The following is a 144,179-nucleotide window of genomic DNA, read 5'->3' on the forward strand; positions in this document are numbered from 1 at the left end:
GATAGATGATTTATCCCTTTTCTTCAGTTGTCTCATTTGTCCAGTGTTCTTAAAATTCCTTAACCATCATTCTCCTAAAAGACAAAAACAAAAACCTTTCCCCAAGACTAATTTTGGGGATATTCCTTTTTGGCAAATTATTATCTGATTAAATGAAAAGGCATGTGTTATTGATACAAGTTAGTTTAAATTGGATGTTCATGCTGGTTGATGAACTATCACCTCCTCTAATTAAGAGGTCTCTCTTGTTCAAATCGAACTTTTATCAATTTTGATGGTACCCACAGCTTATCTTCTCCTGTAGAAGCAAAAGCAAAACCTCATCCCCAATGTAATACATACCCTGGTTTCCATTCTGAGGTCAGCACATCCTTAAGGTATATAGGCTGATTTAATTCTGTAGTTTTTTCTATAATCCAATGTCTCTCTGCAGCTGTTGTTCCTTTCTCATTGGCATTCAGAAAATTCAAAGTTAGAAGAGCATTATGCAGTCTATTTCTGGGGGGTTTTGTTACCCATTTCTGTTTGTTTAGCATATCCTTTAGAGTTCTGTTTGATCTTTCTATAACTGCTTGACCTGTAGGATTATGTGGTATGCCTGTAATATGCTTTACATTGTAATAAGCAAAAAACTGTTTCATTTTAACAGAGACATATGATGGAGCATTGTCAGTTTTGATTTGTGCAGGTATACCCATGATGGCCATAACTTCTAGCAAATGAGTGATTACAGAATCAGCTTTTTCAGAACTCAAAGCAGTTGCCCATTGAAATCCTGAATCATTATCTATAGTGTGGTGTACATATTTCAGTTTTCCAAATTCTGCAAAGTGAAACACGTCCATCTGCCAGATTTCATTTCTCTGAGTACCCTTTGGATTACATCCCGCTGGTAATGGCGTTTGATTGTAGAAGGAACAAGTAGGACATTTCTTTACTATTTCCTTGGCTTGTTGCCAGGTTATGGAAAAAATCCTTTTTTAAACCTTTACTATTGACGTGATTTTTTTTTATGAAATTCTGAGGCCTCCAGCACATCTCCTATCAATAATTTATCAATCTCATCATTACCTTGTGCTAGAGGGCCTGGCAGACCAGTATGGGATCGAATGTGAGTTATATATAAAGGATGATTCCTTTTCCTGATTGTATCTTGTAATTGAATAAATAGTGAAGTTAATTCTGAAGCATCAGGGATAAATTCTGCAGTTTCAATATGTAACACCCTCTTTCAGCATACTGAGAGTCAGTTACTATGTTGAGGGGTTCTGAAAAATCCATTAATACCAACAGAATAGCATACAATTCTGATTTTTGAACTGAATTATACGGACTTTGAACCACTTTACTTAAATTTTCTGATTTGCAACATGCCTTTCCTTCTTTGTTGGCATTTGTATAAAATGTATGAACTCCAGATATGGGTTTTTGCCATACAAGTCGAGGCAAGATCCAATCAGCTCTCTTTATAAGATCAATTCTATTGCTTTTGGGATATTTGCTGTTAATTTCTCCCAAAAAATTACTGCAAACTCTTTGCCAAGGTTCACTTTCTGTCCATAATTTTTCAATGTCCTTCTTAGTTAATGGTATGACAATTTCTGCTTGGTCTATGCCTGCTAACTGACGAAGTCTCAATTTTCCTTTGTAAATCAAGTCAGAGATTTTTTCCACATAAGTTTTTAATTTTTTATTTGGTTTATTTGGTAAAAATATCCATTCCAATATAATATCTTCCCTCTGCATTAATATTCCAGTAGGAGAACGCCTAGAAGGTAAAATAACCAAAATGCAATCCAGCTTTGGATCAATACGATTCACGTGTCCTTCATGTACTTTCTTTTCTACCAAGGCTAATTGTTTCTCAGCTTCAGGTGATATTTCTCTTGGACTATTTAAGTCCTTGTCACCTTCTAAGGTTTTGAACAAATTAGTCAGTTCATCATTTTTTACCCCAACAATATTTCGTCATAGATGAGAAATATCTCCAAATAATCTTTGAAAGTCATTAAGAGTCTGTAGTCTATCTCTCCGAATTTGCACCTTTTGGGGTCTAATTTTTTGTAGCTCTATTTTATATCCTAAATAATTAATAGAATCTCCTCTTTGTATCTTTTCAGGAGCAATTTGTAATCCTTAGCAAGGCAAAATTTTCTTTACTTCTTCAAACATTCTTTCTAAAGTATCTGCATTTGAGTCAGCTAGTAAAATATCATCCATATAATGATAAATTATAGATTTAGGAAATTTTTTACATATCACTTCCAATGGCTGTTGTACAAAGTATTGGCACAGAGTTGGGCTATTCACCATTCCCTGAGGGAGGACACTCCATTGAAATCTTTTAACCGGTTTAGAATTATTATAAGTAGGTACTGTAAAAGCAAATCTTTCTCTGTCTTCCTCTTGTAAGGGTATTGAAAAGAAACAGTCTTTTAAATCAATAACTATGAGAGGCCATCCTTCTGGTAACAGAGTAGGCAAAGGCATCCCAGATTGTAAAGAGCCCATTGGCTGAATTACTTTGTTAATTGCTCTAAGGTCTGTTGCCATTCTCCATTTACCAGATTTCTTTTTAATAACAAATACAGGAGAATTCCAAGGGCTGGTTGATTCTTCAATATGCTGAGCATTTAACTGTTCTTCTACCAGCTCTTCTAAAGCCTGGAGTTTCTCTGTTGTTAAAATCCATTGTTGGACCCATACAGGGTTGTCTGTTAACCATTTTAAAGGTAGAGCTGTTGGTGTCTTTGGAAGATCATCAGTTATTGTGTCCTGTTCTTGTATAATATGGATGGCTGGTGACCACTCATTAGAACAATATCTTCTAATATTTCTCTCAGTAACATGTGCTAGTTTATGATTTGTTTCTGAGATTGGAGGGATGTTAATCTGAGTATTCCATTGTTGCAACAAGTCTCGACCCCACAGGTTCATAGTTATGTTAGCCACATATGGTTTTAATTTTCCTCTCTGTCCTTCTAAACCTATACATTCGAGCCATCTTGCACTCTGTTTCACCTGAGATAATGTCCCAATTCCTAACAGTTGAACGTTTACCTCCTGAAGAGGCCAAGTTGGATGCCAAAATTCTGGTGCAATTATGGTAACGTCCGCACCTGTGTCTACCAGACCAGACAACAAAACACCATTTATTTTTATCGTTAATTTTGGTTTTTGTTCATTAATAGAAGTTTGCCAAAAAGTTTTCTTTATGTTTTCTCCTGAATTTTCTATTCTTTCTGTTTCATCATCCTGACCAGCATGATTTATTCCAATAGGCATTTGGTTATTTAATCGCTCTCCAGAGCAGGCATTTCCTCTATGGCTGCAGGAAAGGTTTGAACTGGATTTGCAACCGGGGCCTGCATGAGGCCCCTCTGGGAGTTTCCCGAAGACTGAGGCAAAGGATTACCCTGTCTGTCCTTTGTTGATCTACATTCGTTGGTCCAGTGTTTTCCCTTACCACACCTTCTGCATACTCCAGAAGGAAGGTGCATTCTGTTGCCATTGTTCCTTGAAGAAACATTTTTTCTATGAATGACCTGTCTACAGTCCCTTTTCAAATGTCCTTGCTTTCCACATCCAAAACATCTAACACTCCTCAAACCTTTTGAAATTACTTCTCCTACCCACGTATCATCATACTCATCAGCCTCAACATTAATTGTTTCTCTAATCCAATCTTCTGTAGGTGCAGATCTTGCCCTTAATGGCTTGATTATTCTTTTGCATGCTGCATTTGCATTTTCAAAAGCCAAAGATTCAATTATTGCCTTAACAGCTTCTGAATCCGATACCATTCTCTTTACTGCTGAAGCCAGTCTTTGTAAAAAATCTGTAAAAGACTCTTTTGGGCCTTGCATCACCTTTGTAAATAACTCAGATTTTTTTCCTGGTTCCTCAACTCTGTCCCATGCATTCAAGGCTGCCGTTCGACATAAAATTAGGGTTTGGACATCATATAAACATTGTGTTTGTACTGAAGCATATTGGCCTTATGCAATAAGCTGATCCTGGCAAACTTGTATTCCTTTATCCCTCCATTGTTTTTCTATGTTTTTAGCTTCCTCCTTAAACCAGGTCAGAAATTGAAGTCTCTGGCTGGGTTCCAGAACACCTTGTGCAAGGTCCCGCCAGTCCTGTGGTACTATCCTATTATATGTTGACCAAGAGTTTAACATTTGCTTTACATAAGGGGAATGCATGCCATAAGATACTATTGCCTCCTTAAACCTTTTTAAATCCAACATTTCAATTGGAGCCCAAATATTTTGTGTAGCCATTTGATCAGGCATCTGCTGTACGGTTACAGGATAAATTAAGGGTGACTGTGTGAAAACAGGCTTTCTTTCTGTAACCTTATGATCCAGACTTGAAACAACTTCTCTATTAATTTCTTCTGTCTGAATTTTTGCAGGTTTAACAAGTTCTTCTAAAACTGTTATCCTGGCACTTAAATTGACTATCTTTTTAAATATTAAAATGAGGATTAGCATAGTGATAAGGTGCATAATTCCACCAATACTAATATTATATAGTTGTTCCATTGTCAGACTGCCTAAAACTTCGAACAAAAACCAATTTTCTTCCAATGTACACATAAAACCCATTTTTTTAATGTAGAAAACAATTCTCTTTTAGATAGTTTCCTTTAAAATATCTGATATGTTATGACTTACCAAATCTGCGTAGAACAGTAGAAATCCGAGGGGATTTTCAAAACAGCCACCTAATTTCCCAGGTGTAAATCCAAAGAGAAGAGAGAGAGAGAGAGAGAGAGAGAGAGAGAGAGAGAGAGAGAGAGAGAACAAGAAAGCGTAGCTGGCTAAAGTTTAAATGCAGCCACGTGTTCCCTCTTGTGCTGAGTCAAGGCTTGGGTCTGGCTTCCTTAAGCTCCGACCATGTGCGTTGGCTTTACAGGCAGGGCCCTGTTCGGCAGGGCAGGTCTGAGTTGTTTGTAGCACCAGCTTTAAGCTAGCAGGCTTTAAGCAAGCAGCTCAGTTAGTCCGGCCTGAGGCCAAGGACTAGGGGGCCGCCGCTCAGAATAGGAAGCCGGTGCTCGGACTACGACGCCGGCCGCCCGGTCTGCTGCCCTTGCGGGAAAGCGGACCTGCCGCCAAGCCAAGCAGTTTTTAATGGATTCTTGTCATGTTGGGCGCCAGATGTTGATGTAACCAACCGTCTTATTAAATAAGAGACACAGAAACAATGTAAAAGAGAAGGCCGAGAGGTCAGAGCTGAGCTAAAATCTCACCCTTCCGCCTGCGGTGTCCCAGCTTCCCAAAAGAGACCTATTTCCTGTCTGTTCATCTATTTATAGTATTTTGTTCTGCCTTCTCATTGGTTGTAAACCCAAACACGTGACTGCCTCGTCACTGTCTGAATGTACAGCCCCCTAGGTCTTAAAGGCATATGTCTCCAATGCTGGCTGTATCCCTGAACACACAGAGATCTATGGGATGAAAGGCGTGTGCCACCACCGCCACACTCTTGCTATGGCTCTAATAGCTCTGACCCCCGGGCAACTTTATTTATTAACATACATTCAAAATCATATTTCAGTACAATTAGATTACCACCACAGTGTCTCTCTTAAGCTTCCTGGTGAATCATACTATATCTATGATTCCTCCTGGATTTGGGTGGCTAATGAAGCCTTATGTAGTCAGGGAGAATTCTAAGGTGTCTGTGTGCCATGGAGACAGTAGGATATAATTTCAGAATGATGCCATTATGACATCATTGGAACCATACTGGGAGAAGGGAGTATTGTGAAATTGATTATGGAGGACCTTGAAGATGTGGGTTGTGAAGTTGCTTTTTGTTGAAACAGAGACTGATAAATATGTGGTTACCTAAGATATGATTGTTGAATAGCATCTTGGCTAGAATCATGTTGAAGAAGGATATTAAGGTAAGTGGATCATTTTAGAACTCAGTTTGAGGGGAAGCAGAGGAGGAGTTGTTTAAGGGATGGGGGAAGTGGGGGAGGAGAATAAGAAAAGGAAAAGAATGAGGAAGAGGAAGAGGAAAAATGAGAAGGAAAAGGAGGAGGAGGAGGAGGAGGAGGAGGAGGAGAGTAAGTGTTCTCAATGACAAGATATAGGTTGTACTCATATTCCACTAGATTTGGTGCCTAACGCCTCACAAGTTAGTGAGTATAAGCATTAAACCCTTGATAGAAATGTATTCTGAAAGTCAGTAGCCAAGGAATACCACAAAGTCACACCACACAGTGCACCTCACAGAAAAGATATATTGAGACAGAAAAAAACCAAGAGGGTAGCCTCTGTTCAACAAGAAACAGGAGATAACTGATCAGAAGGCAGGGCTTAAGTAGAGTTTCTTGGGGAGAGGTTAGAGCTTTTCACATGAAGTTTTCTAGGTTGGAGATTGGTGGAAATTCATGTCCAGAGATTGGGATTTTTACTCTCTAGAGTAGGGACAGTAGTTAGGGCAGTTAAGAGTGTTCTGTTGGTGGAACCTGGCAGTTGGAGGTACTCAGGGGAGGGGTCTGGCCACTCACGTGGCTTGAGGGGCTTACATTCCCCCTTTTTTGTTTATTATTGATATAAAATCAGGTCCCAAGAAAAGGGTCATTAGACTATGTCCTGCTGAATCAGGGCATCGATGCCTTTGAGAGAACTTGATCTTCCCCATCAGGGTAGACCCAGGGGTCATTGGCCTCTGGCTCTGGAGCTAGGAGCTGGTAATCCTGTAATACCAACTGATTGAAAGTCTGGTTAGAAAGATTAATTCAACAACAGATTCAAAAGAGACTACACAAAAATCTAGACAAGAAGTTTGTAAGTCAGGGTGCAACTAGAAGAATTAAGAAAATTAATTCTTAATTCTTAAAAAAATTAAGAAATCCTAGCAAAGAGAGTTTTCAGCCACATGGTTACTTCCATCTCAATATGTATATGTGGGGGGGGCAGGTATGGTGGCAGCAAGCCACATGTTTGCTTTAAGATTACCTACACGTGGATTCTTAACTAGCAACCCTGGTGTTATGAGTTTTAAATTAACCCTTTTGTTACAGAAAATTTACACAACATTTTTAAAAATCTTGAGATAAGATTTATGCCTTAGTAAAAGTTTTAGGATTAAATAAAAATCAAAAGAGTATGAGATGAGTAGCAATAGTCCCTATTGGGGATAGTCTGTCCCTTTTTGTTTTGTTTTGCTCTCCTGCCTGATATGGGAAAGAGATTTTGGAAGAAACCTTTAAACAAGCATACTTGTTTAGAGGAGTGAGAACCATACACAAACTCCAGAGTTGGATTTTAATTCAAGTGAGGCAGCATAAAGCAACAGTGTACTGTCACTCATATAAAAAACATACTTCAACCCTGGTAATACTGAATCTGGTAAGCTGAGAACAGAGAAGTCTTGGAGGTAAGAAATTTTTGAATCAGAGCTGCAGACAGAGGATGATTCAGGAGGGAGCAGAGAGATGCACCAGCAAGTAAAGAGAGTGTGTGAAGGATATGTGCTCTGTGCACCTTGGCATTAGCCTATTGCTTTGTTTTACCCTCTCGTTAGGTCTGGTTCCTGGCTCCCAATTTGTGATAAACTAACAGATCCATCAATAGTGCCTTAAAAGACAGGACATTTACACAGTATTGGGAGAGAGACTAGACAAAAACAAACAGGGCTTGGAGCAGAGAAGAGATAGGGTATGGGGAATGTCGTTCCATTTCCATGATCACTCACAGTATTTGTAAAGGTTCCAAATATTATTAGGACATAAAGTGCCATTAGGTGTCTCCTTGGAATGATTATTGAAGAAGTTTTGAGACAAAATTTGATTGCAAAATGCATAAATTTAGTGCCCTTCAGACTGGGTGTCAGTAGGAGAAGCTGTAGGTTTTCTTAAAAGGCATCCCAAGAGGGAATGAGAAAATATTGATGACGTTTCCATGAGTGAAGGAGAAGGAAAATATTACTGGAGTCTGTAGTAGTTGGACATCCCTAGGACTCAGAGGAACAGACAAGGACCATTCAGTATGTCATCACCACACTCAATGGGGGTCAGTGGCTCATCCATTGGTAAGATTCAGCACCTGGTACCAGGGCTTTCCTAGAGGCCAGATGACAAAGAGAAAAACTCAGCTCTAGGAGGAGGGACTCATTCACAGGAAAGGGTTGGGAATGAGGTCTCAAAAGCCACAGGGTCCTAGATGAACTGTGGGATTACAAGCAGATTTGAAGGGGGATAGAAGAACAGAAAAGGGAGGGGCACAATAGCCTGGTTTGGCCTAAAGAAACTGCAGAATAGCAGCTCCAAGTGTGGGGGATGGGTCAGGAAAAGAGGGCTAGCTGTTGCCTCAAAGACCATGAGTAGGGGTACCCCCCACCTCCAAGAATACCAGAGGGGTGCTGGAGACTCAACTGCATGCTCCTTAAACTAAGGGAAATGTTTACACTGACCAAAGGAGACACTTACCTAATTGCTGCTATTGGATGGGGTGCTGAGTGATTGATGAGCCAGGATGTGACCCTGTTGCTGGTGGACTGGAGAAGAGGGATGGGGTCCAGTGCAGCTTAGGCACCCTAGGCACTAGGAGAGACTTTTGTAGGTTTCAGAACCAAATGAATGCATTACAACTCAGGAGCAAAGGTATTTTGGTAGTTGGGAGCCAAGGAGTACCACAAAGTTACACACACAACAAACCTCACACAGAGATTTATTCAGAAGGAAAACACCAGGAGGGTGGCTTCCTCTGCCTGAGTGAGAGACAACAGAGAGCTGAGCAGAAGTCAGGGTTTATATAGTTTCTTGGGGTGTGGCATAGAAATGGGACTTTTCAGGGTGAAGATTTCCAGGGTAGAGATTGGTGGGATTTCAAGTCCAGAAGTGCAGCATTTTACTCAGAAGGGTGGGGTCAAGGTACAGCTAATAAGGTAGTTAAAGTGTTCTATGGACAGAACCTGGCAGTTGGAGGCTGAGGGGAGGGGCCTGGCCACTGGTGTGGCTGGAGGGGCTTCAAGTAAGGATTTGAGTCTGTTAAGAAAGAGAGTACAGTGGTGGCAACATAGTTCCACTTAAAGTTCTGCAGCCCACAGCCTTCTGGATTCTAGCATCTGGACTTTGGGAGTCATTCATAGAAGATCATGATGATGAATAACACTGTATGAACTGGATAGCCCAGGCTACTGAATGCATCCTGACACAGCTTCTCTTTTAACTGCCATAGCATTGTTGTCCCTGGAGGCCACAACCAGGCCCCCTTTCCTCTCTGTCATTGATATTAGCAGTGTTGACCTCAGGACCAGATATTATTTGGTATGCACTCACTGAAACTCTCCTGGAAGCATTATTAGATATGTGCTGCAGAACATCTGGGCTACTAAGGTCATGAACTGTGAAAATGAATATAAAATTTTCCTCTGTGCTTGAAAACATATATCTAGCAGGGAATCTCCTCAAGCAGTCCCTTAGTTTGAGTTTTCTTGCTGTAAATATAACCATGACCACAGTGACTAAGAAAGGAAGCAAATTTGTTGGGGCTAGTTTACAGTCTCAGAGATTCAGTACATTCTCATTATAGTGGGAAGCATGGAGGCATGCAAATAGACTTGGTACTGGAGAAGGAGCCAAGAGTTCTCCATCCATATTGACAGGCAGCAGGATGAGAGAGATACACAGGGTCTGGCTGGATCATCTGAAACCCCAAAGCCCAGCCCCAATGACACACTTCTTCCAACAAGAACATGCCTCCTCCCACTACCACTACTTATGAGACTATGATGTCCATTTTTATTCAAACTATCACAAGCAGGAAGCTAAATGACTCAATATAACTTCAGGGAGTCCCTCATACTAATATGGTTCACAAGATCCCCTTCTTCCAGGTAAACAATAAAAGCTATGAGTCTTTCTCAGACAAGCCCATCTTTAAAGGAGAACTCTGAGATAAGACAAGCTGCTTGGAAGAATCACAAACAGCAGAACTGAATAGATGAGGATTAAACCAGCCGATTCACTCAGAACAGACACTCTCTAAACCATTGAGTTGTCTGAAGGCTGTGAAGTGTACTCCAGATTTCTAGCTCTTGTGAGTTGTCTCACAGGCTTAGGTGGACTCCTATGATAAATGTGATTTTGAATCATTTCTGTTCTTCTAAATAACCCCTCATGCATATTCTTGTAAGTAACCACAATAAACCTCAAAATTCACCAAGGTAGACTACAGTGATATCCATACTTTGGTCTGTTCTGGGATCCCTATCTGGGGTTAGCAGTCATGTGTGATGCATGTAGCCAGGAAACGTTTTGTCATATAACAGCAGCCGCTTTGCTAGGCCAGCATAGTGCCTTACTATGTCCTATGCTTAGAACCACACATAAATGTAGCTCATATCCCTCACCAAAAAGCTTCTTTTTAGATGAAATGAGACCACCATACACAAAAAAACTATAACAAAAAACCCAAATTGGACACAAAATGTGGAGATCAACAGATTGTGGGGAGCCCAGCTAGAGTGTATGCATCTACATCACAGGTCCTGCATCTGTGGCTCTGGGAACATCACAGAAGAGGGGCAGAGAGACTCTAAGTTCCAGATGACAGAACATCTGCTGTGATGCTGGCCTGTTTGAACCACTTTGGAACATTTGAAAATATGTGACATGTTTCAAAATCAAATAATGAGATAGGATTCTATGTATTAGTCTTGAAATTATAAACAAGTTAGCAGAACTAGATATTTGTTAATTCACCCCTAAGCTCTGTCTTCCATAAGTCATGTTCTTGATATACTTCATCCACTGAATATATAGAGAAATTTATTGTGTACAGTACTATAAATACAATTGCATATAATAGGGATGTTACAATATCATTTAATATGTTTTACACTGTGTAACATATGTATTACAATTTTCTTTTTTTTTTTTTTTTTGGTTTTTTTTTTTCGAGACAGGGTTTCTCTTTGTAGCTTTGCGCCTTTCCTGGAACTCACTTGGTAGCCCAGGCTGGCCTCGAACTCACAGAGATCCGCCTGCCTCTGCCTCCCGAGTGCTGGGATTAAAGGCGTGCGCCACCACCGCCCGGCAATGTATTACAATTTTCAATGGACAGGAATTTGCTCTCATTGATTCCCGGGCCTGTGGTGTGACAGTACATGATGAGGGAAGAGAAAACCTATGCACCCCATGCGTTATAGGAAACAAAGAGAAGAGAGAGGGAGTGGCCGTGTTCCTAATGTCCTCTTCAAATATACATCCTAAATGACCCATCTAGTACTAAACTACTAGACTGTACTTGTGAACTTTCCACTATCTCCAAATAGCAATTCAGGCTGGTTACCAACCCTGCACATAGGGATTTGAATCATTTAAAAAATAATACAAGCTGAGTCCTAGAGTTCTTGCTGAGTGTGCACAAGATCCTAGCAGCAATTTCTAATACTTCAAAATGAAATGAGGAAAAGTCTGGCATTTCCTTGGTTGCAAAAGACAGTAACCAATGCTGAAGGATATGTGCAAGGAAAATTAAGAGATCAAGGACATCTGGATCTACACCTGTTCCTTTTGATTCTGAAAGCCTGGGACAGACATAAGGCTATCATTGGCTGCTATGTATGGTGAAAAAGATGAAGGGACTTGGATAAAAACTGCAGAGTAGTAGCCAAATATCTACTTTAATTGCAATGAAAAATAGGGAATATTACAACTAAGAACCAGGAAAAATTCAGATTTCAATATGAAATTTGTGACCAACTTTGTAGTGAGAGGAAATAGTTGGACCCAAACTTAAAAAAGAGCTTCAAAAATAGGCAATATACTCTCAAAAATAGACTTTTATTTTTCGTTTCATTTTCTTCCTTCTTTCTTTTATCATTTTTTGACAGAGTCTCATGTAGTCCAGGTTGACCTAAGTTTGATATATAGCAACGGATGACCCTGGATATCTTGCCTCTATCTTCTGACTGCTCTAGGACTACAAGAATGTGCCACCACATCCGTTTATGAGGTGTGAGAATTCAAATGCAGAGCTTCCTGTATGCTAAGGTAGCAGTCTCCCAACTGAGCCACATCTCCAGACTAAGCAGCAGACATTTTAAACATAAAGAAAAGTGATGGAGGATAAAAGACAAAAGTTGTCACAGCAAGAAAATAAGTCAAGGAAAAGACAGCCCTCACGACAGGACAATTGCTGGGATAAGGGATCAACCATCATTTTATCTTGTATTGATTTTCACTGTGGATGTTCATTGACACAATAGGGATTTTCATACAACAATATATTTCAGTGAGCATATTTCCCTCATGCTCTTCAGATTCCATTTTCTTGTTCATTCTGTTTGTCCCCTTTGTTCCCCTTGACAGGTTTTCTCATGTCTTTTATTCAGTGTATTTGCGTCCATAAATTTGTGTAATTATATAAGATCTATGATTCATAAACAAGAGAATTTGCATAACTACATTTGATTTTTGTTCATTTTTCTTTTCTTTATTACTCTTCCCTTCTTATTTATTTATTTATTTGTTTGTTTGTTTATTTGTTGGGGTGGGAACAAGGTTTCATTTCATAGTACTGGCTGTCCAGGGACTCACTTCATAGACCAAACTGATCCAGAACTCACAAATCTGCCTGCCTTGCCTCCTTAGTACTTGGAATGAAGTGTGAGACACCATAACAGGCTGGAAACTCTTTTGAATGATTATATTCACTTGGTATAATTCTCTGTTTTTTTAATGACTGGCTTCATTCCCATAATATAATTATCTCTTTGTATACACTTTCCTAAAAGCAACTTAACTCTCTCTAAGCCATTGATAGAAGGGAAATTTTATTACATATGTATATATCTGTCTGTATATACACATATATTTATATTTATATATTTATATAATGGCTACATAAAAATAATTTGGAAATGTTTCTCCTTAGGCATGGAAAAATTACTAGTGCTAGAAAACTGAGCCAACTACTCAGAACTAGTAAAGTCATGGATCTTAGAGAAGAACCTGTTACTGTCACTTTGCTAGACCAGCAGGATACCTAATGATGTTGTAAATATTTATTCTTAAACCACAGTTAAGTAAATGAAGTTAACTAGTTTCATGCCCTGCTAAGGAAATGTGGCTTGGAACAGATGGCAACCATTACAGAGAACTATAGCAGACCAAATTGCTGAGAACAAGTGACCTTGTGATGTACAGCCCATTTGATACATCTAAACACAATTACACTAAAGGCTCAAGTATCATAGTGAAACAGAGGTTGAATAGATTGCAAGGAACAGGAAGTTTTCTGTGAGAGTGCGTCTCCTACAAATGTCAGAGAAGCTAAACTCATAAAGTCTCATCAATGTGGCTTCCTAAACAAGACTTGAACAATGATGATATTGATAGACATGCTAACATGGAAGGGCTGAATCTCCTGAGACCTTACCCATAGACAGAGAACTTTAGACAACTTAGGAATGCTGGGATTGGGAGAAATAGTCTCACCCAGGGAAGAACCTCCCACTTGGTCATCAAATACCAAATAATCAGCACTGAAATTTTATATATACAAGTAACACTATAAACTAAGCAGGTTGTATTTACATAAGGAGAATATTTATGATTGTGTATGTGAGTGTGCATTCCGGTAAGTGACTATATTTAAAGAAATAAGTCATAAATTTGAAAGGCATTATAGGGAAGTGTTGGAGGTAGGAATAAGAAGGGAAAATGATGTAACTATATTTAAATTTCAAAAGTAAAGAAAATTTCTTAGAATTTAAGAAAAGGTTGTTTTACAAGATCAACATTTTTCATTATCTCAATATTTTCATGCCATTTTAATTTTTTTTATTAAGAAATTCTCCACTCACTCCACATACCAACCACAGATTCCACCTCCTCCCTCCTCCCACCCCCCAGACCTCCCTCCCAAGTCACCCCCCAACCCCACATTTTCCAAATCAAGGTCTCCCATGGGGAGTCAGCAGAGCTCGGCATACTCAGCTGAGGGCGGTCCAAGTCCTTCCCCATTGCACGGAGGCTGTGCAAGGTGTCACACCTTAGGCACTGGTTCATGCCATTGTTTAAAAAATTATTTTTTATTATATTTTACTAAGTGTTCTAATGATCACCAGTGCTAATTGTGACATCATGTTTTCCCTTTTACTCCCACATCTTTAGGTATTGTCCTCAGATTTGAGTCTCTATGTAACTCTTCCAAGTACTCTAAAATGTTGCAGGTCAGGTGTTGAAAATTAGAAATACATTGAGGACAACCAAGAACAACGTCAATAGCCTGTAATATGTAGGGGGTCTGTGGTCCCTAGATTGATAGACCCTGTTGATAAAGACACAATATATTGAGTCACAGTACAAGGAGAAATCAAGGTGGAAATTCCATCTATAGTAGATGGTTTTCACACTGCTAAGGTAATAAAATAATTATGGAAATATGACCATGAGAACAATACCAACAACAAGTCTGGTGCAATACTGTCATTAGCATCACGGGTGTAATAAACTGATTCTTGACTGAATTGAAGGCCCAGTTCACAAGGTGATACCCCTGCTTGAACCCATCATTATGCACAAACATATGAGTCTAGAAAGTATAGAGATCCTGGGGAATAACATAATACTAATAATCAGCTAAGATGACATAGTAATAAAATGTTCCCTAAGCTCTTTTTTGTGGTGATATATTGTGTACCCCAATAAAGCTTACCTGGGGATCAGAGGACAGAGCCAGCCACCAGGTTAGACACAGAGGTCAGGCAGTGGTGACACACACCCTTAATCCTATCACTTAGGAGGCAGAGATGCTTCTGGATCTCTGTGAGTTCAAGGCACACTGGAAACAAAGCCAGGCAGTGGTTACACAAACCTTTAATCCCAGTACTGGGAAACACACACACTTTTAATCCCAGGAAGTGATGTCTGGGCAGAGAAAGGTCTATAAGGCATGAAGAAACAGGAACTCACTCTCTTGAGACTGAGGATTTCATAGAGGTAAGCTAATGGCTAGCTGTTCTGCTTTTCTGATCTTTCAGTTTTCACCTCAATATCTGGCTCTGTTTTTTTTTTTTTACTGTAAGACCTTTAAAGATTCGTGTTACAAATATTTTTATTCTGGGAGTGGGTAGATCTATCCCTCAACTCTCATTAGAGAAGCTTTGTTTTGCACTCTATGGTGATTAACAGAGAATCCCACCATCATTCAAGGTGCTGAGAATGAGAGTCTCTGGGGGTCCTTCTATAAATGGGACATCTATATGACAGCTCTTCCTCCCAAGATTAGGAGATCATAATGGAAGAAGAGGCAGAAGGAATATAAGAATAAGAGGTGGTAGAATATTCCAAGGAAATAGGTTTTGTCCAGACTAAACAGGGCACTTGCACATGTGAATTCACTCTCCAGAACAGTACACACAAAACCTACAAAATATTTGAAGACAAAATCCAAGCAGAGTGGATGTGGCAGGAAGTCCAACTCCTAGCTGAAGAACTGATGGGAATTTCAGACTTCTTTAAGGATTCAGTCTTTTAGAGAGAGAGGCAAACCTTGCTTTCATATATGCCCCTGCCTTAGGTACATATAAGCATCACTAAGTATTCTCTGCTTTCCTTCCTTTCTCCTTCCCTTCCTTTCTCCCTTTATTTCTTCTTTTCTTAATGAAGCACATGAAATTTGGAGAGAATACTGATGTGAAACAAGAAAGGAATTGGAAAGGAGATAATAGTGGATAGACTTGAGTTAATGGCCAAGCAGTTTAATTAATATTAGCCTCTGTGTGTTTACTTGGGGGATGGTAGTGGGAGAGATTTGTCCTGACTGTCAGCAGGCCAGAACACAGAAAACTTCAGCTACAATCTTTGTTAATGAGCAACTGGAAAAAGTTTCATGAATTATTTTGTCTCCCAAAGCCACACTGTCATTGTCACTGCAGATGAAATGAAAATTGCAGTTCTGAAGGAAGGTGAGGTCACAGAGTCACTAGTTCTATCTCAGGTCTGAGCTGACTCTTACACAGCACTACTTATTAATAAGTCTAGATCTGCCCAATGAACTCATCTTCCTTCTGAGGCAAGAAGCCAGGTGAGTACTTCATGTTTCAGTCTGAGCCACAGAACCAGCAAAGAAGAGAGGCCTGTGTAATTGTTCATGTTTAGTAATGGAAATCTGATGTAGAAACCGATACCTGAAACTGAGACCGAAGGCACAAGAATAATTCCATAGCCAAGAAGTGAGTGAGAAAGGCAGAAGTGTTTTTAAAGTTATACCAGTCCCTGTTGGTTATGACTATAAATGCCCATCTTAGAGTGACTGTGGCTTACACCAGGTTAATGCAGTCTGTCTGTGAAGGTGTTGAAGTATTGTGTTAAAAAGTCAATGTGATAATTCACTTTACGTTACATGATGTGTAGATAATTTTTACAGTATGACTGTTATAGTTGAACTTACCATAGTTTTATGCCCATAGTAAACATTTGAAAAGAAATATAAGAAGCACATGACCCTGGGAGATACTGATGTAAATCCTTTTCTGGGGTATACGGTATTCTCATGCAACACTGTTTATGAGTCTGTATTGAATGACCAGTGGTAAAACGGGTGGCTTGAAACCGCTCTCATTTACTTGGGTTTGAGTTATCCCTGTTGCTTGAATCATACACCAATGATAAGCACAAACTGATGTCATGCCTTCCCTTAACTCTTTTCTATTGCTGCTAAAGGAACACACTGGTTTTATGTATGCAAGGGCAAGGCTCTACCCCTTGGCCAAATTTATTTCCACATTTAGTTCTTTGTTTTAGTTTGGAAAATGGTGAACTTTTCACATTCTTCAGGTTCCTTTTTATGTATCTAAGATGTTTTTCTGCTATCTGAGAGTATTATAAATATTGTAAGAGATTCATCAATATAAAAAATAAGTATATGCTGAATTTTAAATGAAATGTTTTACTTAGATAACTTTCTTCTTATGGTATTTCAGCACTCATTAGTGTTTTATCTTGCATATTTTACAGAGTAATGGGGTTAGTAATTCCTCCATAGTTACCATTATATCCTTTATCCCTGAAGTGAAAATAAAGAATATCTTCAGTGTAGTAAGCAACATCAGGCTCATCTTATGCTTGCAAATTCAAACTGGAAGACGGGACAGTTTTCGGTCATGACAGACCACAATTAGAGAGCACTGCATTTTGATAAAACCTAAAAAGCCTTGTTTGCACTTGGCATTTGCCAATAAAAAGAAATGTTTATTCAAAAAGGAAAACTTATTTTTTAAAAAGATTCCTTTATCTTTTTAATTCGTTTTCTGTGCCTGAAAGTTTTGCCTGCATGGACAAATGTGCACTATGAGAATGCCATGCCTGCTGAGAACAGAACCGGTGTCAGAACCTCCTGGAACTAGAGTTACAGGCAGTTATGAACCACCATGTGGCCACTGGGAACCAATCTACCTCCTCTCCAACAGCAACACGTGTTCCTTACCACTGAGCCTTCTCTTTAGTCGCCTCGAATGAAAACTTTTTTACAACCAAAAGAAGATGGTCATGCATGATTGAGGGAGCTGGATATAAGACAGGCAGCTTTTGTTGTGCAGTTTCCTGAGTGGAATAGGTCTATTCACCACTGAGTTAAGAGACAAATCGAATCACTTTGATCTGGACATTGGTATTGGTCTTTGGGTCTTTTTTGATCAGGAACATGAAATGATCTGGTAAGAAAGACTGTAGGACTGGAATGATACATCTTGCTATGCATACAATAAAAATAAATATTTATTGTAGTTATATTTTCCATTATACATTTAACTCATATCAAAATAAAACAAAGTTCATATTTAAAAGTGAGAATGGTATTTTAGTGGATGTGACCAAAAGGAACACATAGTACCTTCTTGGTCAGAATTCTTTGGCTGTGAAGACAAACGCCTATTTCCAAATTGAACAGAGTGACCTCACAGATCTGAGCACAGGAATGGTCTTGCACAGTGGTGGATGCTGGTCACTATTTTTTTCTTTATCATTACTTCTTCCTCACTAGACTGGATGTAGTTACATAACCAAATATTCAAATTTCAGGCACACCCTACAGATACATCTTAGTCATTGTCATTCAGTGAGTTTCAAAGGCCACAAAAACTCTTAGGATCAATCATCTTGTCAATAATTGTAATTTTTTCCATCCTCCCAGATGTGGCAGTGTAGGTCCACTGGCATCATCTTCCTGAGAAACTTCATGGCCTCTGGGTAAGTACAACAGAGAGGCAGAGTTTAAAATCCTCCAGGGAGATTGACTTTTCATGTGAGCCTGTTGGACAGTGGGTATCCTAAATGATGTCCTATATCCTACAGGTATGATCAATAGTTAGAGCAGTAAAATCACAATTGAAGAACATGTTTGTGGTATTGTTCTAACGTGTTAGTGAAATCGCATCCTAGTCAGCATCAGAGTTGGCAAATATAAAATGTTTTTGGCATCAAAATCTTAAACTGTGATTCCATGAGGATTGTATACAGACACCAGCTGCCATTTAACCAACAACCTAAGTCCAAACAATTCCTACCTCCCTCCCTCTCTCCTTTCCTTCCTTCCTTCTTTCCTTCCCCCTTTGTCTTTCTCTGTCTCTCTGTCTCTCTCTTTCTCTTTCTTCCATATGACATAGTTTTTCAACAAAGAAACAAAACATCAACATACATTTCATGTGGATTTTACAAGTGAAGCACATCTTGCAACACAATAGGTAGAACAGAAACAATACTGTAAGAATATCAAAAGTTCCCTTTAATGAGCTAACCAAAACTAGACCTCTGTTGCACTGCTGAAGTGATCAGATAGCTTTCTGAACATTTCAGAGGTTAGAGCATATTTTACTTGTGTGGGGCTTTTATAAATGAAGTCCTATATCAGTAAATATTGTATATTTTGAAGATCTTTTTAGTCCACACGATTTTGTGTATTTATATTGTCTTCCTCAGTGCTGAGATTTGGAATTATCTTTGCAGAAATTTTATAAACTTGTTTATTTATTTAAAAAAAGCATGACAGTAATAGAGAAGTCTCATTTTGAGAAATGAGGAGTGGCATTATGCTCATTAGTAAAATGAGTGTGATTCAGATCTTCAGTGCCCATTGTTGTTGTTGGTGATGTTTGTGATGGCCTGTCAACCATAAAACATTGTATTCATCTCTGTCTTATGATTTTGAATGTGTTGACTTAGCTATTTTTGCTTGCACTCAGGTTCATGTTTTCCTATCTCCAAAGACAACTTTTTTCTTCATTTGGTTTTCTTGTAAGCTTTCTTTACTTCCATCATTAGAATTTGAAAAAATTTACAAAAATTTTCCTCCAATTTCTGGTCAATTTTAGCATCATACCATTCCTGATCCCTGTGGGTCACTGGAGTAAAGACAGCTTCTTCATCACTCTTGGTTCCATTCCTCCATCTTCTCAATAGTAACTGCAGAATCTAGAGAATTCTGGAATTTGTTTCTTCCTTTTCCTCTTCTGGTAAACCTCCTTTTTTTGTAAGAGACTCACTAGGTCCTCATTTGTCTCTCTCCTGAATGCCTCAATTGCCTGCTTCTCTTGATTTCCTGAGCAGTTTCTCAATCTCTTACTTCAAGATCTTTGTAGCACTTCTGGCACGGAGTTTGGGTTTTTAGAGCTTCTTCTTGCAGTTGCTTACTCAACTGCAGATGATTCTGGTTCAAATAGTCCTGCTGAAGGTCTGATGCCAAATGCTGCTCAACATCTTATTCCTGTAGAATGTAAGCCATGGTGTGGTCCTCCAGCACAGCACTTTGTTCACACTGTGAACTCATCAATACATGGTGAGTCATAGTGGCTGCTGGGCCTCTGTCACATGTTAGCTAATGTGCACATCTATCATGCTAGCTAGAAATAGCTATCTATATTCACCAAGCAGTGATGACAGGGAATCTCCCAAGCCTAGAATTAGTATGTACAATTTTATTGTGCACATATGAATTGATAAATCATGGCCTGTCACAGGGTATGTGATGCAGGTTTGCATGTCAAAGATTCCATGATTGTTACTGGATGATATAAAAAGTTAATTCCTTGTTTAGTTATTCTTCAAAGTGGGATTAATGGGGCCCAGGAGATTTCTCCCTTCATTGTTAGCGTTCTGTTGGTGTCATATTTAGGCCTTGTTTAGGCTGCCATGGAGAATCTTAAAGGCTGTAGCTTCTCTGACATTCCTAGGAGATGCAATTTCACAACCAATATCTGTTCTTCTGACTCTTACAGTCTTCCTCCTTCTTCTGTGACAACATACCCTGAGTTTTGAGGACAACATTGTACTTTAGTTGGGTCAGTTCAGGCTTGCTACCACAAAACCACTTGTTCTTGAATTTTGATCAGTTGTAGCTTTTTGTAACAGTCTCCTCTTTTTGTAAAAGATTTTTCTTCTCTGATGCATAATAACTACAGGTAATGAAGGATTGCTGAGAGCAGGAGAGAAAGTCTTCCCCAGAGAAAACCTGCAAATCCAGTGGGAATTGTTGAACATCAAAATCATGTAATATGAGTAACATTATGCAGATTGAGAAGAGTATATGTATATGTATATATATGTATATATATACATATATATGTTTGTGTATATGTCTGTATCTTTACATGTGTATATACATATTTATGTGTATAGGCATATATAAATATAGACAGACACACACATATGTATGTTACAACAACTAAAGAAAATAGGCCAATTTCAAATAATTTGAGAGGGAGTGTGTGTGTGTAGGTACTTGGAAATGTTTTGGGCAAGAAAGGGACAACGATGTAATTATATTTTAATTTTAAAAATAGTGATGGAACAGGAGCTTATAAACAGCTTACCTTTGGTAGCACATATAAAATTGTAATTATATGATGTACTTATTCTCAGAATAAATGAATACTGAATAGAATGTTGGAAAATAAAAAAAAGTGGTTACTGGCATGTAGAGTTTCTGTTTTCAGCATTTGCTACCTTCACTTTGTATGACTTTTTATTTGTTTGTTTGTTATTTTATTTTCTCATTTTTATAGTAACAGGTTTTATGGCATTTTTATACTTAGTGTTTTGATTGTCACAAACCCTCTGCTTCCCCCATTCCTCTGGCTTCATTCTAGCTAACACTATCATCCTTTCCCTCACGATACAATATTTTGTCATTATTCATTATTCATTATTCATTATTCATTATTCATCATATTCTAAAGAAAATTGTGCCAAATCATATAATGGACTTCTGGAGTTTGGCAATAAGAGTAATTATCTTTTCACAAGTATAACAAGAGTTCTGGAAATTTCCCTTGTTTTCTACTATCTAATCACTTAATATAAAGAATTCTCATAAAGTCCACAGGTTTGATTCTAATGCAGCTAATGGATGCCAACATCTTAATCATTCTCTCTTCAGGAGTGACCCACAAAAATGTAGTGTTGGGGTTGAAAGAGTTCTTAAATGATTCTATATAAAGTCTCCTTTTGTACACTCAAAGATTTGCAAGGAGTTTGTCCTTTGGCACCATCTGCCTCTTGAATGTCTTCTAGGCCATGATCAGCAGTCCTAGGGACTGTAGGAAGAATCATAAAGTCAAGCCTGCAACATATGTTGGCTGCTCCATTTACCTCCTCTAGGTCTTATAGATACTGATAAATTTCATATTACTTGCGCAACCTTTTATCCTAAACAATAGAAGGAAAGTGACAAGAAAGTCAGATTTGGGATGCTATTGCAAGATAAGGAGTTATGAAATTAAGGACTCACTCTATACAGACATTCCATTCTAGGGAGCAGGGACTAAGTGCAAAGGGTGAACTTATAGGTACCCTCTATTGTATTTATTGCCTTGTCAAGCAGCTCTATTAGACACTCACCAGTGAACTTGTGTATTTTAAAACAGCTATTAATTGCAAAACATTGAAAAAAAAACTAACATCTATTAATGACAATATAAAGTTTGACTTATACCACAATGTGCCAATTATTGTGCAATTAATTATCTGCAATTCAAACAATAGGAATTCATTGAGATCTATCGAACTTTTTACTTGAAAGACACATTTTAACATTATAAATGTAAAGTGATAGTGTATATTCAGTATATCATGAGACAAGCTAGGAAGAGCATGATCCAACTTGTATAACACATGTCCTCTTGATTTGTTGTGCAGTGACCCAGGACCTTTACAGAATGGACACCAGAGACCTGGCTTTGGGGATCTTCTTCCTGTCCCAGACTGTGCTGGGATTGTTGGGCAACTCAATCTTAATTTATTGTTTTATCATTGCTGACTTCTCTGGAATCAAGGTGAAGCCCACACACCTGATTGTCAAACACCTGACCTGGGCCAACTTCATTGTTCTCTGCAGAGGAATCCCACAGACCATTGCTGCTTTTAGTCAGACTTACTATCTAGATTATGTTTCATGTAAACTTGCCTTGTATTTTCATAGAGTTGCCAGAGGAGTATCCCTTGGCTCCACATCCCTGCTGAGTGTGTTTCAGTCCATCACCATTAGCCCCAGTAATTCTAAGTGGGCACAGCTCAAGGTCAGAGCCCCCAGGATCATTGGTCCTTCCCTGGGTCTGTGCTGGGCCCTCCAGCTGTTGGTATATGTCTTCATTCCTGTATACACAACTGGCATAAAGCATGGGAGAAATGTTACTGGGATAAAAGATTTTGGATACTGTGTTATTATTAGTCGTGGAAGACTAATGAGTACATTTATTGCAATCCTACTGGCATCCAATGATGCCATCTTTTCGGGACTGATGATGTGGGCCAGTGGCTACATGGTGTTTACCTTGCTCAAACACAAGCAGAAGGTCTCACACACCCACAAATCCCTGTCTCCTAGGTCATCCCCTGAGACCAGAGCAACCCAAAGAATTCTCACCCTAGTGAGCAGCTTCCTGCTCTTCTATGTTACCTCTGTTGTCCTAACATCTTATCTGTCTCTCTTTGAAGGAACTACTAAGTGGCTGTCCAATGCCCATGTGGCCATGACTGCATGCTTCCCAGCACTCTGCCCCTTTCTGCTCATCAACCACTACACCTCATTTTTCAGGCTCTGCTGTACATGTTGTTCATGTCAGACAACACGCTGTACTTGTGTAGTCAGAGAGCACTAAAAGCTGAGGTGTCTGCTTTTTTCTTTCCATGTCTTCTACGAAGTTCTGTTCAGTGAACTCACTGTCAATACAACACTTCAGTGTAGATTAAGAATATCTACAGTTTTTTTCCTGATACAGTTTGTATTAGGGATAAGAACTCATTGTTTGCATGAAGAGTATTTACAGCAACAGAGACAATTAAGTTGGGTGGCAATGTGGATTATAGAGATCTAGGGGAGCTTCTACGAAGATGGGATTTTTAATGAATATTTTCTTTTGTCATTCAGTTCAAAAGTTAACCAATGTAGGTCTGTACCTAGATCTGCATCCTAAATTGCAGAATCATGTATTATTGGCTGTCAGCAATAGAGAACAAATGAAACATCTGAGCAAGTCCAGAATGGCCTGGGGATGATAATGAAGATATGCACGTGCTGAGCACTGAAGGGAATGTAGACTCAGTTGACAATGTGTATCTTAAATCTGAAGTATAATTCAAAATGCCGAGAAGTTTACAAATGTGATATAAATGCATTTATAAAACTCGGGTTTACATTAACATTCAAATGCAAATGTTCAGAGTTGAAATTTAGTAACTGCATACAAATTTATTGTCCCTGTTCTTAAGTGGAACAAGTGGGTAAATTTGGGATTTGTGTCCAGTTTAGGTGATATAGTAAAATTCTGTCACCCTCAAAACAAAGTTGAAATGTTCTGGAGTCTGATCTGCAGAAAATCAGGATATATAATTTAAAGAGAACAGTTAAGCCAAATGTTTTGCTATAAAGTCTCTCTAGTGGAGTAACTTCAAATGTTTTCCTTTAATTTGTTGCTAGTTTCTGTCCATTATTTTCCAAAACTAACTGAATTAAAACGCTGACCTACTCTGAAGAGAATTCAACCAGCCCATGGCAAGAGGGGACGGAATGAAACATTGGTGTTTCCTGGTTCTCCTGGATACTAGCACATTCCATGAAATTTTGCTTTCAGCCTCAATCAAATGATAAGGCTCCTTAATTGACCTTTTGGTCTCATTCCTTTCCAGCAGTACATAACTGTCACTGTGAAAATTTAACTCATCAACCCATAACTCCTTTTTAATCTAAATTTATAGTTGACTTCATATATGTCCCAGGTTTGTATGAGAAGTGAAACATGATTGTCAGCTTTTGGTTTTGAAAAGTGGGTTCATTGAGTACACAGACAGAAGCAGTGAAGGAACAAAACAGCAAATAACTAGAAGGCAGTGAAGTTTCGTATCAGACAGGAGCTCACAGGGTCCCACAAACACTGAGCACGACAGTCCATGAAACATAACAATCAGTAGGAGGTACATGATGGTGGGGGAGGAGAACATCAAGGAGAGAAGGGAGGAGAAACTCCTCTTAGGATGTAATGTATGAGAGAAAAAAGTTTCAAAATATTTTTTTTGATAAAAGAAAGCCTAAGATATATACTGAGGGAAAACATCTTCAACAAATGGTGTTGAACTAACTGGATGTCTGCATGTCAAAAACACCCTGCACAAAACTCAAGCCTAAGTGGATCAAAGGCATCAACATAAAATCAGACACTGAACCTGACAGGAGAGAAAGTAGGGAACATCTTTAAAATATCACAGTTGGAGACAATTTTCTAAACAGAACACAGATTATTGTGGAATTAACAAGTGGGACCTCATGAATTTAAAAAGCATCTATAAGGCAAAGGACACTGTTAATAGGATGAAATGGCAGTCCATGGAATGGAGAAATATTTTCATCAAATTCATATCTGGTAGAGGGCTAATGTCCAAATTATTTAAAGAACTCTAGAAACTAGACATCAACAATCCAAATAATGAAACTAAAAATGGTCGATATATAAACAGAATTCTAAATATAGGGATCTCACAGACTGAGAAACAAATAAATGTTCAATGTCCTTAGCCATTAAGGAAATAAAAATCATAACTACTATAAGATTCTATCTCACACCTGTCAGAATGGCTAAGATCAATAACACATTTGATAGCTCATACTGGTAAGATATGGACCAAGGGAAACATTCCTTTATTGCTGTTAGGAGTGTGAACTTGTGCAGCCATTATGGAAATCAATATGCCAGTTCCTCAAAATATTGGCAATCAACTTACCTAAAGAACCAGCAATACCACTCTTGCACATATCCCCAAAAGAAACCTCATCCAAAAACAAAGACATTTGCTCTACTATGTTAATAGTGACTTTATTCTTAATAGCCAGAAAGTGAAAACAACCTAGATGTCCCTCAACAGAAGAATAGATAAAGAAAATGTGGTATATTTAAACAACGCAGTATCACAGAGCTGTTAGACAAAATGACATAATGAAGTTTGTAAACAGATGGGTGGACATAAAACAAAAAAACCATCCTGAGTAAGGCAACCCAGACCCAGAAATACACACTATGTTCTCATTTATAAGTAGATATTAGTTGTTAAGTAATGTGTAATCACACGACAATTCACAGATCCAGAGATGTTAGAATAAGAGGAGATGTTTAAGGGGGAATACATGGATCTCCATTGGAAGAGGAAATAGAATAGATTTTGTGGGTGGACTGTATGCACATAGAGGAAGGGAACAGGAGAGATCAGATGGGCGAAGGAGGGACAGAGTGGAGAGTGTGGAAAGAGATAACTAAAATAGGTGGCAATATAGAAACATAGTGCAGTACAAACTTACTGTAACCGATGAGCATTACCCTAGCAAGGAATCCTTGTAATGGAACATATGGAGCCTGAACCAGCCATCATCTGTTACCAGGTTAGGATCACAGTGTTGGGACTGGGACACCAATCCAGCCACAAAACCTACTACTACCTGTCTTGTCCACAAGACGCACTGGGACAATGATGGCTCAGAACTTATGAAAAAGGCCAACTAATGACTAGTCTACTTTGAGGGCCAAGCTATGAGAGGAAAGTCTACAGAGGCTAAGACCTCTTAAAGGAGATGCTATCCCAGATACGGCATTGAAATGAATTTAGATTCCCAATGACAGTATCAGTAAATCATCATGAAAAGGTAAATGAATATAAAGAAGAAAGACTTCATTATAGAAACCCTCTCTGTATATTTGGAGATGGTAAAATACAGGAAGAAATATCAATGTAATCTGTAGAGACCTGTTCCCCAGTTAAAAAAAGGGTTCAGAGAAAAAATCCACAAAGAAGCAAAATGGGACTTAGACCTTTCTATCAGAGGGGTAGGGGCTAAATCTACACATGAACTATTTGGGTCATGACCTTTATTATTCTCCTTGTTTCCACTTTCCATTGTATATACATACACATACAAATGCAAATTTCCACAGTAGAAAGGTTTTACAAGGCTGTTTCTCAGGATCACATAGCATTCTTGTAGATACACTGAGTCACAGGTAGCAATTGCCTATCAGCTTTAATTCCTGGAGGGCAGGAGCTGTGGTTGTAAAAGTAACCTTGTCTCTTAAAGGGGCAGCTACAAGAGTCACAAAGGAGAAAGACTAAACTCCTGGGGAGGGGTAAAGAAGTCATGCACTGTCCTAACCTATATTTCTAAGGTGAAGGTAACACTTTAGGGTAGCATTAGTGAACAGAATAAAGCAAAATGACTGTATATATTTTTTTTCTGGCTCAGAAAATCATGGCTGCAGCTGAAAGCAGCTTGCAAAAGTCAGTGGACAGAGTGAATTGTCTTTGAGTAACCAAGTCAACCTGTGTAAACCAAGGGGAAAACAAACAGTGCAGATTCACATCAGCACATTTGCCAGAAGGCTGGCTGGCTGGCAGGAAAAGTGTTTCAGTTCTAAAAATACCCTTGCTATATATACTGTGCATTGTCTCACAACACAAAATGAAGCCCTTGTAGTTTTTTGTTCAAGGCCTGGGCTGGGTGTCTCCATGCTGTTCCAGCCATCTGTGGAGTCCTCTCCCATGGTAACTGGTGAGAAAGATATTTCTCTGTAGACATGGTTAGTTGGTTAATAGCTTTTTCCTATTAGTTACACAAATCTCAGGACTTACACATAAACAGTTTATTGATCTTAAAATCTTGCATCATAAACTGGGGTGGAAGTATGTACAAAGTGTGGATAGCTTTGGGGGGGCAAAGCAGGGAAGCCCTGAAGGTCTGTTATCAGTTGGCAGGGTGAACTCACAGCAATTCATTTCTCTTTAATCTCTGAAGGGCTTTGATTCAACAAAGCCAGGCACTTTACAATTGCACGTTTGAGTATAATCTATGAAAGTCCTGCTTGGGATCTATCTACAAAGACACCTTGGCCAAATTTCCTTGCCAATAAGTCATGTATAGGGAACAGACCTGTAAGTTTCTCACCATAATGTGGAACAAAAAGCTGAATTCTGAGTGTTCATTTTATTCACCAGAATTACACAATGTAGGGTGAAGTCAGACTTCTATTAGTACACAGGGAAATCTGCGTGCAAAAAAATGAATACACTGCTAAGGTTATGGGACAAGTCCCTAACTGTTTTAAGAAGAAACCATGGGACAACACAAGAGAATCACAGACAAACAGCCAGTTATTTATAGGCAATATTATTCATAAGCCTTGCTTGTGAACATATTCTCCATCAGATTATTTGGGCATCCATTGTGTTGGCCTTAACTAACAGCTGGTATCTACTGTATTGGAATTCCTGGCCATTCCTCCAGCTACATGACTGCACACACACAGTTCAGTAGCCAACTAAGGGGCCTCACATCCTATGTAATCCACGCATTGCATGATCATGTAATTTACATGCCGTGTGATCATGCAATCTGCAAATGCATGGCATAGCTCCGCAAGCTCACATGTGCATGTGCAGGGGAGTCCATAATAAGTGGGACACACACCCCTCCTACCTTCTTCTTCTCCTCCTCCCTCTCTCTGTGCACATGTCTTCCACAGGCGTGGTCAAGCTCTCTTGTGTCCATCCCGTCTCCTAATAAAGCTCTGATACTGAATTTTGTTGTGCCTCATGGCCTTTCTCTCAGGGTAACAGCAACGCTTAATGAATAACACAGTGTTGCCACATTAAAACCAATATTGGTGCTGTGATGAAGCAGGCTTACCCAGCGCTCTGCATCCAGGACCCTGTATTGAGGTTTTTTCAATTTACCATTGCTTGCTTTTTCCATTTGCTCAGCCACCAGACTGCTCTGTACAATGTACCAGCTACCCAGATTGGTGAGTCTTCCCTTTCCAGTTCTTCACCATTTCCCATGACTGTAGCTTGAGAAAGGACCGGGGGGGGGGGTCCTTGGGCTGCACACACCGTGACTCATTCTCTCTTTATGTAGCATTGAATACTCTTGGACCCCCAAGGAGGTCCTCTGGGTATGTTTGCCCCTAACCCTTACCCCCTCTTGATGAAGGGTGGGATAACTTGTGCTGATTCACAGATCCTTCCTCTATCCTCAGGGATGCCTGAAATTGGCATCCTGTTTGTTATTTTAATTTTTTATTTTTTCTCTCAGCTTCAGTCATGGGATATAAAGGCTTCCTCCTCTTGGTCCCACTCCTCCTCTGAGAAACACCTCAAATATCCCAAGATACCAGTAAATATGGTTGTGTAATGGCTGCTTGGACCCCAATATTTCACGGGAATTATCTAACTCCTGCCAAAACACAGGCAAATGAAAAGAGTTACCTTATCCCCAGGCTTTTTACCTAAGCTCTGAACCCTCCCTTTCTGATTTGCTCTCTCCTGCTCACATGCATTCCTGAACCTGAGCAATCTCTGACTCTAAAGAACCTCTGCCCATCTGATCTCCACTCTACTCTCCAGTATCAGGCAGGCTCTTCTAACTGCCCAACTCTGGCTCCCACCTCCACTCTTACTGTCACCTGCTCTTGAGCTGCCCTGAGTAGCACGGACAGGTCTAGAAGCAGGATAGGGTGCATACAAGTGAGTTTATGATCAAGACCCACATTGGGATTATAATAATCTGGAGGGCTCTATAGCCAGATATCAGTTTACAGTTTGCCTCCTGGTGGGTCTTACTAAAGCTGTCCTCAAACCAGCAAACTATCAAAAACTACAAAACAAACAAACAAGCAAAAAATGTAACTCAAGATATGGAATAAAGTCCATCTCATGTCTCCCAGAGTTTCCTGACATCAGGGCTAACTTAAGCATCTGGAAATAGGGTCCCTGACTCAACAGGTAGAAGTCTCAGCTCTGGCATTTAAGGTGCCATGGGAGAAATGAGAAAGCCCATGAACAGAATTGCCAAATGCTGGCACATGGTATCCAAGTGGCTGCATAAAGGCTTCCATGCTTCTTTTTAAATGTGTGGTAGAAAAGGCCATGTGGGCTAATGGCTGCCCTGCAATACTGCCCCACTTGGGCCATCCATTGAGCCTTGTCTGAAGTGCCACTGAGAGGGATCCTGGTGAGCTGACTGCCCTCGTGCACCCCTTGGCATGGGGACATCAAATAAAGACCTCCAGCAGAACCCCTAGGCTTGGCCACCAGCTCACAGGGAACCCAGCATGCAGCATGGGGTGATCCATTTCCTTCCTTTTGGACACCAGGGCCACTTACTCAGTCCTGAGGGAGTTTTGGGGTCCTACCTCTCCTTCTCATTTCCCTATTATCAGGGTAGAGGGAAAGTCTTACACACCTCACCAGACCCCACCATTTAATTGTACTTTCAGGGGTTCCTAATGGGGAGAGATTTTCTAGCTAAGGTAGGAGTTTTTGTTTCATCTGCTTCCTTCTCTTCCCCTTCTCTCTGTGCACATGTCTTCCACAGGCCTGGTCATGCACTCTTCTGTCCCTCCCTTCTCCTAATAAAGCTCTGATATTGGGTTTTTTATCTTGCCTCATGGCCTTCCTTGCATGGTAACAGCACTGCTGCATTAAAACCAACATATTGCATCTCCTTGCAGATCCTATAAAAATATTATTTACTTATTTCTCTGTCCTTCACAGTATAGACAGTATTTTAAGGTAATAAAATATAGAATAAGAAAAAGAATTCCCTGATGCAGATTATCAAGTAAAAATGTAGAAATGGTAACAGAACATTAACTGATCTAGGGAATGATCATGGAAAAGTGCTGACATAGAGGATTGCTGGCAGTTGGAACAGCATTTAAAGGAGATGCTTGAGTGTGTAGACTTGCTAATCAATTGTCACACAGCAGGGAAGGCTACACAGGTTCCATGAAATAGTAGAATGGTGGAAATTACCCCAAACAAACAATCCAATTTCTTTTAAAAATATCAAAGACACTAAAAGAAAAGAGGGAAATCTTTTAATGAATAACATTAACTGCACTACAACTAATGTAAGTATTGATTGAAACCACTTGAGTCCCCCAAAAAATTGATAAAAATAGAAAAATTTGGGGTGGGTATTTAGTGATATTTTTGCTGATAGTGAGTGAAACAGATTCATGATCTCTTCAAGTATTAGTGATGTCCTCAGAGGTGCAATCATAATTACTTGTATGTGGTTATAGTGATAGCTCTGGAATTTTATGAAAATAATGTATTGTTCTAGCCTGTCAAATGTAAGATGAAGTAGGTATGGCATACTGGTTCTTAGACAGAAATTCCCACTGTGTTACTGTATCTAGTTATCCTGATAAACTGCTTGCTGTACAAATAAGAGGATCTGCATGCAGATTGCTAGAAACCATTGAAAAGCCAGATATAATTGCTAATGTGTAGAACCCCAGTGCTCCATTGACAGGAAAACAAGAGCAGAAAGCACCTTGTATCTGTTGGGCTACCTAGCAGCCATTTTTTATGGAATTCCTTTACAGAGAAGAATCATGAAGTAAGGCTAGGTTGGGCATTTGACAGTGATATCTATGACTTAACTCTAATGTCAGTGAATTCACAAAGTATAAAGCAGCAAAGCAAGGCTTAATTCTCTTCCATTCTCAGCACAGTCTGGGACAGTAAGAGGATTCTATTGTTTTAAATAGAATATAAAACATAGATTTTTATTAAATTCAATCATCTACTAAATATTAACATAAGGAGGAACACTATGTGTACATATATTACTGTAATATGCTTCTAGTAGTATGCTTATAATAACAGCAAAACATTCTAAATAACCTCAAAACTAAATGTCTCTCAGTCAAGATTCAGTCTATCCACATGACAAGTATTATATATTATAAAATATGACTGTGTCAAATTGTATTGCTATATATCACCCCTTAATTTATAGTTAATTTTTTAAACATATTTTTACTGATTCTTTGGTAACTTCATATCAGGCGCCTTGATATCTTTCATTGCCCAGTCTCCACATATCCATGCCTTAACCCAATGTCCTCTACCCATAACAAAGTTAAAAAACTAATTAAAAACAAAACTAACAAAAATCACACTTTTTACCTTCATTTTTCTGACCATTCCAATCATCTTAGTGACATTAGGAGCTGTACTGTGTTACACAGTGTGCCCTTTTGTCCACTCTGCTTTACTTGTAATTGTTCATAGCAAAGAGTTGTTGGTGTGGTACAAGGCCTCTGACTTCTGCTATACCATTAAAGCTAGACACTTACTGTAACTCCTCTTGAATATACTGCTGTTTCTTCTGTAGCTAAGGATCTGCAGGACCAGTAAAGAAAGAGGATTCCTATTGTCAAGCCTCTTGATGACATTCTGTCATGGCCCTCATTCCAAATTAGACCCAGAGAACTGATGGTATACAAGCAGTACTATATTCTTCACAGCATGTTAATTACTATGATGCACAGTGGCTACTAGTTTCTATTCATAAGTAATGATAAAATGTGTCTTTTTTGAGATTTTATCTAAGTCTCGATGAATTTTTGAGTTGTAGATAATTAACCATTGCATTGAAATGAAATCAAACACACACACACACACACACACACACACACACACACACACGAGAAAGGAACTTGGGTGACTGAGCAGGAAAAACTAGTTTGAATGTGTGAATGCAGCTAAAGTCTTGTTTGAATTCTCTGCAAATTGTTTGTCTTCAAAATACAATTATTTATTGAGCCAAAGTTGGTGTGACATGCCTGCAATCTCTGCAACCAGGAATCAAATGCAGCAGAATCATAAATTCAGGACCAGTGTGGGGTACAGAGAACAAAATTATCTCAAACAAATGAAAAAGTAATTATTTTGAGTACTAAAGCTGTGGAATAATCCTTTTCTACACTGTGGCATTTTGTTGTTGTGATTGATTTAATAAGGAAGCTGACTGGCCAGTAACTGAACAGGATAAAGTTAGGCAGGAAAGCCAATTTGAGAATACCAGAAAAGATAAGTGTGGAGTCTGGAGTAGCCAGCCAGATGCAGTGGGAGCAGGAGATGAACTTTCCATGCTAATAATGTGCTGCCATGTGGCAGAGCATTAATAAGGAATATGGTTTAACTTAAAATGTAAGAGCTAGTTAATAAGCCGGGCGGTGGTGGCGCACGCCTTTAATCCCAGCACTCGGGAGGCAGAGGCAGGCGGATCTCTGTGAGTTCGAGGCCAGCCTGGGCTACCAAGTGAGTTCCAGGAAAGGCGCAAAGCTACACAGAGAAACCCTGTCTCGAAAAACCAAAAAAAAAAAAAAAAAAAAAAAAAAAAAAAAAAAAAAGCTAGTTAATAAAAAGCCTGAACTATTGGCCAAGCATTTCTAATTTATATTCAGCCCCTGAGTCAATTACTTTGGAAGTGGCTGCCAGGTATTTGGGACCAGGCCTGAAGGAGAGAAGCATCTGACTACATACTACCCAGATAAAGACAAAGTATTTGCAAAGAGGATTTGGTCAAAATCCACAAAGAAGCTATGGTGCACGGAACTCTCACTGCTTTAGCCAATTCTCCATCAGCAGAGAGTTTAAAACACTTTCATAGTTACACAAAACTCATCAGGAAGTGGGAGAAAGGGAGAGACATGGATCAGCAATTAAGAGCAGTTCATGCTCTTCCTGAGAACTTTGAGACCCAGCACCTACACTGAATTCAACAGCTCACTTTAGCTCCAGTTGTGGGGACTCTTTCAGATACTTTAGGCACTGATTCAATGTAGGTATAGACTTACATACAGGCAAAACCCAAATACACATAATTGAAAAATAAATAAATCTACTTTAATCTAAAGAATGAAATGGAAAATCAGCAGAGCATAATAACACATGCCTTAATCCTAGCATCCAAGAGCTGAAGGAAGAGGTTGGCCTTGAATTCAAGGCCAATCTGAGCTACATAGTGAGTTCCAAGAAAGGCTAAGCTAGAGTGTGAGACCCATCTCAAGAAAATAGTTGAAATGTCAATGAAAAACGCAAGTGTCTTTTCAAACAAGCTTTCAAGCATGGCAAGGAGCTGAGTAGAGATTTCAGTGGGTTAAAAAATTAGCTGGTAAGACTAATGACATAAATTCTTTAATGAGGTATCAAATAGTCAAAGGTAAGAAGTGACTGAAGTAAATGAGTGTTGACCTATCCATGTGACCACACACATGCACAAAATAAATTTCAAAAAATTAAATCCCATGTCTAGCAACACACATCTTTGACCTCAGCAATCAGAAGGAAGAGGCAGGGGAATGTCTGTATTTGAGGCAAAGTCTGATCTAGATATTGAGCTCCATTATAGCCAGGACTGCATAGAAAGACCATGTCTAAAAAAATTAATACATAGAAAAATTAAGAGAAAGGGAATTTTAAGTAATGGAAATTCCTGTTGTAAAAGCAGTATTTACACAGGATATTTGGAGGCACTTTCATAACTAAATGTAGTAATAACAAGCTGTAATTAGTCTGGAAAAGTCCTCCCTTCTTGCTAAATTTCATCTTATCATACATTGCTGTGCAGGCTGCTAAGAGAGAAAAGGCATCAACAATGTTATCCAGATCTGAACCCTACTAACTACAATATGAAAATGTGAGGAATTTACATGAAAGCTGGATATGGTGGTTAACATGTTTAATCCCAGCATCCAGGAGGCTTTAGCAGGCAGTTCAAGGCAAACTTCTGAGTTTGAAGCAAGCATGCCATATAGGGTGAGTTTTAGTGCATCCAGGGCTATACAAGGAAACCCAGTGTGGAAGTCTTAAAGGAGGAGGAAGAGTAAGAAATCACATCTACCTGTGCATTAGTGGCATGGCTTTTTATAATAGTCGCCAAACAATCTTGTATCATGTTGAAGCCAGATACACAAGATCCTATTCGCAGTACCTTATGCTCTTTCAAAAACTGAAGACTTAGAGGTCTTAAGCCCTGAAAGAACTTTTATCAGTTGTTTGCTAACGTGACATGGGATCAAACTGCCTTCTTATATTTATATTTGTACCAATTCTAACCTCCATCATAGCTTAAATATTTACACCTTTAATTTCCCCTTAGTACTTTAAAAAAACTATATTTTATTATCCCTTGTCCTTAAAGGCATTCCATATATTAACAGTTAATTTCTAGCTTCCTCATTTCTACAAATGCTCCAAGTTAACCAGGAAAATCTAAAGACTCAATGCTAGGGTCCACATATAAGACAAGAAATGAAAGTAGGAGACAGAATTTTGAGGATGAAGAAGGGATCTGGTGGGTTTGTGGAGGTTTTAAAGATGAATTAAGAGTGGATATAATCAAAACACATAACATATATGCATGTGAGAACTTACAAAATAATAGAAATCTGAAAATTAAAAGGCCATGTATAGCAGTGCCTATAATGTCAGCACTGGAGAGTCAGACATGAGAGAACAGATTTGCTTTTGCTGACCAAGCAATATAGATGAATAGAGAAACTAGGGGTTCAGTGAAAGACGTCTCAAAATTATAAGATAGATACAGATACGAATGTGTACCTCTGGCCTCCACATGCACACCTACACACACACACACACACACACACACACACACACGCATGCACACACGCACGTACACACGCACTATGTTGTACATTATTTTGGTGAGTTATGGGGTGCTGTCGTTGCTTACTAAGAAATTGGGTCGGGAGACAGTGTTGTCCAAATTAGGCCTCAGTGTGCTTGTATTACTGTGTCCTTCAATGTTCTCCCAACCTCAGTTGTTGGCAAATGGAAAGGAGAATACTCAAGTAGCATAAGGTTGAATATTCCATGTCCTGGAAGGCAGAAATAAGGTAAAATGTTAGAGAAAATTCACTTTGTTCTTTGAAATAATGGAAGGTAAATAATTCTTCAGAAGCAGAAGGCTTAGCTACTGTCCATCCATAAATGTAAACAGGCCTGTGGTGGGAAAGGCTGATGGGAAGGCTCACCCAAAGCAGATCTTTTGCTTGGTAGGCTCTCGGTCCTACCAAAGCTCCAGCTAGCTCATATTTTCTAGGTTGTCCTGGTCAGTGTCCACTGGATGCCATGAGCATCTATCTATCTGATATGGAACTTTACTGCCTTCCTGTTGTTTTCTGTTGCATTCTTTCACTATTGGGGGCTGTGTACTTACTAGACTCAGTTCTTCAAAACTGAAAGCACAGCCATTATGGATTGTTCCCCATGCAAAACATGCACATACAGAAACGCAAATATAAATTTATATTGAAAACAGGAATTGCATATTGATGACATGCATACTTGAAGTGACAATTATGTACTGCCTTAAAGAAATGGGATTGAAAAGAGAGGTCAATTAAGGAGACAGATCATTTGACTAATGCTGGAAGTACAATTGCTGGGCAATTAGATCATAGCCTGGCGACCCTGGAAGTGCCAAGGCTGCATTCTGGGCATTCCATGCAGTGTGCTGGCAGAAATTTATTTATCAAAACTACTTTGTGATTTCTTCATATATATATATATATATATATATATATATATATATCAAAATGGTTAAAGTCAATAAAACTAGTGGCAGTTCATTTGGGAAAGTATGTGGAGTAAGGGAAATACTCATCCACTGCAGGTCAGACTGAAAACATATTTAACCCATATGGAAATCAGTGTGGAGTGGCAGTTCCTCAGGAAGATGGGAAACTATCCACCCCACAATCAAGCTATAACACTCATGGGCATATAACTGAAAGCCTTTTCATCCAACCACAGAGAGAACATTCCACAAACATGTTCATTGCTGTTCTGTACACAATAGGCAGAAATTGGAAACAACTTAGATGTTCCTCAACAGAAGAAAAGTTGAAAAAAATGTGGTATATTTACACAATTTATTATTACTCAGCCATTAAAACAATGAAAGCAGGAAATTTACAGGTAAATGGATTGGACTAGAAAAAATCATCCTGAGTGAGGTATCCCAAGCCAGAAAGAAAATATAGTATGCAGTACCTTACATGAGGATATTACATTTTAAGCTGATTTAAAACAATCTATAACCCCCACACAAAAAAAACCAGATGTTAGGTATAGCCTAAGGGACTAGGTATAAAGATAAATATCATTTGGGAATAGAAATGTAATAGTTATGGATGGATGGGGAAATGGAACAGGGTCATCAAGAGTAGATCGAGAAGAATGAGCAGAACAATGGAGGGAGTACAGGAAAAGACAGCTAAAATAGTGTCATTTGTGGGGCATATGTAGATATAACCAACCATCTTATTAAAATAAGAAACACAGAACCAATGTAAAAGAGAAAGCCGAGAGGACAGGGATCAGAGCTAAAATCTTAACTCCTGCAGTGCTCCTAGCTTCCCCGAGAGAGAGCTACTTTCTGTGTAGCTCTCTTTAAATAGTCTTTCTGTTCTGCCTTCTCATTGGTTGTAAACCCAAACACATGACTGCCTCGTCACTACCTGTAAGTACCACCCTCCAGGTCTTAAAGGCGTATGTCTCCAATGCTGGCTGTATCCCTGAACACACTGAAATCTACCTAGCTCTTCTACCAAGTGCTGGGATTAAAGGCGTGCATCACCACCACCACGCTCTTGCTATCGCTCTAATAGCTCTGACACCTGGGCAACTTTATTTATTAACATACAATGAAAATCACATTTCAGTACAAATAAAATACCACCATGGGCATATATTAATGTGATTGTATGTGTGTATGTGTGAATGTACTTGAATGTGATCTAACTGCAATCTTCAAATAAAGGGGAAGAGAGCATCCCAGCTGGACATCCCTTGTCATCAAATGAAGCCTCCAGTACCATGATTGCATTACATTTTTTTTTGAATTGGTGGCCAAAGGAATCCCAGTGGAATCCCCAGACTTCTCAGGATATTGCCAAAAGTATGGATTTTTCACCACAAAATGATGGCAAGGCCACATCTCTTTGAACATGAACAAGTTGGGCTAATGCCTAAATAGAGCCTTCACCCTTAATTTCTAGTATTTTTGGTACAGGAATGTTATCTGAAGGCCAACAGAAGACAAAGGTAAACACCAAGCCAGTCACAAACTCTTTGATCTACCAGAGGGTCTTGTGTGCAAAATATGCTAGAGCAATAGTGGCACAAAGTTTGGTATGACCAGCCAATATCAGATTTAATTTAAGGCCCACTCCATGAAATGGAATCCATGTACATTTATTGGGATGCCAAGAACCAGATAGTTTATAACCCAGGGACACAGGGTTATCTACTAACAGCAAATAATACTGCTTTTAGGAAAAGTAGCAATAAAATGACTCTTAATGATATTCTGATAGAATCATAGACCTGTGCCTTGCTCAGCCTTAATCAGAGGAACTACCTTCTGTAGGAGAGGGAAATAAATACAGAGAAGCACAGCTGGACATTCTGGAGAGAATGAAAGACTGGTTTATTTGACTCTAAATGAGACTTCTCTAGTAAGTGCATTCTGTCAGCATTAATGTATCCCTCCCTACAAAAGAGGAGATAGAAAAAGCAGAAGAGCCACAGGGGAAGGAGGACACGGAGAACATAGCTCATATGAACTCACAGAGACATAGGGAGAATGCACATGATTTGTATGGTTTGCACCCGGCATTTGAGTATACACACACACACATACACGTGCGCGCGAGCATGTGTTCCTGTGTGTGTGTGTGTGTGATTTTTACATTTATTTTTTATTTTTATTTTATAATTTAATTTAATTTTACATTTCAGCCACGGATTCCCCTGTCCTCCCTCCTCCCCCTCCCCACCCTAGCCCCAGCCCACCCCCCAATCCCATATCCTTCAGGGCAAGGACTCCCCTGAGGATTCAACTCAGCCTGGTAGATTCAGTTGAGGCAGTTCCAGTTCTCTCCTCACTTCATAGACCCCAGGCTCCAAACAGCCAGCTCATGCACAAAGGACAGGTCCCTGTCCCACTGCCTGGGGGCCTAGCAAACAGTTCAAGCTAATCAACTGTCTCACTTATCCAGAGGGCCTGATCCAGTTGTGGGTTCCTCAGCTATTTGTTCATAGTTCATGTGTTCGGCTATTTGTCCCTGTGCTTTTTCCATTCATGGTCTCAACAATTCTCGCACATACAATCCCTCCTCTTTCTGGCTGATTAGACTCCAGGAGCTCCACCTGGGGCCTGGCCATGGATCTCTGCATGTGATTCCATCAGTCATTGGATGAGAGTTCTAGCATGGCAGTTATGTTGTTTGGCCATCCAATCACCAAATTAGGTTAGTTCAGACTTTCTCTCGACCATTGCCAGTAGTCTATTGGAGAGGTATCTTTGTGGATTTCTGGGTTCTCTCTAGCATTTTGCTTCTTCCAATTCCCATGGGGTTATCATTTATCATGGTTTCTTATTCCTTGTTCTTACTCTCTGTTCTTGATCCAGCTGGGATCTCCCGCTCCCCTAAGCTCTCTTTCCCTCAACCTTTGCCCTTCATTAACGCCCCCTTCCCCGCACGTGCTCCCATCCAGTTTGCTCATATGTAGATCTCTTCCATTTCTCTGTTGTTGGGTGATCCCTGTATATTTCTGTGGGTCCTCTTTTCTATGTAGCCTCCCTGGAGTTGTGAGTAGCAGTCTAGTCATCTTTTGTTTTACATGTAGTATACTCCTATGAGTGAGTACATACCATGTTTGTCTTTCTGAGTCTGGGTAACTTCACTCAAGATGATTTTGTCTAGATCTATCCATTTGCGTGCAAACCTCATGATGTCATTGTTTTTCCCAGCTGAGTAGTACTCCATTGTGTATGTACCACATTGTATTTATCCATTCTTCAGTTTAAGGGCATTTAGGTTGTTTCCAGGTTCTGACTATTACAAACAATGCTGCTATGAACATAGCTGAGCATGTGACCTTGAGGTATGATTGAGCATTCCTTGGGTATATGCTCAAGAGTGGTAAAGTTGGGTCTTGGGGGAGATTGACTCTCAATTTTCTAAGAAAGCACCATATTGACTTCCAAAGTGGCTGTACAAGCTTGCATTCCCACCAACAGTGGAGGAGAGTTCCCCTTGCTCCACATCCTCTCCAGCATAAGCTATTTTCAGTGTTTTTGATCTTAGCCATGCTGATAGGTTGTAAGGTGGTATCTCAGAGTCATTTTGATTTGCATTCCCCAGATGATTAGAGATGTTGAGTAATTCCTTAAATGTCGTTCAGACATTTGAGCTTCCTCTTTTGAGAATTCTCTGTTTAGCTCTATAGCCCATTTCTTAATTGGACAGTTGGGTATTTTGATGTCTAATTTCTTGAGTTCTTTATATATTCTGCGTATCAGTTCTCTGTCAGATGTGGGGTGGTGATGATCTTTTTCCATTCTGTAGGCTGCTGCTTTGTCTTATTGACTGTGTCCTTTGCTTTACAAAAGCTTCTCAGTTTCAAGAGGTCCCATTGATTGATTGTTTCTCTCAGTGTCTGTGCTACTGGTGTTATAGTAAGGAAGTGATCTCCTATGTCAATGCATTCAAGACTACTTCCTACTTTCTCTTCTAGCAGGTTCAGAGTAACTGTATTTATGTTGAGGTCTTTGATCCACTTGGACTTAGGTTTTGTGCATGGTGACAGATATGAATCTATTTTCAGCCTTCTACATGTTGATATCCAGTTATGCCAGCACCATTTGTTGAAGATGCTTTCTTTTTTCCATTGTGCACTTTTGGCTTCTTTGTCAAAAATTATATGTTCATAGGTGTGTGGATTAATGTCAGGGTCTTCAATTCGATTCCATTGGTCCACATGTCAGTTTTCATGCCAGTACCAAGCTGTTTTTATTACTGTAGCTCTACAGTAGACCGTGATGCCTCCAGAGGTTGTTTTATTTATTGTACAGGATTCTTTTGGCTATCCTGGGTTTTTTGTTTCTCCATATGAAGCTCAGTATTGTTCTTTCCAAGTCTGTGAAGAATTGATTTGGTATTTTGATGGGGATTGCATTGATTCTGTAGATTGCTTTTGGTTAAGATTGCCATTTTACCATGCTAATCCTGCCTATCCATGAGCATGGGAGATCTTTCCATTTTCTGACAACTTCTTCAATTTCTTTCAGGAACTTAAAGTTCTTGTCATATAGGTCTTTTACTTGCTTAGTTAGTTACCCCAAGGTATTTTATATCATTTGTGGCTATTGTAAAAGGTGATGTGTCTCTGATTTCCTTCTCATTCTGTTTGTGAATTGTATATATGAGGGCTACTGATTTTTTGAGTTGATCTTGTATCCTGTTATATTGCTGAAGGTGTTTATAAGCTGTATGAGTTCCTTGGTCGAATTTTTGGGGTTACTCATGTATACTATCATATCATCTGCAAATAGCAAAAGCTTGATTTCTTCCTTCCCAAATTGTATCCCCTTGATCTCTCTATGTTGTCTTATTGCACTGGCTAGAACTTCAAGTACTATATTGAACAAATATGGAGAGAGTGGACATCCTTGCCTTGTTCCTGATTTTAGTGGAATCACTTTGAGTTTCTCTCCATTTAATTGATGTTGGCTATTGGCTTGCTGTAAATTGCCTTTATTATGTTTAGGTGTGATCTCTGTATTCCTGATCTCTCCAAGACCTTTATCAAGAAGGGGTGTTTGATTTGGACAAATGCCTTTTCAGCATCTAGTAAGATGATCATGTGGTTTTTGTCTTTCAGTTTGTTTATATGGTGAATTACATTGATGAACTTTCATATGTTGAACAACCCTTGCATCCCTGGGATGAATCCTACTTAATCACAGTGGATAATTGTTTTGATGTGTTCTTAGAGTCTGTTTGCCAGTATTTTATTGAGTATTTTTCCATCAATGTTCATAAAGGAGACTAGTCTATAGTTTGCTTTCTTTGTTACATTATTGTTTGGCTTAGGAATCAGAGTAATTGTGGCCTCATAGAAGGAGTTTGGTAATGTTCCTTGTTTCTATTGTGTGGAACAATTTAAAGAGTATTGGTATTAACTCTTCTTTGATGATCTGGTTGATTGCTGCGCTGAAACCTTCTGGTCCTGGGCTTTTTCTTTCTTCCTGTTTTTTTTTTTTTTGGTTGGGAGACTTTTAATGACTGATTCTATTTCCTTAGGGATTATTGGACTATTTAAATAGTTTATCTGGTCTTGATTTAACTGAGATATGTGTTACCTATCCAGAAAACTATCCATTTCTTTTAGATTTTCCAGTTTTGTGGAGTAGAAGCTTTTGAAGTATGACCTGATGGTTATCTGGATTTTCTCAGTGTTAGATGTCATTTCTCCCTTTTCATTTCTGATTTTGTTAATTTGGATGCTCTCTCTCTCTCTCTCTCTGCCTTTTGGTTAGTTTGGATAAGGACTTGTCTATCTTGTTGATTAACTCCAAGAACCAACTCTTTGTTTCATTAATTTTTTGTATTTTTCTCTTTGTGTCTATTTCATTGATTTCACCTCTCAATTTGATTATTTCCTGGTATCTGTTCTTCCTGGGTGACATTGCTTCTTCTTGTTCTAGAACTTTCAGGTGTGCTGTTAATTCACTAGTGTGAGATTTCTCCAATTTCTTTATGTGGGCATTTAGTGCTATGAATTTTCCTCTTAGCACTGCTTTCTTAGTGTCCCATAAGTTTGGGTATGTGGTATATTCATTTTCATTGATCTCTAGGAAGTATTTGATTTCTTTCTTTATTTCTTCCTTAACCCATTGGTGATTCAATTGAGCATTATTCAGTTTCCATGAGATTGTAGGCTTTCTGTAGTTTTTGTTGTTGTTGAAATCTAACTTTAAACCATGGTGGTCTGATAGAATGCAGGAGATTACTCCAATTGTTTTGTATCTGTTGGGGTTTATTTTGTGGCCACATATGTGATCGATTTTTTTAAAAAGGTTCCATGGGGTGCTGAGAAGAAATTATATGCTTCCTTGTTAGGATGGAATGTTCTGTAGATATCGAGTAAGTCCATTTGAGTAATCACATCAGTTAAATCCCTTATTTCTCTGTTAAGTTTTGATTTTGCAGATCTGTACAGTGGTGAGAGTGGGGTGTTGAAGACTCCCTCTATTAATATGCGGGGTTTTATGTGATTTCAGCTTTAGTATTGTTTCTTTTACATATGTGGATGCCCTTGTGTTTGGGGCATAAATGTTCAGAATTGAAACTTCATCTTGGTGGATCTTTCCTGTGATGAGTATGTAATACCCCTCTTGATCTCCTTTGATTGATTTTATTTTGAAGTCTATTTTGCTGGATATTAGGATGACTACACCTGCTTGCTTCTTAAGACCATTTGATTGGAAAATTTTTCCAGCCTTTTATTCTTAGGTAGTGTCTATCTTTGAATCTGAGGTGTGTTTCTTCTATGCAGCAGAAAGATAGGTCCTACTTTCATATCCATTCTGTTAGCCTGTGTCTTTTTATAGGTGAATTAAGTCATTGATATTAAGGGATATTAATGACCAGTGATTGTTCTTTCCTGTTGTTTTTTGGTGGTAGTGTGTGTGTACTTCTCTTCTTTGGGGTTTACTGCTGTGGCATTATCTATTGCCTGTGTTTTCGAGGGTGTATCTGACTTCCTTAGGTTGGAATTTTCCTTCTAGTGCTTTCTATAGGGCTGGGTTTGTGGATAAGTATTGCTTAAATATGGCTTTCTCTTGGAATGTCTTGTTCACTTCATCTATGGTGTTTGAAAGTTTTGTTGGTATATTAGTCTAGGCTGGCATCCATGGTCTCTTTGTGTCTGCATTACATCTGTCCATATCCTTTTTGCTTTCAAAGTCTCCAATGAGAAATCGGGTGTTATTCTGATGGGTTTGCCTTTATAAGTCACTTGGCCTTTTTCCCCTGCTGTTCTTAATGTTCTTTCTTTATTCTGCATGTTTAGTTGTTTAATTATTATGTGGTGAGGGGCCTTTTTGGGGGGTATAGTCTGTTTGGTGTTCTATAGGCTTCTTGTATCTTCATAGGCATTTCCTTCTTTACATTGGGAAAGTTTTCTTCTATGATCTTGTTGAATATATTTTCTGTGCCTTTGAGTTCGTATTCTTCTCCTTCTTCTATCCCTATTATTGGTAGGTTTGGTCTTTCATGGTGTCCCAAATTACTTGGACATTTCATGTTATAATTTTTTGGCTTTGATGTTTTCTTTGACTGACAAATCCATTTCCTCTATTGTATCTTCTATGCCAGAGATCCTCTATTCCATCTCTTGTATTCTGTTGGTTATGCTTGCATCTGTGTTTCCTGTTCATTTACTCAGGTTTTTTTTATTTCCAGCATTCGCTCTGTTTGTGTCTTCTTCATTGTTTCTATTTCCCTTTCAGGTCTTAGACTGTTTCCCTCATCTGTTTCCTTGCTTTTTTATGGTTTTCTTTCAGGGATATATTTTTTCTTCTGCTTTATTTGTCTTTTCCTATAGTTTTTTCTATAGCTTTCTTCCCATTTTTGTTTGACTTTTCATTTTGTTTATTAATTTCCTCCACTTTTTGTTCATCTTTTCCTCAATTTCATTTTTGATTTCTTCCTTAGAAGCCTCTAGCATCTTCATGATGTTATTTTTTTTATTTTATTTTATTTTATTTTATTTTATTTTATTTTATTTTATTTTACAATACCATTCAGTTCTACATAACAGCCACAGATTCCCTTGTTCTCCCCCTTCCTGCCCCCTCCCCTTCCCCCCAGCCCACCTCCCATTCTTACCCCCTCCAGGGCAAAGCCTCCCCCGAGGACTGAGATTGACCTGATAGACTCAGTCCAGGCAGGTCCAGTTTCCTCCTCCCAGATTGAGCCAAGCGTCCCTGCATAAGTCCCAGGTTTCATGATGTTATTCTTAAGGTTGCTTTCTTCTACTTTTTCCACTTTGTGATGTTCAGGTCTTGCTGTTGGAAGAGGGCTAGGTTCTGGTGATATTGTATTGCTCTTTATTTTACTGTATGTAATTCTGCCTTGACTTCTGCTCATCTCCTTGTGGATTCATTCTTGGTCTTATCAGTGCTCTTGGTCCAGTCAGAGCTAATAGATTTCGTGTTTCAGGTAGCCTCTCTTGGTACAATGAGAAGTGGTGGATTTGGCTTCTCAGAAAGCCACTCTTGGTCTCATCAGGGCTGACACATTCCTTGTCTCCTGAGTTTACTCTTGGTCCAATGATGGCTCTTTGTCCAGTGAGAGCTCTCTCTTTCTCTGGGCCAGTTTGGAGCTCTTTGGGCCAGATGAGAACTCTCTGAGCCAGATGGGAGCTCTGGGCCAAATGGGAGCTGGGGGCTGGTCACTAATTCTCAGGAAGTGGCAGGGGTCTCGGGTGGATGGGTGTGGGTCAAGGTGTGTAGATTGCAGGGTCTGCCAGGGGACTTGGAGAAGGAGAACCTTCCCATGTTAGCCCAGCCAGATGACTGGCAACTGGGGTCAAGTTTGGCAGGTCTTCCCCGAGGAACTGCTGGTGCCCAGGGATGGGGCCTAGGGGCAGGCTTCCCTGGGTATGACCCCAGACACTCACCTCTGGTTCATATGGGAGCTCTAGGCCAGATGGTAGCTTGGGGCTGGTCTCCAATTCTCAGGAAGTGTGGGGGGTGGTGTCTCAGGTGAACGGGTGTGAGAGCAGGGCGTGTAGATTGCATGGTCTGCTGGGGGGTCTTGTAGAAGGGAAACCTTCCTGTGGGAGCCCCACCTGATGGCCAGCAACTGGGGCCAAGTTGGGCAGGTCTTCCCTATGAATGGCTGGTGTCCGGGGATAGGACCTAGGGGCAGGCATCCTTGGGTATGACCTCAGACATTCACCTCTAGTCCAGATGGGATCTCTGGGCCTGATGGGAGCTCCTAAGTATATTTTATAGCTTCCAGTTTGGTGTTTTTGTTGGATTCTTGAGTGTAGGAACAAGTGGATCTCTGGTCCTTATACCTTCACTTTCACTCTTTTTTCTTCTATCTGTCATCTTTTTTTAAACACCAATCAATCAGTTTTTGCCTTATGTTATCATATTTTATTATTATCCCTTAGAATGCTGGTTTTTTTTTTTCAAATGACAGACAGAAAGGAAGTAGATCCAGATGGGAGTGGAAGTGAGGGAGAACTGGGAGAGGTAGGGAGGGAAAACCATGATCACTGGATATTATGTGAGAAAAAATAATCGGTTTTGAATACAAGGACACTTTTGGAGAGGAAATGTTTAGCTATAGATTTAATGAATTTTCTGTCAAAATTCTGGTGTCATAGTTCACAGGTTCAGAATACATTATCAGAAATAGTATGAAGCCACAAAACAGGACAAATATCTAAGGCAATTTTAAGGGGTAAGAACACAGCTGCAAAATCACAACACATGACCTCAAATTACATTAGACAACCATAGTGATAGTGATAGCTTGCAATAGGCATAAAAACAAATAACAAACCCGTGGAACAGAACTGGGAAACTGGATAAAAATTAACAAAATTATGATAACCTAAATGACAAAGATTGAAGCAGAGATTTTAAAAATGTTTCAACTAAATGAAGTAATATTTCAATGGATCCACAGAAGAATTCTGCGTGATATTCTAAGAACTAACACCAATACTACTCAAATCAGTAAAAAAATGATAGACATCTCAAAAAAATCTTTTGATGTAACTAGGTTTTCCAAGTAACTGAAAAATCAGTTAATTTTACAACAAAAGAAAAAAATTACAGAGCCATCTCCTGAAAACCGTGAATGCAACATTTTCTCAAGAGAAAACAAGAAAACAACATTCAATATCTTCATTTCAAATTGATTTTTATACAATGTACAAAGGATATAAATGACATATTTTTTACATTCTAAGTTTCTAGGGGAGGTGCTCTTCTTCCCAGACTTTGTTAAGCAGTGCTGCTAAGGGATTAGATCAGCTCAACAAGAATTTCTCATCATTGGCTGCAAGCATGGTATTTGGAAAGGTACTTATGAAAAGGTTTCTGCTACTGGTGCAGGTTGAAGCAGTTGTGACTGGAGCAGAGCATTCTGAAACACAAGTTCATGGGCATCTATGGTTTCAGTCTTACTTGAAGCTTGAGAGGCAGGGCCTTCAAAGTTGCTATGAAAGCACCAGGCATCTTAGGTGCCTGACAGGATGAAAACTACAAGAATGGTGACTATATTGGCAGTGAATTAGCTCTTTTGCTTATCGCATGGGAAAGAGGAAGACTCTGTAAGTTGAAGAGTATAATGGATCACACACAGGATGATCAGCTCATGTTGGCTAATTTAGCCAGCTGACAAATCTCCCATGATTCTTAACAAAAAAACAACTTGCTGTTACTTACTTATCTTTCTGTATTGACCTTTTGAGGGTGATGGGTGAGTAAAGACATGAACCCACATAAAACATCACTTACATATTTAAAATAAATTGAACAATGTGTATTCCTGATCCAGGACCAAATTAATCTGGACACAGTGGAGTAATGATTCATAAGAACAAAGGGCCCCAAAGAAGGAAAACACAGAGAAGTAAGGCAAGCGATGTTCAACAGCCACCAGCTGTGATTATACAAAAGAGCAATGCAGCCTTGTAAGATGGAGGAGAATGTATAAAAAAACAGAAAGGTAGACACCAGTGTCAGGATGTTCAGGGTGGCTCTGGACTCAGGAGAGGTTCTGCTGGAAGTATGAGTGCTGTGGATGTGTTGAACCCTCTGCTTGTGTCTGTACAGAATGACAATCATGAAGCTGCTGGTCCAAGTGATGAGCAAAGAAAAAAGGACTTCAGGGATCATCACCATTGCTGCAAAGAGTGAGTCACTGATTTCATTGTGCACTACAATAGAGCAATGTCCAAAATCTCGTGTTCTTGTCATATTTTTGTTACTCCTTTTGATAAATGGGTATATAAAGAAAATGAAATGCATCGATATGTAGAAGAACCAGAGGAGGATAATGAAGCAGCCAATGTACTTGGCAGCTTTGACTCTAAGATTTGTCCAATAGGATTCTCTGGGACTGATGCTCATGGCCTGGAAGACACTCAAGAGACAGGAGGTTCCAATGGACACACTCCGGCCAATTCTTTGAATGTATAAAATTAATCTACATCCAAAATCATTCAATAATTGCCTCAACAGAAAACGAGTCATTGTGTGGGGTACTCCGGAAGAGAGAATGATCATGACATTGGCTGTCATTAGATTCATGAGAATCAAATCTGTGGGCTTTAATGTACATTCTCTATAGTAAAGGACTAGATAATAGAATATAATAGAGAAATTTCCCAGAATTCCAATTGCAGTTTGTGACAAGAAAATGATTCTGATTATGAGGTTCCACAAGTTCATTATGCGTTTTGGAATAGTTTCCTTTAGATTGTGGACAAGATTTTTGTCTTAGCAAAATGAATTAAAAAAAATACTTGTGAATTTATTGTGGAAGAAGAAACTTTTACTGCTAAGAGGCTTAAATAGAGAATCTTTTAAATTCAGGAGCTGATGTGCAGGGGAGACCACATAAAAAGACCTCATCCCAAAATGTTGATAGTCATTACTTTGCATGTATGTTACTCTAGGATTGCTTAATACCTCAGAATGCATGTATTGCTAGAAGAATGTTCATTAATTTTCATAAAAATGCAGCATTGGGGACAATATGATGTTGAACTGTAAGAAACAATGAAAAGTGACGGCCCATAAAACAAACATAATTCCAGAAAATACTTATATTTGCTAGTCCTTATATTAAAGAAGACAACTTCAAAAATTACAAAAAAATTAAATATAATTATTCTTAATGTATATATTATGTAAATTAAAACATAAGTAATGAGAAATGTATAATATCACTCTGAGTATATCTGTGGTCTTGTGACAGGGCCAAGTTTCCTCAATCTTCTCTCAACTGGATCCATCTTTGGTATAACCTAAACTCATCATCCTTTTCTTAGTCATTCCATGGCAAGTCTAATGAAAAAACCTCATTCTCGAAATTGGGAGTTGAAATGTGCAGCTAACTGCATGTTTTTGTATTCTGTTAAACTGCTTGCTTACTATACCTACAGTATTCACAATCTTTTTCATTTTGCCAATACTCTATTTAGTATTTTATTATTCTGAGAAGAAACATGTTATATAATGTAATTTATGTTGCAAATCTAAATATTTTTATGGGCTATACTTCTGTGTCTTTTTTAAATTAAAATAAAGTTTTGACATTGTCCTTTTCAATTCCTCCAACCCTTCCCAAGTGCCCCCACACACCTTCTTCTCAAATTCATGGCTTCTGGTCTTTTAATCTAATTGTTGTTACATAAATGTGTGTGTGGTGTTTAATTTTACTTATATGTACAAGTAAAATTTCAAGATAAACCATTTGATACTTGAAAAACAATTAGGGACTTCATCCCTTGAGAAGTCTGTTTTCTCCTGTTCTCAGAAATCTCTTGTAGCTTTTACACCTCAACAAAGAAACTTCTCTTCAAAAGCAAAGAGAACTTGCATTAATTCAACTGATCAAAACCCAGAAAACAAGTTTTGGTGTAGTGTCAAACACCAGTTGATTTATGTATAATGCAAGTTGTTCACTCAAGGCTCAGGGAACATTGTTGTAAAAACCCAAGAAACCAATATGTGCTGTGAGACTCCATCTCCTACAAATGTTGGGAAGGCTGCACCCATTAAGTCTCAAACTGGCAGTCTTTTTTGTTTGTTTGTTTATTTTACTTTTTTTGAGACAGGATTTCTTTGTGTATCTTTGCGCCTTTCCTGGAAATCGCTTTGGAGACCAGGCTGGCCTCTAACTCACAGAGCTCCACCTGCCTTGGCCTCCCGAGTGCTGGGATTAAAGGCATGCCCCACCACCGCCTGGCTCAAACTGGCGGTCTTAAAAGGGACAACAAGAAACATGCTAATACTGAAGGAAGAATCTTGATGGGCCCTAGAAACCCCACTTACAAGAATAACCTCACAACTAAATTTACTTTTTACATCATCCAGTTTCAATCATGGGAATTTCATCCTGCAGAACACTCACAATTGCCCAGTGGCACACCATGATCAATGATGGAAACTCATAACATAGACTTTTACCTGACAATTTCAGCCTGAGGGAATTCTGTGACATTATTACTGGGGCAATTGGGAGGCTGCTACTGACCAATGGGAGGAGTGTGCACTTTGGTCAGCAGAGACAATGCACCAAAGACCATGAGCAATGTATGCATTAATGATTCCACAGCTTGAAGGAAGTATATGGAAATTTTGCTGTGCATGAGCTGATAGCCTACAGGAAAAAGATTTTGTGAACAAACATTCAGTGGAATCATTTGTTCAAGTGTCATCTGCAAGCTGCCGAGAAACTGCAAGTGAACAATCTAAAATCCCAAACTCAGTGCCAGGAATGCTACAATGACCTTGAACAAAACGGTTTAGAACCTATTCTGGAAATTAGAAGACAGAAATTGAGGCTGCATTTGGGAGAAGATAAATGAGGACATAGTGTATCTTTTACAGAAAGAGGAGGGGTGGTTCTATGAAAAGGAAAATGAAGAAGAACTCCACAGAGTTCTCTGGAGGCAGCAGTTACTATGGAGAGGCTAGAGGAATAGAACCAAGAGTGATGAAAGAAGCTGTCTCTACTCCAGCACAGGTGACCCACAGGGATCAGGAATGGTATGATTCTGAAATTGCACAGACAAAGCAAAGAAAATTATTTTCAGAAATTGATTGATTTCTTATGACTGAAGGAAAGAAACCTTACAAAAAAGTCAAAGAGTGAGAAAAGTGATATTTGCACAAAGGAGAACATGATCTTGAGTAAAGTAAAAACAGCTATGTCAATACTTGCAAATTCAAAAGATAGTGATAAAAAGATTGATAGGCTATCCCAAAAACTACCACCTTCAACATTGTACCCCCAATGACTTGTATCACTGCCATTTTACAAATAAGCATAATGATACTCTTTATTTCTCAAAATCAGATTCATATGATTTATAAATATTAAATCAAAAGGATTTCATATATAACAGTAATTAAAAACATCTACCTTGAAAATGATCTTGCTCTAACAAACATGACTGAATTATACAAAATTCATTCCACATTGGTAGTTTCTCCTCCTATCTGGCATTCTAGGGAGTTATGCTAAAGTATTTTTCTAATAATAATTTCAGATCATTTTTTAAAAAAATTCCACAACCTTTGCTGAAGAAAGCAATAATAAACTCCCAAAATCATATAGACTAATAGAAACACCAAAATGTACAATAGTTGATGGAGGACTCCATTGATAAAAGGCCTGGACAATTAAAACATTGTCTGTCCTCTGAAATGTTTACCAATAATTCTGTTTCCTTCAACAATGCAGCACAGGTCTGTTTTGGTTAATTAGTTAACAGATTTTTTTTATCATATTTCAGAACTGATTTTGCCTTGTCTACTATGATTCACAAGTTCTGCTTCACTTGTGAAATTCTCCTTAGATGCATGGTTATGATGTTTTACTAGTTGAAAATGTTCATGACAAGAAAGAAGAAAAGAAAGAAAGGAAGGGAGAAAGGAAGGAAGGACAAGAGAAAGAGAGAGAGAGAGAAAGAGACACAGAGACAGAGAAGGAAAAGAAGGAAGGAAGGAAGGAAGGAAGGAAGGAAGGAAGGAAGGAAGGAAGGAAGGAAGGAAGAAATGAAAGGGCTAGGAAGGAAAGAAGTATCGAAGGGCTGGGCGGGGGTGGCACATACCTTTAATCCCAGGACTCAGGAGGCAGAGCCAGGCGGATCTCTGTGATTTCTAGGCCAGCCTGGGCTATAGAGGGAGTTCCAGGAAAGGCGCAAAGGCACAGAGAAACCCTGTCTTTGAAAAACCAAAAAAAAATATGGAAGGAAGAAAGAAAGCAAACAAAGAAAGACAGCAAGAAAGAACAAAAAGAAAAAGGAAGGAAGGAAAAAGGAGGGAATGAAGGAAAGATAAGAGTTTTGGTTAAGATTGTTGATTGTATGGAGCTAGTGTCTGTTCTGTACCTGTTTGTCAACCATGATTCCAGCAAACATCATTCAGTGTTTGTGAATGTGATACTGCCAGAAGAGTAAGTCCATTTAAATATTCCTTAGAACCCTATCAAAATCATGTTCTTTAATTTATGCATTTGCTGGCTCATCTGAAAATAATGTATACATAGGAAATATGAAATCATTTAAGATATACTCTGCCCAACAGGGCATAAGTGAAAACACAACATGCCAGGAAGATTTTAAAGTTCTACCTACTTGCAGGTTTTTTCTTTCTGAAAGGCTAGGCATATTCCCAGAAAGATGATACCAGTGGATCAATCTGGCCACATCTGTCAGGATGGTAAAAAATTCAAAATATTGGCAAGATGCTTCATCTTAAGAGCTCTGTGGCCTTTGAGACTCCTTGAATGACAATGACTAAGAAGAATATATACCACCTGATTTTGATTTGAGTATCTGGGTATACTTCTGCATTGAGTATAATGAAGAAAGAAAAAAACGGTAAAGAAAAGAAACAGTGACCACAATCCACCACAGTTATGTGGTTGATCTTGTGTTCAGATCTGTGAGGTCAGTCTGTACAATTCTGGAAATGGGTGTTTTTCTTCATAGCTATAGCATCAGCACACAAAGCTGTGTTGTGGTTACACTGGTCACATGCACAGAAATCCAATATTCTCACTTGTAAATATTCACTTAATTTTAAGTATTAAGAGTTAAATGTATATTGGCAAATACAATTTTTAAAAAAGATTTAACTCTATTGAATGTACATTAATATGTATCATTCAAACCCTACAGCTTTGCTTACCTGATCATGTTTCATGTTAAGGATCAACACAGACCTAAAGACCAATACCAGTGCTAATGTCCAACTGATTTTAATTTTCCCTTAATGGTGAACATAGTCCTAATTCACTCAGGGATCTGGAAAACAAAAGCACATCTTAGGTGTCCAGTTCCCTAAATCATGCCTGACTATCTTGTATTATCTTTCAGTTCCTTATATTCACTAACATATCAATCAGAAATGAGAGCATTTCTCTAGTATTGCATAAAAGCCTGTCAGTCAGGGACCTATCTTATATTGACTCATATGTGTGCATTTTCTCTCAAGGAGAGGTAGTAACTTGCATTTCTCAATTTTTCTGTTCCCAAAGCTCTCACACTGTTCACATCAGTCCCTTTTCAGTGATTCCATGAGCCAGGGTATGAGAGATGCCTTCCTTCATAGTACAGAGGACTCCACAATGTAGGCAGTTCAGAGAGAAAATATGCCATAACATTTATAATTTCATGTACTGGACAACGATGAAGACCCCTTGTCCATACTCAATCTTAGAAATACCATTTTCTATGGGTTAAATGTTAGACTTCATGGTTGTTTTCTACCGCTTCATCTGTACTCTCCCTTCTAACATCTAACATTGTGAGAAATGGTGGGTGCAATTCTTATCAGTTAAGTGTATAAATAAAATAAAATGCACATGAAATAAAAGTAGATATATTTTTAAAAAGTTTTCATTTTGAAATAAATATTCATTTCCTAGACAAATGCTAAGTGCAAATAGGGCTTTTCGGAATTTAGTAAAGTGCAGTGTTCTAACCGTGGTTTGTGGTGACAGTTGTTCTAACTCACAGTTTGATTTCACAAGCACAAGTTGTACCTGATATTTATGATGCCACTGGAAAATATGCATTGTTTTCAATGATGGTTAATGGCTAGAGTGGTAACTACAGATGAGTTAATTACTAACACCATTACTCTGTGTAAAATGCAACATGAGATACTAATGTGTGCTGAAATAGCATGAGAAGAAAATTATGTGGCTAAAATGTTTTCTTAAAATTGTGAATATACTTGCTACTTTCTATGTTGGTTTGTCTATTATAGTAAAAATTGTAACACACTCAATTAGAAAAGCTTCATGAATGATACATAACAAGGAATCTGAAGAATATGAGACCTTAAATATTGCCTAATCTGAAATAAAAAAGCAAAGCATGTATACAAAGGTAGATGGTTGTATTTTCCATTATCAACAAGGATAAAACAGTGAGAGAAGACATGTCAGAACTTTGTGCTTAATACTAGAATAAGATTCAGCCAGGGGAGATAACCCAAGACACATTTATTTCTGGCTGTCATTGCTGATATTCATTCTACAATTTGCCTTCAGTGTTACCTTCCAAAGTTCAAGAAGAAGGTTTCAAACCAGTCATTCCAAACAGACTGGTCATTCAATACAGACTCAGTTACTGACCCTATAACTTCTAAATGTAGCATTACATTAAAACATCCTTTAATCCAGAATCAGATTCAAATGCTACTGCTTCCAAGATTGTACAGTTTTACATTCAAATATGAAAGTTCTCTATGGGCATAAAACTATACTAAGTTCAGCTATAACAATCATGCTGCAAAGATAGTCTACATGTCATTTAACATAAGATAAATTATCAAGTTGACATATTTCCACATTTTCACAGATGTATTGCATTACACTGGTGGTACCCACATTGACCCGAAGTCAGAGATTTATATTACAGTAAGAACCAACAGGGACTGTCACAAGGTTTGGTGTGCCTATTTTTGGCTCACCTCTTAGCTATGGAAATATTCTTCTGATTTCTCTGTTTGTTCCACAGATCTGTTTCACCTCCATATTCCCATCACTGAAGACGAGCACTTACTCATGCTTCTCTTCTTTGCTGGGTCGAATGCTCAGGTTAAAATATGAAGTACTCCCCTGGCTTTTTTCCACTGAACAATGTTGGTTTCATTGGGCAGATTTACAGGCATTAATGTAATGGAGTCACTTCAAGCCTGAGGTAGAGGTCTAGGAGTCTGTGACCTCACCTCCCTCTAGAACTGCAATTTTCATATCACCTACAATGGGGATGACAGTGGATGGGTTTAAGAGACCAGATCATTTGTAAAACTTGTTTCACTTGTTAATTAGCAAAGACACTTAAGAGTCTTTTGCTGAATCTCTCCAAAGACACAAGGTGTTTTGAAGGAGCACTGAGTTTCATCATCCCTAAAACCTTACAGGGATCATAGGGAAGGTGCTAGAAAGTTTGAGGTCTGATTCATGAGAAAGTTATAGAGGTCTCTGGGTCCCATTGGATCCAGGCTTCTCTGTCTTCTTCCAACACAAATCAACTTAGATTTTTTTAAGGTTTAGAATATTTACTACATAAATGTTTCTTTTAGTATTATATTAATGCCATGTGTATTTTATCCTAGGGCGCCCATCCATTATATCCTTTCCTAGCTCTTATCCCTGCACCATTTTTTTCTTCTAAATCTCATGTGTTCCCTAAAAAAGAAAACAAACAAACAACAAACTGAGTCTATGTAATAATGCTAGTATGTGCCTAGTGTAGTGGCATCTCTGAAAGCATGGGTAGATTCTTAAAGGTCAACTCCTTTATGAAATCTGACACTTCCTTTCCCAGAAGCCATCTGTGGCCAATAGCTCTTCAGCCAAAAGTGGGACTTATTGACCACCTCCACTGTGCTGGGATCTTGTCTAGCTTGAGCTTGTGAAGATTTTGAGCATGCTGTCCTAACATGTGAATTCACATGTGCAAGTGCCCTGTTCTGTCCAGACAAAATCTGCTTCCTTGGAATTTAATTTCACCACTGGTTCTTACAAACTTTCTACCTTTTCTTCCATGATAATCCTTGAGTCTTGGGAGGAAGAAGTATAGTATAGATATGCCATTGTCAGCTGGGCCCGCCAGAGTCTCTTATTCTCAGCACTTGGAATGAATGTGGGCCTGAGTGTTAATCACCATAGTGTGCAAAAAGAACCCTTTTTGATGAAGGTTAAGGGATAGACTAATCTACCAGTACAAAAATAATTTACTGTTGGTGGAGCATTGGCAAGCTAGCCCTGAAGGCTTGAGAGTGGGAGATATGGCCCTTCTCCTCTTCTTCCATAAGGTGGCATGGTTGTGGGAGAGATGCCCTTTCCTCTACCCAGGCCCTCAAAGCCTGTAGCAGGTGTGAGAGCTGTCCCTAGGTCATAAGAGCAGGAGAGCTGTTTGTACCCCTCACCAGCTGCAGCATTCAGGAGAGTGGACCCTGCACCTTGCTTGGACAATACAGTAGGGCTGGCCATGGTGTGCTAGGTGTAGAGCTAGGCCAGAGAGAGTGAAAGGAGAACAGACCCTCTCCTTGTTCCTTGCTGTATAGAGTGAACTAGCTGGGGAAATGCTTAGAGAGCTCAACCTGGTGGTGAGAATGGAGGACAGCTGGTGGGCTGACCAATCATGCAACCACCCAGGCACAGAACGAGGGCCATGAGTTGGCTAGCTCCAACATCCCTCCATTAATGATCTCCTGAAGCAAGTGAAGGGACTGTTCTTGTATCTCCAAACCTGTAGGATCTCCACAACACAGGATAACAACAGGAGATACAAGAGGAATCCCAGTGAAGGCTCACTATCATATCAGTAGCACAGCAGAAACCAGAAGTATCAAACAAGACAAATGACTCTTTGCAATGAACACTTGGAAGTAGAGATATATGACCTAATGGGTATATTGTGTTATTCACTGTGTCATGCTATAGCATCTACTAAGAGATATTTTTTCCTTTTATTTTATTTCTTAAGTTTTGTTTGGCCAGGTGGTGGTGGCACACACTTTTAATCCCAACACTCAGGAAGCAGAGCCAGGTGGATCTCTGTGAGTTCGAGGCCACCCTGGTCTACAGAGAGAGTTCTAGAACAGGCTTAAAGCTACACAGAGAAAGCCTGTCTCAAAAACAAAAAACAAAACAAACAAAAAAAACAAAAACAAAAAAAAATTGATTGATTTTATTTCTGGGGGAGGGGCAGTTTATAAGGACAGATAGCTGATACAAAGGGACAGGGAGGTTAATGGAATCAAGATGCATGATGTGAAAACCACAAAGAAAAAATTAAAAAAAAAACTTAAAAAATAAGCTTATCGGGCAGTTTGTTACTATGCTAATTTAGTAGAATAAAAGCATTCGGCATTCTGCTGAGAAGAATGACCCACTGTCTCTTGTCTCTGTTTTTTGATCCACAGCCCCTCCCTCGGACATGGTAGAAGGGTGGTGGTAGCATGGGTGTTACTGCTACATAGAAGAATAACTATTTGGAAGGTGGTTGGGAAGCATGATGCTTTATTATAGTAGCAGTAGCATATTATCCTCTAAAATCCATAACCTCAATTGTTCTTGTTAGATGGCCAGGCTTCGAGCACCAGGTATGTTTTCCCTCTCTAAATTAGAAATATTTCTTCATGTGCCAGACTGGTACTAGAGGGACATGTAACTGCATGGGCCACCCAAATCTGAGTGGCCTGCACTGCTACTCAGGGCCATGAAGGCTGTCAGACCTAAGCTGCTGCAGCAGAACATATCTGAGTCTGTGAGCTTACACCAGCCAGTGTTCATATCTGTACACAAATTTCTAAATGGTTTATTAAATTAAAAAAACAGATCCAGATATAGGGGTGAAAACCTGAGTGATCAAGGAAATAGGGAAGGCCACAGGTAACCTTACCTCACCAACTACATGGCTTCCAAAAACGAGATATCTATCTACCCACACCTATATGCCTTGCTCTTCTGCCATCTGATTTGTTCTCTCTGTCCAACTACATCACATCCTCTTCCTTTCCAGCTCTATCACTTCCTGTCTGCCTATACAGACCTCCATACCTCCATGATTAACTAGTGCTGGAATTTAAGGCATGTGCCAACATGCCTGGCTCTATTCCCAGTGTGGCCTTGAACTCACATAGATCCAGACAGTACCCTGCATCCCAAGTGATAGGATTAAAGGCTTGTGCTAACATTGCTTGAATTTTTTGTTTACTTATAATGGCTGGCTTTTTCCTCTGATCTCCAGGCAAGCTTTATTTATTATACCACAAATAAAATATCACATTTCCCCTTTTGTGCCCAATTAAAAAATTTAAAAAATTGTAACTAGTATAAGAAAAACTATACACAATAAGTAAACTAACTATATATAATATATGCAAGCAATAAGTACATCAACAATGTCTAGTTCATTTACATTTGACAAATTCAGATAAAATGCTCCATTGTCTATCCTATCTTGGTGAGTCCAAAATGTACCTAATTCACTTTCTATCCTATCTTGTATTACCAACAGAAAACTATCATATGATGTCTTTCAAATTTACACACTTAACACCTCTTAGTGAATTTCTTTCCTAAAATTTGTAACAAGGAAAAGTGTAACTACAACTATCTAATCTTCAGCTCCCTCAGAAACCAAAAGAGGAAACAATATTACCTAATAAAACAGGAAGTGCAACCAAGTGACTTCCAAAAAATGTGAATTATGACAGGAGCAACCAGCTTCCTGGACAGTCACCTGAGGTTTCTCTGCAACATTGGAGCATCTTCAGCCTAGAAGCTTAGCATATATGACAGACTCATTTGTGAAGTATGATGTACACAAGGCCTAGAGCTCGACCCACATTTGGTTCAAGAATTCCATGTACCAGATAAGCCTGAATTTCACCAATGTTCTGTCATGTTTCAGGATTTTAAATTATGGAAATTGCTAGTGTTTTGGGAATTCGGCTGCCTATTCTTCTTGGCTTATGGGTGGTTTCCTCTTGGCCTCCTATTCTTCTCTGTATCCCATTCTTCTCACCTTGTGGGTGGCTTTATCTCCTTATTAAATCCAATCTACCATTGAGAGGTTGACTCCATCAGCTTAGTTACTCCTTCAAGAATAACTGTTTCAGTTACTGCTCCACTGCACACCAGAAGCCATCTGTCCACTGCCTGTTCAGCTGCCTTCAAAGAAAGGGCCACTGTACCTTTCCCAGATTGTAAACCCACTTCAGCAATGGTGCCATATTGTCCGGGCCTCAGAGAACACCTGTTGCCAAAGCTGCAACCACACTAGTTTGGCAAGGGTCAGTACTTTTGTTTATTGTCCTTCTTGTCCATTTTGGACAGCATACTGTCAGCAGTCTATGCAAGGGCAATTTCTTGCCCAGTGGCTAACTTTTGCCACAATGAAAGTTAACTCCATGTGGAGGTTCTTCAATGCCCATATCTTCTCTGAAGCAGATTGGTGCTGCCAGGAGCAGACATGTCTCATAGTCATAAAAAAGACTGTTATAATAACATAGAAAAATCTATGTTATTAAAATATATTAAATGTTATATTCTGTAGATCTCTGAAGTGTTTGAAGATGACATGTCTGTCTAAAATATATTTCTGGTTGACCTTGAAAACATACGTAATATGACTACAAGTTCAATTGTAATGACTACTTTCATTTCTTTATATCATAATAGTTGGTAATAATAACTTTCAAGGACTAGCAAATTGCATTACATTGTTAAATGAGCTGTATATGTACAATATCTTGAACAAGATTAGAAACATATGTACAACAAAATCAATCTCAAATTTGTATCATATATATAATATATATATAATACATATATATATAAATAAAATTTGTATACAATATACAAAAATCCAATCCAATGTAAAATATTTAAAACCAGTAGTTGCCTTTTAAAAGTAGATTCAATAATTTACCTTTGTATCTATATCATATCTATAGCCTCTTTTTTTTCTTTTCAGAGTAGATTCAATAATCTACCTCTTTTCTATATCCTCATTTTTATTTTTTTCAAACAAGAACCTTAAATCTAATCTCCTTCATTTAGTCTTTTATTGACGATTAACAAAAAATTGTAACCACCCATCCTAGACAATGACAATTATCCAAACCCATTTAAAGACCAAAACCCACCTGCCATACATCTTGGGATTGTGTGTGTCATGTTCTTAAAATTACTTCCTGCTGTTTGTGGGTGAAAACATCTTTAGGGGATCCTGAAAAGAAAAAATTGAGGTTAATTGTCAAATCCTGGGAGAGGTAGCTATATCATTTGTTGTCCAGTCTCTGTATAATATAAAAGTGCAGGACTTATCTCAAGTCCTCACTCAAATAGTCTATGAGGCTGAATCATCTCAGCTAGACATTTCAAAATTGTCTTGAGCAGTTTGTACTCCAAATATGATCTTTCGGTGATGTTTGTCAGCTTGGTGGTATTATTATTGTCCATGTGTATTCATCATTGTGGGGTCCCATCATCATTTTGGAGATCTCAAATTTGCTGTTAAGTGTGGTCTTGATTCCCTGCAAAGAACTGCTAGAGACTCTAATGCAAAAGCATGTATAGGCAGCTAAATGAAGACTCTTTTCTACAATTAGTTAGTACTCTATATGACTATTAATGTTATAACAAAAAGTTAAATATATATATATGTTAATCTTATAAATATTGATATAAAATTCATACCATTAAAGAATCAAAATAGAACCAAAGAACTGAGATTAGTGGCAATAGAAATAGTCCATTAATTTTGGTTTTCTTCTGTCACATATCAAATGGCTCTTGTGACATGATACATAAATTTTACATTTTCCTTTTAATAAACATGCTTGGGTTTAGAGAAAGAGAAAGCCATTCTCCAACTCCAAAGCCAGTTTTAATTTTTAATTGAACTGGGACTACACAAAGACCATTTGTGTTGTGCCTTTAGAGAAGAGCAAGAGCAAGCATTTAGAAAGACTTATGAAATTTTATATAGTGTGTGTATGGTGATATTTTATTTGTACTGAAATGTGATTTTAATTTTATGTTAATAAATAAAGTTGCCCTGGGGTCAGAGCTATTAGAGCCATAGCAAGAGCGTGATGGTTAGAAGAGCTAGGTAGATTTCTGTGTGTTCAGGGATACAGCCAGTATTTGAGACATACGCCTTTAAGACCTGGAGGGTGGTACTTACAGGCAGTGATGAGGCAGTCATGTGGTTGGGTTTACAACCAATGAGAAGGAAGAACAGAAAGACTATTTAAACACAGACAAACAGGAAGTACCTCTCTCTTGGGGAAGTTAGGAGCACTGCAGGAGGTAAGATTTTATCTCTGAGCTCTGACCTCTCGGCTTTCTCTTTTACATTGGCTCTGTGTTTCTTATTTTAATAAGACGATTGGTTACATCTACACGTGTGGACCTTTATGTGCAATTTAAACTTTAGTAATGTTTCTTTTACAAATGTGGGTGCCCTTGCATTTGGGGCATAAATGTTCAGAATTGAGACTTCATCTTGTTGGATTTTTCCCTGTGATAAATATGTATTGTCCTTCCCAATATCTTTTGATTGACGTTAGTTTGAAGTCTGTTTTATTAGATATTAGGATAGCTATACCAGCTTGCTTCTTAATTCCATTTGATTGGAAGGTCTTTTCCCAGCCTTTTATTCTGTCTTTGAAGTTGAGGTGTGTTTCTTGTATGCAGCAGAAGGATGGATCTTGCTTTCATATCCATTCTGTTAGCCTGTGTCTTTTTATAGGTGAATTGAGACCATTGATATTAATGGATATTAATGACCAGTGATTGTTAATTCCTGTTATTTTTTTGTTGGTCATGTTGTATGTTTCCATTCTTTGGTATTTGTTGGTGTGGGACTATCTATTGCCTGTGTTTTCATGGGTGTATCTAACTTCCTTAGGCTGGATTTTCCCTTCTATTGCTTTCTGTAGGGCTAGATTTGTGGAAAGATATTTACATCTGGTTTTATCATGGAATATTTTGCTTATTCTGTCTATGTTGATTGCTAGTTTTGCTGGATATAATAGTATGGGTTGGCATCCATGGTCTCTTAGTGTTTGTATAACATTTTTTCAGGACTTTCTGGCTTTTAGAATCTCCATTGAGAAGTCAGGTGTTGTTCTAATGGGTCTGCATTTATATGTTACTTGGCCCTTTTCGTTTGCATCTCTTAATATTTTTTTTTCTTTTCCTGTATGTTTAGTGGTTTGATTATTATGTGGCAAGTAGAATTTTTTTGGATCCAGTCTATTTGGTGTTCTGTAACCTTCTTGTATCTTTATAGGCATTTCCTCCTTTAGGTTGGAAAAGTTTTCTTCTATGATTTTTGTTGAATATATTTTCTGAGCCTTTGAGTTGGTATTCTTTTCCTTCTATCCTTTTTATTCTTAGGTTTGGTCTTTTCATGATGTCCCAAATTTCCTGGACATTTTGGGTCATGGCTTTGTTGACTTTAGTGTTTTATTTGAATAATTCATATATGCTCCTTATAATTTTTAAAGAAATCTGTATTTCTATTTATCTTCAGTGAAGTAGTAGAAATAGGAAACTCTGGCATTTCTATATTAAATACAGAAAGAATAACATCAAAATATCATTTCTTATTAAAACTGTGCAGAACATGAAATTGAAAAGTGTAAAATTTGTTCAGAGCACTGTTATCTTTTCCTCAATTAAGATATTATGAATTCCCCAGTTTCATGGTAATGCATCATGCAATCAAGGAATGTTGCACACCCTACAAGACCTGGTATAGTAGTTCAGAGTACTCAGATACAGTCATCTTCCTCCGTTATCACCAGGAAGGTTCAGGGTGTGAATTACGCACTTTATCAAACAGAAAGGTGATACAGTATTGAAAGATAAATTAAGGATTTCAGAGGAAATGAAGTCATGTGACAGAAATATACCAGAGAATCAAACTTAGTGGAAGGGAAAGATTGGGGGAGATGTGGGAGGCAAGTACTGAAATGAAGATGGGGATAGCTGGCAGAGGAGAGGAATTTTGAATTGTATGTTTTTTGTAAATCTGTTCTGGGAGTCTTGAAATTGTGGACTTGACTCATTCTTCTCATAATTTTGTTCAGAAATCTACCTTTGTGGAATATACTGGATTTCTGCGTATCACAGGAGTCTGGAGAGGAGAAGAAATGACTGACATCAGTGCCACAGGCCTCACACAAGGATCAAATTATATACATAATTTGTATCCCATGGGATGGTTCTTTGGTTTAATTTTTTGTGAAGATTTTGCAGAAAAGCTAAGAGTAATATTGATAGTAGAAAGAAAACAGCACCTCACTGACTAAACCTGGTTTCAAATCAACATAATGGTGAACTCTTACATTGACATGTGCAAATCCCTCCATGGATTCTGTCTTTCTCTGTATGCCTCCACCCCCAATGAATAACCATTAACCACCTGTGTTGTTATGCAAGCCTTTTTCTTTAACATGGAGAACTGAATGGGCTTTCTTGTCCTATACATAAATGTTATTTTTCTTTTAAAAGCAAACATACATGTTAGAACTACAGTTGTAGAATCCCTTGGGTCCATATACTCTCTCTAAAACTTACGAGGAAGGAAAGAAAACAGCAAATCTTAAACACATACCCACACCTCCCTTTCAGGCACAGGTGACTGTTTTTCTTTTAAGAGCTTATCTTCTGTCTCACGGCTCCATCAATGTCTTAGCTATGAAATCTTAGTCTGGGTACAGTGATGGTGGCATCTTTATTGTTGCATTAATGATGATAATTTCATTCAGGACTATAACAAGAAAGATGAGAGATGCTATTCTCACCCAGTGCAGGGAGTGGGCTGGTAATATGACAGGAATTTTCTAAAGGTTGTCTACCATGTATCTCTCTCTTTCCCCATTCCTGTTTGTCCATCTGTCCACACCTTCCATCCATCCTGCTCTCTGTGTGCATATGTCCCTTCCCACAGTACTAAATTCTAAGTTACTAACAAAGACTTACATTACTATAGTCTAAGACACAGACTTACAGATTTGTTTATTAGAGTTTCTTGCATCTAAATGAACCCAATCAAATCTTCTCTTCAACTCAATGGTGTGCACAGGGTGGCCATGGAGGCTGAGTGTTCAGTGTAAACACTTTTCTGTGGCCAAAATCCCTCAAAGGACCTATGTTATATTTACATAGAATTATTCCATATTTTTAGTATTAGTGTCATACATGTAATTTTGCCTGTCCTAATAGGTATTTTGATAATCAATTTCAATAGGTGTTAGTAACATACACAACCTGTGATTTTTTTTCAGTCAGGGATGTAGTTCTGTTCACAGTCAGCAGACAGATGATATACAAAAGCCATGAAGGACCTGAAGACAATGGTTCACAGCATCAGTGTGAGATGATGAGAGAGATTTTAAAACTTAAGCAGATGTGTGAAAAGCACAATTCACACACACACACACACACACACACACACACACACACACACACGGAATGAGAAAGAAAGAGAGTGATGCTTGATCACACTCCCTCATTTGAATTCTGAAGTTTCCAAATCTGCAATTACAAAACCACTCAGATCTCAATGAATAATACAAGTATCTTTTTAATTTTCATGAACAAGTTATTTAAGATATCTGAAGCTCAGAATAACATATATCATACTATCACCTCCACAAAACACCTTCCTGTGAGTTCTCGATATCTAAGCAATGCATAGTTTCTGTATGCAGATATGGAATGGAGAATGTAATATAGATTATGATTGAATGATCTCCACTCTTCATATGGAAGTGATCACCATCTCCTCTACAAATTTACTCAAAGCTTCTATATTGGTACTGAAGATTATCTGCTGAGGAGTTTGTGCACTGTACAAGCCCTCAAGCATTACTAAAAATGACCAATAATGATGTCAGTCAGCAGATGATTAATTGGTTTTCTAAGATGTACTCTCAAACAACAATCCCACAGATTAGTGAAGAAGTCAGGGGGTGTCTCATGGACTACAATAAATTTAGCATAGGGCTCTGCCTGAGTTATAATTACCTTGGTATTTGTGCTTCCAGCTAATTTTGAGTGTTCCAGGAACACACTGTCTCCCTTCTGCTTCTCAGTGTTATATCTGTGATTCCTCCTGGATTTTGGTGGCTAGAAAGCCTTTATAGTCATGGAAACTTCCAAAATGTCTGTATACCATGGAGATGGTTATGATTTCAGAAAAATGCCATTATGACATCATGGGATCCCATACTGGGAGAAGGGGGCATTGTGAAATTGATTATGGGAGACCTTGAAAGTGTGGGTTGTAGAGTTGCTTTTTGTGTGAAACAGAGACTGATAAAGCTGTGGCTACCTGAGATGTGAGTATTGAATAGCATCTTGGCTCGAGTCATGTTGAAGAAGGATATTAAGGTAAGTGGATCAGTTTAGAACTAAGAAAGAGGCAGAGGATGAGTAGGATAAGATGGCAAAGGAGGAAGAAGAGCAAAAGCAGGAAGAGAAGAAGGAGAAGAACAAGAAGTAGGTGGAGGAGGAGAAGGAGAAGGAGAAGGAGGAGGAGGAGAACAAAGTTCTCAAAGATACAGGTCCTCCTACACCAGTTACACTTGAGTTGGTACCTCATGCCTCACAAGATTGTTAATGTATGGTGAAAAACTCCAAGGAAAAAAGGAGAAAACATCCTGTTCCTGACTTGAACCCAGTACCAGGGATTGAAGTACCACCAATCCCTGAGGTTGCCCCAGAACCAAGCTTCAAAATACCACCAATCCCAAGCCACACTAGAAAGATCTGCACTCACCTCCCCCAATAAACACTATATAAGCACTCTACTCTGTTCCATAAGATGCTGTTTCCCACCCTAGAGGCAGCCACCCCCCTGGACTTTTCTACCCAATAAAATTTTTGAGTGTGGTATGTTCTGCAGTGTGACACTTTTGCCAGAGTGAAGCCCAGGTTTAACAACTTTGAGCAGAATTTGAGTAGAGTGGAGCAGAACTGTGACACTTTCTCTTGGGAACCTATCTCCTAGAATATCAAAGTTATAAAACTTCTCAGGACATGAACAGGGCTGTAAAACTTCTCCAGAGCAGAGAAAAGATGCAACAACTTTACTGGGGAAACTCTCCACTGCCTGAGCGGAATTCTACAACTTGCACTGGGGAAATATTACCCTGGAGCAGAACTGTAAGCTGCTACACTACAGTGACTTTGTGGTATTCTTTGTCTCCTTAATGCCAGGGTACCTTTCCATCAGCAATGCTTACAGTTAGGATTTGGTTTCTGTTAGAAAAGAGAGTACACTGGTGACAACATAGTTCCACTTAAAGTCCTGGAGCCCACAGCCTTCTGGATTCTAGGCACAGTATAACATCGGGTCTTCAAGGATCATTCACAGAAGATTATGTTGATGTCTAGAGCAGTGTGAACTGGATAGGAAAGTTTACAGAATTCATTCCAGCAGAGTATCTGTTTTAACTACCATAGATAGCACTTTTGTCCCCAGAGGTCAAAGCCAGGCTACCTTTTCTCTGATCAATGGTATTGGAAGTGTTGACTTGAGGACAAGACAGTGTTTGGCATGCACTCCCTGAAACTCTCTTGGCAAAGTTTTTAGAGATGTGTCACAGAAATCATGGGCAACTGGGGTCATGGATCTTGAGAGAAAATCTATACCCGCTGTTGTATCACAGTTTTTTCTTTCATTGAATCATTCCATCTAGCAGGGAATTTCTTTAAGTAGTGTCTTATTTAAAGTTTCTGTTGTTGTGGAAAGATACCATCATCTCAGCAAATATAAAAAGGAAAAAAATAACTGGTATTGGCTTACAGGCTTAATGGTTTAGTGCATTAACACTATGGTAGGAAGCATGGAGGTATGCAGGCAGACATTGTAATGGAGAAGGTGTCAAGAGTAATACATTCAGATTGGCAAGAACCAGGAATAGAATTATACAAGGGTCTACTCAAGCATCAGAAACCTCAAAGTTCACCTCCAGTGACACACTTTCTCCACCACAGCCACACCACTCGAACAAGGTCAGACCTAAGAGTTCCACTCTTTATAAGCCTATGATGCCTATTTTCTTTCTTTCTTTCATTTTTTTTTTCTTTGAGACAGGGTTTCTCTGCATAGCTTTGCGTCTTTCCTGGAGCTCACTTGGTAGCCCAGGCTGGCCTCGAACTCACAGAGATCCGCCTGGCCCTGCCTCCCGAGTGCTGGGATTAAAAGCATGCGCCACCCCTGCCCAGCTATGATGCCTATTTTCATTCAAACTACCACAAGTAGGAAGGCAAATGACTCAAAATGGCCTCAGAAAGTACCTGATAGTAATGTGATTCACAATGTCCCTCTTTTCCAGAGTAAACAATAAAAGCAGAGAGACTCAGACAAGATAATACACAAAAAAAATCCTTAAGACAAGACCAGCTGCTTGGAGAAAGCAAAACATCAGAGCTGAATAGAATAGGATTAGACAAACTGATTCACCTGGAAAGGACACTCTCATCATTATGAGTTGTCTGAAGGCTTTGCAGTGTCCTCCATACCCAAGTTGCTCCCCCACAGGGAGAATTTCACGTTATGGGCCCAGCAGCCAAGACTGATGCTGTCCTGACACCTGTCCTGCCAACACTGTGAAGACTACAGGAACCTGGGATGATGGCAGTCTGGGTAATGGATAGTCTCTGTCGTTTTTTAATAGATTTGGAAGTCTGCACTCAGGTACAATGTATCCTTCTCAGATCTTTGATGACATTGATGACTGGACTAGCTATAGCTTTGTCAGCTTAGTAATAGATTGATCAATGAATTAATTAATTAAAGCGAATAAGTCTCTTTAAAAAAAGATAAACAGGTTCTAAATATAGACTTACCGATGCTTTTCATTGGGCCAAAGAAATTTCAATCCAATCTATACTTGGCTCTCTAGATAGAAAAGACAGTATGGATTTCAGGGAAAATTGATAATACTACAATTACTGAGACTATGTGTCTAAAAGTTCCAAATAAGTTCATAAGTTTTAACTCCTGTTCCTAGTTTATATCTGTCTCAATAGGTTTCCACTTGGCTGACAGATACATCCAAGCATCATTTGCTGGTGACAACCTACTGCAAATGACTATGAGCCATGAACTTGCTGAAAGCTGATATGGACCAATTCAGCCGATATGCATACCATCTCTTCAGCTGATCAATAAAACGTTCCATCTTGTCTTTAACTAACATTCTAGTTTTCCAGGGCCCTAACAACAATGTCTCAATATCAGCAGGAAGTAATCACAGAAGAGAAAACATCACCCTTGCCCCCCCCCCATCGAATGTTAGATCAAAAGGGAATTTCTTGTCATAGGGAACCTGAGATAAAGTAATAACTGGTCCCCATTCTCATTTCCAAGTTCCTTCAGGATAAGTAACTCTGTCAGCCATCACAGGCCTTTTGGCCCTTGTGCTTCTGCTAATTACTGTTGGCTCTTATATCACTGATGTATTAATTAAATGATGATTTGTGTCTGGGCACCACTAAACTGAGGATTCTAGAATTCCAATATCCACCTCTGAACCCATGACACACTTGCAGATGGCAAAAACTGAATAAGGGAAGCTCACTTTGCCTTTGATATTGGGAAACCTCTTATGTTATGGTCCAATTAGTCTCCGATATGATCTACTACCCTGGTGATAAAGTCTTTTACCAAAAACAACATCTCAAAGATTGGAGATGATATACAACTCAAGGGGGGAATGAAAGGACCAAGCAGATGCCATAACAGGCTGCTCAGCCTTCTCTCAGATATCAGGCCTCAATTTCACTTTCCTGAGACTGAGCAAGCAGTCTCTGGGAGGGCCGTGAACAAAAGACATAGTCCTTGCAGTAGCTCCCTTTCTGCATGTACTCTGACTGTTCAACGTTCAGCCAGATGTTTACTGTCTGGGACCCCTCACCAACTTAGAGTTATGTGCATGAGTCAAGGCCAGAGCCTGGGCCACTGAGTCAGCCCCAATAGTCAGTACGTGCTTGGCCAGGCAGCCCCCATGATGGCTCAAGGACAAAGCCTGGGACTTGTGCTGGACTGCCACAAAAATGCTAATTGTAATCACCAACCAGTAAATTCAAAGGTTACATACCCTCACCCAATTAAAAGAGAACAGAGATAAAAATAAACCAATTTGAGTTGCACCTGTGCAAAATCCCTGCAACCACACTGAAGGGCTTATGGTTTTTGCCTTTAAAAAGCTAGCCACACAAAGAGCAACTCCTCCCTGCCTCACTGTATTGGGTGTAGGAATGAGTTCCTTGTCTAGACTTGTATCTACAGAATAAACCTTGCTGTTGCATTCTGGACATCCAAGGTCTTCAGTGGTCTCTTTGGGGTCACAATCTGGGCATAACACTCTTAACTATGGAGTAACAGCAAAAAAAAAAAAACTACTTTAGTGACAGTGAAAATAGGAAATATTACAAAGGACTAGGAAAAAATTCACGTTTCCATATAAAACTTGTGAGCAACTTTGCAGTAAGAGGAAATAATGGGAGTCGTACTTTAGAAAGTGTTTAAAAATAGAGAACATACTCTCAAAAATAGAATCTTTTCTTCCTTCCATTCCTTCTTTTCATCATTTTTTTCTGAGAGTTTCATGTAGTTTAGGCTATCCTAAAGCTTGCCATGTAGCAGAGGATGACTCTGAGTGCCTTGTCATTATCTTCTGCCTGCTATAGAACTAGAAGAATGTGACACCACACTCTGTGTATAAAGTGTGAGAGATCAAATGATGGGCTCCATGCATGTTATGGAAGCAAGACACCAACTGACCTACATCTGGAGACTCAGGAGCAGACATATAAAGCATAAAGAAAGGTGATGGAGGAATGAAGACAAAAGTTGTTCCAGCAGAAAAAGGATGCAAGTTCAGGAAAGTCCCTTGTGACAGGACTATTGTAGGATGAGGTATCAAACTTCTTTTTATCTTATTGCTGTAATTTTCACTGTGAATGTTCATTGAACATGAAACAGTGACACAATAGGACAATCCATACAACCATATATTTCACTGACCATATTTCACTTGTAGTCTTCTGATGCCTTTTTCTGCACTTCATTTGTCCCAATTGTCTCTCTTGACAGTTTTTCTCATGTCTTCATTCAAAGTGTATGAATCCTTAATTTTATGTTCTTATATAATATATATGAATCAAACTATATATATATATACACATATATATATACCCACATATATATGTAACTGTCTTTTTTTTCTTTTCTTCATATTTTCTTCCCTTTTTTATTTTGATTTATTGATAAATTTTGAAACACCATCTCTCTATGTAGCATTGGCTATCCTGGAACTCACTACATAGACCAAACTGATCTAGAATTCATAGATCTGTCTTCTTTGGCTCTTGAGTGCTGGGATTAAAGCTTGCACCACCATACCATGCTTGTAACTATTTCTTTCTATGATTAGCTTTATGCATTCAATAGAATTCTTTTTTTCTGTAACTGGCTTTATTCACTTAATATAATTATCTCTTTGAATGCCTTTCCATAGAAGCAACATAACTTTATCCTAGTTAGTGTTAGAAAGAAAAAAATTATTATAGATGTCTATATACAAATTATATAATATATATACATATATATATACATATATACACATATATACACATATATCTCACATTTTGTTGGATTTTGTCTGTGTTTAGTTTCAGGGTAATAATGGCTGTATAAAGAGAATTTGGGAATGTTCCCCATTTAGTCAGGGAAAAATGCCTGGTGGTGGAAATCTACCCAACTACCAAGACCTCGTACATCTTAGAGGAAAATTCACTACTGTTATTTACTAAACCAGCATGATTCCTAAATACATTGTAAATATTTATCCTTAAATCATAAATAAGTTTACATCTCACATCGCATCAAAGAAATGTGACTTGCCACAGATGGAGACCATTGCATAGAACTACATCAAACTAAGTTGCTAAGAGCAAATGACCTTGAGGTGCTCATCCCCATCTGATTCATCTAAACAGAACTGCATTAATGGCGCAGGAATCATAGTGGAAGAGAGGTTGTAAATATTGCAAAGGCAAGAGGAACAAGAAGTTTGCTGTGAGAATTCATCTTCATCAAATATCATACAGGGTATACCCATGAAGTCTCTTCAATGTGGCTTCCTAAACAATACTTGAACAAGAATATTGGTGGATATGCTAACATGGATGAGGTGAAGCCCTTCATCACTCAGCCACAGACAGAGAACTACAGGCAACCAAGGAATGATGAAATTGTGAGAAATAGTCTTCCAAAAGGATGAACTTTCCAGTCAGCCATCCAATACCAAATCATCAGCATTGAAATTTTATATATAAGTAACATATATGGATGAAGCAGGTTGCATTCATATATTGAGAACATGTATATATGTGTAAGTGAGTATGTATATGATGGGAGTAACTACAGTTAAAGAAACAGAGGCCATTCATTTGAAAGCGATTATAGAGTGTCTATTGGAACGGTTGGAGGAAGAAATGAGATAATCATATTAAATTTCAATGACAAAGAATATTTCTTAAAATTGAAAAAAAATCTGTTTCACAAGGTCAATATTTTTTTATTTTCTCAGAATATTTTATGCCATTATAACAAAACTAATCTGTATTATATTTTACTAAATGTTCTAATGGTATCCAATGCCAACTGTGACATCATGTTTTCCATTTTAATCCCACTCATTTAGATAGTTTTTTCAGATTGAACTATCTATGTTCCTCTGACAAGTATCTAAAATATGGTAGGTCAGGAACTAAAAAGTTAAGAAATAAATGAAGACAACAAAAAACATATTCAATAGCCTGTATTCCTTAGAGGTCACTGGTCCCTAGATGGTAAGACCTTGTTGTTAATACCACATACTTGAGTCAAAGAACATGAAATCATGGTGGAACCTCCAACTGAGTAGTTTTCAAAGTGCTTAATATAGTTATAAACAATACAGAGATACAATTCCTGAAATCAATAACAAGTCTGGTTATTAACATCATGGGTGTAATAAACTGCTTCATGACTGACTGAATTGAAGGCCCAGTTCACAAGAGGGTACCCTTACATGGACCCATCATTATGCACAAGAATATGAGTCTAGAGAGTATAGAGATTCTGGGGAAGAACATAATACTAATATTCTACTATGTTGACAGAGCAATAAAAGGCTCCCTAAGCTCTTATTTTATTCTGGGGGTTTAGTCTGTCCCTCAACCCTAATCAGAGAAATTTCCTTTGGAAGTTTATGGTGATTAACACAGAAGCCCACAGTCATTAAAGTGGCTGAGAATAGGAGACTCCAAAGACTCCAGCTTAAAATGGAACATTTATATCACACCTCTTCTTCCCAAGACCCAGGAATCATCAGGAAAAAAAGAGGCCAACATGTGTAAGAACCAGAGGTGGTAGATGATTCCAAGGAAACAGGTTTTATCCAGACAGAACAGGAAACTGCACATATGAATTCATTTGTTAGGACAGTTTGCACAAAATCAAGGTATACAAAATCCAAGCAAATTAGATGTGGCAGGAAATCCAATTCATAGCTGAAGAACTGATGGGCATGTCTGGCTTCAGGGAGAGAAAGTGTCAGAATCTTTAAGAATACAATCTTTGAGAGAGAGGCTACCCTTGCTTTCATAGATTCCCCTGAAGTAGTAACGTATGACCATCATTAAGTAGACAATCCTTTTCCTTTCTCCCTCCCTCCCTCCCCCCCTTCCTCCCTCCCTCCCTCCCTCCTTCCCTTCTGTTTGTTCTTAGAGAAGCATATGAAATTGGAGGGAATAGTAACATGAGATAAGAAAAGAATTGGAAAGAAGATATTGCAAAACAAACAAAAAAGAAGATAGTGCAGGGTATAATTGATCTAAACACATTTGCATGAAAAAATACTTAAAGAATCATTTAAGTAATAAATGTAATATGTTTAAAAAAAGAAAATAAGGGAAAGGAAAAATAGGTTTATTTGTGATGGAGGAAGTCAGAGAACCCTGGAACCAATGGTAAATATAAACATCTCTATCTTTCTCATAAATCTCAACTCAAAGTTTCTAGCTCCTTACACAGGACTCAGTTTAGCCTTCAGAGATCATGAAAACTCAATGAATCTTCAAAACACCACATCTCTTTGGAGACATTTACAAAAACCCTTAAGTGTCTTGGTTAATTTGTAATGAGAAAAGGTTCATAAATTATTTTGTTTTCCAAAGCCAATGCTGTCATTGTCACTGAAAGTGAAATGAAAATTGCAATCCTAGAGGGGGTGAGGTCACATAGACCTCTACCTCAGGTATGTGCTGACTCTCCTAATATACTGGTTATTAATGAGTCAGGATCTGCCCAATGAATCCACCATCCTAAAGAGCAAGAGGCCAGGTGAGTACTTTGTATTTCAGTCTGAGTGGTGGAGCCAGCAAAGTACAGAGACATGAGTAAGATAGAGATGTTTATATTGTGTTTAGTAATGGGAATCTTGATTAGAAACAGATCTACAGAACAGACAGAGAAGTCACAAGAATAACTCCATAGCTAAGAGATGAGTAAGAAAGACAAAAGTGCTCACAACCCCAAGTCAGTCCCTGTTGGTTCTGATCATAGGTCCCTGACAGAGGGTGACCGTGGGTAACACCAGGGTAATGCAGTCCCTCTGTGAAGGTTCTGAAGGCCTGTGGTAAAAAGTTAATGTGATAACTCACTTTACCTTACAATATGTGTAGACTATTTTGCAGTAGAATATTTATAGTTGAACTTACCAGAGTTTCACATCCCTAGTAAACATCTGAATGGAAATATAAGAAGCATACAACTCTGGAAGACATAGATGTAAATCTTTTCCTGGAGTAAAAGGTATTCTTATATACACCACATTTATGTGTTAGAAACAGTAACTGAGTCTCTTGAATGACCAATGTTAAAATGAGTGGCTTGAAACCTCCCTCTTGTACTTGGGATTGAGTTATCTCCCATTTCAATCCTATCCTGATAAACACAAACTGATGTCATGCCTTTCCTTACAGTTTATTTAAATGTTGCTAAGAGAACACAGCGCTTTATGCATGTCAGAGCAGGGCTCTATTATCCAGCTACATTTGTATCCACCCGAGTTCTTTATTTTAGTTTGGTCAATGTTAAGGTTTTACATTCATCAGATTCCTTTTTATATATCTCAGATGTTATCTCCTCTATTTGAGTATATTATAAATTGTATTATAATAAATTCATCAATATAAAAATTAGCAAATATATGCAGAATTTTAAATGAAATATTTTACTAACTTAATTTTCTTCTTATAATATTTCAGCCCACATAAGCCTTTACTGATGCAGTGAAAACAAAGCATATTTCTTGTGGCATCCTATCAGGTCCATTTTGTGTTTGTGAAATGAAACTAGGAGATAGGACAGTTTTCTGTCATGACAAAGCACACTGAAAGAACACTACATTTTAGTAAATTCTCACAAGCTTTATTTGTATTTGGCATTAGCCTATCAAAAATAACTGTATTTAAAAATAATAACTTCAGTCAGACCAGTCATCCAGGCAGAAGTACAGCGGAGGTGTAATGCAAAACAGGAGGTACCCACTTTTACTTTCTTGGTGACAGTTGATGGTAGCTTCCCTGGGACAACCTGAAAGATTTAACCAACAATTGATATTATTATTCCAGGTGCAACTACATATCTTGACTCTGTAGATCATTGCTCCCTACAAAGAGTAAGTTTTCATTTTAGTTATGGATAAAGATGTTTTTAACAATATACCTGCAAAATATCTTTGTCCTATAACTGTGTTAGGTAGGAAAAAAATAATCAGTCATGTTTTTCCTAACCAAAAAATTTTTGTGCCTTAAACAGGACATTGTAGGTTATTAAGACAGAAACAAAATTTTTTAATAAATTGGGAATGTGCCTTGTTCATATTAAATTTTAAGTTCTTTCAGTGTTTTTTATGTAGGAATTGGGAAGAATGATTAAAATTAAATAAAAGTGATGAATTTATTTTTGCATAATGTAGCATTTACACTTGAAGTACATTTTCTGAGACCTATATCATGATGTATATAAGTCTAAAATAATGTCTCATCAGTCGGTTCTTAATTAAATGTAAAGCCTGGAAAGATATTATTTTACAAATTTCCTTTTTAAAAACTTTACTTTCAATGACTTTATATTTTCTAGTCTGCTGGAGTAATTTTGGTTAAGAAATAGCTGTTAGTGGAAGCATTTTGGTAGTCTTTTGGTTAAAGAATAATGTGTGTTGTGACATAATAGAGTTCCTAGAGGAAAGGAGTCTAACCTTGATCAGCCACGGTAGCAAGTGCTGCTTCACAGAAGTGAAGTTCTGCAATGACACGATTCTGTGAGGTGCTGATATGTGCACTTTGTTCTTTTTTATCTTGTCAAAGGCTGGCAGGCATGTATATTCTGACTTAGCACTGACAAAAGATTTTTTTTTATTATTTTCTGAGTTGGGTGGTAATTTAATTTAATAGAAGAAATGAAAGTTTGCCTTAGAGATATTACAAAGTTAAGGATGATGAATAATGCTAAAACAGCTTATTATATACCATGTTTCTGATCATTCTTTCAAGCATTATATAGTTTATCTGTGTAAAGTGCAAAAGCAGATGTTGTGATGTATTGTCAATATATTTAATTAAATTATTTTAAGTTGTAAAAAAAAGGAAAACTTCTTTAAAAATATTTATTTGTTTTAGACAGATAATATCTATCTTTGTTTTGTGTGCCTGAATGTTTTGTCTGCATGTGTAAATGTGTACTACGGTAATACATTGTATACAGAGGACAGAACTGGGTGTCTGAACCTCCTGGAACTAGAGGTACAAGCAGTTATGAGCCACCAGGTGGGTGCCAAGAACCAACCCAGCTCCTCTCCAACAGCAGCAAGTGTTTCTTACCACTGAGCCTTCTCTCTAGTCCTGCAAAATGAAAACTTTTTTACAACCGAAAGTATACAATAAATATTACTCATGGGTACAAGTTTCAAAGTGGGAAATAAAACTGCATATAAGACTGGTCTATGTTTTAGAACATCTATCATGGCTTTGTGAACAGAGATTGAGATGACTGTGGTTGTACCACACTAGCCATGTTCTAGACCATTCCAGTATCCTCCCTGACACAAACAGCTTTTAGATTTAAAGAGTCAATTAACTTTTGTGTTTCTAAGATCTGGTGTAGACAGTGAAAACAATGCTACCATCCACATCAGACAGTTACAAAAATAAAAAGAGAAAAGGTGTCAAACTGACAGCTTAGCAGTGACTCTTAAATTGTTACTGCCATTGGACTTTTCTATACTTAACTAATAAAAAGTTACATTTAAGATTTCTTAAAACTTTAAGGATGCAAGAGGAGTGAACAGAGAAAAAACAGTAGAAAACAGCCATGAAGTCTAATCTGTAATGCATAAAAAGCAAAAGATCTAAGTTTGAGCATGGAGGTAGGGTCTTTATCATGGTCCAGGACAGGATATTAGTAAAATTAGGGTATACTCTATATCTGAAGTGCCTATATTGGGGAATCTTCTGAACAAGAAAGAAGGTGTCTCTCATAAATTGGCACATGAGTTCACTGAAAATGGATGTTATATGATCAGTGAGAGTGTTTTGAATGCAGAGAAGTTGAGGAATGGAAGATACCACCTCTCATTGAACAAAAGGTCCACTTGAGTCCATGTAAGATGAATAAATCCCTGATTGACTGGATCACATGAGTTACTAGGGATGGGCTGATATTTAAGTGAGTATAAGAGACTGAGATATCATAGAAGATGGTCAGACATGATTGATGGAGCTGGATACATGAGGGCCAGCTTTTGTTCATTTCCCTGAAAAGAATAGGTCTGTGTTCACTGTTGAGTTAAAAAAGGAATAATTATCATAACCCCATCACTGATATTCTTGTCTAGATCTGTGTTGGTCCACACCTTTGGACTTGATCAGGTAGAAGGGCTATAAGTCTTGAATGATACAGATCAGACTACACACAATAAAAATAAATGAATATTTTTAAAAATTACACTTTCAAGTATACATTTAACTCTGAATAAAATAAAACAAAGTGAATATTTAACATTGATAATGGTATTTCAGTGGATATGACTATTATGAACACATGGCACATTAGTTTTTAAAACCCTTTGCCTGTGAAGACAAATAGCCATTTTCTGAATTTAACAGTGGCCTCACACATCTGGGCACAGGAGTGATCTCACACTGTTGTAGATGTTGTCAGGTTTCTTTTCTTTAACATTGCTTTTTTACCACACTACACTAAATGCAGTTGGAAACCCAAATACTCAAATCTCAAGCAGATAGTATAGATACTGCTTAGTCATTGTCATTCAGGGAGTCTCAGAGGCCACAGCAAACTTCAGGTTGGAGCATCTGGTCAATAATTGCATTTTTTTCCATCTTCACAGAGGTGGTGGGGTAATTCTACTGCCATTACATTCCTGTGAATGCAAATAGTCTCTCAGGAAGTACAATCCTAGGTAGGTAGAGCTTTATAGAGCTTCCAGGGAAGTTAACTTTTCACTTGACCCACACTGGACAGTGAGTATCCTAAATGAAGTCATATTTTCTACATTGGAGCAGTGAAATAATAAATAATGAACATATTTGTGATATGGTTCTGACAACATTTCATTGAACTCATATCTGAGCCAGCATCATAGTTCACAATTGTTGGGTACATGGTCTCAAATTGTGATTTCATAAATTATATATATATATATGTGTGTGTGTGTGTGTGTGTGTGTGTGTGTGTGTAAACTAGGTGACATTTCACCAAACTCAATTTCCTTCCTTCCTTTTTTCTTTCTTTCTTTCTTCATCTCTCTTTTTCTGTATCTCGCATTCTTCCTTTCTTTCCCTCCATCTCTCTCTCTCCTTGTTTCCCTCTCCTCCTTTCTTCCCTGTCTGTCCCTGTCTCCATCTCTACCTTTATTTCATCCTTTTTAGGTGACATAGTTTTTAAATTAAAGGAAAAAATCTTAACTGTACATTTCAAGGGGATTTTACAAGTGAAGAACTACTTGCAACAGAGTAGATAAAGGAAACACAGTAATGTAAGAATCCCAAAAGTTCCCTTTAACTAACCAAAACCAGAGCTCTGCTGCACTGTTGAAGGGATCAGACCCCTTGGTAAACATTTGAGAGATTAGAGCACCTTTTACTTGCATGGGGCTTTTATAAGTGGAGTCCTACATCAGTAACTACTGCACATTTTGATGTTTTTATTAGTCCATATGATTTGTGAATATATTATTGTCTTCCTTAGGAATATTATGTGGAATTCTCTTTTCAAACATCATCTAAAGTGTTTGCAGTTAAGAAAACAAGTGAGAGTAACCCTCCAGAATGCCCGATAGAAGACAAACAACCAATGTGGTGTGTATTTTTTCATCTTTCAGTAATATTTGCTTCAGCAAAACAATTTATAGGGCTTCATATTTACCATTATTTATTATGGCTTCCTCTATAAAAACTGTGATTTTGAGAAATGAGGAATGGCATTATGCTGATTGGTAAAATATCAGTCATCCAGGTACCCAGGGTCCATCATTGTACGTTGTGGTGTTTGGGATGGTCTGTCAATCTTAGAGTATTGTGTTAATCACTGTCTTTTGATTTTGAGTGTGTTGATTTAGCTGCTTTTCCTTGCAATCAGGGACAAGTTTTCCTTTGGCCAAAGGTTTCTCACTCTGTTGATTTCTTGTAAGCATTCTTTTAATCAGTCATCAGAAATCAAGCAATTTTCACAATTTTTTTTTGCAATTTCTAGTCAGTTTCAGCAAGATCACATTCATGATTAATGTGGGTCACTTACACTGGAGCAGAGATGGCTTCTTCATCACTCTTGGTTAAATTCATCGATCCTCTTCATAGTAACTGATGCCTCCAAAGAACTTTGGGGTATGCTTTTTTCCTTTTCCTTTTCCTTTAACCTTCATTTTTTAAAAAGATGCACTATGACCTCCTTTGTCTTCTCTTAAATGCCTACACTCTCCACCTCAATTGTCAGCATTTTATGGTTACCCGAGATGTTTCTCACTCTTTTAGTTCAAGGTCTTTGTAGTACTTCTCTCACAAAGTCTGGGATTTTAGATATTACTTTTGAAGTTGCTTATCCACCTGGAGATAATGCTTGTCCAAATAGTTCGGTGGCTCCCCATTTCTTCCTCTCGATCATTGGCCTTTCTCCTCAATAGGGAGGGATCCAAAATGAGTGAGCAGGGTCTGGCAACTTGTTAGACAGCTCTCTGGGGAGATGGTTAAGCATTACAACTCCACTTTATTCCAGGAAGAAAATGGAATATAAAGGCTAGGGACAGTGGCTGGAGCATCACCTAATTTGCATTGAGAGGCAAGCTGTTAAGGCTCCTAGTATGTGCAGCAAGAAGGATTCTAGAAGGAGTCTGTGCCAGGGTTCAAGATAAATATGTCATTTTTTTTATTTAGAGAATGCTTTCAAAGAAGGTCAGTAATCCAGGCCCAGGGACCTTTTCCAGATAAGGCCAGGTAAAGACAGGAAGTTCTGCTGGGGAGGGAGGGACTTCCCATGTTGCCTAGCTTTTGAGAAAAGCAGCAGCCTTGACAAGCCAGCAGAGCCCTCCAACATAGTTCTGCTAAATGGTTGATGCCATGTACTGTACAACCCCTTATTCTTGTAGGCTGTGAGCTATGGTGTGATCCTCCAGCACAGCAAGGACACTTGGCTCATGCTGTGAACCCATCAGGACAAATTTTGGTTATTATGACTGCTTCATCTCTGGAGCATGGTGACTGATGTGCATACCTATATTGCTGGGGAAAAACAGCCATCCATGCTCCCCAGGCAGTGAAGACAGGGAATCTGATGAGTAAAGAATAGGAATGTAGAATTTTATTTTGCTCATATCAATTAAAAAGTCACGGTCTGTTACAGGTCATATGTTGCAGGTTTACAGTTCAAAGCTTCCATGATTGTTATTGGATGATGTAAAACTGTACTTCATTAGTTAATTTATTATTCAAAGTGGGATTAATGGGGCTCAGTGAGATTTTCCCCATCCATGTTAGCATTTTGTTTGTGACATATTTCATGTCTTGTTTAGGCAGCCATGCTGAGGCTTAAAGGGTGTAGCTTCTCTGACATTTCTAGGAGATGGAATCTCAGAGATGATATCTGATCCCTTGTCTCTTATAATATTCTTGCTTCTTCTACTCAAATGTTCCCTGTGCCATTAGTTCAGGACTTGTATTCTAGACAGAAGAACTGGAGCCTGGCACCATACAGTCACTCGTTTTCTGATACTGATCATTTGTGGTCTTTTGTAATGGTCTGGCCTTTATGTAAAAAGATGCTTCTTTGTGAAGGATAAGAACCACAAATAATGAATGATTGCTGAAAGCTGGAGAAAAAAGTCTTCCCCAGGGAAGAGCCCCAAATCCAACCCAAAATGGGAACACTGAAATCATGTATATACAATTAGCATTATACAGATTTAGTATGTGCATATATATATAGTGTATATATACATATATATTGTGTGTTTGTATATATGTATACACATAGTTATATATATAATATACATACACTCACATACATATATGTATATATGTAACAACAATTATAGAAAATGGGTCAACTCTATTCATTTGAGAGGAAGTGTATGGTGGGAGACTTGGAAGTGGTTTGAAGGAAAAAAGGGGCAATGATATCATTATATTTTAATTTCTTAAAAAAAAGCGATGGAACAACAGCATATTTAAAAAACTTAACTTCTGTAGAACAAATTAAATTGTAATTATACAATGTTCTACTCAGAATTATAAATACTGAATATGATTTGGAAAAAAAATGAAAAAGGGTGTTATTACCAGTGTGTAGCATTCTAGTTGCTCCACTTTAGCAGGTGCAACTCATTTTCCAACACTGGGATGACAATCAAATACATTGTTGGGGCAAGAGATTCCTTATTCATCTATCAGGATGCCCATCTTTTTTTCAGCCTTCTCTACCTTTACTTTTTATTGATCTCTATTTTTTGGTTTGTTTTTTTCTCTATTTTATTAGCTTACTGAGCAAAAACTTTCTTTCAGCATTTTAATATTATTTTGATTGGCCCAACCCTCTGCTTCCCCATTTCCCTGGCCTCATCCTAGCTAATGCTGTTCTATATCCACTATTTGTTCTTTCACTTCCCAAGCATGTGTAATAATATAGTCCGCACACTCCTCCTAGAAGCTCTAATGGGCCCTTTCTTGTTTCCTGGACTCTACACACACTCACTCCCACTTAAACACACATGTAAACATTGGAAGCCGGGAAATCACATTTGTGACAGTGGTATCTGTCTTTCTCAACATGGGTTACTCATGTAATGGAGTAGTTTCCATATTCTGCTGCAGCCATTAACTGTACTGCAGTGTAGTATAGAGCCAGTCCATGACGAATGAGAGACTATACATATTTGGCAGTTTAGAGGTTCCCAGCTCATCTCCTCATTCTGTTTAAACTTCTTCAGATCCTAGGCTTCACTGCCAGTTCTACCCCAGTTCTTGATTGTCCAGCTGACTGTTCTTCCATATTTGATGACTGACAGGAGAAACAATGATCTCCCTGGGCAGTTTTGAATTATTTTATATGCAGTCTCCTTTTGTACATTCAAAGGTTTGGCAGGAGTGTGTCCATAAGTATCATCTGCCTCTTGATTGTCTTCCAGTCCACAATCAGCAGTCCCAGGGACTGTTGGAAGAATTATAAAGTCAACCCTGCAAGGTATGCTGTCTGTTCCATTTACTCCCTCTGGGTCCTTTACATTTTGAAAAAGTTCATTTTCTTTGTTTACCCATTTTTCCCGATGCATAGAAAAAACAAGACAAGAAAATGAGATTTGGGATATTGTAGCAATGCAGGGAGCGGTGAAATCAGGGAGTAACTTCATGCAACTTCATGCAGCATTGAAGGTTTGTCCTGAAGTTTAATTTTCTGCACTGATTGCCTGGTCAAGCAGCTCTATGGTTGCCATTACATATAGAACAAGCAGAGGGTTCAACACATCCACAGCACTCACGGGCTTTTTATACTCTCTCCTCTGTCTTCAGGGCTGCATAGTTCCATATAATCACAATTTTGGGATGTTGAACACCAATCACTTCATTTCTTTGTTTTCCCCCTCATTGTTACCCATTATTCTTATAAATCATTACTTCATTGTGTCCAGAATCTGTTTAGTATGAATGAGGAACAAAAATGTGTGCATATTTAGTATGTAAATCATGTTTTCTTACACTGTATCTGGTAGGGTACTAACCCATCACCCTCAGATCATTAATATAGAAAGTTAAGGGAGTACCACCTTCTCTTTCAGCGAGTAACCAAATTAGTAGGAAGGTTTTGTCAGCTGGTGAACTAGCCATTTACATGAGCTGATCATACTACATGTGACTCATTGAACCCCCCACTTACAGCTACTAGAGTCCTCCTTTTCCCCAGCAATTGCATAAATGACCTAGCAAAACAGCTGCCAATAAAACTGCTTTTCTTGCGGCTTTTGTCATGTCGGGCATCTTGGTTGGTTGGTGATTCCTGCACCTTCTTAATGAAGCATGCTTGAACATGAGGGATGAATTCTTTGATATATTCTTGAATTCTGCTGGCAAGCATGTATTGAGAATTTTTGCACCTATACTCACAAGGGAAATTGATCTATAATTCTTTTTCGTTTCTTGAATCTTTTTTGTGGATTGGGTATCACAATATTGATGGCTCTATAAAACTAATTGTTTGTAGCATGAATTGTTAGAAGGTCTTATTAATAAAAACAAACCTGGAACCAGGTATTAGGGTGAATGCTGGGAGACAGAGAAGCAGAACAAGGCACTGCTTCCTCACCTTGCCAATTCTTCAGCTGATCCTGTTTCCTCAGACTGGAAGCCTCTGTGTCCTCATCCGAATGGATCTCAGCTGAACTGCTTCTCAAAAGCCTGAAAGCTTAACCAGCTCTAGTTCCTGGTTTTCATGCCTTATAACTCTTTCTGCTTTCTGTCATTAATTCCTGGGATTAAAGGCTCACTTCCTGGGATTAAAGGCATGAGTCACCATGCCTGGCAGTTTCCAGTGTGGCTTTAAACTCAGAGATCCGGATGGATATTTGCCTCCCAAGTGATAGAATTAAAGGTGTATGTGCCACCATTTTCTGGCCTCTATGTCTATCTAGTCACTGTTCTGTCCTCCGACCCCAGATAAGATTATTAGGATGCACAATGTATTGGGGAATACAATATTACCACAATTTTGCAATGCTCTTCTGTTTCTATTGTGTGAAATAATTTGAGGAGGACTGGGATTAACTATTCTTTGAAACTCTGATACACTTTTGTGCTAAAACAATCTCGTCCTGAGGTTGGTAGCTGGGATAAAACACTGAGAGGAGGAGGGAACGTAGGAGGGGAAGAACTGTGTGGTCCACTTGAGATGGGGGCTGGAGGAGAAAGTTAAATTTTAGAAAGACAGACTATAAAGAAACAGAGTTAATTCATGTGAATGCCCTAATAATAACTCCTAAAGTACCCAAAATTTGTCAGGGTCACATTAAAAAAAATAAAATATAAACCATGTCCCCTGGATATATTAAAAAATCTACAGAGATAGCTGAGATGTGAATTCTCTAATTCTCTCTCCCTCTTCTTTCCTTCTCTGTATGTTTATTGTTGAAGTCAGAATCTGTGTCTAGCAACATGATAACTAGTGGATTTTTCCATCCCTGTTCTTTCTGTCTCTCTGTATGCTTCAAAAAAGACTATGCTTGGTATTTACTGATTGGCATGGGAGTTTCACCTGCCAGAAGTAATGAGGGGTACTTTACAGAAATCATTGAATATGTTTTACAAGAGAGTAAATCACTGACTCCAACTGCACTCAGCTTACCCAGATAAAAAATTTCAGTGCACCCAGGTATCAATGTATATCCATTTCACTTACATCATTTATGGCACATATTTGTTCATAATGTTGCTTTCACACTACTTGCTGTTTCCAGCATTTAATACCATAACATAAATTCACCCCTATATCATACTTGGGTCAGGGGCAGGGCATACTTCATATTTTAGGGTTAAAGCTATTCATTAGCTTAGGTTTTAAAAGCTGTTTACATGGGAAATCCAATCCAAGTTAAGTTAAGATTGGTTGTTGCACTGTTCTCTAAAAGTAGCTTAAACAAACAGCAAGAGCACAGTTGGATAGCAATCTTAAATTATTAATGACCTCAAGGTGGGGTAACTGTGACTGTGAGATCCAGGAAAACTTCTGTGTTCTTAGGATGTAAGGGATATTTTCATAATGATGTATTCACACAGTGGAGTGTACATGCAAGTTCTTCCTTTGCCATCAGTACATGCTCCCTACAATGCAATGCCTTCCTTGTGCTCCTAACCACACTTTCATCTTCTAACATCACGGGAGAGAAGAGTCACTTTACACTTCTAGCCTGCCCCTCTGTGATGCTCACTACTCAGTTAAAAGTTTTTCTTGCTTATTGATGGAACAGGTGTTTTTAAGAGGTGATGCCAAGTCTCTCACCCTGTCATTGTTACTTCTTGTGACATGATCCTGTCAGCCTCTTGGGGATGAGCTTGGAGAACATTCAGCATCCATCTTGGGAGATGCCTTCGATGTGTAGCCATAGTAGGCTTGTAGGCCCAATTAGCCAGTGAGTTCCCATCAAGAAGCCAGCACCACAGGTGCATCCTACCTGCACAGGTGAGGTGCTTTCTTTTAGGCACCCAGTCTGAAAAGGACAGGACAGTCTCTGGAAGTTGAGTGAGTGCTGATGTCTGAATTGATACTTCTCTTTCAGGGAAGATTAGCTGCTTAAGTTAAAGTCATAGTGGGAAGGATCACTCCAAGACCTAAACCTAACATGGTTTCAAGGAGGCTGCAGGTGAGAGATGCTATCCTGGAAAAATCCTTTGTGGTGTTCTTTTCATAGACAGTGGCAGTGTGCCTGTTTCCAGTAAGGTGGGGTCCTGGTGATGAAAACTGTGAATGTTTCTCAGAATTCACCTGCACTTGTTTTTATTTGGAAAACACAGACACTGTTCACTAGGCTGGTGAAAGATCTCCCAGAGTTTAGTTAGTTACAAGAGCAATTTGAGTTGTGTTTGTTGACCTCTGCATGTTTATACCCAAATTCTGCTTTCCAGTGGGGTTCAGTGTGGATTCAGATTCTTTTTATTGGAAAAGATTGGGAAGCATGATATAATGAGAAATTAATATCCTTCTTAGAGGTCTTCAAATTTGGGGCTGTGAAAAAGGAGCAAGTGTTAAACTGATGTTTCAATATCCAAATTTCAAGTCCATGGTCATTTTAATAACTGAATGAGTGCAACCTCATGTCACGCAGGTAGGAGATTCTTGCTATATCAACTTCCCCCAAACACATATCCATTGTCCCCCAGAGCTTACTTTTTGCTCATTTGGTGTTGGAGACAGGGTTCCTACATAATCCTGGCTGTTATGCAGCTTGTTGTGTAGACCAGACTAGCCTCAAAACCACAGGAATCCTCCTGCCTCTGCCTAAAATGTGCTGGAATTAAAGGCATGTGTCACCCTTCCCAGCCCAGATATTGCTTTTGAATCAAAGAGGTATATCAATTATTATTAGGCTTTATATTAGCTACCCATGCATCTTTGACACTATTCTAATGCTTGTCTGTTTATGTTCCAATTATATTTATGCTAGTTAAGTTTTATATCCCACAGTTCAAAATAGATGCCAGGGTTGCTGACTATTTTCATTTAGTATCTATTGTGCTTTAGAATAGAGAAAGATCAAACATCTCAGCAGTGATCCTCCTATGAAAGAAATATATTCATATAACCCTGTTTTAGGCACATTCACAAGTAATTGCTATTTATATTTTTGTAACATGATTATATATGATTGGGATATTTTAAGTAACATTTACCAATTTCAAGTTTATAAAGTAAGTTTGGAACCACTTAAAAGCAAACATAGTACATATATGTACACACAGACATATACAATTGCAATTATACGTGAATGTGCTGACAAAGGAGAATTCAAAAATTATCTTTCCTGATATCTGAGAGTCATTGTCTTAGTTGGGGTTTTATTGCTGTGAAGAGACACGATTAAATTGGAGCTAACCTATAATTGCAAAGAATTTTATTCCTTATTTTCATAGCATGAAGAATGCTAGCATGCAGGTAGACATCTTGCTGGAAAAGGATCTGAGAGTTCTACATCTTGATCTGCAGGCAGGAGAAGACTGCCATACTGGACAGATTTTAGCTCATAAGACATGAAAGCCTGCTGCCACAGTGACACACTTCTTCCAACAAGACCACAGCCCTTAACAGTACCACTCCCTGTGGGCCAAGCATTGGAGCACATGAGGCCATAGGGGACATAACAATTCAAATTATCACAACCACTATTTTCTTTTCTCATTTTTGTTACTCAAATTTGATTTTTTTATTTTTCCAATATATTTATTCTCATTTTTTATCTTTGAGGAATTCGTGTTATTTAAACTGATCATGTTTATACCTTGACCATTCCTCCCAGATTGTCATCAGTCTCTACCCACCCATCTTTGTGTCTTTTTAGTTTTTTTTAAATCTGAAGCACAGATTGGATATTTCACATGGTCCTGGGTGTGGGACCATCCACTGGTCATGGTCAGCCTGTTAGGGGCTACAGTTCAAAGGAAGCTGACTCCACCTTTCTTGGTAGCTATCAGTTGTCAATAACATCTTAGTTAGGGATTACAATTTTCTCTGAAGCAAGACTATTTCCTTTCTAGTAAGTATCTACCTGTTACTAGTTGCTGAGATCTTAGAAACCTGTAGTCTCTCTCCATCCAGGACTCTTATCAGAATGCAGTTTGATCATTGGACCCTCTCACCAGTGCATTATGGATTTTAAGCCAAGTATTAATTGTAAAGCATTTTAAAATGCTAATACCTATTAATAGCACTATAAAGTTGAATTTTTTCCTCACTGTTCCAGTTCATTATCAGCAATTCAAACAACAGGAATTCTTTGGTACCCAGGAAACTTCTTAGTACAAAGACATAATTTAACATTACTTATGAACATTAGTAGATAGTGTCTATACCTTTTTGACATGCTATGAAGAACATAGTCCAACTTGTTTAATGAGTGTCCCCTGGAACATTTTTCAGTGACCCATGACCATTACAGAATGATTTCCAGAGATATAGCTGTGGGCATCTTCTTCACATCTCAGACTGCACTGGGAATGCTGGGAAACTCAGCCTTGCTTTGTTGTTTTATCATTGTTGACATCTCTGGAATCAGGGCAAAGCCCACAGACCTGATTGTCAAACACCTGACCTGGGCCAACTTCATTGTTCTCTGCAAAGGAATCCCACAGACCATTGCTACTTTTAGTCAGACTTACTATCTAGATTATGTTTCATGTAAACTTGCCTTATATTTTCATAGAGTTGCCAGAGGAATGTCCCTGGGCTCCACATCCCTGCTGAGTGTCCTTCAGGCCATCACCATCAGCCCTAATTCCAAGTGGTCCCAGCTCAAGGTCAGAGCCCCCAGGATCGTTGGCCCTTCAATGGCCCTGTGTTGGGCCCTCCAACTTTTGAGATATGGTTCCATTCCTGTGTACACAACTGACATATGGGGTGCAAGAAATGTTAGTGGGTTAAAAGATTATGGATACTGTGCAGTTGTGAGTCGTGGGAGACTAATAGAGACAATATTTGTAATCCTATTTTCATTCTATGATATAATCTTTTTGGGACTTATGATTTTGGCAAGTGGCTACATGGTGTTCATCCTGCTCAAACATAAGCAGAGGGTGCAACACATCCACAGAACCCTGTCTCCTAGGTCATCTCCTGAGACCAGAGCCACCCAAAGCATCCTCACCCTAGTGTGCTGCTTTGTGTTCTTCCATGTAACCTCTATTGTCTTTACATATTATCTGTCTGTCCTTGAAGGAACCAGTAGGTGGCTGTTCAACACCAGTGTAGCCATGACTGCATGCTTCCCAACAGTGTGCCCTTTTCTGCTCATCAGACAGCACACCTCTGTTTTCAGGGTCTGCTGTTCTTGTTCTCATCAGACAAGTCACTGTACTTGTACAGTCAGAGAGCTCTAAAAGCAGTCCTGTCTGCATCCCTCTTTACATTTCTTTAACTAAGTTCTGTTCTGTGTATACACTGACACTATGAACCTTCAAAGTAGCTCCAGACTATCTACAAAGTTTCTTCCAAATACTGCTTGTACTTTAGCCTGGGACACAGGCAATCCACCCTGTATTTTGTGGATGGTGGAAAAATTCACCACTTGTTGTTTCCATGGAGAATATCACAGTAGCAGAGATAATTAAGCTGTGGGCATATGGTGGTTCCAGTGATTTAGGTGAGCTTCTATGAGTACTGGATGTCAATCACCATTCTCAGATTCCATCCAAATATTGACCACCATAGTACTGTACCTACCTGCATCCTAAATTAGAAAGACAGTGGTGGTGGCTGTCATCAAAAGAGAACAGATTTAAAAGGATGAAAAAGTTCAAATAGCATTAGGAAGTAATGAAGACATGCAAGACATAGACACATAAAGGAATCTAGAATCAGTAGATGTTGTGTTTCTTAAATCAAAAGTATATTCATAACTCTGCAAAGATTACACGTGGAGTAGAAATACATTTTTAAAAATCAGCCTTACATAAAATTTAAATAAAAATATTCAGAATTGATCTTTAGAAACTGCATGCAAAATAATAAACACTGGAGACATTTACATAGATAAGCATCAGATTGATAGTTTAAATTAAGATGAGTGACAGATAGGAAAATACAAGTGGGTAGCACAGACTCTGTTGTCCCTGTTCTTGGGAGGAAGAAATGGGAAGATAGTGTATTTGATTTCTATCTAGGTGATGTACTGAAATTCTGTCACCAAAAAAGAAGTTTGGAATATTCTAGAGGCTGATCTTAGAAAAATCAGGATACATAAATTAAAAGAGAACTTTTAAGCCAACTATGGTGCAATTATGAGATAGATCATTGAATCTACTCTGAGAAAAAAGATAATGAAATAATAGGATAAATAGGTAGATCACTGAATCTACACTGAAGGAAAAGGGGAAGATATAAAAATAACAAAAGGTAGACTACTGAATCTATTATGAAAAGAAAGAGAGAATATGGATATGATAAGATAAAAAGGGAGATTATGGAATCTCTTTTTTAAAAGGGAACTACTTGTTTTAAATAAGTAATGAAAATTTTTGCTCTGAGTTTATCAAATGTTACTGAACTGGACACTGTTAATATATATAATGGAGTTTTTATCTGAATCTGTCAAATGTGAATGGACTAGACATCATTAATGTAATTCTTGACTATATATACTGTATATACTTATTAGACAGTTTTTCTTGTATTAGTTATAAACTTTTTTTTTTAATTTTAGACAAAAAAGGGGAAATGTGTTCCCCAAAATATTGTGTACCCTAATAAACTAATCTTGGGTCAGAGACAGAACAGCCACAATATTAAACATAGAGGATAGGCAGTGGTAGCACACGCCTTTAATCCTAGCATTCCAGAGGCAGAAATCCATGTGTTCAAGGATACAGTCAGCATGGTGACTCACACCTTTAATCCCAGAAAGTGAGCCTTTAATTCCAGGGAGTGATGGTAGAAAGCAGAAAGGTATATTAGGCATGAGGACCAGAAACTAGAGGCATTTGGCTGGTTAAGCATTTGGCTGGTTAAGCTTTCAGGCTTTGGAGCAGCAGTTTATCTGAGAGCCATTCAGATATGAAGACACAGAAGCTTCCAGTCTGAGGAAACGAGACCTGCTGAGAAGTTGGCCAGGTGAGGTTAGCTGTGACTTGTTCTGTCTCTCTGACCATCCAGCATTTCACCCCAATACCTGGCCTGGATTTGTTTTTATTAATAAGACCTTCTAAGATTCATGCTATATGCTATGAATTCTTTCTATGGGAGAAGCTTTACTTCTTTTTACTTCTTTTATTTTAAACATTTTAGTATTGCCCATTAACTTCCAAAGCAGCCTAAACTGAAACACTGACTTGCTCTGAAAAGAAGGGAATTCTGCCAGCACATAGCATCAGGTTGCAGAATGTAGCATTGGTGCTTTCCACAGAAATTGTGCTTCCACCCTCAGTTAAAATGTCCTGTTTCTTTATCATCCTCTCCTCCTGCCCACATTGTTTTAAGGTAGTACATAATTGTCACTGTAAAGGTTTAACTCATCAATCTACAATTCCTATTTTAAATTAATATTTCCTTTCATGAATGTCTGAGTTTTGCTTGGGGAATGATCCAAGATCATGATTTCAGTTTTGAAACCTGAGTTTTTTTAAGTACATAATCAGAAGCACTGAAAGAACAAAAGAGCAAAAAGCTGGAAGCTAATAAAATTCCAGACCAGACAGATGCTCACAGCATCCAGCATGCACTGACCTACATACCCAAACTATGAAATAGAAAAATCAGCAGGAAAAGAGTGTTTCTTGGAGAGGAGACCATGAAGAAGGGGAGGGAATTGAAACTGCCCTGGTGATGTAATATATGATAGAATAATTTTTCTTTTTTTTAAGAACTATTTTTTATTTTACATACCAACCACAAGACCCTCATTCATCTATCCTCCTGCTCCTTCCCAGTCCCCCTCTTTCTGGTCCATCCCCATCCCCTCTTTCAAAAGGGTAAGACCTCCCATGGGGAGTCAGCAAAGCCAGGTACATTCAGTTGAGGCAGAGCCAAGCACCTTCCCCATGCATCAAGGCTGAGCAAGGAGTCCCACAATAGGTAACAGCTCCAGAACACCAGCTCATGAACCAGGGATAGATCTTGATCCCACTGTCAGGGGCCCCTCAAACAGACCAACCTTCAAAACTGAATGACACATTTCTTAATGTAAAGTTTCATCAACCATCTGGAAGTTTCCATTTAACAGTACATGTTTTCAGCTTTAAGGAAATTTTCTTTTTTCTTTCTTTCTGTTTTTGTTTTAATTTATATACTTTATATGCTGTGGGCATATCTTGAGCATGAGAGGGAATATAAGAGAATGTGTGGTCTTTCTAAGGACTACTCATTGGAAAAACCTAAAATAATTTTTTTATAAATGAACCAAAAATACATACTGGGGGGAAATACATCTTCAATGAATGGTGCCGGTCTAACTGGATGTCTGCATGTAAAGGAATGCAAATAAACCCATATTCATCAACCTGCATCAAAACTCAAGCTCATGTGGATTAAAAATCCCAACACTGAACCTAATAGAAGAGAAAGTAGGGAATTATTTAAATGCATAAGCATAGGAGACAACTTCCTAAAGAGAGACCACAGGCACTAAGATCAATAGCTTACAAATGGAACCTCATGGATTTGAAAAGTATCTGTAAGCCTAATGACACCTACAATAGAACAATCTGCAGCTTACAGAATGGAAAATAATTTTCATCAACTTTCTTTCCAGTAGAAGGCTTAGTATCCAAAATATATAAAGAACTCAAAAACTAGATATCAACAAACCAAATAACACAGTTAAAAAAATGAAATACCCATATAGACAGATAATTCACAATAAAGGAATCTCATAGACTGAAAATCACTTAAAGAAATATTCAACATCCTTAGCCATAGGGTAAATGCAAATCAAAACCGATTTGAGATTTAATCGTAATTGACTAACAAATGTGACAGCTTATGCTGGCCACATGTGGAACAAGGGAAACACTCCTCTATAGCTCATAACAGTGCAAATTTATACAGCCACTATGGAAATACAGCAGTTCCTCAGAATATTGGGAACCAGTTCACCTTAAAATCCAGCTACACCACTTTTGTATATATATTTATTAAAAAGATGCCCCATCTTAACACAAGGGCATGTGCTCTATTATGTTCAGATTATTCATAATGTCCAGAAACTTTTAGCTTTTTAGAGGGCTTTATGTTTGGCATTGTGAAAAGAGGAGCAAGTGGCAAACTATTGTTTCAATATCCAAATTTTAAGCATTGGACATTTTAATAACTTAATGAATTCAACCTCATGTCACTCAAGTCTGGGTCCTCTGCTATGTCCACAACCCACATATAGATGCCCATGTTCCCACAGACAATACTTTTTGTTTGTTTGTTTTTTGAGACAGGGTCTCATTATGTAGTTCTCTTTGTCCTGGAGCCTGATTGGTAGACCAAGGCAGCCTCAATTTCAGAGGTATTCCCTAGACACTGCCTACCAAGTACTAGCAAAAAAGGCATGTGTCACTATTCCTGGGCAAGAATTTTTTTTGAGTCAATTATATATATATAATTTGTGCCATTGCATCAGTGACTAAGAATATATAAATATCTGTCAATTTCTGTAACATTCACAGATATGTTAGCCAAATTTTGTGCCCCAAAATTCTGAAGGGATACTTCTATTTTTCAATATTTACATGTGGTGTCTATTGTGCTTTGTTTTCATAACAAAACATTGAATAATCTTACCCTAATCCTCCTAATGAATAAACGCCTTCATTACGTTCTATTGTAAAGACACTGACAAGTTATTTGCTATTTTAATTTATTTAAACATGATTTAGTGTGATAGAGTTATATTTTAAGTAATATACACCAAATTTCAAGACTAAAAATAATGTTGAAAAGAGTTAAAAGAAAACATAAGCACATATATGGTGAGCATGGGAGAGCTGTGCCCTTTACTCATCTGTTACATGATAGCATGAATGGGGGAGAGCTGGCCAATAGGTCATAAGGGCAGGAGAGCTGCCGCTGTCCACCACCAGCTGCAACACTTGGGAGAGCAGGCCATGCACCTCACCTGAGCATCACAGTAGAACCAGTCCTATTGGTGGAGGCATGAAAGAGCTAGCCCCAACGTTTTGAGCATGAGAGAGCGGTCCCTAATAGCCATATGTGCTGTGGTGGCCTGGGTGGGAGAGAGGTTCTTTCCTCCCCTCTGCCCAGCAATGCTTGAGGCAGGTGGAAGAACCAGCCCTGAGGTCATAAGATTGGGAGAGCTGGCTCTGCCCCTCACCAGCTGTAGTGTTCTGAAGAGTGGCCCCTATGCCAAGACTGGGTAACACAGTAGAGCTGGCCCTGAAGTTGTGGGTGTGGGAGATCTGGTCCTGAGTACATGAAACCAGGAATACTGGTCCTACCCCATGCTCATTGCTATAAGTGGTGAACTCACCAGGACAATGCAGGAGAGCTAAACTTTATGGTGAGGACAATGGAAAACCGGTAGGCTGATCACCCCAGAAACTACCCCGGCCCCAAACTTGGGTTATTTGTTGGCCCTCCACAAATCCACCCCATCTGTGATCTGCTGGAGCACATGAAGGGACTGGTCCATCAGACCCAAAGCTGCAGGATTTCCACAATACAGGGCAACAGCAGGATAACCAAGAGGATGTCCTGTGAGGGCCCAACATCAATAGTGAAGACACCAGAGTCCTTGAACAAACCGATGACTCTTTACAATGAACATTTTCAAGTAAAGATAAAATGATTTACTGTGTGACTCACTGTGTCACACTACAGCTTCCATGTTTAGATTATTTTTTCCTTCTCTTAAATTTTATTTTATTTTATTTTGGGGGAGGTTAAAATGGCAGAGGATGGATATAAAGGGACAGGAAAATGGATGGGATGAACATGTATGATGTAAAAGACACAAAGAATAAATAAGAAAAAGGAAAAATATTATCAGTAAAAAACAGAACATTTACGCACATATGGACATATGTAAATGCTAGTACATGTGAGTGTGTGGTCAAAGGTGTTTCCTTCCTGATTGCTAATGGCCATTATTTTCTTTTGTCATTTTTTTTAATTACTTGCTTTATTTTATTTTCAATTTCTTTCTTTTTTCTTTTATAATTTAATTTAATTTTACATATCAGCCACAGATTCCCTTGTTCTCCCCCCTCCCGCCCATGCCCCCCCACGCCTTCCCCTCAGCACACCCCCCATTCCCATCTCCTCCATGGTAAAGACTCCCCTGAGGATTGAGTTCAACCTGGTAGATTCAGTCCAGGCAGGTCCAGTCCCCTCCTCCCAGGCTGTGCAAAGTGTCCCTGCATAAGCCCCAGGTTTCAAACAGCCAGCTCATGCACTGAGTATAGAACCCAGTCCCACCGCCTGGATGCCTCCCAAACAGATCAAGCCAATCAACTTATTATTTCCTATTATTCTCTATTGTTTATTGTCACTTTTTTATCTTGAAAATTTGTGTTATGCATGATGTTCATTTTCATATCTCTCTCACTCCTCACAGATACACCATGATTCTCTACCAGCCCATCCTTCTATATTTTTAATGTTTTAACCCATAAAACATAGTTTGTGTTACCCATACACTCTTGGGAGTGTGATTATCCACAGGAACATGGTTGAATTATTGGGAGCCATTCCCCATCTCCTAGTAGCTATCAGTTTGTCAGTAACATTTTAGTTTGGGGTTAGGATTTCCCATGGGGCCAGGCAGTTTCATTGCTAGTAAATCTCTGACTTTTACTGCTTGCTGGGACATTGGAATCCACTGTATCTGCACAGAGGATACTATTCTGAGTGTAGTTTCATCATTAAACCCTCTCACAAGTGCATTTGTGGATTTTAAACCAGCTATTAATTGTAAAGCATTGAAAAATGGTAACACCTATTAACTACTGTACAAAGTTTAACTTTTACCACAATGTTCCAGGTAATTACCTGTAATTCAAACAATAGGAAATCATTGAGACCTAGTGAACTTCTTACTATCAAGATGCATTTTAACAATACTTATGGAAATAAGATGATAGTGTCAATGCAGTACATTATGTGACATGCTATGAAGAAGATAATCCAACTTCTATAACAGGTGTCTTCTGGAAGTGTTTTGCAGGGTCCCAGGACCATGACAGAATGGAAACCAAAGACTTGGCTGTAGGAATCTTCTTCTTGTCCCAGACTGCACTGGGAATGGTGGGTAACTCAGCCATGTTTTGTTGTTTTATCATTGCTGACTTCCCTGGAATCAGGGATAAGCCCACACACCTGATTGTCAAACATCTGCCTTGGGCCAATTTCATTGTTCTCTGCAGAGGAATCCCACAGATCACTGCTGCTTTTCGTCAGACTTACTATGTAGATTATGTTTCATGTAAACTTGTCTTATATTTTCATAGAGTTGCCAGAGGAGTGTCCCTTGGCTCCACATCCGTGCTGAGTGTCTTTCAGGCCATCACCATCAGCCCCAATAATTCCAAGTTGGCAGAGCTCAAGGGCACAGCCCCCAGGATCATTAGTTCTTCTCTGGGGCTGGGCTGGCCACTGCAGCTGTTGGTATATGTCTGCATTCCTATATACACAACTGAAATATGGGGTGGAAAAATGATACTGGAATAAAAAATTTGGATTCTGTGTTATTATGAATCCTGGACAGCTAATTGGTATACTTAATACAATCCTATTGACATCCAATGATGTCATTTTTGGGACCGATGATGTGGGCCAGTGGCTACATGGTGTTTATCCTGCTCAAACACAAGCAGAAGGTTCAACATATCCACAAATCCCCATCTCCTAGGTCTTCACCTGAGACCAGAGCAACCCAAACATCCTTACCTTAGTGAGCATCTTTGTCAATGAAACCTCTATTGTCTTTACATCTTATCTGTTTGTCACTGAAGATACCAGGAGGCTGTCCAATGCTGGTGTAGCCATGGCTGCATGCTTCCCAGCATTCTGCCCCTTTCTGTTCACCAGATACTACACCTCACTTTTCAGACTCTACAGCACCTGTTCTCATCAGACACACTGTTCTTGTGTAGTCAGTGAGCTCTAAAAGCTGTGCTGTCTGCATCCCACTTTCCATTTCTCCTCCTATTTTCTTTTCTGTGAACACACTGTCAATATAAACTTTCAGAGTACATGCAGATAATCTCCAAAGTTTCTTCCTAATACAGTTTGTATTAGAAATAACAGCTCATTGTTTCCATGGAGAACATCACAGTAACAGAGATAATCAAGCTGTGGGGGTATGTGAACTATATTGATTTACCTGGGCTATGAATATAGGACTTTCAATCAACATTTTTACCTTCAGGTCAAAAGTGAACCAGTGCAGGTCTGCACCTAGATTCACATCCTAAATTGCAGAATCAAGTATTGTTGGCTGTCAGCAAAAGAGAACAAATGAAAAAAAATATCTAAAAAGGTCAAAATTGCATGATAGTGATAATGGTTATACGCCAAGTGTTGAGTGCTAAAGGGAATTTAGACCCAGTGGGGGGTGAGTGATAGGGTAGGAGAATGTGGAAGAATGAAGGTATGGGAAACTGCAGTTGGGATGTAAAGAATTAGAGAAGAATTATTTTAAAAAATGTTATTGAAAAATAAGCCATAAATACATGCTGGGGTTTGAGGGAAGCATCTTCAGTGAATGATATTGGTCTAACTACATGTGTGCATGTAGAAGAATGCAAGTAGATCCATATTGATCACCCTGCTCCAAACTCAAGCCCAAGTGCATCAAAAACCCAAACATAAAGCCAGATACTAAACCTGATGGAAGGGAAAGTTGAGAATATCCTTAAAAGAATTAGTCCTGGGAACAGTTTCTTAAACAGACCACCAATATCACAGGCATTAAGATCAACAATTAATAAATGGGACTTCATGAAGCTGAAAAGTGTTTCTATGGTAAAAGACACTATCAATAAGACAAAACAGCAGTCCACAGAATGGGAAAAGACTTTCATCAAATCCACAACTGATAGAGGGCTAAAATCCAAAATATATAAAGAACTCAAGAAACTGCACATCAACAAACCAAAGAACTGAATCAAAAACATGCTGGACATACATAAACAGAAAATCCAAAATAGAGGAAGAAACACTTAAAGAAATGTAACATCCTGAGCCACCAGAGAAATATCAATCAAAACAACACTGAAATTACAGCTTATACTTGTCAGAATGGGTAAGATCAGTAACAATTTGACAGCTCTTGCTGGAGAGATGTGAACCATGGGAAACATTCCTCTATTGCTTGTGAGAGTGCAATTGTCCAGTCAATATGGAAATCAATATGACAGCTCCTCAGAATATTGGTGACCAACTCTTAGACATATAACCAAAAGATTCCCCATCCTAACACAAGGACACTGACTCTATTATGTTCCTAGTGGCTTTTTTAATGATGGCCAGAAAGTGGAAACAATCTAGATGTCTCTCAAAAGAATAATGGATAAAGAAAATTTTTTGTAGTTCCTTCCATCAGTAAACAAATTTCATGATGTCATTTTGTCTAACAACTAAGTAATACTCCTGTGTAAATATATCACTTCAGGCTTCTGCAGTTGCTAAGTTTCTTTTGCTTCCCTGGCTTCTCTTAGTTTCTCTTAATTTCTCTTAGTTTCTCTTAGTTTCCCTTAACATCTCTAACTTCTCTTAGCTTCTCTAACTTCTCTTACCTTTTCTAACTTCTCTTAGCTTCTCTAAGTTTAGTTTCTGCTTTGCCCTGGTGACCTCAGTCTTTTATTATCATAAGTAAGAAGGAGCAGAAAGAAAAGGGGAAATCACCCAATACAAAATGTTCTCATGATTTCAAAGGTTATTCTAAGAAAATTACCAATATATTCTTCATCATCTTTAAACACAAAGACTATCCCAGACTTAACATCAATGCAAGCATAATCTATTTTTATTATTAATGATTATACAATATTCTTAGCACTTGCCCAAAGGCTAGCAACATGCAATTTCACAAAAAAAGGTAAAAATAAGAACAGTGGTCAATGTACCAGACAGTCATTTCCTTCTCACACAGCCTGCTCTGACCTCAAGACCCCTGCAGCCGCCTAAGTTTCTCCTCAGCCCTCTGCAAACACCAAGCCCCATGACTGGTGGGCCACAATGACCTCAGACAAGAAATCTGTTCCTGCAAGTCAGCAACTTCTGTCCTTCAATATCCAACAATTCCAAGGAAGACCTAATCTAATTTATATAGCTTTTATGAGAAGAAGCTCACCTTTCTTGGCAGCTCTTTTTAATCTAGGAACCCAATAAAGGTTGTAGCAATCACACCATCAATTGTTACATTATCTCCACACTCTTACAGGAGAAATAAAAGTATCTGAATTAAAGTTGCCACCTCCCTTTCTTGGTGGAGGCCACCATTTTCCTCCTATTATAGGTTCCCACACTTTGAGTTTGTCATCCCATCTATATGTTACTCCATCCACAGTCTTCGGCCAGTATCCCTTAGGGTCTTAAGTATAACACAATGTCCTTGGAATATCCTCAGAAATTGAATCATGGCCAATTTAGTCCAGTGTGTTGATACACATCATACCATGTGCTATAGTTGGCCGTACATTTGGTACAGTTTATCCAAGCCTAAAAAGCTTCTCCAGGCTTCAGGTTCTTTTCCACAAAATATATAACTGTCTTAACCCCAGCCTGAGTGATCATCTCTGTATAATTTCCGATGAAATTTACTTCACTTCTTTCCTGTATCACAGAATTACCATTGATTTAGCAACACATAACATGAAGATCAGACAAGTCTAGTATTACAAGAAATATTTATATGGAGGAATGCATGACACGTCATGCCATAAAGCATGACCTTGGGACATGTAGGCATTTCTGCCTTGGCCCTCTATAGGCATGTTATGCAGAGGATCCAGAGGGGAACACATAGAGAGTTGATGGCCCACAATCTCTGGTACCCCTTTCTCCAATCTCTGCTGACTGCACATCAGCCATCTTATATGTCGTCCCTGACACATTATGATAAGCACTGATATTTAATAGTACAGTCTGGTTATTGACCAGTGTTGTGTTTTCAATGTTTAGTGTGTGCTCTGACGAGGAACACCAAATACCATTTACTTTAAAATTTATTTATCACATGAATTCTTTGATAATTTAATTAGTTGATTTAATTAATGAAGTCTATTCACATGCACTAATTTGTATTATTCTGAAAGGTCAATTTGCCAATTTTATTGGTAGACTTATTTATAAAAAATTATTGATGGTTGTGAAGTTTTTGAAGATGATTATGGACAATTGTGTGTATTTTTCTGAGAGGAAAGGCACAAATACATTAGGCACTGAAGACAGATCAAAAATATTTTTCTACCCTTGTTTAGTTTGATTATCCAATGACTTTAACTGGGGAGATTTACAAGAGTATGGTGTGAGGTGATGTTGGAACATTATATATGGTGACATAAACAAATGTATATTCATCCTAGGGAGGGGATATCAGTGTTATAAGAAAGTAATACCACCTATGTCTAGTCTTAATTCAAGGGTATGTTTTTGTTCTTTTATTATTTTAATTGTATTTTATTCAATGTTACTTTGGTTTCCTAATATTCTGTCATTTAATAGAAAGCTGACATATAATCATTCTTTTTTCTCCTTTTTTTAATTCAGAAATTTTCTATTCATTTTACATATCAACCACAGATTCCCTTGTCCTCCCCCTTCCTATCCTCAGACTTTCCCCCAACCCATCTCCATTCCCACCTCCTCCAAGGCAAGGTCTCCCCTGGTGAGGCAGCTCAGCCTGCTACATTCAGTTGAGGAAGGTCCAAGCCCCTCCTCCCTGCATCAAGGCTACACAAAGTGTCTCACCATAGGCACTAGGTTCCAAAAAGCTGGATCATGCACTAGGGACAGATCCTGGTCCCACTGCCTGGGGACCCCTAAACAGTTCAGGCTAAACAACTATTTCATTTATCCAGAGAGCCTAGTCCAGTACCATGGGGCTCCTCAGCTATTGGTTCACAGTTTATGTGTTTCTACTAGTTGGGCTAGTTGTCTCTGTATTTTTCCAATTATGGTCTCAATATTTCTTGCACATGGAATCTCTCCTCTCTCATCGATTGGACTCCTGAAGCTCGACCTAGGTCCCAGTTGTGGATCTCTGCATCTTCTTCCATAGGTCACTGGATGAGGGTTCTATGATGACAGGGTATTCAGTCATCTACTCACCAGAGTAGGTCAGCTCAGGCACCCTCTTGACCATTGCCAGTATTCTATAGTGGATTCATCTTTGTGGATCCTGGGGACCTTCCAGCACTCTGTTTCTCCCTATTCCCATGGTGACTTCATTTATCATGGTATCTCTTTCCTTGTTCTCCCACATTCTTCCTGGACCAGCTCAAACCTCCCACTACCCTGAGCTTTCATTCCCCCATCCCTTGCCCTCCAATACCCCCCCCTACTCCCAGTTTGTTCATGTAGATCTCATACATATCTCCATTGCTGGGCAATCCCTGTGTCTATTTTAGGGTCGTATTTACTAGCTAGCCTCCCTAGAGCTGTGGGTTGCAGTCTGGTTATCCTTTGTTTTACATCTATTATTCTCCTATGAGTGAGTACATACCATATTTATCTTTCTGAGTCTGGGTTACTCAGGATGCTATTTTCTAGTTCCATCCCTTTGCCTGCAAACCTCATGATGTCATAGTTTTTTCTCTGCTGAGTAGTACTTCATTGTGTATATGTACCACATTTTCTTTATCCATTCTTCAGTTGAGGGGCATCTAGGTTGTTTCCAGGTTCTGGCTATTACAATAATGCTGCTATGAACATAGTTGAGCATGTGTCCTTGTGGTAAGATTGAGCATTTAGCCATTCTGACAGGTATAAGATGGTATCTCAGGTTCATTTTGATTTGCATTTCCCTGATGACAAAGGATGTTGAATAATTCCTTAAATGTCTTGTGGCCCTTTGAGATTCTTCTGCTGAGAATTCTCTGTTTAGCTCTATATCCCATTTTTAAATTGGACTGTTAGGTATTTTGATGTCTAGTTTCTTAAGTTCTATGTATATTCTGAGATCAGCCTTCTGTCAGATGTGAGGTTGCTGAAGATCTTTTCCCATTCTATAGGTTGTCATTTTCTTATTGACCATGTCCTTTGCCCTATAAAAGCTTCTCAGTTTCAAGAGGTCCCATTAATTAATTGTTGCTCTCAGTGTCTACACTACTGGTGTTATATTTAGGAAGTGATCTCCAGTGCCAATACATTCAAGTATACTTCCTACTTTCTCTTCTATCAGATTCAGAGTAACTAGATTTATGTTGAGGTCTTTGATCCACTTGGACTTAAGTTATGTGCACAGTGACAAGTATGGATCTATTTGCAATCTTCTACATGTTGACAACAAGTTATGTCAGCATCATTTGTTGAAGATGCTTTCTTTTTTCCACTGTACACTTTTGATTTCCTTGTCAAAAATTAGGTGTTCATACATTTGTGGATTAATGTCAGGTTATTCAATTTGATTCCATTGGTCCACCTGTTGGTTTTTATGCCAGTACCAAGCTGTTTTTATTACTGTACCTCCATGGTAGAGCTTGAAGTCAGGGATCGTGATACCTCCAGAGGTAGCAGTATTGTACAGGATTGTTTTGGCTATCCTGTTTGGTTTTTTTTCCCTATGAAGTTGTGTATTATTCTTTGCAAGTCTGTGAAGAATTGTGTTGGGATTTTGATGGGGATTGCATTGAATCTCTAGATTGCTTTTGGTGAGATTGCCATTTTATTATGTTAATCCTACCTGTTCATGAGCATGGGAGATCTTTCCATTTTCTGATATCTTTTTCAATTTCCTTCTTCAGAGACTTAAAGTACAGGTCCTTCACTTGCTTAGTTAGAGTTACCCTAAGGTATTTTATATTATTTGTGGCTATTACAAAGGATGAGGTTTCTCTGATTTCTTTCTTAGCCCATTTGTCATTTGCATATAAGAGGACTACTGATTTTTTTGTTGTTGTTAATCTTGTATCCTGCCATATTACTGAAGGTGTTTATCAACTGTAGGATAAACAGTTGATAATTCCTTGGTTGAATTTTTGGGGTCACTTATGTATACTATCATATACTCTGCATATAGTGAAAGTTTGACTTTTTCCTTTCCTATTGTATCCCCTTGATCTCCTTTTGTTGCCTTATTGCTCCAGCTACCATTTCAAGTACTACATTGAATAAATATGGGGAGAGTCGACAGCCTTGTCTTGTTCCTGATTTTAGTGGAATCCCTTTGAGTTTCTCTCCATTTAATTTGATGTTGGCTGTTGGCTTGCTGTAAATTGTCTTTATTATGTTTAGGTATGTTCCCTGTGTTCCTGATCTCTCCAAGACCTTTATCATGAAGGGGTGTTGGATTTTGTCACAGGCTTTTTCAGCATCTAATTAAATGATTATGTGCTTTTTTTTTCTTTCAATATGTTTTTACGGTGTATTACATTGACAGACTTTCATATGCTGAACCAATCTTGCATTCCTGGCATGAAGCCTACTTATTCATGGTGGATAATGTTTTTGATGTGTTCTTGGAGTCTGTTTGCCAATATTTTACTGAGTATTTTTGTATTAATGTTCATAAGGGAGATTGGTCTGTAATTCTCTCTTTGTTGCATCTTTGTTTGGCTTGGGAAGCAGAGTAACTGTAGCCTCATAAAAAGAGTTTGGTAATGTTTCTTTTATTTCTATTTTGTGGAACAATTTTTTTAGAGTATTGGTATTAAGTCTTCTTTGAAGATCTGGTAGAATTCTGTACTGAAACCATCTGGTCCTGGGCTTTTCTTTGGGGGGGGGGCGGAGACCTTTAATGACTGTTTCTATTTCCTTGCAGATTGTTGTTCTATTTAAATAGTTTATCTCATCTTGATTTGGCTTTGGTTTGCAGTACCTATGCAGCTAATTGTTTTCCAATGCGTTGCAATAGCCTCTGGAAGCAGTCTGACTCTGCCATCTCTGCTGTTCACCGCTACTCTGCTCACTGTTGATTTTTTCTCAGGTGACACAAACCACTGGGCTTTCTCTGCCAATTTCCATTCTCACAGTGTATCATCTCAAAGGTTTCAGAATCTTGCTGGTCACCCTTCCTGCAGCATGGCACTCTGCAGGGCTTTCCAAACTGCTGCTTGTCATTAGCCTTGCTCATGGCTTAGCTTCTCGGCAGAAAGCCTGTGGACCCTCACCACTAGTGCTGGTTCTGCTGTTGCTGGCTCTTGGTGTCTGCTCAACAGTGGACACTACTATCTGCTGCTACCTTTTGAAGTTAGCAGTTTCTGGAGCTGCTTCTTGCCATTATTGTTGGTTTCTGGAAGTGCCAAGTCTGCCGTCTGTCATGGTCTTTGCTCTCCAAGTCCAGGTTGGAAAAACCTACTCTAAATTACTTTTTTCACCATATTCTTAAACCTAAGGCCTATATATTCTAAACCCACATTTCTCTGACTCACTTTATACTAAATCTATGACGTATTTAAGCCTACATTTTATAAGTAATTTTTTCTACACTACCTTACACTTCTAAGTTTTTCCTGCACTGTATTTCTATACTCTACCTTCCTTATTTTTTATAAACAGAAAAGAGAGAGGAGAGAGGGAAAGAAAGCAATCTATAGAGATAATGCTAATGCTGCAGACTTGTGATATTTCCTTCACCGCCTCCCTATACACCCAATAATAAATACCATTGCCTTCATTTTCCAACTCTTTATTGGCAATTCTACACTTGTAACGCCCCCTACAATCCTTTCACCAAGTCCCTGGTCCCTATTCATGGCACCATCTGTGGTGTACCAGCCTCTATACTTATTTACCCCAGGAAGTCTTGAGGAATGAGGGATAACAGGCTTAGTTAGAAATAGAGGGTAATGAAACAGAGAGAAAGCATAGCATAGACTCGGGTGCACCTGGGTCCATCAGCCCAGAACTTTGTTCCACATGACTATTTATAACAATGCCAAGTGATAGAGCAAAAGGTCTTCCCCTTGCTAGTTACAGTTAGCTGATACCCAGGCCCATGGTTCAATCAACCTCTTATGCAGTCCTGCTGGATACAAACACTAGGAAACCTAGTGGGCTACAACAGTATATATATATATATATATATATATATATATATATATATATATATATATATATATACTCACTATGGATAATGATAAACTAACGGAGACTATGGGGGTCCAGCCCCTCGATAGTCCCCTCCCAGGGTCCGCGGAAGGCTCTATCAACCAGCTGAGGATCTATTCTTTAAGGTCGGTAAATCAGTCTACGCACGCAGAGTTCTTTGGTCCATTCGCTTTAATTCTCCTGGCATAACATCCTTTATACACAGCTACAGTTCTGTTCTCATGTCTAGCTCCTTTTTTGCCTGATTTCTCTATATTTATCTACTGTCCCCTCTATGTTCTATCTTAATTCCTTCATCTAGTTCTGTCCCTTGTAGGTTCTCATCCATCTTGTTCCTTTCCATATCATCTCCTCCTCTCCCATCTCTTCTCTCCTCTTCTCATTCTACCTCATCTTGTTCTTCCCCATCTGGCTCTTCCTCCTGTCCCATCTCGTTCCTCTAGTACTCTCCTGTAGCCCTTCAATCTACTTCTTCCCCATCTCAGTTTGTTCCTCTCAAGTTCTTACCCATCTCGTTCTTTCATTCTCTTCTCTTCTCCCTGTCCTCTGCTTTACAGTTATATATCTCCCCAAAATCACAATCCTCCCCTCCACCCAGGACACTCAGCCTGAACTTCCTCAGGCAGTGATTGTCTGCTATCAGGATCAAATGGAGGGTTGATAAGAATTACAAAGAGGGGCACTAGTTGTTAATTACCATTTGTGACCCAAAGGAGAAGTGACTAATGAATTAACTAAAGGCTAAATATGGGTAATATCTAAGAAGAGGGATCTTACGTGCACAACTATAATCTTAAATGTGTTTGGTAAAGGATGTTAAAAATCTATAAGTTGCTAGGTCAATGGGAGAAAATAAAACTGTCTTCTTTTTTCCTGTGGCTCCTATCTGTCCAAGCTGTCTGCCGTTTTTTCTGCAGGGTGGGGGAAAGTGTGCTCAGTCTCTAGGCAACCTGTGTACAGCTAGATGCCTCTGGTGATAGTTAAAGGGAGATCTGGAACTAGAGGCAAGGTTTAGGGAAGGAGGAAGTAAGGCTTAATTGGCACATCCACCAGGCCTTCTCAAACAGGTAGCCTGGATGCTTAAGTCTGTTCTTAGAGAGTACAGAGGTATCTCTGATAAGGTACTTTCCTCCATCCGGTGATGGACCTGGCCGGATGCTACCAATAATGATAATTACAGGGAGGCTTGAACTGGGAGTTCTGGCTGAGCATAGCTGTTAGCACAGAAGGTTATCTAAATATTCCTAGAAGTGGCTAGGTAAGTAGTTAGAGGTCTATAAAGTTAGTAAGGCTGTAAGAAAGGAGGGGTCTGAGCTAAATTGTGTAAAGCTATTACTTAATGTCTACTTGACCTAGGCGGTGTCCCCTTGTGGAATTTACCTTAAGTCAGGAGACTTGCATGTGGGCTGTTATCATTGTTAGTCCACCTGGGACTAACAATGGGTGCCCACCTGGGTGGTGTTTCCTGTAGTCCTTGAAAGTGGCTAAGGGAGATAATCTGATTCCAGAGAAAGCCTTTCCCTGAGGCTGTTCTCCAAATTACCTGGAATGTGTATGTCCAGAGAGTGCTCAGTCTACACTGTTAGTCCTTCTTAGGGAAAAGTCAATTGGGAAAGCTATGAAGGCACACATGATTTTCATAACAGAAGACAGCTGATATATAACAAGCCAGGTAACACCAAAAACTCCTTGGGATTTGGCTTCCTCTGGAGGAATTCCCTGATCCCTCCAGGTAGTGACTTTGCCATAACCAGCTGAGTTCTTATGATATATTCCTGCAGCCCGCAACAATAAACAACTGCAATACTGGTTTAAAAATGATAGGTGTATGTTATTTATTTCTTGTGCACATTTACTTCTGTGTATGTGTGAATTCTCATGTGTGTTCCTACATGAACTGGATGAGCAAGTCATTCTTCAGTGTCAGAGTCTTCAGAGAGAGAGGACCAGGGGAACAGAAGATAAAGAGACAGGAGGACAAAGGAGATAAATTTTGGAATCAGGTGGTTTTACAAAAGTTATGTCTCAAGCCAAACAGGTTTATTAAGAAACTTGCATCTTACATATACAGCATCTTACTTGGTTTTCCTGAAAGGAGAAATAAGACAATGATAGTAAGAAAAAAAGGGAGGGGATGCCATACAATTAGGCAGAGTAATGGGAGGCTGAATCAAACAATACTGCACAAGGGGAACACAGGATATTTCAAGGACAACAGAGATCAAACAGTTTCCTAGGGAATGATTATCATTCTCCCCTGTGTTGTGTTCTCAGGATTAGAAGTTGAAACTCCTCCAAGTCCCAGCCCAAGTCCACTACCAATTCTGCCAAACATATCCTTGGTTGTAAAGAAGAAGCTGTGTCCCCACTATTCACATTAGGCTCTCAGGGCAAGCCTCTGTCAATTCAGCTCTCCATACCTGTGCACATGTCTAAGTGGGTATGCATCTAGCATTATCACTGTGTTTAAAATCTCACAGAGCTTTGAGAGTTAGACTTGATTGTCAAATTGATGGGCTTAAGTCTCACTGTAATATATTATATTATATTATATTATATTATATATCACAACTGTAACATATATTGCATATACATTACATATTATATATTGCATATTACACATATATAATAATATATGTATAATTACATATAATGTATATATAATTACACTATATATATATATATATATATATATATATTACATGGGTCTCTGCATCTGCTTCCACCAGTTACTAGATAAAAGTTCTATGATGACAATTAGGGTCACCAATCTGATGACAGGGGAAGAGCAGTTCAAGTACCCTCTATACTATTGCTAGTGGTCTTAGCTGGGGTCATCCCTGTTGATTCCTGGGAATTTCCCTAGCATCAGGCTTTTCCCTGGCTCAATAATGGCTCTCTCTATTGAGGTATCTCTTTCATCGCTCTCGCACACCATCCCTCCACCAACTCAACCATCCCATTTCCTCATGTTCTCATTCCCCTTCCCCTCCCCTTTACCACCCCCACTCCCAGTTTACCCAGAAGATCCATATCTTTCCCCTTCCCAGAGTGATCAATTAATCTCTTAGATTCCTCCTTGTTACCTAGATTCCTGGAGCTGTGGGCTGTAGTCTGGTTATCCTTTGCTTTACATCTAGTATCCACTTATGAGTGAATATATACCATGTTTGTCTTTTGGGTCTGGATTACCTCACTCAGGATGATTTTTTTCTAGTTCCATCCATTTGCCTGCAAATTGCATGATGTCATTTTATTTTTTACAGCTGAGTAATATTCCATTGTGTAAATCTACCACATTTTCTTTATCAATTCTTCAGTTGTGGGGTATCCAGGTTATTTCCATGTTCTGGCTCTTACAAGTAATGCTGCTATGAATAATGAGCATGTGTCCTTGTGGAATGAATGTGCATCTTTTGGTATATGATCAAGAGTGGTATTTCTGGGCGATGGGAGTTTTTCCTGGTATTGTATTGAATCTGTTAATGGGTTAGGGCAAGGTAGACAGATCACAGTGACATGTTTCTAGCATCTGCCCATCTGGACTGTCAGCCATTTGTTTCCCAGATGGGGAAATTTCAGCATAGCATGGACCCCACTTATGTTAGATCTTCTTTATTATAGCATAGTCATTATACAAAATATTGAGTCTCATCATGTGTACCTTACAAGGACAGGCTCAGTTATTACATCACACAGTTCTAAGTCCAACATCTCAACATCCAGAAGATACCTGTAGTTGTTGTTTTGGCTCTTTTGGGGGACCTGCCACCCAGCTCCCAAATAAATCACACACTGAGGCTTATTCTTAATTATCAATGCCCAGCCTTTGCTTGGCTTATTTTCTTGCCAGTTTTCCTTAAATTATTCTGACTACCTTTTGCCTCTGGGCTTTCCCTGTTCCTTAATTTCTGTAAATCTTACTCTTACTCCATGAGTCACTGTGTAGCTGGGTGGCTGGGCCCTGGAGTATTTCTTCTTCTCTAGCTACAAGCCCTCTGCCCAGTTTTCTCCTTCTATATAGACCCTCTGCCTGTCATCCCTGCCTTTCTTTGCCTTGCTATTGGCCAGTTCTTTATTAAGCCATCAGAATTTTTGCCAAAACTTTGGGGACCTTTTCTTCAACCCATATCAACCTTTGTTCTGTCTTTCCCAGTCTCCTTCATTTTAATATGCTCATTTTTCTTCCCTTCTCATGACTTTCCCCTAACATGTTCCTTTTATAAATATGGCTCAAATAGAAAATTCTTTTCAAAATCTTATGTTTTGCATATCATTCCTCAATTGTAGAACTACATTGAAAACAAGCAGACACTTTTGAGGAATAAACATAACTGGAGATCAGTAAGGATGTACCTATTACATATAAGATTCTTGGATCTTAACAGTTGACTCTAGGTTCATAGTATGTAGAATTTCTTATGTTGGGATATGATCTATTCATCTTTGGACACTCAGTGGCCTTTATAATGAAGGATTTTTTTAAATACTTCTGACATCTGGGCTGGCAAATGGATTGTCTCACTTAATCCTGGAGTTCTCAGCTCAGGGAATTCAATGAAAAAAGAGACAGGAAGGGCATAAAAGCCAGAAGAGATGCATGATAACAGAAGAACAAGGCCCTCTAAATGAAATAATCAAATATCATATGAATTCAAAGAGACTAAAACACTATGTTGTAACTTTCAATTAAATATTTAGTGGCATTCATGATATGTGAATGAGTGGATCTCAGATTCCTGTGCCTTCTCTTGGGCTATGTTCCTTTTGTTGGTTAGCCTTGTCCATGTGATAGTTTTATCTTATTTTAGTGTATTTTATTTTGTTATATTTTGTTCTTGTGACTTAGAAACCTATTTTTTCCTACTGATAGAAAGGGAGTGGATCTTCATGAAAGGGGAGGAGGGGAGGAGCTGGGAAGTGTAGGCAGAAATGAAATTGTAATCAGGTTCTATTGTATGAGGAAAGAAACTACTTTCAATAATATGTTCAAAAAAAGAAAAACAAAGACTTTTCTTGTATCTAATATGGTAACCATGTTTCTGTCTTTGATTCCATCTGTGTGATGCATTACATTTACTGATGAGTATATGTGGAACCATCCCTGAATCTTTGGAAAGACTGTGATGCTGTTTCATATTAATCTCACAAATGGAAGCATTAAAAGGCAACAATGAACTAGTCATAGGAATACTTTCCCAGGGACCCATTCTGCACCTATCACTGAACTTCAGTACAGTTAGAATAGCCATGCAAAGGCCATACACCTTTGCTTAGGGTTACACATTTTCACTGGCAATTATATTTTTATAACCTTATGCACCAGAAAAAATGTCAGAGTAGCATATTGAGAAATGATTTTCTTTATATCCTCTTTCATAACTCATGAATTCTATTACCTATTCATCACTTAGTATTACCTTTCTATGTCTCATTTCTAAATGTTATCCTGAAGATATACTTATATCCATTTGCATATATATCTCTAGACATTATTGGATAGGACTTTTGTATGATGGAAAATATGTGTTTTTTAATTTTCATTCTGAGCTTGTGTGACCTGGCTTACTATTATCCCTAATAATTTCATCAGTTTTCCTATATATTTTGTGATTTCATCTTTCACTTTATTCAATAATATTCCATTTTGCATGCAACACAAATTTAATTATGAATGTATCTCTTTATGGATATTTAAGTGGCCCGTCTTTTCTTGTTATAGTAAAAAGAGCAGCAATTAAAATAGATACAAAGCCCGGCAGTGGTGGTGCATGCCTATAATCCCAGCACTCGGGAATCAAAGGCAGGCAGATTGCTGTGAGTCTGAGGCAAGCCTATGCTATAGAGTGAGTTCCAGCAAAGGTGCCAAAGCTATACAGAGAAACCTTGTCCCAAAAAAAACAGCAACAAAAATGATGTGAAAATGTCTCTAGGATATGATATGGAGTTCTATGGGATTATGTCCTGGAGCAGAATACCTAGGTCAAATAAAGTCTTTTTTTTTCTTAATCCAAAGAACTGATTTCTATCATGACTGTATTAAATTCTTTCAAACTCTTTTGTTGAAGCCAACATTACACTGATGCCAAACCAGAAAAAGACAGAACAACAGCAAAGGAAATTTACAAGTCAATTTCTGTGATGATGCTACAACTCTTAATAAAATACTAGCAAATAAGACTCAATTACAAGACAACCCTCAGTCATTTTAAATTGATTTTTGTACAAGGGGAAAGATAGTAATCTTCTTTTTTTTTCCTGTATTGGTGCAGGCTAGAGAAGGCATGACGGGACAGGGCTTCCTCATGCACAATTTCATGGCCAGGCACTATTTCAGTATCCATGTAAGTAGAATGTACTACCCAGAGCCATCTGTGAAATTACCAAGGAGACAAGATTCTCAGAGAATGAATGACACAAAAGGGCAGTGTTATTGCAAGTTTTGCAGGCTTCTGTGAACATCAGGTGGTCAAAGGGCAGACTCCCACAGCTTCAGGTTGAAGAATACAATGGCCCCCACACAATAGGATTGGATCATATAGGCTGCTGATTCAACCACCAGGTAAAAATCCTATATTCATTTCAGCAAATCTTAAAAAGACAAGGTACTATCTAAATATCTTTCTGCATTGACCATTTGAGGGTGTCAGGTGAGTAAACATCTGAATACCAAGCAAAACATATCATCTGCATACTTAAAATGTGCATAAATGATATTTATTCTTTATCCAGATGAAACCAAACCTGGATGAAATAGAGTAGTTATTAATGAAAACAAAGGGGCCAAATGAAGGAAAACACAATGAAGTGAAGCGATTGATGTTCACCAGCCACCAATTGTTATTATACAAAAGAGTAATGCAACCTCTTAAGATGGAGGAGAGAGTGTAAAAAGCAAGAAAGGTAATCACTAAGATGAGAATGTTCTCGGTTATTCTGGATTCAGGGGAGTTTCTGATGGAAACATGAGTGCTGCGGATGTGTTGAACCCTCTGCTTGTGTCTGTAAAGAATAATAGTCATGGATCCACTGGACCAGGCCATGAGCATAGAAAAGAAGACTTCAGGGCATACTACCAATGCTGCATAGAGTAAACCACCAATTTCATCACACTCTACAATGGAGCAATATTCATAATCTCGTTTTCTTGTCACATTTTTGCTATTCCTATTGACAAGTGTGTATGCAAAATAAATGAAATTTATAAATATGTACATGATCCAGAGGAGGGAGATGTGGCAGCTGATGTTTGTCTTTACTTTGACTTTTTGATCCTTCCAACAGGACTTCCTAGGACTAATGGTTAAGGCCTGGAAGACACTCAAGAGGCAGGTGGTGCCAATGGACACACTCCTACCAAGTCCTTGAATATATACTAGGAGCTTGCATCCAAAATCATTCAAGAAATACTTAAATCCCAATAATGCCATTGTTTGGGGCACTCCTGCAGAGAGAATGACCAAGGCATTGGCTGCCATTATATTCATAAGAATCAAGTCTGTGGGCTTTAATGTCCATTCTCTGCAGTAAAGGTCTAGATAGTAGAAAATTAGAGAAAAATTTCCAAGAATTCCAGTTGTAGTTTGTAATAAGAAAATAATTGTGATTGCTAGATTCCAGAAGTCCATTCTGTAATTTGAAACTATTTCCTTTAGTGTATGACAGCACTATTCTTCTGGTCAAATAAATAGTGACAAATATTTACAGGCTACAGTGGATGAAGAAGTCTTTATACCACGGAGTACTAAGGGACTGAAACAAAGGATCTTTTATGCTCAAGTAAGCGTTGAAGGCCATCCCTGACCACTTCAGAAGACCTCAGACTCTAATGTTTGACAAGAGTCGAGACTATCAATGTACATTACTATGAGAATGCGCAATACCTCAGAATGTACCCACCACTGCCAACTGATAATCAGGTTATGTTTGATCTGGTATGTTTGCCTTTTCAAGCTCCCTGTAAAATGAAGATGAGGCTACAGTGTGATAAAAATTTCTCTCCATGTAGTAAAAAGATCTATTTAATATAGAATCTCAGTTTGGACTTTTGTCATGCTGAGTGCTTTTTGGTCTTTACCCTGAAACAGACTTAGATAAGAATAAATTATTAAAAGCACAAAATGCATTAGAATGATGATCATATGACAACTCATATCAAGTTAAAGCATGGCTTCATGAAAATCATACAACACACACACACACACACACACACACACACACACATGTGTGTGTGTGCACACTCATTTCAGGATTGTTAGAGAGAAAGGAATATCCAGTATGATGAAATCTCATATAATATACAACAGCATAAAATAAGGCAAACAATGCTACCATAAATGACAAGGAATGACAATATATGATGAATGAAAGCTACTGAGGAAATGCTTAGGGTCTCTATTGAAACTGTTTCTGGAATAATCATGGATCAATCCTTAGTATTAGAGTAGAAATAATAGGAAAGATGACAGTTGGTTTTCAGTCCATCAGGTCAATGTTGTAAGAGTAAATTCTCAGCATACCACACTCTATTCCTTTAGCAGAAGTTGTATGAAATGCTTTTAATTATGGTCATATCCCCTAAAAAATAGGCAGAGGCAGCTTTGAATGAGTGCTAGTCTGAACCATGCAGTTCCAGTATATCACCAGTACTCAATACAACCATCAGCCATGCAATGACAGTCAGTTGAACAATCAGGGGGACAGATTTGGCTATGGGTATTGGGATCTGACCATATACTAGCAGTCCCCACTTTTCCATGCACTGGCACTGTAGAACACTATTAGTTTGGCTACAGCAGAATGTAGAAAGTATTCTATTCAGTGACTTAAGACAGGCCCAGAAAGGTCAATAGCCTACATTTTCTCTCTGTGTGGTTTCATTACATATAGGTGTTAGAAATCTATGTTTATGTGGGATGAATATATGACCAGCCCAGGAAATGAGAATGGGGTCCGTACAAGAGATAGAAAAACATGAACAAAAGAACGAAAGATAAAAGGATGAAAATACTAAACTTGAACTTCTTTGTTGATAAACCAAGAACTTTGTAGCCTGGCAATGTTCCTTAATGTAACTACCAACACTGTGGAAAAGTTCCTACATCTGCTTAAATAGAATAAATACAAACATACTTGCCAATAACTCTAGTCCTAAGAATACCTTTGGTCTTAGTTATGATTTCCGTTATTATGAAGAGACATAACTGCATAACCATAACTGCAGCACCTCTTATAAATGATAATATTTAATGGGGGCTGTTTGACCATTTCAGAGATTTAGTCCATTAACTCCATGGCAACATGCTGGCAAAATTTGGTGCTGGAGAGGTAGCTGAGGGTTCAACATCTTGATATGCAGGCACCAGTAAGTGAACTGCCTCCCATACTGGGAATAACCTGTGTATTTGAGACAGATCTCAAACCTCACCCCTACAGCAATACATATCTCCAACTATGCCACCCCTACTCTAACAAGGCCACACCTAATAATGCTACTCCTTATAGGCTAAACATTCAAGCACATGAGTCTATGGAGGCAATCTCTATTCAAACCACCACATTCCACTGCATGGCCCCTACCATATTATAACCATAACATAATGCAAAAGTGCATTCAGTACAATTTCAAGAATCTCCATAGTTTTTCACAGTCTCAAAAAGGTTTTGAATTCCAAAGTTTGAAAACTCTTTTCAGATTCCATCTCTTAAATGTAATCACCTGTAAAATCAAAATAAAACAATATCACATACTTCCAACATATAATGTCACAGGATATACATTACTGTTCCAAAGTGGAGGAAATGGAGGATAGTGAAGAAATATTGGAACAAAGCAATATGGAAAAACCACTAGGGCAAACTCTAAACTCTGCTTTTCCATGTCAACAGCTCTTGAGATCTCCAACTCATTTCTGCTTTGTTGACTGCAGCACATTTCTCTCTTTGAGGCTGGTTCCAGTCCTGTATTCAGCTATCATCAATAGGTATGCCACAACAATGGCATCTTTCTTCTGTCCTTGACTATAAAGCCAGAGACACGTGGTCATAGCTGTCAAGTTCTGCTGCTTGCTGTGGCTGGAACATATCCTCTTGTTCAACAGCATCTTCACAAACATTCCCTTTTCAAAGTTTTCCTTCACCCCTAATCCTCGATGTAATGGAACTGGCTCTGTGCACCAGGCTGGCCTTGAACTCAGAGATATTTCAATTGCATCTTCATCAGCTTCATGTTTTTGATGGGTTCCTTCATTGCCTAAGCTTGTATGATCTGAAACATTCTATCCAGACCAGCCTGACCTCAAACTCAGAAATCTACCAGCCTCTGCTTTTCAATGCTGAAATAAACAGTGTGAACTTCCACACCTGGCTCTAAGATTTTTTAATTACTTTTTACAAGTTGGAAACTTACATGAGTGTGATCTTGCCCTAAGGTAATCACTCCCTTTATTACATTTCTTAATCTGTTTATCTCCTTGAACACAGAACTTACTCCATTCCACTTGCTGGTGCTTCTTTTCTCCTCAAATTGTAGATTTTGTATTTTTCCTTCCTTAACTTGCTCCTTTTAATTAAGGAAATCTGCATAGGTGTGAATAGCCACAAGACAGTCAACACTAGGCTATTTTGAGATATACTCTGCCAATGGAATTTAAAAAAACTCTTAACTTTAGGGTCAGAAAAACTTTTCAAACAAGGGAAAACAGTACTCACATTCTTCACCAAAATATCACCAAACCATTCTCTAAGCAACATACTAACATTCTTCCCCTCTGAAAATTATTGAGGCAGGCCTCCACTGTTCAAATCATCCTCAGCACCACTGTCTTCAACGATTCTATGACAATGGACCATTAAGCCTGGCTTAAAGCATTCAACTTCATTTCTAATCCATAGTCCCAAATTCCATAATCCTCCAAACAATAACAAGGTGGGGCCTTTATGAGCAATACACCACTTCCTAATAGCAAATTCTGTCTTATTTACAGATGCTATTGCTGTGAAGACACACCATGTCTATGACAACACTTGTAAATAAAAAAAAATTAATTGCACCTTGCTTAGAGTTTCAGAGGTTTAGTTCATTTTCTTCGTGGCAGGAAATATGTTAGAGTGCAGGCAGATCTAGAGCTGGAAAGGTAGCTTAGAGTTCTACATCTTGATCAACAGGCAACAAGGAGTGAACTGAGTCCCATGCTAGGCATAGCTTGGCCATAGAGAAATCAAAGTCTGTCCCCACAATGACACTCTTCCTCTAACAAGACCATACCTGCTCCAACAATGTTGCAACTCCTGATACTGTTACTCATTAGAGTCCAAAAGTTCAAACACATGAATTTTAGGGGAACATACATACCTATTCAAACTACCACAACAACCAAGGCAAATTTCTTTTTCACATGAAAAAAAAATTGGAGTTTATTATTCAATAATAGTCTTGGGAGTATCAACCTGCCTATCATCCACATGAGCTCAGTATCAGCCTGTGATCAATTAATCAACATAACCATCATAGAATTCTCCACACATAGAGATTCTTTAAAATCTTATTCTAGTGATGTTTCTGTATGTAATGGGTTCAAAGTAATATTTCAGTTGAAAAATTCCCATGCAATGTATGGTTATGAGTGTTAAGTGCTTAAAATGAAAAGTATAAATCACAAACGAATGTGAGTGTGGTTTAAGTTTTGGGTGAATGGAAGCTGACATATGCACATGAAACTCAGGAATCAGAGCTTGCAACCAATATCCCAATAAATGCCATCCAATATTTGTGAACACTGTCACTGACTAATATGTGAATTCGTTGAAATGTTTGTCAAGACATAATCACAAAAATGTTCTTTGTTTATGCATTTGCTACTCCATATGATAATCATATAAATAGGAAATATGACACCATTTATGATACACAATGTTCAACATTGGACACATGAAAACACAATATCCCTGGTTGCTTTTCACGGCTCAACCTACCTTTTATTGTTTCCTTTCTGAGGTGCCAGGCACATTTCTAGGAAGGTGATGCCAATGGTCTTACCGTGCTATATCTGTGAGGATAGAAAACATTACAAGTATTGACAAGATTCCTCACCAAAAGACCTGATGTGACTTGGAGAATCTGTGACTGAAAAAGACTAAGAAGTATCTGTACCACATCATTGAGAATTGAGTATTTTGCTGTCTACCTGCAAGCAGTGTAAGAAATGAAGAAAAAATGTAAGAAATTTTAAAGAGGGGCTGGAGATAAGGCTCAGAGGTGAAGAGTACTGACTGTTCTTCCAGAGGTCCTGAGTTCAATTGCCAGCACCCATATGGTAGCTCACAACAATCTGTAATGAGATCTGGTACCTTCTTCTGTGTACATAATAAATAAATAAATCTTTTGTAAAAAAGAACTTTTCAAGAAAAAAGATAGTGACCAATAACCACCACAGTATGAGACCACACCAGTGCTCAAAACTGTGAGGTCACTCTGCCCAGTTCTGGTAAGGCATATTTGTATTCACAGCCATAGAACACTGTACATGAAAGTAAGGTACTGGTTACATCCAGTGAACTACAATGTTCACTCTACTAAATATTCACTTAATTTTAGGTGTTAAGAATTGAGTGCATAACAGCAAATAAAGTTTTTATGAGTTAATTGCATATATGGCAGATAGTAATGAAAATTTGTGAGTCACTGTTATCCTGTTTGATACTTTTCTTGATCTTTCTAAAAGTATAATGAGGACACCGTCATGATAAGACCTTAGAAACACTGAAGATGAATGACTCTTTAAATCCAACAGCTCTTCAGAGACAGAGTGGATACAGGAAGTTCAAGAACATGGCTAGTTTGTCACAAACACAGTCACCTCAGTTTGTGATCACAAAGCCATGAGAGATGTTCTCCAACACATTTAATTCTTAGATGCAATTTGTGTTCCCCACCTGACATTTTTCACATTGTTGGTATGTAATCATATGCTTTTTACTCTATCTTTTCATTTGAGAGGACTAGAGCAATGGCTAAATAGTAAAGAACACTTGCTGCTATTGCAGATGATCTGGGTTTGGTCCCCAGCTCCCACATAGTGGCTCACAATTACCTGCAACTCCAGTTCCAGTGATTACCTACACCTTCTTAAGATACTGAGGTCACTAAATTCTCATAGTGAACACAAATACATTAGGCAAAACATTCACACACAAAAAATAAAAATAGATAAAAATATACATCTTTTTAAAAATAAGATTTCACTTCAATATGAATTTTCACTCTATAGAAAAATGACAAATTCACATAAGTCAAGATTTTAAGAAAATACAGTGTTTTAAGTGTGGTTTGAAATGAGAGAAAGTTATCTCCTAGTTCAACATCACAAGAACAAGATACACCTGTTGTTTATGATTCCACCAGAAATATGCATTGTTATTACGGCATAGGTAAAGGAATATTGGGGAAACTATCAAAGAATTAGAAACATTATTACTCTGTACACAATGCAACTTGAAATACTAACCTGTGATTAACAAACAACAGCATGAGAAGAAAATTATGTCACTAAGACAATTGACTTCACATTCTCCATGTATTTGCTAATAATCTTGGTGTTGTTGTTGTTTTTAAGTCAGGTGTCACTATGTGGCTCTGATTAACCTGGCACTCACTATGTAGACCATGGTGACCTCAGAATCATAGAGTCCTGCCTATCCCTGCTTCACAAAGGATGAGATTAAAGCATTGCACCACCACAACTGGATTATTTGATAATTCCTATATTGATTTATCTATTATAATGAAATTCATGATGCACTAAAATAGAGGTGGCACATGAGATGATAAAGAATAATCAGAATAATGACAATCCTTAAATATTGTCCCATGAGATATAGCACTAGTGCGGATAAATGGATCTGAGTGGTAGAGCCCAGGCCTGCAAAGCACCAGGCCCTATGTTTTATTATCAACAAGAATAAACAGTGAGGAAAGGCATTGCATCAAGTTCTCCATATCAACTGGGTAAGAATAGTTCAAGAGAGATACTCAGGACATATACAGTTCTCATTGTAATTGCCCAATGTTCTATCATCCATTCCATTTCTCCTTTTCATGTTCAAGAGGGAGAGTTTTCAAATCAGTCATTCTACAACTGGCCATTCAGTACAAAGTTACTACTGCCTCTAAAACAGATAATCAATGTAACTATTCACATAAGAATACTTTTTTACTCCAGAAGCATATGTATATACTGCACTTTTATAGAGTTCTGTGCTTCTTATATTTCCATTTTAATGTCCACTATGGGCACAAAACCATAATAACTCCGTATTTAATAATACTTCAAACAATGTCAACCCACCATGGAGTGTGAGATAAATTAACACACTGACTTATTATGATAGTTCTTCAGAACCTTCACAGTTGCCCTGTGATATCCTTATGTGACCACAGCAACCCTCAGTGGGGGACTTATATTACAGAAAGAACCAACAGGGACTGGCACAAGGTTACGAACACTTCTATCTTTCTCAGTAACTTCTTAGTTATGAAATTATTCCTGCTCCTTCTTTCTCTGTTCTACAGAGCTTGTTCTACCCAAAATTCCCTTTACCAGAAATAAGCACTTACCCTTGTCTCTCTCCTTTGCTGGATCTTCCACTTCAACTGAAATACTAAGTACTCTCCTGGCTTTAGCATTTGCAGGATTGTGGGGTCATTGGGCAGAATCCAACCCTTAAGAAGCAGTTGGAAGGGACTCAGATCACACCTGAGGTAGAGGTCTGTGACCTCATCTCCCTTCAGAACTGCAATTTTTCATTTCACCTGACAAGGTAATGAAAGTGTTGAATTTGAGAGACAAAATAATTCATGAAACTTTTCCCATTGCTCATTAACAAAGATACCAAAGAGTTTCCTGTAAATATCTCTACAGAGACAAAGACTTTTTAGGAGGCTTTGAGTTTTCATGATCCCTGAAGGATGATCAGATCTCCTGTGGAAGGTGTTAGAATCTTTGGAGTGAGTTTCTTAATAAAATTGGTGAGGTTTCTCTGTCTCATTGGATACGAGTTCCACTGACTACTTGAGCATAAGTTAAATTCGTTCTTTAAAAAGGAAATAAGACCTCAACTGAGGCAGCACCACTTTACATGCCAACATGAATGGGAAATCTTTCAAAGATCCACATCTGGATAAAAAGCTACAGCTAAAAGTACAGATAAAGGGAGAAAAAGTCTTTTCTAGGGATGTGTCCCTTAATTAGTTACTCAATACCATGTTGTCAGCCCTAAAATAGATACATATGATCAACAGTAAATGGACTTAGCAGATTATAAATATGCATGTATACATATATAATTAAAGTAAAAGAGGCTATGAATTTGAAAGGCAGCAAGAGGACAAGGGAGACTTGGAGCAGGGAGAGAGAGGGGAGGAAGTGATATAAATACAATACTCACACATGAAATTCTCAATAGAGGGTGATGCCAGTGTGACTAGAATAAAAGATGGGGAGTTAGAGAAAGCAACAGAACAGAATGGAAGTGGAAATTTAGTATAGTAGGATGTAGCAGATAAATGGAGAAAAAGATATTAACTGCAGAAAGAATCAATCAAAATGAAATAATTACAAAGGTTTTATATGCAACCTTATCAAATTGTAAAATGATTAAAAATAAGAAAAATATTTTAAAAATAAATCTTATGCAGACAAAGATAAACCACTGTTGGCCTGCCAACTCTAACACCATCATAAAGGCACAATGGAGTGTCAAGGTCATTAGCCAAGGAGAGTGAGAGCAGAGTGTACCCAAGATTACCTCAGAGTTGCCTAGGGCATCCTCATATTTTGCAGATGTTGGTCTCTGCATGGGATTTATGATCCTATTAGAAGCTGTGCTTTCCAAGTCCTAGGGATAAGAGATATCTTTGGGAGGATGAAATGTGGCATATACTAATATCACTTTGCAAAATTTTGATTACATATTCACATAAAATGGACAGAATTGAAGGGGAAATGTAAATAATAATTAGAATAAAATAAGTATATATTTAATCAAGTAAATAAAGGTTAGTGTACAAGGTATGGAGATAAGTAGACTTGTGAGTTTTCAGACGTTTGGTCTGTTTAGTGTCAGGCATCATGGAATTTAGAACTTCTTGGAGAAAGTGTAAGTTGAAACACATATTCTCTTCCTAAGGGAGTCTTGACTTATGTAGGAACCTAGGGCCTCCATCACTTGTATCTCAGTGCATTTAATCAATATGGTTCAAAAAATAATGAGTTCCCTAAACGATTTTGAGATTTTAAAGTAATTACATCATATGCATCTCCAATTCTTTCCTCCAAATCTTCTCTTATACCCCTCCTCACTTTCTTTGAAATTTGTGGAATTTTTATGCATTATTGTTACACAAATATGTTATGAGTGTTCTTATGCTTCTTGTAATTTTAAAACTGATCACACTTGAAAGGGGAAATTAGCCATTACAATTAACATGGCACATTGTAAGGGATAATATTTAGACACTTCATAATGGAGAAGGCACCTGAATTGGCTTACACCACTAATCAGATCAATGAATACCCTCCCTGTTATCATTGAGCCTTCATCCAGGAACTGATGGCAGCAGATGCAGAGATCTACAGCCAAGCACCAGGCCAAACTCCAGGAATCCAATCAAAGAGAGAGAAGAGGGATTTATTAGCATGGGGCATCAAGATCATGATAGGGAAACCTACAGAGACAACAAACCAAGTTATTGGGAACTTGTGAATTTTAGACCAACAGCTGTGAAGTATCCATGCGACTGGACTCGGCCCTCTGCATAAGTGAGACAGTTGTGCAGAATGATGTGCTTACAGGACTCCATGGTAGTGGAATCAGGATCAATCCCTGGTGCATGAGTTGGCTTTTTGGAGCCCACTACATAAGGTAGGACACCTTGCACAGCCTTGATGCAAGAGGATGAGCATAGACTTGCCTCAAATGAATGTATGAGGTTCTACTGACTCGCCATGGGAGCCCTGACCTTGTCAGAGGAGGGATTGGGGGGGGGTGTATTGGGGGAAGAAGGCTGAGGGGGCAAGAAGAAGGAAGATAGGGGGACCAGTGGTTAGTATGTAAAATGTGTAAAAATTTTCTTAAGAAAATACTAAAAAAATGGAAATAAAACAATCATCATGTCACATCCTATTGTTAGAAGATGCAGTAGAAGAAATAGATTCACCAGTGAAAGAAAACACTAAAACCAACAAAAACATGACCCAAAATGTCCAGGAATTTTGGTACAATATGAAAAGACTAAACCTAAGAATAATAGGGATAGAAAAAAAAAGAAGAATACCAACTCAAAGGCACAGAAAATATATTCAACAAGATCATAGAAGAAAACTTTCCCAATCCAAAGAAGGAAATGCCTATAAAAAAAGAAGATTACAGAACACCAAGTAGACTGGATCAAAAAAGTCCCCCCACCACATAATAATCAAGCCACTAAACATACAGAATAAAGAAAAAAATATTAAGAGCTACAAAGGAAAAAGGCCAAATAACATATAAAGGCAAACCCATAAGAATAACACCTGACTTCTCAATGGAGACTGTAAAAGCCAAAAGGTCCTGGACAGATGTTATGCAGATACTAAGAGACCATGGATGCCAACCCAGACTATAATACCCAGCAAAACTCTCAATGAACATACATAGAGTAAACAAAATATTCCATGATAAAAACAGATTTAAACAATATCTTTCCACAAACCCAGCACTACAGAAAGCACTTGAAGGAAAAATCCAACCTAAGAAAGTTAGATACACCCATGAAAACATAGGCAATAGATAGTCCCACACTAACTAATACCAAAGAAGGGAAACATACAACACTATCACCAAAAAATGACAGGAATTAACAATAACTGGTCATTAATATCCATCAATATCAATGGTCTCAATTTACCTATCAAAAGACAGGCTAACAGAATGGATATGAAAACAAGATCCTTCCATTTGCTGCATATAAAAATCACACCTTAACTTCAAAGACAGACACTACTTCAGAATAACAGGCTGGGAAAAGACATTCCAATCAAATGAATTTAAGAAGTAAGCTGGTGTAGCTATCCTAATACCTAATAAAATAGACATCAAACTAAAATCAATTGAAAGAGATTGGGAGGGACACTACATATTTATTACAGGGAAAATCTGACAAGATGAAGTCTCAATTCTGAATATTTATGCCCCAAATACAAGGGCATTGACATGCTTAAAAGAAACATTACTAAAGCTTAAATCGCACATCAAACCACATACACTAGTACTGGGAGACTTCAACACCCCATTCTCACCAATGGACAGGTCTGCCAGACAGAAACTTAACAGAGAAATAAGGGAACTAACAGACATTATGTCTCAAATAGACTTAATAGATATTTACAGAATATTCCACCCTAACAAAAAAGAATATACCTTCTTTTCAGCACCCCATGGAACCTTCTCCAAAATCAACCATATACTTGGTCACAAAGCAAATCTCAACAGATACAAAAAATTGAAATAACCTCCAGTGTCTTATCAGACCACCATGGCTTAAAGTTAGACTTCAACAACAACAAAAATTACAGAAAGCATACAATCTCATGGAAACTGAATAATGCCCAATTGAATCACAAATGGGTTAAGGAAGAAATAAAGAAAGAAATTAAAGATTTCCTAGAATTCAATGAAAATGAATGTACAGCATTTCTAAACTTATGGGACACCATGAAAGCATTGCTAAGAGGAAAATTCATAGCTGTAAATGCCCACATAAAGAAGATGGAGCGCTGGGCGATCGTGGCACACGCCTTTAATCCCAGCACTCGGGAGGCAGAGGCAGGTGGATCTCTGTGAGTTCGAGGCCAGCCTGGACTACCAAGTGAGTCCCAGGAAAAGGTGCAAAGCTACACAGAGAAAACCTGTCTCGAAAAACCAAAAGAAAAAAAGAAGAAGAAGATGGAGTAATCCCATACCAATGAATTAACAGCAAAACTGAAAGCTCTAGAACAAAAAGAAGCAAACTCACCCAGGAGAAACAGACACCAGGAAATAATCAAATTGAGGGATAAAATCGATAAAATAGAAACAAAGAGAACAATACAAAGAATCAATGAAACACAGAGTTGGTTCTTTGAGAAAATCAATAAGATAGATAAGCCCTTATCAAAATTAACCAAAAAACAGAGAGAGACAGAGACAGAGAGAGAGACAGAGACAGAGACAGAGACAGAGACAGAGAGCATCTAAATTAAGAAATTAAGAAAAGAAGAGGGGGACATAACAACAGACAATGAGGAAATACAAAGAATCATCAGTTCATACTTCAAATCCTGTACTCCATAAAATTGGAAAATCTGAAAGAAATGGATATTTTCTGTATAGGTACCCCATACCAAAGTTAAATCAAGACCAGATAAACTATTTAAATAGACCAATAACCCCTAAGGAAATAGAAATGGTCATTAAATATCTCCCAACATAAAAAAGCCCAGGATCAGATGATTTCAGTGCAGAATTCTACCAGAATTTCAAAGAAGAGCTAATACCAATACTCTTCAAATTATTCCACACCATAGTAACAGAAGGAACATTACCAAATTTTTTTATGAGGCTACAGTTACCCTGATAGCCAAACCACAAAAAGATGCAACAAAGAAAGAGAACTACAGACCAATCTCTCTCATGAACATTGATGCAAAAATACTCAATAAAATACTGGCTAACCATATCCAGGAACATATCAAAACAATTATCTACCATGACCAAGTAGGCTTCATCCTAGGGATGCAAGGATGGTTCAACATATGAAAGTCCATCCATGTAATACACCATATGAAAAAACTGAAAGAAAAGAACCACATGATCATCTCATTAGATGCTGAAAAAGCCTTTGACAAAATCCAACACCCCTTCATGATAAAGGTCTTTGAAAGATCAGGAATACAAAAAACATACCGAAACTTAATAAAGGCAATTTACAGCAAGCCAACAGCCAACATCAAATTAAATGGAGAGAAACTCAAAGCAATTCCACTAAAATCAGCATCAAGACAAGGCTGTCCACTCTCCCCATACTTAGGCAATATAGTACTTGAAGTGCTATCTAGAGCAATAAGACAACAAAAGGAGATCAAGATGATACAAATTGGAAAGGAAGATGTCAAACTTTCATTATTTGCAGACGATATGATAGTATACATAAGTGACCCCAAAATTCTACCAGGGAACTCCTACATCTGATAAACTCCTTCAGTAAAGTAGCAGGATACAAGATTAACTAAAAAAATCAGCAGCCCTCTTATATACAAATGAAAATGGGGCTGAGAAAGAAATCAGATAAACATCACACTTTATAATAGCCACAAATAATATAAAATACTTTGGTGTAACTCTAACTAAGCAAGTGAAAAACTTGTATGTTAAGAACTTTAAGTCTCTAAAGAAAGAAATTGAAGAAGATATCAGAAAATGGAAAGATCTCCCATGCTCATGGATAGGTAGAATCAACATAGTAAAAATGGCAATCTTACCAAAAGCAACATACAGATTCAATGTAATCCCCATCAAAATCCCAACACAATTCTTCACAGACCTGGGAAGAACAATACCTAACATTATATGGAAAAACAAAAAACCTAGGATAGCTAAAAGAATCCTGTATAATAAAGCAACCTCTCGAGGCATCATGATCCCTGACCTCAAGCTCTATTATAGAGCTATAGTAATAAAAACAGCTTGGTACTGGCATAAAAACCGACATGTGGACCAATGGAATCGAATTGAAGACCCTGAAATTAATCCAGACACCTATGAACATATGATTTTCAACAAAGTAGCCAAAACTGTACCATGGGGGAGAAAGCATTTTCAACAAATGGTGCTGGCATAACTGGATGTCAACATGCAGAAGGTTGTAAATAGATCCATATCTGTCACCATGCACAAAACTCAAGTCCAAGTGGATCAAAGACCTCAACATAAATCCAGTTACACTGAATTTGAAAGAAGAGAAAGTAGGAAGTAGTCTGGAACAAATTGGCACAGGAGACCACTTCCTCACAGACACTGAGAGCGACAATTAAAAAATGGGACCTCCTGAAACTGAGAAGCTTTTGTAGAGCAAAGGACACAATCAATAAGACCAAATGACAGACTACAGAATGGGAAAAGATCTTCACCAACCCCACATCTGACAGAAGGCTGATCTCTAAAATATATAAAGAACCCAAAAAGCTAAACTTCAAAATACTGAACAATCCAATTTAAAAAATGGGCTACAGAGCTTAACAGAGAATTCTCAACAGAAGAATCTCAAAGGGCCACAAGACATTTAAGGAATTATTCAACATCCTTAGTCATCAGGGAAATGCAAATCAAAACAACTCTGAGGTATCATCTGTCATAATGGCTAAGATCAAAAACACTGAAGAATGCTTATGTTGGAGAGAATGTGGAGCAAGGGGAACACTCCTCCACTGTTGGTGGGAATGCAAACTTGCACAGCCACTCTGGAAATCAGTATGGAGGTTTCTCAGAAAGCTGGGAATAGCCGGGCGGTGGTGATGCACGCCTTTAATCCTAGCACTCGGGAGGCAGAGGCAGGTAGATCTCTGTGAGTTCGAGGCCAGCCTGGGCTACCAAGTGATTTCCACGAAAGGCACAAAGCTACACAGAGAAACCCTGTCTTGAAAAATCAAAAAGAAATAAAAAATAAAAAATAAATAAATAAATTTTAAAAAGCTGGGAATAATTCTTCCTCAAGAGCCAGTTATATCACTCTTGGGCATATAACCAAGGAATGCTCAATTACCACAAGGACACATGCTCAACTATGTTCATATCAACATTATCAACATTATTATTATGAATAATAGCCAGAACCTGGAAACAACCTAGCTTCCCTTCAACTGAAGAATGGATAAAGAAAATGTGGCACATATACACAATGGAGTACTACTCAGTGGTTAAAAAAAAAATGGTATCATGAAATTTGCAGGCAAATGGATGGATCTAGAAAATGTCATCTTGAGTGAGGTAACCCAGACCCAGAAGGACAATTATGGTATGTACTAACTCATAAATGGATACTAATGGGGGCTAAGGGATGGCCAGACTGCAACCCACAACTCCAAGGAGGCTAGCTAATAGGAGAAGACCCTAGGAGGGACACATGGATGACCCTATGAAGGAGAAGTGGATTAGATCTACATGAGTGGACTGGGTTGGGGGGGTGGCGGTGTCAGAGGGCAAGGAGTGGGAGATGAGAACATAGGGAAATGGGAGGGTCAAGCTGGAAGAGGGACAGAGTGGGAGGGCAGGGAGGAAGATACCATGATAGATGAGGACATCATGGGAATAGGAAAAAGCAGTATGCTGGTGAGGCTCTCAGGAATCCACAAGGTTGACCCCACCTTGGTCTGCTGACAGTGGTCCAGCGGGTACCTGGACCGGTCTACTCTGGTGACCAGCCTAGCAAATAACCTAGCTGTCATCATAGAGCCTTTGTCCATCGACAGATGGAGGCAGATACAGAGATCCACAGCCAGTTACCAGGCTGAGTTCTAGGAATCCAATTGATGAGAGAGAGGAAAGATACTGTAGGCAAGAGCTGTCAAGATCATGATGGGAGGATATGCAGAAATGGCAGACCACATTAGAGGAACCCCGTGAACTGTGGACTGCTGGCTGTGGAGCCCCCATGGGACTGGACTAGGCCCTCTGGATATGGAAGATGGTTGTTTGGCTCAAACTGTTTGGGGGGCACCCAGGCAGGGGGATGGGGATCGGTCCCTGGTGCATGGGCAGGCTTCCGGTAATCCGGTGCCTGTGGTGTGTAACACCTTGTACAGCCTTGGTGCAATGGGAAGGGGCTTGGACCTGCCTAGGCTCAGTGAGCTGGGCTCTGCTGACTTCCCATGGGAGACCTCGATTTGGGAGATGTGGCATGTGGAGTGGCTTGGGAAAGAGGGCTGGGGGTGGGAGGAATGAGGAGGGGTTTTCTGTGGATAGCATGAGGAGGAGTAGAAAATTTTAAAAAAAAGAAAGAAGAAACTTAAACATTACCCACAGGTGCATTCTTTGAATTTTTGGTCCTCAACTTATGGAGGAAGCTATTAGAATATATTTCAGATGCATCTGCATCATAGCTTGAACAGGAAAATGTTGATGTGACTTTGGACAATGTACCAAGTTCCCAGGCTTCTTCTTACCATCGCCTGTCTATAAAGAGCTGAGGAAACTCCTCTACCACACATTCCTACTGTCCTGATGTTCCCCACAGCATGGTGTGTCAAGGAAATTTACACCAAACCTAATGAACGCAAGATCCAAGATAAATCTATCAAGTTGTTCTTTCAGGGATTTTTGTCACAGGTATAGAAAATTAACTAATATAAGTTCTAGAGATGTGGCTCAGAGGTTAAGAGCACCAGCAGCTTCCAAAATTGATCTGTGTTTGACTCCTAGCACCCACACTGTGACTCACAGTCATCTGTAACTCCAGTTCCAGAGAATCTGATACCCTTTCTGGCCTATATGGCTACCAGCAACACAGACTTACATGAAACAAAAGAACCAAACACATAAAAATGAATGAATAATTTAAAAATATATGTAACCAATACAGATTTATATATAATCATTACTTAGATCCATAATGCAGGAAACAATATATACTAGATATACTTATAAAAAATTGGATCTTATCCTATACATTGAATATATAAACATATATTTTTTCTTAATATTTGTATTTAATATAAATATTCTTTATATTGAACAAACTTGAATATATTCTTTATATAACAATATTGAATATAAATTTATATTCAATAACCTGAACTGATCAGTGAATAGAGGAAGGATAGACTATTTAATAACTATGTATAGGGCTGGAGAGAGGTATGTTTGCTAAGAGCAATTGCTGCTCTTGCAGAGGACCCAATTTTCATTTTCAGCGCCAACCATCTATAACTCTAGTTTCAGGGAATCTATTGCCCTCTGCTGGTTTACATTGTAATTACATGTATACCGTACACAGTGACTCACTTAAATATAACCATCAAGTAAAAAATATATATTTCTAAAAGAATTCTATGCTTATAAGGTGCAGAAGCTCCTCTTGCTCAACCCTTCACTGATGAGCTATTGGTAGGTGGTAGCTTCTGGGGAAAGGGCAATAATTCTATTTGGAGTTTGTAGTCAATGGTAGGTTTCCTACACTCAGTTGATGATCCCACACTCATGCTTGTTTAGGAAGCACTAATTAGACTTAGTGCTTTTGGTAAAATGGACAGATCCTAGTGACAGGTTTATAGCTTCTGTCCATCTTGACTGGCAGTCACTGTTTCCCAGACAAGGACATTTCAGCATAGCATGGACCCCTCTAATGTTAGATCTTTATTATAGCACAGTAATTACACAAAATAATGAGTCTCATCAGGTAGGACCCCTTCCAAGGACAGGCTCAGACATTACATCACAGCTCTAAATTCAGATCTCAACATCTGTAAGACACTTATGCACATTGACAGCTATTACTGTGTCTAAAACTGGGCGTGCATGGGACCTAGATTCAGAGCAAATGTTATTCGTATTGTATACTCTCTGAATTACAGTTAGTGGTTTGTACTATAGACCAATATCTAGGGTCAGTGGAGGTTTCAGAGTCTTCATGGATTCATTGTGAAAGCACTGTCTTTAGCCACCATATTTCTATCACTGTGACTTAGAAATCCATTACATGTCAGTGTACCTCAGTAGTCTCTGTTGCATCCCTTTTCCACCCAGAAAACGCTTTGATTGACTCAATATTTTTATTAGTTTAAGCTCCTTCATAGCCCTCAGACCATTATCAATCATCTGGGTCTACCATACTTTTGTTCTGTGTATCCTTACAACTTAAATATCTTAGATTATACCATATGTTCTTCATATTCTGCTCCAAATACTTTATTACTCAAGTTTTAGGCACTTACAACTCTTCTATGGCACTAATCCATACTCTAGACACATAGAGTCTTCGTCATTTGCTTTGGGGAACATTTCATCAACTCATTTCCACTCTTGTCTTGTGATTCCCAGTTCACTTCATTTTATTGTGTTCATATTTCTTTCCTCCTCATGGCATTATCTTTCCCCCAAACTGTTCCTTTTATACACATGTCCCAAACACAAAATGACTTTGAAAGACTTATGTTTGGCAGGTCATTTCTCAATTATGATACTGTACAGAAAACTGGTGGACACTTTTGAAGATCAAACATAACTCAAATGCCTCATACATATCCCAATGAATTCTCCAAATGATAAGGGAGAAGGAACCCCAACTGGCCATCTCATGACCCAAAGCAAACATTCCAGTACAGGGACTGGGTTTCATTCATTTGAAATGATAACCAAAGTGTCCCATGGAAATACACAAACAACTTGGGCTGTTGCAAAGAAAATAGATTACGCTTCTCAAACAGACAGCAATGCTCCATTGTTGAAGACAACACACCCACAACTCAATGAACGTGGAGTGGTTCAACTGATACCTACATTGAAATTTCACCCCTATATTCTAGTGTCTATCACATGAAAAAGCATTCTGCAGGCTACCAAAAGATAAAAGTAAATACCAAAGCAACCACAAAACCTTTAATTTATCTGCAAAATATGATAAGGCAATTGAGGTACAAATCTTGCAGGATTAACCAACAGATGTCTGCTATTACAGGAATCTTAGTCCATGAATTTGAACACATACCTGACAGTGCTTGCCTAGGGAAAAATGAAGAAATCTAGATAGCCTAGGGAAATACTAAATACTATAAGACTAAAATATAAAGTAAAATAAAATGACTCCTAATGATATTCTGATCTCCTCATAGATCATTGCTTCATGAAGTCAATCTTAGAGATAATTCCTTCCTTCCTCCAGAAAATGGGAACAAATAGAGAGACGCATAGCCAGACATTAGACACTGAGAAAGAACTTGGAACACACAGGTCTGAATGACATGTCTCCATCAAATATCTCCCCTCATAGCTCAGTGAAACCCATAGAAGAGGAGGCAGGATGTGTGGGAGAGACTAAAGGGACAGAGAACTTAGGGGCACAAGGCTCTATCAACTGAGCAAAACTCATATGAACTCACAGAGACTAGAGCAGCAATCACAGGACCTACATGATCTGCTCCAGATCTTGAGCATATTTGACAACTTTTAGTTCAGTACCTTTGTAGGACTCCTGAACATGGAAATGAGTGGGTGTCTGATTCTTGTGTCTTCTCTTGTGGCCCCTTTTTTTCTGCTGGCTAGTCTTGTCTAATTTTTATATGATAGTTTTATCTTATTATATTTTAGGTGGTTGTGTGTTGTAGTTATCTATTAGAAGCCTGTTCTTTGTAATGAGAGACATTATGTCAGTGGATCTGGTTCGGTAATGAGGTGAGGAGGCACTGAAAGGATAAAGAGAGAGGAAACTGTATTCAGAGTACATAGTATGAGGAAAAACCATCTGTGTTATATAAAAGGTGATAAAATACTAGCAAACAAAATTCAAGAACACCTCAAAAACATCACTCATTTTTAATTTATTTGGGTAAGAGGTGAAAGATATGAATGAAAATTTTGGTCCATTGTTGCTAGAGGAGATACCCATCTTTCCAGATTTTGTTGTAGACTATTAAGAAGAGTTAAGGTTAGGAACAGCCAAATAGTATTTTTCTAAAACATGCATAGTATTGGGGAAATTATCACTGAAGAAGACTTCTGGTCCCAGTGCAGGTTAGAGCAGCTGTCATGGAAAGGGCCACTTGAAGCACAAGTTCATGGCCATCCATGATTTCAGCTTGGCTTGCAGTTAGAGTACAATATTCACAAGGTGTCTGTGCAGCAGTCAAGTAGTCAAGATTCCCTGACAGGATGAAAGCCACTAGAAAGACAGGTGTATTTGCAGCCAGTTTACTAGCTTCTTTGCACATCATCTAGGCAAAGGAATAACTCTTCTGTCTGAAAGCTGAAGACAACAATGGGCCAAACACAGTATGAACAACTCATGTATTCTGCTAATTCAACCAGCTGACAAAGATCCCATACTCGCTTTGGTTAACCTTAGGAAAACAAGGTGCTACTTACTTAAATTTCTTTATTGATTTATTAGGATGATAAGTGAGTACATAGTTTGATAATGTGAAACAATTATATTTTACATATTTATAGTAAAGTTAGGATACAATTTTTTTTCTTAGCCAGGCCAAACTGAACTTGGACACAATGGAGTAATGACTTTTAAGAACAAAGGGTGCGAAAGAGGGAAAAGACAGAGAAGTGAGGTGAGAGATGTTCACCAGCCATAAATTGTGATTATACAAAAGAGCAATACAGGATCGCAAGATGGTGGAGAGAGTATAAAAAGCCAGAAAGGTAGAAACCAAGACAAGGATATTCTGGGTAGCCCTGGACTCAACCATGTTCCTCCTGGAACCATGAAAACTACAGATGTGCTGAACCCTCTGCTTGTGTCTGTACAGAATGACAATCATGGAGGCACTGGAACAGGCAATGAGCAGAGATAAGAAGAATTCAGGGCACATTGCCAATGTTGCATAGAGTGAGTCACTGATTTCATCATGTCCTACAATAGAGCAGAATCCAAATTCTCGTTTTCTTGTCATGTTTTTGCTATTCATTTTGATAAATGGATACCTAAAGAAAATGAAATTTATCAACATATTCAAGACCCAGAGGAAGGCAATGTAGCAGCCAATATGCCTTGCAATTTTAATGTTACAATCCTTCCAATATGATTTCCTGGGACTGATGGTCATTGCCTGGAAGACACTCAATAAGCAAGTTGTCCAAATGGACACACTTCGACTAAATCCTTGAATATACAATAGAATCTTGCATCCAAAATCATTCAAGAACTGCTTCAATCCCCAAAGTGCCATTGTTTGGGGCGCTCCCACACAGAGAATGATCAAGGCATTGGCTGCCATTAGATTCATGAGGATCAAATCTATGGGCTTTAATGTGCATTCTCTGTAGTAAAGGACAAGATAGTAGAACATAAGAGAGAAATTTCCCATAATTCCAATGGTAATTTGTGATAAAAAAATGATTCTGATTGCCAGATTCCAGAAGTCCATTCTGTGTTTCAGCACTATTTCCTTTAGAATATGGCCACACTAATTTTCAGGTCAAATGAACAATGGCAAGTTATTGTAGCTTTGGCGAAGAAAGACACCATTAACAGAAGGTCCTTTAAATTCGGGAATTCCAGCCCGGCCTTGACCACATAAAAAGACTTTATCCCAAAACTTTTGACAGGGGTAGTTACTTTCCATGTATGTTACTGTGTGATTTCAATACTTCAGAGTGAATACACTAATGGAAGTTGAGCTATAAAGGTTCCTAGAAAATGCAGCACTGAGCATAATGGGATGTTTATCTGTGAGAAACAAGGAAAAGTGACAGGCAGTATAAACAAACATAATATAAGACCTTCAGAATATACTCATATTTGCTAGTCAGGTTGCAAAAGAAATCAACATCATTGACAAACACAAAACTTAAATAAAACAATTAATCTTTTCCAACATAGTAATTTTATTGATTATTTGGAGGTTTCCCATAATGAACCCTGAACACATTCACTTCCCTGTCTTCCCATGTCCACCCCACTTCCTTGTGAATTCCACCAACGACAAGAAAAACGGATTAAAAAAAAAGTCCAAGTTGTGTTGTCTATATACACAGTGGAGCATTGTCAGTTTTCTTTAATAAAACAATTATTTTTAATTAATTAATTAATTTATTTATTTATATTCATTTATTTATATGGGTGCAGTTAACCCTCCCTCCTCTCCTCCTAGTACCTTCCACCCACTCCCCTCTTTTCCATCCCCAAACCACTCCTTCTTCCTTTCTGTTTAAGAAAGGGCAGATGTCCAATGAGTATCAACAAAGACAGTGTAGTAAGACAGTGTAGTAAGACTAAGCACCTCCCATGTATTAAGGCTGGGCAGGGGGACCCTTATATCTCATCTAAATCAAGAGATAGTAATGAGAAATGTGTGTGTCTGAAAGAATATCTATATGTTATGGCAGTGCAAAGGTTCCTGTATCTTTTCTCAGATGTAGCCATCTCTGGTTTAACCTGAAATTGATCCTCCCTTTTCTAACCATGCCATTAAAAGTCTGCTGGGAAAGTACCTAACTCGGTTAAAGCAGTGGGGGCTGAAGTGCCCCAGTTAACAGCAAAATTGCTTGCTTGCTTTGCTTCCTCCTGCCAAGTGCCAACCAGAGTGCTGATTTTCTGAATGCTTTGTCTTCACAGGCTGTATATAAAATGTATATGCAGCTAAGCTGCTCTGTGAGAAGTGTTTTTCTGTAGGGAGTCACCAAGCCTTCTAAATATAGACTTAGATTATGGATTTTACCACAGGGATGATGCCACCTTAGACTGCTGGCAGTGATCGAGGGGGTGTCTGGACTGGTCTACTCCTATGACCGGTCTAGTGAATAACCTAACTGTCACCATAGAGCCTTTGTCCAGTGACGGATGGAGGCTGATGCAGTGATCTGCAGCCAGGCGCCAGGCTAAGCTCTGGGAATTCAGAAGATGGGAGAGAGGAGGAATTCTGCGGGCAGGGGACGCGGAGATTGTGAAGGGAAGACTTGCAGAGATGACTGGTCACACTTGTGGAGACCCATGAACTGTGAACTAGTGGTTATGGATCCTCCATAGAACTGGACTAGGCCCTCTGGATACAGGAGACAGTTGTTTAGCTCAAACTGTTTAGGGGACACGCGGGCGGCAGGGGGTAGGGTGTTAGGATCCATCCCTTGTGCATAGGCAGGGTTTTGGGAGCCTAGTGCTTGCAGTGCGGCACCTTGCACAGCCTTGGTGTGGCAGGGAGGGGTTTTGACCTGCCTCAGCACGGTGTGCTGGGCTCTGCTGACTCCCCATGGGAGACCTTGATTTAGAGAATGTGGGGCTGGGAGGTGGCTTGGGAGAGAGGGCTGCGGGGTAGGAGGAGGGAGGAGGAGAGATCTGTGGGTGGTATGTAGGGTGAGTAGAAAATTTCTTAATAAAAACATGGAAAAAAGAATATAGATTTTAGTCAGGCTCAGTGATCTTTGGGTCTTTTTTTATAGCTGAATTAGGTATTTATTGCAATTTAAGACAAGTACAAAATCTAAAAGGGTTTCATTATCATTTAAATTTATAGGGCAAGTTTTACAACTCTAGAGGGAAAGGTAACCAGACTATCAGAAGTCAGGCTATACTTAGAGCTGTGAAAGAAAGGTATCCTAGATACTTATAGCTTGGAAGAGAAAGGAACACTGAGACACATTTTTTGGGACTGAAACCAGAGGAGAAAGCATGCCTGGACCATGAAACCACGGTCAAATAAACACAGGTTGTTTCTGAATCCAGAAGCAGTTATAGAAATACCCTGACCCTGAAACCAGCCCACAACATGTTAAGATATGGAAATTAATTGAAATGTTGGTTCTAGTCACAACCTACATCATATTAAGTTATGAGCTAGCTCATATAAAAAATCACATCTCAAGCACACACACACACACACACACACACACACACACACACACACACGTAGGTGTGCAGTTCATGTCAGGACTGTTAGAGACAAGGGAACATCTGGTGTGATGAAATCTCACAGAATGAACAATAAATTAAAAATAGACAATATATGACAGCAGAAGGGTCAATGGTAATGGCAATAGCTGACAAATGATAGCTACTTGGGAAATGTTAGGTGTATCCATTGAAATTGTGTCTGGGATAATCAGGCACCACTCAGAAGTCTATCATGGAAGTGATAGGATAGAAGTGAGTTAGAGAGCCCATCACTGCAGTGAAGTTGGATGAATCTCTTCAGACACCACGTGCTTTTTTTTTTTTTGTAAGAGAAAGCGTCTGTAAACCATTCTTAAACTGGGTGAGATTCCCTTGAAGAGCAGAGAGTAGCAGCTGTGAAACAGCACCAAGCTGAATCCTGTAACCCCAGGGAAGGCAGTTGCCCTTCACAAGTATCAGCCATGGAGGGACAGTCAGCTGGACAATCAAAAACTGGGGCAGAATTGGCAGTTAATTCTGGCGTCTGAAGTAGTTTAAACAGAGTGGGAAGATAAACAGATTTAGGAACGACCAAACACAGTCTCCACTTCCCTGTGCACTGGCACTGTAGAACACCCTAGGGAACAGATACAGCCCAAACTAGAAACTACTGGATTAAGTGATGTTATACAGGCAAAAAAAAGAACAGATAGCACTGTCCCAAGTGTAATTTCATAGCTTTCAATTTTTAGGAATGTGTGTTTATGAGGAAGTAAGTGTGGGTAGTTTCCAGGAGACTTGAAAGGGGCCCCAAAGAATGTCTCAGAAGTAGGGTGGGGACAGTAAAGCAATACGTGTGTGTGTGTGTGTGTGTGTGTGTGTGTGTGTGTGTCTGTGTGTGTGTCTGTGTGTGTTTTGAAAGTTAAAGAAGGAATAATGTACAAAGGACCCCATGAACTGAGAGGAGGGAAGAGAAATGGGGAAAGGGGGAGGGTTTGGGCCAATCAAATCAGTAAATATAAAAATGTCTTTAGGATATTTGATATTTGAATGCTAATGAAACATAAAAATAATAAACAAATGAAACAAAATAAAAATCAGTTTAAAGTGAAGGAAGAAAATTTTGAAAATACCGAATTTGGATGTGCTTATAGAAAAACCATGATCTCATGCCCTGTAAATTTCTGTGAATGTCACAACAAATATTGTTGAAAGGGTTGCATCTGTTTAAGTGAAAGAAACATAACCCTACACACCAATTAACATACACTGCTTCTATTTTTCCAACATTCTATTCAGTATTTAACTATTCTGAGAAGAAACAATTAGTATAAATACAATTCCATTTGTGTAATCAAAGGTAATTTTTGTAATCTCTAGTTCCATCTCTTATTTTTTAAATAGAATTATAATTGCATCCTTGTTCCTTTCTTCCCTCCCACCAATTCCATGTACCCACAGAAACATTTCCTCTCAAATTTATGGCCTCTATGTGTTTAGCTATAAAATCTACCCAGTCCGTATACAGTTACTTCCACATACTTAATTTTAGTTTTCACCATTTGGTGCTGGCTAACTAATTAGGGCCTATTTTTTCCATACTCACAGCAATTCTGTCATGGTTTGTGGTTTTAACAACTAAAGAAAAAAAAACTTCTCACTGCAAAAGTAGCAAAGCATCAAAAAACACAGCTAATAAAAAGGCAAAAAGAAGAAAAAAAACCCCACACCTAACCAAAATACAGAGCACAACATACTGTGCCACAGTTGTACACCCACAATGAAACTTCTACACTCAGGGCTCAGGGAATATTGTGCTAGAGGTAGCAGAAAGATTGTAAGAGTCAGAAGAATACATATCTGCTGTGAGATTGCATCTCCTAAAAATGTTGGGGAAGCTACACCCATGAAGTCTCAGCTTGCTTGCCTATAAAAATCTAAACAGTGACACCTACAGACATGCTAATACAGAAGAGGAAAATACCACTGGGTTCCAGTAATCCAACTTTTAAGAATAACCATACAAATGAGTTTACTTTTGACATCATCCAGTAGCAATCGTGGGAGCATTAACTTGTGGGCTACCGAGACATGCCCAGTGGTGGCCCATCATCAATGAACTGTTATGCACAAAATAGAATTCTACATACCAATTCTGGCCTCAGGAGATTCCATGTCATCACAGCCATGGGGCAAATGGGTGTCTGCTGCTGGCCAGAAGGATGGGAGTGCACCGACATCATCATGCTGCAGAAACAATGCAGTCACAATGACTGATGTGAACATTGATGGTTCCACGGTGTTAAGAAAGTATGTGAAGAGTTTGCTGTGCTGGGGAACCACACCATGGCCCATAACCTGAAGGAACAAGGGGCTGAGCTTCATTGGCATCAAACATTCAGCATAATTGTGCAGAACAGCATCATCTGCAGGTGGCTAAGTAACGGCAAGAGGAAGATCTGAAGACCCAAACTCAGTGCCAGAAGTACTACGAAGATCTTGAACAAAAAGACTGAGAAACTGTCAGGAAATCAGAAGAAATAGGCAATTGATTCTGAGATGAGGCATGTAGGAGCAGACAAATAGGGATCTAGTACACTTTTCTGCAAAAAAAAAAAATGGTGGGGGTGCAGTTACATGAAGAGAAAGAGGAAGAAGCACATCCCAGAGTTCTCAGGAGTCTTTTGCTATGGAGAGGATGGAGGAATGGAACCAGTGGTGAAAGAAGGAATGATGTGATGAGAGAAGGGATGACAAGAAGTGATAATGCCCATACTCCAGCAGGACTGACCCACAGGATTCAGGAATGATATCATGCTGGAACTGACCAGAAATTGAAAAAAAAAAAAACCTCGTGGAAATGGATGACTAAAGAAAATAATGTTTACAATAAAGCCAAATTGTGAGAAAATTCATCTTTGCACAAAGAAAAACATGACTAAGTGTATAAGCAAAAGCAACTACATCAACACAGTCAGAGTGAAAAGACAGTGATGAACACAATGTGCTAAGATTGGCAGGCCATCTCAAGTATCACCACCTATAGCAGTGGACCCTGAAGGTCTGGATCATAGCCATTTTTCATATCAGCATAATGCCACTAGCAATTTCAGAAAATCAGTCCTCTCAGAAAGGATTCCATAACAATTAATGATATTTAAAAAAAAAACCTGCCTTTAAAATGACTAAATGATACAAAATGCACTCCACTTGCTTGTTTTCCTACTAATTGGCTTTCTGGGAGTTGTTCTCAAGTGTTTCCCTAACTATAAACAATATAGATTATTTTGAGGAGAATTCCACATACCAGTGATGAGGAAGACAATAATGCATTCCAAAAGTCCTATATATGAAGAAAAACTTTAATGTACAGTAGTTGTTGATGTAGGATCCCATTTATAACAGCCACACAAGGAAAATGTGGCCTAACATCTTAAATGTTATAAAATACAAAAATACAGAAAAAGTCTGTTTTTGCTATACTAGTTAAAGGAAACACTTGAGAACCTTACAGTATTTTTTGCTAATATCTACTATGTTCCAAGTTGTGCATTACCTATAAAAATTCTGAGAAGGACTGCTATGATTTTTGTTTCATTAGTACAAAAAGTACATGCCTTGAACAAATAGGAAGGAAGGAAGGAAGGAAGGAAGGAAGGAAGGAAGGAAGGAAGGAAGGAAGGAAGGAAGGAAGGAAGGAGAGAGAAATGGAGAGAGAGAAGAAAAGAGGAATGAAGGAAAGAAATAGAGAGAGAGAGAGGAAGAGTGAGAGTGAGAGACAGAGAGAGAAACAGCGTGAGATATAGAGACAGAGACAGAGAGGGTTGTTTTCTTGGATGAATGAAACTGTTGTCTGCACATGAAACCCATGGAATCACAGGTTGAGACCATGATCCAAACAATCACCATCCAATATTTGTGAACACCTGTGTTGACTGAGGTTAAGTTTTCACTGAATGGTTGTCAGAACAGTATCACAAATATATACATTATTTATATTTTCCTCCTTCATCTGACAATTATATACATAGGAAATATGACATTATTTAGAATACACACTTTCAAAGATAGAACAGTTGAAAATGCAATGACCTTGGAAGCTTTGCTTTTTATATTGTTTCTTTGTTTTGTTTTATTTTCATTTTGTTTTCTTGAAACATGGTCTCTTAGTATAGTCCTGCCACTTGCTATGTAGGCCATGCTGACACCAAGCTCACAGAGATCCTCCTTCCTCTGCCTACAGAGTGCTGTGACAAAAGGCATTCACCACCACAGCAGGTTCCTTGGGAACTTTTTAAAGTTCTACACATGATGACCATGAATGCCAGAAATATGACATCATTTAGAATACACAGAGGCCAAGAGGGGACAAGTGAAACCCCAACATCCATGGAAGCTTTTTGAATTCTACCTAGCTGGGATCATGATTACTGAGAGGCCATGAACTTTCCCAGGAAGATGATGTCAGTGCACCTATCCCACCTCGTTTCTTAGGAAGGAAAACATTACTGATAGTTAATGACAAGCTGCTACATCCTAAGAGCTATTGTGGCCATGGATAACACTTGAATGAAAATACCTAATGTGCTTGAGAAGTGAGTATTTGGGTATCCACCTGCATTTAATGTTGTGAGGTAAGCAGCAATGTTAATTAAAAGAAACACTAACCACTGTCCACCACATTGTAAGACAAGACCACTGCTGAGTTCAGACCTGTAAGGTCATTTTTCCTAATCTGGAAATGTGTGTTTTTCTTCACAGTCATAGGATTCTGCACACAAAGGTGAAATGTGGTCACATCCACTGAAATCTTATATGCTCACTTGTAAAAAATTCACTTTATTTGATTTTGTTATAGGTTAAATATAATTTTTAAAAAGATTTATTTCATTGCATGTATAGCAATCTGTGCATGAATGAAAGTCCTAAAGGCTTCTTTAATTGATCATGTCTCATCACATGGATCAACCCAGACCTAAAGACCAATAATAGTGCTGAGGTCCCACTGCTTAGATTCCTTTTATAACTCAATAGTGAACACAGTCCTATTCCACTCATTGAACTGGACAACAAAAGCTGCCTCTCATGTGTCCAGTTCCCTCAATCATGCCTGAGCATCTTTTCTTGATCTTTCAGTTCCTTGTGTTCACTGAAAGTTTTGCCAAAAATAACAAATCCCTAGTAATGCACAAGAGCCAATCAATCAGTGACTTGTTTATCTTATAGTGACTCCTATATGCACATTTCCTCTCAAGGATAGGTGGGAAGTAGCATTCCCAAATTTCTCTGCTTTCAAAGGTCTCACAGTGATCACATCAGACCTATTTGTAGTCATCTCATGATCCAGGTTAGGAGAGATTCATTTGTTCATATTCTGAAGACTTCCCAATATAGGCAGTTTAAATATAGAATATTCCCTAAATTTCAGTGTCCTGCACTGGGCAATGATAAAGACCCCCATCTCCATATTAATCTTAGATTTTTCTTTTTCTATGAATTACATATCAAACTTCAGGGTTGTTTTCTACTGCTTTGTCTGTATTCTCTGTTCTTGCATCCTAAACCTTATAAGAAATGGCAGTTGTAATATTTTTATTAATTACATGTATTAATGGCCAAAACCAGTAACAATTTATGTATCACTGCTATCCTATCAATTTGACAGCTTGATTTTTGCAGTCTTATGTGGTCAGTGGCTTTATTGCCACTGTCAAGAGCTGACCTCAGAAACACAAAGAGTACTTGTATATTTTAAACTAAATATGTTTGTGTCAGAGTGGATACTAGCAAAACTTAAACATGGCTACTGTAGCATAAACACAGTCACCTAAATTTGTGCTCACAAAGCCATGATAGATGTTCTCAAGCATACACCAGTCTTATATACAGTTTATGTTCCTCACTTGACATATTGTTCACTTCATTGGTGTTTTGCTGCATGCTTTTGGCTATAGGAAGTTTTTATTTGAGAGGAATATAGACCTGGATTAGTGGTAAAGAACATTTGCTGCTGCTGCAGATGACCTGGGTGTGGTTTCCAGCATGCCCACAGTGGCTCACAACTGCCTGTTACTCCTATTCCAAAGCATTCACTCATCCCTTTCTGTCTTCTGCATACACTGAATTCTCATAGTGCACATATATGCATGCAGGAAAAACACTCATGCACATAAAATCAAAATACATAAAAAATACATAATAAGTAAGTATTTTAAAATGTAAGTTTTCATTTTGGCATAATTACTTATTACACAGTTAAATGAAAAGTGGTAATTAGGCTTTCAATATTTTACTAAAATGCAGTGTTCAATATTTTACAAAAATGCACTTATTTTACTAAAACAAGTGTGGTCTGATCCGACAAAAATCTGTCCCATCTCCTAGTTTCACTTCACAATCAGATAGACCAGATGCTTGTGATGCATCCAGAAATATGTATCATTATCACTGAGGGATAAAAGCTATAGTGGTAACTACAGATGAAATACTAACATGTTCTGAAAGACTATAAGAACAAATTTAAGTTACCAAAATATTTTATTTAAAATTCTATACATACTCACTACTTCTTATATTGATGAAGCTATTAAAATAAAATGTATAATGCACTGAAATAGAGGAGATGCATGTGAGATATATAAAAAGGAATCTGTAAAACATGAAAACTTAAACAACATCCAAACTGAAACAAAGGACTAAGTGTAGATCGAAAAAGATGGGGGGTAGAGCCCTTTCCTGTCATGCACAAGACCATATGTTCCATTAACAACAATGATAAACATTGACAGAAGGCAGAGCATCAAGCTTGCTGAACATTTGAGAATGAATAAAGTAGGGGCGATAACTTGGTGCATATTTGGACCTGGCTGTCTTTGCCTGATGCTCATAATGAAACCTCCCTTCAGTGTTACCTTCCCAAGTACAAAGTTTCAACCTACCGTTGTTCTAGGGGTCACTCAATAAAGTCACAGTTACTGGCCTTATTGCTCACAAATATACTGTCCCCTAAGAATACATTTCACTCCAGAATCAGATTCACATCCTGCATCTTCCCCATGGTTGTGTGCTTCCTCTATTCCAATTCTAGTGTTTAGTGTGGTTTGAGCCAGATAAGTTCACTTATAATAGTAGTATCTGCGAAGTTAGTGTATATATCATTTAAGGTAAGATGAATTATCACATTGACTTATTACCACAATCCTTCAGCACCTGCACAGATAGGTGGTATTAACCTGGTGCTACCCACAGTCACTCTCAATAGGAAACTTATTTTATAGTAAGAACCAACATGGACTGGCATAACGTTAGGAATCCTTCTATCCTTCTCACTCACCTCTTAACTATACAGTAATTATTAGGGCTTCTCTGTCTCTTCCATGGATCTGTTTCTACCCAAGATTCCCATTAACATACATGAGCACTTACACAGGCCTCTTCATTGATGGCTCTACAGCATATTCTGAAATATAAAATTCTCACCTGGATTCTTACCTCTGCAGTGTTGTTGTTTCAGTGTACAGATCCTGACCTCATAATAACCAGCACTGTGAGAGAGGATGGGAACTGCAGCCTGAGATAAAGGTTTGAGACTCTGTGACCTCACCTCCTTTCAGAATGACAATTTTCATGTCACCTTCCCTGGAAATGACAGTGTGGCTTTGGGAGACAAAATCATTTATGAAACTTTTTCCAGTGGCTAATTAAGAAGACACTGAAAGTTTGTCATGAATATCTCCAAAGACACAGGGTGTTTTGAAGAGGAGTTAAGTTTCACGATTCCTAAAGCATGACCAAGTCCCGGGTGGAAGGTGATAGAAACTTCAAGGTGAAATTCAGGACAAATTTACAGATGTCTCTGTGCCTCATTGGATCTAGGCTTCTTGGACTTCTTCCCATACAAATAAACTTAGTTCTTTTTAAAATATTTAGAACATTTAGTACTTAAAGTCTCTTTGAGTACTTAATGTCTCTGAGTAGACATTTCATACATTATTATGAATTATAGGTTAATTTAATTTCATACATTATTATGAATTATAGGTTAATTTAATTTCATACATTCATATGCCTCTTAGTGAACTCCACCCCATTATTTAATTACCAAGTCTTTTCTTTTCCCCCACCACTAGTCCCTTCAAATTTCATGTGTTCTAAAAACAAAACAATATAAAACAAAGCAAAAAGAGTCACTTAGTGTACTTATTGATGCTAGTACATGCCCTGCACAGGGGCATCTATGGAAACATGGGTAGCATCTCAAAGTTTAAATCCTTAAAATAATCTGACACATCCTCTCCCAGAAGTCATCCATTGTCAATAGCTTTTCAGCTAGGAATGGAACATCCTGACAACCTCCAATCTTCTGGAATTTTGTGCAACTTGATCATTTTCAGGTTTTGTGCATATTGCCATAATAAATGAATTCACAAGTGCAAGTACCCTGTTCTGTCTGTTCAAAACCTATTTGTTTAGAGTCATCTACCAGCAAAATGGTTGTAACACACTTTCTGCCTCTTCCATGATGATTCCTAGTTCTTGGGAGGAAGAGGTGTGATAGAGACATCCTAATTTTAGCTGGTCTTTCCAGAGTCTCTTATTTTCAGCCCTTTAAATGATTGTGAACCTCTGTAGAAATCTCCATATAGCTAAAAAAAAGCTTCTTTGATGAGGGTTGAGAGATTTACTAATCAGTTGGCATAAAGATAAGAGCTTATGGGACAGTTTGGTACTCTGTCCATTTAGCAGAATAATAGTATTCAGTTCTTCAAGATGGTCTGGATTCTCTCTAGTCACATATTCTTGAACCTAATATTCACTCCAAGCATGCGTTCCATCTTGGGAAGTGGACTGTCAACTCAATCATGAAGTAGTTCATTACTCCCATGATGCTCATGACACTATTTCACAATGATTATTGTTATATTCCTCAGGTTCTCATCTGAGTAAGATTTATGATCACATCCAGCACTATGAAAACTATCCATGGGGATGAAGCATCCAAGTAACCATTCATTTTTTTCTCTGTAATCTATGACTCAAGTATATGGTATCTTCACCAATAAGTTCTCACCCACTAAGGTCCATACACTGGTAAATATTGCAAGGTTTTGACATTATTCTTGGTTGTGTTCAATTTATTTCTTAATATTCAAATATGTAATGTTGTGGATATCACTCTGTATGCTGTGAATGTGTTGCTCTGATTGATTGATAAATAAAATGCTGTTTGGCCAGTAGCCAGGCATGAAGTATAGTATAGGTGGGATAAGCAGAGAGGAGAATGCTGGGAACAGGATGGCTGGGTCAGGAGTCGCCAGCCAGGCACAGAGGAAGCAAGACATGAAGGCAGAACTTGGAAAAGGTACCAAGCCACGTGGCTAAACATAAACAAGAATTATAGGTTAATTTAAGTGTAAGAGCTAGCTAGCAAGAAGCCTGAGTCATTAGGCCAAAGAGTTTTAATTAATATAAGTGTCTGGGTATTTATTTGGGTCTGAGTGGCTGCGGACCCAGGCAGGACTGGAGAAAACTCCAGCTACAATGTAATCTGCCCCATTTTAGTGTAGTTAGCAGAGAAACAGAGTCAGTCGGATCTGAAAAGAATTTCTAATGAAGTAGGAGTCAAAAAAAAACACAAGATATCACAATTACCAAGGGGATTATCAGAGTACATAGTATAATGTAATACAATACATTTTATAATGTTCTGAGAAATATGAAGAAATGTGCACCTTGTGATGAAAGAAACATTTCAGTTTTATTTTTTGAATTTTTGAAATTTAACTATGCTTACATCATTTCCCAATTCTCTTTACTCCCTACAACACTTCCCCTATATACCTCACAATTTTTCTCATTTTTCATAACCTATGTTTTTTTAATTGTTTACACACACACACACAGATGCATGCATACACAGATATTTATAAGTGTATAAATACAACATGTTTAGTCCATACAGTGTTTCTTGTATGTATAAGAGTTCAATGATGACCATTTTTATTGGATCACCTACTGTAGGGTTCCTTCCTTTGAGAATACTGTATCTCCCAATATTAGTATTCCTTGGTTTACTGTAGCTCATTGTCAGTGGTTGAGGATGCATGAGATTCATCCCTTCCATTTTAGCATGACTATCAGTACCATTCTTTTTTGGGTCTTGTTTAGGAACCCACATTGATGACACCAACTTCATAGGTAGAGCCTCTATGAGATTTCTAGAACATACAATCTCACAGCAAACTTTCTGTTTCCCTAGGTGTTGCAATCATTTCAATCTCTCTTATACTATGATCCCCATGCCTTAGTTGTAGTTGTTGTATAGGCATGTATTTGATTGTGCTTGTACAACAAAATTAATATCTATGGCATTTTGTTATATTGTAGTTCTCTGCAATGGTCACCATCTACTATGGTGATAGTTTATTTGTACTGAAATGAGATTTTATTTGTATGTTAATAAATAAAGTCACCTAGGGGTCAGAGCTAATAACAAGCCATAGCAGAGCTGGGCATTCATGGTGCACACCTTTAATCCCAGCACTTGGTAAGCAGAGCTATATA

At 38.4% G+C, this 144,179-nt stretch overlaps 5 protein-coding genes and 1 long non-coding RNA gene across 8 annotated transcripts; 2 read left to right on the plus strand and 4 right to left on the minus strand.

The window, feature by feature from the left end:
- Positions 1-5,613: 5,613 nt before the first annotated feature.
- LOC121824875 (vomeronasal type-1 receptor 4-like) lies at positions 5,614-23,175 on the plus strand. 3 transcript variants are annotated; one of them, XM_076570959.1, is made up of 4 exons: positions 5,614-5,917; positions 11,950-12,022; positions 18,168-18,223; positions 22,166-23,175. In XM_076570959.1, exon 4 carries the CDS (start codon positions 22,186-22,188, stop codon positions 23,125-23,127), a length of 942 nt encoding a protein of 313 aa, XP_076427074.1. In that variant the 5' UTR covers positions 5,614-5,917; positions 11,950-12,022; positions 18,168-18,223; positions 22,166-22,185; the 3' UTR covers positions 23,128-23,175. The 3 variants fall into 3 exon arrangements, with proteins under 3 accessions (XP_076427074.1, XP_076427068.1, XP_076427070.1); XM_076570953.1 differs by having other exon boundaries at positions 5,619-5,917; positions 11,863-12,022; XM_076570955.1 differs by lacking the exon at positions 11,950-12,022 and having other exon boundaries at positions 5,619-5,917; positions 22,166-23,173.
- Positions 21,993-64,128, minus strand: LOC121824883 (uncharacterized). The gene is made up of 9 exons (XR_013050894.1): positions 64,006-64,128; positions 63,247-63,323; positions 62,591-62,746; positions 62,072-62,110; positions 59,118-59,191; positions 53,916-54,203; positions 52,125-52,240; positions 35,055-35,199; positions 21,993-22,633 (listed from the first exon to the last, which is right to left on the minus strand). It is a non-coding gene; the product is annotated as an uncharacterized LOC121824883 (long non-coding RNA).
- Positions 44,165-49,474, minus strand: LOC102913271 (vomeronasal type-1 receptor 4-like). The gene has a single exon (XM_076570946.1). The coding sequence runs from the start codon at positions 47,649-47,651 to the stop codon at positions 46,644-46,646; it is 1,008 nt and encodes a 335-aa protein (XP_076427061.1). The 5' UTR covers positions 47,652-49,474; the 3' UTR covers positions 44,165-46,643.
- A 22,119-nt stretch (positions 64,129-86,247) lies between the features above and the next one.
- On the plus strand, positions 86,248-87,183 carry LOC143274257 (vomeronasal type-1 receptor 4-like). Its single transcript, XM_076576353.1, has one exon. It carries the CDS (start codon positions 86,248-86,250, stop codon positions 87,181-87,183), a length of 936 nt encoding a protein of 311 aa, XP_076432468.1.
- Positions 87,184-94,237: 7,054 nt separating this feature from the next.
- Positions 94,238-110,667, minus strand: LOC102912653 (vomeronasal type-1 receptor 4-like). The gene is made up of 2 exons (XM_006996376.2): positions 109,760-110,667; positions 94,238-94,436 (listed from the first exon to the last, which is right to left on the minus strand). The coding sequence occupies exons 1-2, from the start codon at positions 110,641-110,643 to the stop codon at positions 94,238-94,240; spliced, it is 1,083 nt and encodes a 360-aa protein (XP_006996438.2). The 5' UTR covers positions 110,644-110,667.
- Positions 110,668-130,251: 19,584 nt separating this feature from the next.
- On the minus strand, positions 130,252-131,184 carry LOC102905144 (vomeronasal type-1 receptor 4-like). The gene has a single exon (XM_006996361.3). It carries the CDS (start codon positions 131,173-131,175, stop codon positions 130,252-130,254), a length of 924 nt encoding a protein of 307 aa, XP_006996423.1. The 5' UTR covers positions 131,176-131,184.
- Between the last annotated feature and the right edge of the window lie 12,995 nt (positions 131,185-144,179).

Source organism: Peromyscus maniculatus, chromosome 1 (genome assembly GCF_049852395.1).
Source record: "Peromyscus maniculatus bairdii isolate BWxNUB_F1_BW_parent chromosome 1, HU_Pman_BW_mat_3.1, whole genome shotgun sequence".
NCBI lineage: Eukaryota > Metazoa > Chordata > Mammalia > Rodentia > Cricetidae > Peromyscus > Peromyscus maniculatus.

Coding starts and splice junctions, on each gene's coding strand:
- LOC121824875 (XM_076570959.1), top strand. CDS start 22,186: ATGGACACCAGAGACCTGGCTTTGGGGATCTTCTTCCTGTCCCAGACT.
- LOC102913271 (XM_076570946.1), bottom strand. CDS start 47,651: ATGAACTTGTGGAACCTCATAATCAGAATCATTTTCTTGTCACAAACT.
- LOC143274257 (XM_076576353.1), top strand. CDS start 86,248: ATGATTTCCAGAGATATAGCTGTGGGCATCTTCTTCACATCTCAGACT.
- LOC102912653 (XM_006996376.2), bottom strand. CDS start 110,643: ATGGACTTCTGGAATCTAGCAATCACAATTATTTTCTTATTACAAACT. Junction 94,437..109,759: donor AACTACTCTATTTCATCCAG/GTTTGGTTTCAT, acceptor CCCATATTTCAG/TTGTGTATATAGGAATGCAG.
- LOC102905144 (XM_006996361.3), bottom strand. CDS start 131,175: ATGGACTTCTGGAATCTGGCAATCAGAATCATTTTTTTATCACAAATT.